At 42.4% G+C, this 104,126-nt stretch overlaps 1 protein-coding gene across 1 annotated transcript; it reads right to left on the reverse strand.

Annotated features, from left to right (window-relative positions):
* Nucleotides 1–571: 571 nt before the first annotated feature.
* BCR (BCR activator of RhoGEF and GTPase) lies at nucleotides 572–98,671 on the reverse strand. Its single transcript, XM_008502783.2, has 23 exons — nucleotides 96,808–98,671; nucleotides 51,159–51,343; nucleotides 41,582–41,686; nucleotides 40,928–41,113; nucleotides 37,258–37,365; nucleotides 35,494–35,554; nucleotides 34,572–34,624; nucleotides 34,089–34,229; nucleotides 25,346–25,467; nucleotides 24,399–24,567; nucleotides 23,889–24,008; nucleotides 22,883–22,958; nucleotides 22,246–22,350; nucleotides 21,339–21,413; nucleotides 20,051–20,148; nucleotides 19,237–19,368; nucleotides 11,695–11,754; nucleotides 11,431–11,540; nucleotides 10,475–10,614; nucleotides 9,607–9,741; nucleotides 8,882–8,987; nucleotides 8,407–8,569; nucleotides 572–7,595 (listed from the first exon to the last, which is right to left on the reverse strand). The coding sequence occupies exons 1-23, from the start codon at nucleotides 98,321–98,323 to the stop codon at nucleotides 7,506–7,508; spliced, it is 4,056 nt and encodes a 1,351-aa protein (XP_008501005.1). The 5' UTR covers nucleotides 98,324–98,671; the 3' UTR covers nucleotides 572–7,505.
* Between the last annotated feature and the right edge of the window lie 5,455 nt (nucleotides 98,672–104,126).

The following is a 104,126-nucleotide window of genomic DNA, read 5'->3' on the forward strand; positions in this document are numbered from 1 at the left end:
TCTGTGATCCACACAATGAAAATCAGAGAGCTTTCAAGCAGGTAGCATTTCATTATAGAGGTTTATGGTTTATATTAAATTTGGACTATATTAAAACAAATGTACTTTAATGACATTAATAATTTAAATAATATTTTATTTAAATGTAGCACCAAAAGAACTTGCTTGAAATAATGGTTCAGTTTCTACATTGATTCCTACAAAACTCACTAATTTCATGCAATGCTTGAAGAACTAGAGGCCAAAGCTGATTTTTTTTAGCAAATATGGTAACTACAGCTCAAGTGCTCTGCACACAAGTGGAAGGTGACAGGGCTTGAGCCTGGCTGCATTTTGAAGAAATGCTCCTACAAAAGGATTAATAAAGATCTGGAAATGGACTGTTTTGCCCAGCTACTTCTCCATCTTCTGTGATATAGCTTTACCTTGTAAAACAAGAAATAGCTTTTATTTTGAAACAGCAGTGTTAAATTCCATGCCTCTACCAAATGCAATGGAATGCAAGTCACACATTCAGTCAAATGTATGTCCAGTTTTTAGTTAAATAAGACCAAAAAGAACCTGACAGACATAGTTACAGGAGATTTTATTTAACATTGTGTACAAAGAAAGGCTACAAATGCCTTTTTTTTTTCCCAAGTACAGTTTTGGATCCCTTTTTCATGTCACTTATTTTCAGAAAACGCAAAAAAAAAAAAAAATCCAGAATGACAATACTTTTCCCCTCTTTTCCCTTTTCTTTTTCTCTTTTTGGGCCTAGACTGAAAGGTTCAACACCTTTCAGTATTAAACCAATAGGATTAGGTTTTCTCTTCCAAAACCAGAGCACTACAAGATACTGAAGCACCAGCAGTATAAAATTACAAAACCCAACTTGCTAACATGGTAGCATTAAAACAATGCCAACAATATTAACTCTGATGAACCCCCAAATTATCCAAACAATAACAAATTGTCTTCTACACCTGATAATTTAGCACTATTTATATAATTTAATTGTATTTAAATTTAAATAAATAGTCTTAAGTCCCTTCCTTGGAATTCTTCATGGATTATCAACACTTGTAATACTAGAGATAAGAATAAACTACACAACTTAGGCAAGAGAAGGCTTAGTTTTGTGGGGTTTTTTTGCTGGACAGACAAAAGACACAGCATCCTGCTGTGAGATCATATTTAATTTCACTGTTTCATTGTGGTGCTTCTCAGTCATCCAGTAACAATTCCTTGCCCTCTTTTTGCTGCCTTGGTTAGTTCTGGTATCCCAAATATGTCCCCTGTGCAGGTTTTATCAGGATTCTGACCACACACACCATCAGTGAGTGGCTTCTTCAAGTTTCCTACCAACCTGTGAAGCCCCAAGCAGGATTTCTGTCAGGCTGTGAGAAGTGGTGAAGGCATCAGAAAAGGCTGCTGGGAAGAAACATCCTTCTCCTCTGGCAGCTACTGCATTACCACCTGCTGTATTTGAAATTGGGTTTAGATACACATCCCTTTTCAGCTGTTTGAGTTAGTGCAGTCCTCATTTCCCCCAAAATGGGACTAAAATGGAGGAAGAAGCTTGAGGTGCTCTGTGTCGATGGGCATTAGATCACTAATAAGCACAATGGGAAGGAAGGGGCTGAATTTCTTCCTCTACCTGCCTTTGGGCCTCATTCCCAGAGCCCCAGGGGAGATGTGAGCATCTGAAGACCAAAGCCATCTGTTCAGTGGCTCTTTGGCACTGTGGTCTTTGTTTGAGGTCATCTGCAGAAAGCTGCTCTGCTCTTCCAGGCAGGAGGCTGCTTTGTACCCGTGCCAGCCCCTCCACACCTCCACAGGGATGTAACCTGGCCTTGTCACACAAATCATTCTGCAGAGTAGAGAAATGGTTCACCTGTGCTATGTCTTGGGAACATCACAGCCCTGGGGAAAAGACTACAGCAGTGACAGTCTGCTAGGCTTGGGGACTCTGGAAGCAGATTAATTCCCAAGTATGCTTAAACAGCTGTAAATTGAATCTTTACTCACAAAACAGTCCTACCAGAGCTTTAGCAGTACCTGGTGTATTCTGCACCAGAAGACTGGAAATGTTTTAGTTATCCCCAGGAACTGCTCTGCTACAAACTGAACCTCCCAGCGTGGTAATTTCTACAGTACAAAATTATGTGAAGTGGTTTCTGTTGGAAAAGGAGGGGGTCTTCCTTACTGCAAGGTGAAACAGGAAATGTTTGCATGGTTCACCTGCATATTTTCACAACGGTCTTCAGCAATTCTCCTGCCAGATGGTAACAAAGAGAATCAACAGTGGAGGCAATCCAAGTAATTTAATAATTTTCTAATTCTTCCCAACAGCATTTATGTATCTGCTTGACCTGGAAGGCCTGTATCTCATGAAAATGGGAGGAGGAGAATCAACACACACACTCAGCTTTTCTTTGGTCTTACTGTTTCTAGCATTTTCTCATTTTAGCAATTTGTGGCATTTTATCCTTGCAGACAGACTTTTAGCTTAAAAGAGAGTCTGGGTCACTGCTTTTATTCACTTTTTCCTTCTTTGTGGTGGTGTTTCCTGGACAGTAATATACAGATTATATTAGTCCTAGGTATTGCCACTGGGGCAAAAGAGGTAGAGCCAGTGATAAGCTTTGCTTTCTCAGCACTGAACTGAATTTTCAGTAGAGAGAAGGAGGGGTTCCAGCACACTCCTGTATTCATTTGTATTTACTGGCCAGACAGTCTTAGCTCACAGTTACTTGTGGCATAAGCCACCTTCTGTAATGGGAAATGAGAACTTTCTAGTTTCAGACCATGGGATCTGAATGATTTCTAATTTTGCTTCTCTTTTCCATTTGTGTTACTTCCCTAAAACCTTCTTAATCAATAACCATGAACTCACAAGTGCTTCCTTTAGAGCTCCTCTTGGTTGCAGGGGCAATCTGTGTATTCTGTTCAGGGAGAATTTCATAGTTTACATGAACATTCATTTCATTTAGCTCAGAATGGAGAATTGCTGAAACTCATCTAAGGCAGTACAGTGCCAATGTGAGCAAAGTTCATGAATAAAAACATATCCTGAACTACAGATTTAGGAGGGAATAAGCAGACTACTTACTAACTACACCAAACATTCAATTAGAGTAATTTGATTGTTCCTACTTAGGAATTGAGATTTTTCTTGGAGGAACAGACACAAATCCCTTCATTTGAGCATGACTGTTATTACAAGTCTCCATCTTCTTGAATTAAAGTAAAAAACAAAAGGGCAGGGGGTTCTCTTGAAACATTTCCAATTTTTTACTATAATTCCCCTAATAAGAACACCACATCTGATAATGTTATCCCAGTAGGTAACCAAGCACTGAAATAAAAGAATTAACCAGTGAGGCATCAGAGAGGGTTGGGTTTTTTCTATCAGATTCTAAAAATTTTTCAAAGCCCTGTTTGACAATTTCTTTTTCATACATACTTGAAAAGATCAAGATAAATTAACACATTGTGATGCCTTCCAGTGTTACAAAGGTGACAAACAAATTTGGGAATCCATGTGTGATTTAAAGAACAGTATATTTGTTTAAATAAACTCATAACAAACTAAGAAACCACCATAAAACAGGTTTTTAAACAGGTAAAATGAATTAATGCATCTCCCATGAATGTGCTCTGGGGGACCCACCACCTTGTGGCCAACAAAACAGCTGCAGTTTTGCTTCAGACAGAGCAGGCTGAGTGCCTGGGATCAGCACCTGAAGGACAGGATGGATGCAAGCAATGGGCATCAGCAGCTACAGCCAGCACACTGCTGGGGTTTGCCCTTAAGCTGCTAAACAGCAGCATTAAAATACAGCCTGAAATAGCTACCTCAGCTTGGTAAAACTGTGCAAGAAGAAAGAACACCATCAGCTTTTTCATGGATGTGTTTCAGCTTGGTTTCAGACACTCCCCTCCCATCCAAAGCATGCACAAACTCAAGGCTGGTACTGATCCACTTAACCACTACTTCTGTTCTGGCTTTGAAAACTCTTCCCATAGTTTGCTTTACTTAATATAAAGTTTTACTTAGAGATTTATTCAGTGTAAGAAAAAAAATACCATGGGAATTTAAAAATAGTTTCTAAAAGCCAGGAAACTGATGCTGATTCCTCTCCTTAGACCAAAGACACAGCCTATCCTCATCTGAATTCCTGCAGCTGAAAGCGTGAACGTTTCACATTCCTGCCACTAAAAGCTACATTTTTAGGAAGGTCTCTTCAATACACTCGAAACTGAAAGAACACAAATCCCCAGTGCATATGTAAAGTCATTTTTTGCTAGTTTGCTCTGATGTTTAGATTGTACCTTACTGGATATACAAAATGGAAAAGTTAGTTTTTCTGACACAACTCACAAGGGAATATATCAGAGTAAAAATCAGGCTTTCTCTAAAGCCAAGTTTTGCAATTCCCTTTTTTGTTTAAATATGATAAGGCTTATTACAAATATAACAAAGTAAAACAAAACAAACAAAAAAACCCCACAGAAAACCCCAAACGAATAAAAAACCCAAACCAACCAACATCCCTGGGAAAAGGACATAAAAGCCTTTTGGAAACAATTTCTGAAAACATAAGACTATCTGAAAAAACTTAATTGCAAAATTAAAGGACATTCAAGAAATCGATTCTCATATTTCAAAGCAGTCATTTTCATCATCAGCAATAAGATGCACTATCTTTTCCAGCCCAAAATTACCAGCTTTGGGGAAAACATATTCATACTTAACAGAAATAATTAATGGGTTAAGTTAAATTAACTTTTTTTTTTCCCTGATCCACATGCCTGCATGTTAGATATTGTTACATTAGAACTGAGCATTGTAATGAGAGACTAAAAGCAACAACCTGTAACAGTAACCAAAGCTAAAGCAATTTTCTCATGGTTACACACTATAGATCAGTAATTTAATATTAAAATTTACTTCCTACATAAATAAAAATTAAAAAGTTGGGCAAAAGTAAATTGGCACAGTCATTATAATATTGCTTTCCAGTTTCAAAACTGCAAAGAGCAGCCACAGATTCCAACAGCTGAAAGGAAAAGGCTGTCACCCAACCACCTGCTGGAGTTTGGGTGGGTTTTTTTTCCTTTTAAATGAAGTCATCAGCAGTGGCACTGCCTCAGATCCATCACACAGCCCTTGGAACAGGGAGGTGTGCAGCCTGCAGTAAAAGGATTGCTCTAGAACTGCACTGTACAACTGAGAACAAAATACATCAAACCAAAACCCTGGAGTCTGGTTTACTGCTCTGCATGACTTGTCTGAAGTCAATGTTTTTCAGGAGTGTGATTAATTTTTACCCTCAAAAAGGCAAAAATAAAATAAATCAAAGTCTTAAGCCTTCAAATTTCCTTGCCTTCATTCCCTCCCTCCCCCCAAAAAGCACCTCCTACTATAAACACTTTTTCAGTTTCAGGGGTTCAGAAGTTGGAATGTAGTGGAAATACATACAAGAGAGAAGGAATTTCTAGTTGTACATTACATTACAAAGAGATTTGCTCCCAGACCTAAGGAGGGAGGGATACTAAGCAATATTAAACTCCTATAAGAATCCTTACAACGCATGCAAAATATTGATATACTCACAAAATTGAAATTTATATTGATTCCTTTTTTGAATTTGCAACTTCACAGTACAGTATTTTCTAATATTATGCAGCAGTCAGAATTACAGTGACTACAAAAAAATTTCCCTTTAATTTTTTTGTTTGTTTGAAATAATTTTGTTACTTTGTTTGAGAGGTTGCAGATCACCCATCAGAAAATGTGAAATTCAGCATAACAGTGGTTGCTTTCTTTGTCATTTTTCCCAAGTGATGTTGACAATGCTACCAGCCTTCCAAAATCTGTCTCTCCCTCCCCTTCCCATGCCAGCTCCTTCCCTTGTCTCCAAGCTGTACCTTTCTTCTCACCAGAAGGATGATAGATGGATGCCACTAAATTGCTGCTGCAGACAGGGTAGGAAGTCAAGGGGGCTGGAGTAGTTTATGGAAATGGGATCACTCCCACACCCCCTAAGATGCTGGGTACAGCTGCTTTCCAGCCAGAACACTTTGCTCTGGATCCCAGGAGTGAGGTGATGCTTTCACCTCCCTGGACAAACACTGCTGCCCCTTACACCTCTGTAACCCCCATGGCTTTAACTGGAGGCAGGGAAACACAAAGCCAGTATTTGGCTCAACCTTTTGTGCTGCTGCATGGAGTTCCATAGAAATTTCTTCACTGCTCTTACTTAAACCAGTGTTGGAATTTCACATGATGCATGCTACTTGCTAGATTGTCCACCAAGTACATTCTGAAACATTTTATCAAAGTATTTGCATCTATCAGAAAAAGACTCTTGTAGAAGCAATGTACAAAGCCTCCAAAAATTCAAGTATCAAAAAAGAAAAAAGATGTTCTGATAAAAGTTTGGAGTAAGCAGCCAGCCAAATGCTTCCATTATTTTTGCAGTGATAAAATCTTTCCTTTGGAGTGTTGAGAATTAACAGTCTTTTCAATTAATATTCATTAAGTTTGGTGGGGGTTTAAGGAATTTAGCAATTCTGCCTGGATACCATTGCCCCTGCTTTTGTATGCAAACAAACAACAGAATCACAAACAGCATCACTGACTTATCCTCCCTGCCTCTCTTTAATTTGCTGTGTTTATTTCTAGTCTAACATCACTGGGCCTGGCTCCCCTAACCCAAAAGAAAAAACCCATCAGATGTGCAACATATGCAAGAGCAGGGCACCTCCTTCCCTGGAGTCTGGATAAACATTTGCAAGGGAAGGGGTAGGTGAGAGGAAAAAAACCAACAAAACCAAACAACCAACAAGAAAAAAAAAGCAAACACAAAAAACCAAAACAAAACAACAGATATAACTCCCAAACAAACCAACAGTTCTAGTTGTACACAAAACTGTTTCATTTCTTAAGAACCCTGTTCAAATCAAGACTTGAGTTTCTGAGGAGGGAATCTTGATCCCAGACCCTTCCCTTCTCCTCTCCTCTGGCAAAGCAATGTTATTTTTGTGGCCTAGAACAGTACTTTAAAAACAGCAGTTATTAAAGACACAGCTGTGATATATCTCCTAACTCCCCCTCACCCAAAAGGGGTGTCCTATCAAGTGGTCCAGTAGAAATCTTGAAGTTTCTTTATGATAAATTAAACCCATAAGATGAGGAATACCTTCTGTCACATTCCCAACAAGAACACCAGCCACACTCCGCAGTGCCTTTGTTTGAGTGCCTATTGCTCCTTCTAGTGGAGGTTCTGGGCAGCTCCATCTCCAGTTCCATCCTGGTCCTAACAATCAAAAGAAGAGATTTTTCCCCTCTCTCTTCAGCTTGTCTCTGCTTAACAAACAGCAAAAGCACTGAGGGCTGTCATTCCCTGGGGCAGGAACAGGCCAGCAGTATCTGAAGGAACACCAGTCTTCTTTTTCTCAGGCGTGGCAGATTGTGCCAAGAGCAGTTCTGTGTGTCCTGGTGGTCCTGCAGACACCTACACCTCTGTGGAGAAGAGAATGCTCTGCCTCTTGCTGTCTGGGGTAGGGATGGTCTCTAGCTGCAGGAAGTACAGAAGAACTTGAACCTGGAAAGAGAAAGAAAAAGGTGGTAATAAAGCTCTGTTAACTCATTCTCATCCTGAGAACTGGCAGACATGCCTACAGCTCTCTCCCCGAGAACACCTTGGATTTATGTATTTTTTTTAATACAGTGTATTGTAAAATACATTTTTAAAATATTTTTAAATTATTCTGTGTGTGTATATATATATATATAATCCTTATATTTAAATGCAAGGAATACTTAAGCTTGCAGTGCTTCAGAGACACTCATTTCAGCTTCTAGGGTGTAACAGTAGTGTTGGTAGTTCACTGAACTGAAAAAATCTGATCTGTAACTTGCTGCTACTCAATCATGAAAGTACAAACCAGCCTGAGCAGCTCTCACAGTGAGCTAGGTTTCTGTGCTTGAATTCTCTGCATCACCCTCAAAAGGCAGCAGTAGTCTAAAGAACCTGAATTTAACAAAGAATTCTGTTGTGCACCAGTGAGGCTGGTTTCAGTGCTGAGGAGCACTGAAAAACACTGGCAGGCCTTTTACCCCAGGTGAGCAATATGGTGCTATGAGACAGCCCCAAAAAATCTTACTGTGCACAAACAGGGAATATCCAGGAGTGTGTGCACATGGACATTTTTCCATTGAAAGCTGTATCCGTACAGATGCCTGAAGACACAGTTCTGCAAACCTAAAATATCCATGTAAGGGTGAAAGTTGTTTATGACTAAAAAAACCCTGTCATGCAAACACAGCAGGATGGCTGAAGCATTTCTTGCTAGAGGACTGCAGCTTCCCACATACTGTGTTGCCAAGATTCAGTAGCACATTTAGGGTTTTACCTGGGACATGACTTCTAGTGACCAACTATCAGTCATTGTGATGGGCTGGGTTGGGTTAGCAGGGATTTTACTGTCCTTCTCTGAAGGTCTGAGCAGCGTTGGTCCAAAGACAGTTGCAAGATTGTGCAGGGACATCTTGTTAATGCTTTCCCTCTCAGCAACCCTGGGAAAAGAAACGATGAATAAAGCAGATCTTTATAAATATCTGAGTTTGGGAGCATTCTTAAGTAAGAAACCATATTTATTCCTTTCATAAAACGTTTTAGATACATTTAGTCAATCACTCTCTCCAGATGTACCTAAATGAACTTTCTGTGTAAGCAATAGCCATCATCTAACACAATCACAGTCTCCCAGGCACTCTACAGACACAGCTCACAGTTGAGAACAAACCAAGGCACAAAAGTTAAAAAAATTGAAATCAATAATGCTTTAAGCATTAACTATGTGTCTAAAGGATCCCTTTTTTTGATACCTTTTTAAATGGTCCAAAAGGAAAAGGAATGTCACAAGGTTGGGTTCTGGAAGTGATAACAATAGATTCAACATGCAGCTTTCCTTTGCAACAGGATCTGAAAGTGCTACAAGACAGAAAAATAACAAAACATCACCACAGGCAGGGAGTAAGAATTTGGCTGACCACATAATTTCCAAGCCAGCAAATATGGATGGTCTGTATCCCAAATAGGGATGACATCCTGTAATTACATCAGAGATCAGAAAGCCAGATTTGCACATCAATACCCACAGGATCTCTTTCCTTTATTTCGTAAATATATTGAGAATATTTTTCTCTCAAACATTTCAAGTGCTTTTGGACTTTGAACAATTTTGAATCTTTTCCTCACATCAAGATACCATGAGATATATCCCCCTCAAAGTGGACTTCCCTGAAAACCTGAATGGGGCAACCAGCAAGCCCACAAGCAGGCTGTCATTCTATTCTTAACCTATCCTTCAGAAAAATGAACATTTTTGTCTTACAAAAAGGCATGGCAATTGCTCATATTCAAGCTCATAGGAAGAAGATGCCATTCCAACACCCATTTCTGAGCTCCATTTCACTTCCCCAGCAGCTTGTTCCAGGTTTCTGTCTGACATTATAAATACAGGGTTTGTATTGTGTTGGGAGCATCCTCCTACAGAACAGTGTCTTTAACTCAGACCCAGTTATTGAGGGTTATTTCTGGTACCACCTACCAATGCCCTCAGCAAAGTTGGGGTACAGTTCATCTGTAAAGAGGGGTTCAGGCAGCTCTCGGAAGTAGAGTTTCAAGGTGCCTGCAATGGCATTGACATCCATCTCACTCATCATCACTGACACATCTTTGTTATCTGAAAGAGGGAAGAGGGGAAGCAGGGTAAAGAAGCTGCTGGCTTTGCTTTCCTTCCTTTTTCTGGTTTTGGCTCTCTTTGTTTAGCCATTGTCTTTGCCCAAATAGCTGAGAGTTTTCCTGTTTACATCTCCCAGAATTAAAGGAGCCACCTTCTGATAACTGAATGACTACACAAAAGACTGCAGTTTATACCTTTAACTCAGTAGAGAGTTTAGTTATGCTGTGCCAGCAACCTCAGCCTGATCTGAGACAACCCTGCTTGCCAATGTTTCTAAGAGTTTCACCTTCTGTTAGTGACAATTGTTATTCCAATTCCCTGTCTCTAACAGCATGGAATAGGAGACTCTGAGCCTGTCCAAGTACCCACAGAGTGCAGCTGGAGTACACAGGCAACTCAGGGCTCACATTTCTGCTTTGTTAGTACTAAAACAACAAAACCATCCCCTCTCCTCAAACAGACCAACCAGCAGAGCCAGCACCCATGTCAAGAAGCTAAGTGTAAAACAGCATCCAATAGGAATTAAAAAAAGTAGTTTTTTCAAACTGTGAAACACTCTTACTTCCACTAGTGAAGCTTCATAAATCAATGTGAAAATGATCCTTCTTATGCAGGAATCTCTACTCCTTAATGCTCCTTGTGGAACACAAGAGTAAAAATAGCACAGCCAGCTGACAGAGAGCTCACACAGCTTCTCACAGTGCAAAGGGAAACAGAAGAAGCAATTACTTACTGACATCAAAGGCAGCTTTCAAAGCTTGGATATCAGTTGCAACCCCAGAGACACGGTAGATGCCCACCTCCTCCATCCCACGTCGCTCTATCTCCTCCACACACTGGCGCACTATGTAAGGCACCTTGGATCTCTCTCTCCTTAAGAAAGCCAGAGACAGGAGTTCAGCACAACCCGTGTCCTCAATGCTCATCACCCCAGCCAAGCTGCCTAAAATCACCCCATCATTTTACTGTGCAAACCCCTTCTGGGGAATGGTGAGGGAGAAAGTCTGAGCTGACAATCAAGACTGAGTTGAAAAACTCCTTCTGAGACTTGAAAAGTTTTCTGAGTGTCCCAGTCTGGATTTTCTGTTCTGCAGCTGCCTGAGCACTTGGGCTTCTGGCTGGGTCTTTGTGCCTCTGAGTCTGTGACTGTGTGCAGGTAAATCAGGATTCACAAACAGACCTTGAAAGCACAGTAACACTGTTACTTTCCAATCAATGCCATTCCATAAGGAGGAAATACCACACTTCCAAAACTATGTAACAGAACAAACAGGTTTCTTCTGGCAAAGGATTAACAACAAAAGATCAGGGGCTAAAATAATACAACGGGATCCAAAGAACTGGAACATTTCCGATTACGGAAAGGAAACATCACTATTCAGTGTCTCTGGAAATATGTGACTGAGTCAGCTAACTACAGAGGAAAGGGGCAAGGGGTATTTCCAGAACTCATAAAAACAATATTTTGTAAGTAAACACCTGAGCTTTCAAAACCTGCGTGCGTGCTGGTTTTTTCCCTGCAAAAACTGAAGCTCAGATAACATACACCAACTCTTTTCTCCAGCCCCAACCATCTACACCACTACCCACGTGCAGCAGACTTGGCTAACAAAGCCCTCGGTGGAGTAGCAACACTGCCCAGTTGGCTTCCTGACAAACCACAGGGAGAAATGTGCCCCATCAGCTCACTTGGTGACAATGGCAATCTTGACCCCAAACACCCCAGTCTGTTTGCGGGAGGGCATCCTCTTCAGGCTGAACTCCCGACTGGTAAACTTCACTGACAGCTTCACTTCAACCTGAACAAAAGAGGATAAAAGAGAACTGCTATTACTTTTCAAACCTTTAAATCCTTTGATTTTTTTTTTTTTTGTGCTGCGATGGAAAGCAAAGAAATAAATAAAGCACAAAAGAGGTACAGAAGCAGTGCTAGCTTCTCTTATCCATACTTACTCCATTCATGGAGATGACCGTGCGCTGCCAATCTTTGTCCTGCAGTGCCTGTGGGTCCAGCTGAAAAACATGGAAATTACCCATGAGCTAGGAACAGACTTCAGAGAACTCAGCTGTCCTGAAAATCTTCTCTAAGTCAGCAGAGCACTAGGTGCTTTGAACATGTCATTTCCATAGGAAAACCCATACCAAAGCTTCCCTGGTTCAGGAAATGGGACATTCAGGTATTGTGCAGTTCTCTAAACAGGCCTGATGACTCCTCACATGCATGGGAAATCCAGCAACATGTGCAGTGTCTGCTCAACAACAAAGGCAACCTCAGCAAGAAAAATCAAAGTTGGAAAGCCAATAACCTCAGCTTTCATAGGGAGAGAGACTGCATTCATTGCTGTAGCACAACAGGCACGTTAACAGCCAGACAGATTTGTCCTGTTCCACAGGGCTAGAAGTCAGAAAAGGGGAGGAGAGATTCATTAAATGACTCTGATTTGAAATAGAGGAAACTGTCTACCTCTTCAGTTTTCTAGAAACAGGTGAGGTTTGATGAGTGTGAAACTATTGCACTGAAATAAAAAGCCAGGCTGGAGAACTTTATAGCTCTTGGCTATGAAACTAATAGCTTCCAAGAATGTTCCACTGAGTTTGAGAGACATGATGACCCTAACAATCAGAGCAAAGGAGAGAAATATAAAGTCATCCATACAGACACAAATAACTTTAAACAAAACAAACCTCTGTAGGGATCCAAAAGAAAATAAATTGAGAAAATGGTCCCAGAAACCACAGAAAGTTGTCCTCTTTCAGCCTGCCTATTCCTTTTTTCCCATTTCTATTGGAACACAGAGGTAGGAAGAACACCTGGCTCTGCTATTGCAAGAATTCATTAAACAAAAATGAGTTCTGTCACCAAGCCCTGACCTCCCATCTTCAGCTTTGCTTGATCTTGAGTGGACAGTTGTGGAGCTGGGGAGCAGCTGATTCGAGTGCATAAACACCACCCAGCCATCCCAGTACTGCTTGGGAAAGTCCAAACACATCTGAATGCCTAAAGAGTGGCAGTGAGCTCAAGCTAGAGGGGCAAAGAGAGAAAAGCCCTGTCTGCATGGGGTCTTTTAGCAACAATCACAACCAGCCAAGGCAAGAAGACTTCAGTGCCTCCTGAGAAGGCTGCATAATGCTTGGCTCTTGAACACTGAGATACAGTAAGACCAGAAGGAAACAACTGCTGTGGCACTGTCCTCTGCAAACAAGAGGACACTCAGCACTAGAGCTACTTCTGTAGCACAGCTCCTCCTGCCCACAGAACCCCAGGAAAAGCAGAGTTCTCTGAAAGGCAGAGGCAAGTGTTGAAGCAAGAGCAGCTGCAGTATACTCTGGGAGATCCTGGCTGCAATCATGCTCACACTCTCAGATCACCAACAAACCAGCCCAGTGCTGCTGACAGCTACAGAAACAAGTCTCCCCATGCACTTCTCCACTCCTCAAAAAGGACAACTGGCAGAGAGAAGTTTCTCCCTGCTTGCTCTCACTACAGACACCCAAGACAAGCAAATCAGCCAACCTTATCTCTGCGCCCTTTGTCACGGACGGGAGCCCACAGGGGAGTGCTGCCAGCACACAGGTGCTTTCCTGTCGAGTTGGACCGGTTCCTGTAGGTGCAACTCTGGAAGAAATTCCTGAAGACCCCTTGTAAGGAATAGTCAGTAACCCGTAGCTCCCACATTTTGGGACTGCACACAGGTCCAGGAGGCCAATGGGCAGCAGGGCTTAGCTTCAGTGCTTCAGCAAACCCCAAATAGCAGACTGCTTGCCAAGAGGGTTTGCTTATAACTGGTGGAACAGATCCGCCCCCGCCTGTGTGGCTGGCCAAGGTCCCTACAAGCTGGCCAGAATCTAGGCTGTTCTTCCCTGAATTTCCCTGCTGGGAGTTTGATTTCTTTCAACAACTGCATTCTTTCCCAGAATCAAGAGGAAGCCATTCTGAAGTGTCTGGTTTCCTATGAAGGGCAACCATGCCCAGTATTCCTGAAAGCTGGATCTCCAGCTGCCTCAGCATCCCACTAAGCCACTAAAATGGTGCTGCTGATAGATACAGCCACACAGATCCTCCAGCTCAGAAGCAGTGCTCCTCCATATGCTTTTAGAATGAAGTCAGTGAGTGTGTATTATTTATAGCAGGGAGAAACTGCTTAAGACTGAGAGGGGAAGAAGGTTTTGAATATCTGCCAAATACTAGTTAAACTAGCAGGTATTACTGGTTAAGTCTCAGTGATGACAAGAGGATTCATACCACTGTACAAAACAAAAGTAAATAGCAGTTGAAAAGTACAAGCCAAACAAAGTCCTACTCTGTCCCAAGAGTGTCAGGCAAAGCACTGGCTGCTGGAGCCCAGAGCTCATAGAGATAAATCCTTGCTGGATAACTACTGGAGCTGAGCAAGGACTAGGATGGACCTGCTGCCACCTCTTAGTCTCTTATCTCTGAGCTCTGTTGCAGGGCTGGTAGGACCCTGTGCTCCCCTCCTGCTGTTTGACACCTGCTGGAGAACAGCTCGGCTTGAATGGAGACCAGGTAGGGAGAACAAGCACCAGGGAATGGGTCTGGTCTGGCTGACCCCAGCCAACCCGGCATAAATCACTGGCAATAACAACAACAATTAAAAGAAAAAAAAAAATCTCCCCTAAGGTGCTATTTAAATAGCAAAGTGAAATGATGGAAGCTAACACAAAAGCAAAGCTTCAATAAGCTCTCAGCAACGTTGAGTGAGACAGGAAGATCAGGTCCAACAGTTTGATAAAGTCACAGTAGGAAATAACAGAGTCAACAGGAAACTAAGAACTCCATTTAGACTTTGAGCAAGCTTTCAGTCCTGGAGCCTACAAATGACTGACCTAAGGCCAGCAAGAGCAGCCCGGGGAAAGGGCAGCTGAAGCAGACTGGTTACAAAGCAGTCTGAAGACAAAGAGTTAAGAGACTGTGATGCACAGAGAGAGCCTGTGACAAATGGGGTCATGCTGTCTTCTGGCCTGATTTGTAGATCAATGACTTGGAAGACAGAACACTGAGCAGAAGAATGCAATCTCCAGACTGCGAGGCAGAAGGAGGCTGCTCTGAGCAAGCAAGCACAGGGCAGTGGCTTTGCCAGCTCAGGAAGGGGAGGCACTGTGAAATGACTGCTTCTGCATTAAATTGACAGTGAAATCTCCTGCATCTTTAAACATTTCCTTCAAAGAGTTGCTTAGTTTAAATGACAAAGGGAACTGTCCAATTCTCCACTGAAACTGTGAAAAACTGTGCAGCTTCCATGACATATATATGCAAACAGGAGAGACCTGCTAAAACCCTCCCAACCTCTATCCCACTGCCTAGTTCAGACAGTCCTCACCAAAAGTGCACGCTGCACAGGAAAATTACACACCAACCAGTCTGTCTTTACTCCCCCAGGCATTCTTTGGCATTTGCAATGGCAAGATACAGCCCCAAATTCACTAACGAATGCCTCTCTGCATCCTGCACCAAACACAATAGAACAAAGCAGCTCAGCACCACAGGGATTTCTGAGTGCAAGCCTCTGGCCCTCCTGGCAGCTTAGCAATGAATTAAGACAGACAATTAATGCACAGCAGTCAGCAGAGGCTGAGCCTGCAGAACACAGAGCAGTAAGCAAAAAAGGTGAACTGAGGATGATGGTCAATGGCAGACAGGCTCTGAGGAGAAGGGTGTCTGTGCCCTGCCCCAGAGAAACACCAGAGTTTTATAGATGTTTTTTTTTTTTTTTTACGTTTTTTTCCTCTGGAGGGAAAACAAAACATACAGAAAGAGGAAAAACCAAAGACACAAGTGTGGAAATTAAATGCCTGAGACCAAGGACTGAGGCAACCTTAAGGCTAGTGTGTTTTCTGCTATTTATTCACATTACTTCTTCCTTTTATTAAAGCTCCCTGGCAACTTTACACTCCATCAGTTTTTAATTGTAGCTGATGTGACAGACATGCTGTCAAGAGTCTCACTGCTGCTGGAAAGTCCCAGTCCAGCCATAACCCCATTCTTCTCAAAGCTCCCCACTGACATCTTAATCTTCCCCACCATCACCCTTTAGACATGACCCCTCACCTGCTTCATTTCCACCCTGTTTTCATTGCTGGGATACTGTTCTGCATGAGCAAACTGTTCAAATGAACTTGAGAGAGTAAAAGGTTTTCAGAGTTGATACTTAGGAGGTATACAGCATGTGGCAATCTGTTTTACATGGAAAACAACCTAGGTGTCTGAAATAGCCATGGGCACTGCTAGGAAACATCTCAGATTATTAAGGAGATGCTTGTTTTGCATGGCAACAGAGGAATGGTGTTGCACTGCTCCTACAGAATGACTGATCTACAGTCACATGCTTGCTGATTTTCCAGCACTGCTGTAAGGGAGGAGGAAATGATTTGCCTGAGCTTTTTTTCATGCAGAAAAAAACAACACAGGAAACAACATTTCTAGGACACACCAACTGCAGGAGATGGATCACAGGATAAAGGATCAGTTTACTCATGCAGCAAGTTCCCAAGGCAGAGGTAGTTTTGCTGACTTGATTGCCCACTTAGATGCAGTGTCAGGACCAAACAAAAGGCTGCTACACTCAGAACATGTGGATGTATCTGCCACATGAAGTGCCAAATTCAAAGAGCAAAAGGATCAGCTCCCCATGTGCCAAAGATGGATTGCAAGGTAACAACAGAAAAAGGAAGAAAAAAAAAAAGTTCAAAATAAGAGGAGCTAATGCTTACAACTGAACTAAGCCTTATGTTTCCTCCTGCAAGATTATTTCCCTTTCTTCCTCCCCTAAGGATCTCAGTAATTTCAGTTTCACCACGTACCCAAAAGTGGCAACTTCTCCCTGTATTTCTCTTGACTGAGATGCAACAGAAGCCCCCAGCCCTGTGTGTCTGCTGGTTAAATACTGCTCATCCACCACTGCCATTCCCAGAAGGTTTGACAAGGACTTCAATTCTACACTTACAGGATGATCTCCCACACTAAAACCTCGTGGGTTTCTTTTTCATGAATAAAACTTGCATGTTGGCAAGCAATGAAGTATGAGGCTACAAAGCCAGGTAAATAAAGTATTCCACAGGAAAAGAAAATATGAGCAATGAGAGCTACTAAAATTGCTGCCTATTCCTGGAAGCTTCTGACCACATGGACCAATTTCCAGTCTTCCTTCCTCCACTACCATTATGTAACGGGGAGATTTAATAAACATTTCAGAGCCAGAACAGTTCTCATCTCCTTGATGCATTGTCCTCATCACTGCAGCTCAGAGAATTTGGTGAGTCAGAAACCCCAGTAGGGGGAAGTTGAAGATTTACAATAATAACATAGGGCTTAACAACCCATTGTGAATTAGCCAATACAGAATTTTTCCTATTTTTATCAGCAAGAGGATGCAGACATTACTATTTTCTTTACGTTCCCAGAGATTTTAACTGAAGGGAATCTTGGAAAAAAATCCTCATCCAATTTTACAGACTTTGCCATTACAGAAGACAGACTTTGGATGAATAATGACAATGCAACAACAACACCAAAACAGAAAGCCCTGGATACACTAGCAACTCTAAAACAAATTTTTAAAAAACATGTAAATGCACCTGGGAAAATCCTGAATGAAAATTACTCTAAAACCAGTGGCTGGAAAAGATGCTAAAGGCATTAATACCACTAACCTGTGGCTGTAATTTGATTTTGCTGTTGGATGGTTAATATTTCTTAATAGTGAAATGGTGCTTGCTTTAAAATAAAAAACCTCCAGTAATCCTTATCAACCTGAACTATCACCAGACTCCCTTATGACTTGAAGTTATTCAATAGTATTAAAAAGTTGTATGGTGGGAAAGAAATAATGGGGAATTAAGAGGATGCTGTCAGAGCTTAGTAAATTTCTTAATACATTTCATAGTGGATTTACTGAAAGCAAGAGAACTTCTGCATTTGCCTTTAGTGATACAACAGAATGTAATTTTTTGCACATTAATAAAAACCTTGTTTTTCTTTTAACTTTTCTCTGTTCAGGTTTCTCCAAAAGACTCACAGTGCTATTAATATTCAAGTATCACCAAGGAGTAGTTTTACTTACTAATTTAAGTTAGAAAAAAAAAATTAAAATATAAAATATATTATTTTTTTTTTAATTTACTTAAAATAGGTGAAGAATTTAGTGGGTCAGTGATTTCAGAGCTCTCCATTATGAGCACACAAATCTCCAGGGCATTTCAGGGCTGCAAACTTTCTCTTTTGTAGTTGCTCAGCTCCATGGAAAAGAAGCTTTTGTTAGCAAAAGGGCCACAGTGATTTCTGGTTAGCCTGAGACATACACAGGAGGCACCCTGTACTAACATTTATTGATTTGTATGCAAATTTTCTTTCAAACACACACCCTGTGTTTGGTGACAAAAGCTTTTCTGGGAAGCCTCAGGGCTGCAAGGAGGGAGGGAAAGAATCAGGCCTAATGAAACTCATTTAGACAATCAACCCTTTTAGAGCAAAGGTGAGATGTGACCCTGCCCTCAATCAGAGCTGCTTCTGAAATCCCACAAATGGCCTTGGCCTGTATGACCATCACTGAAATGTTGGAGAAAGCTGTCATCCATGGGGTGATGAAGAATCAGATGTAAATGAAGGAGAACTGGTGGTAGTTTTCAGTGTTCCAGAAAGCAAAAGGTATCTGGGTAGGGTGTCTGCTCTGTACAGCAGTCAGTCCAACAAAAAGAATGTGTACTCAGAGCAAGCATTTAACCTAAAGCTGTGGAGAGATAGTGCAACAAACTGGAAGATGGAGAAGATACATTCTCAGTGTCATCCTCCACTGCTGACCTGATTTGTCCTACATGGAGCTTTATCACACAGCAGTTCCCTGAGAGTAGTATCCATTTGCAATCATGTCATCACATCCACTACTGCATTCCAGATTTGCCACAGACAAAGTGTCCTATGCTGACTGTCAGCAGTGGTAATCTTTCTCAGATGCTGCCTGCTGTCATGGACACCATACTCTGGACATGGCAGTTACCAGGACAATAAGTCTGTCCTACAAGGCTCTGCTATCACATCAATCAACTTCCAGCCATACAGAAGGCAGAATTTCTTCCACATGATTTACAGAGGGGATAGTATATTCATTGCTTCCTCTTTTGTCACAAATGGAGCATCCTAAACAGTGCCCAGGACTTAGTAACAATGCAGTTCCTATATACAGTGCTGGGAGTTTTAAAAGTTAACAGGGAAACCAGAGATCAATACATAAATGTTAACAAAAAAGCAGCTATTCCATAAGGGTTTGGAAGCAAGCACAGAGGACAAGGCAAGAAGGACAAAGCTGCTCACTTCCCTCTTTTGAATCACAGTGTCTACCTACCTCACTGTCTGGAAGAAAATCTCCAATACTGAGACAATCAGAAGGCAGCATTAAACCTTCCTGGTGAACTCCAGGCTTCAGAAGTCCCATTATGTTTTGCAGTAAGGGTTTTGCAGCAATGAGTTCAGCACAGCCTTACCTGGATCTGGCCTTTCCCCATTATGCGATCCGTGCTCTCTCCATCCTCTTTGGTGAGCTTGGTTTTGTTGTAGCACTTTTCATAGCACAGAATCCGCAGAGTCTGTGAGCCTTCCAGCTCAATCTCAAACTCCTGCAGGGTACCAGGGAAGGAAAGAGGTATGCATATACCACAGCAGATCACTAGTCTCTTAATAATTAATATATTCCCCCTAAAACTCATGAAGAAGGAGCACTTGAGGACTGATACAATCTCCTCCCCCTAATGGAGTTGGTCTAGAAATAAATTGAAATTGGGTTGTATAGATATGGTGGTCAAAATTGGAGACTAAAATTGCTGACTCCTCAGTCAAGTTTCACTGAGTTTCAGCAAAGCATCATTCAAAGAAACAAACCCACCCACCTTCTATTTAATTTTGCTCCACAGCAGATTTGAGTTGGCTGTAAACAGGCAAGATATCTATTGCTATTTCTCCCATCTCACAACAAATAAAAAAAAAGCACCTCCTTCTTCAATAGATTTTTCACTTGTGTCTTTAAAAGACAATCATCAAATATGCATCTGTTTGAATGATGAAATGCTGGACAAGATTGATTTGTGCTGGAATGTTTGTTTAGCAATAGCTAACCCAAGAGAAAATCTGCAAGCCCTGACAGCCAAATGAACCTGGCATGAAAATGTTTTCTGAGAGGCAGCATATGCAGCACAAGTGCTGTGCATGCAGCAAGATCTTCCATTTGCAGGTTTTCTGTCCACCATGCATTGATGTTTGGCACATGAAAGAAGTTACATTAAGAAAAAAAATCCAACTTACCTCATTCCAGTTGGGCTCTGTGGTGTCTCTGTAAACTCTAGTTTTAGCCTTGTTCACAAAATACCCAAAAGAATCCACCTCTAATGTGCAGTACAAATCTGAGAAAGGGAAACAGAGACAGAAACCTTTTAAAAATTTTTAGAATCTCCTAACTAACATTAATCACTTCCAGGGTATGTCTTCACTTGCATTTTCTTTGTATTAGTACCAGTAACATTATCCAGCACAAATCTCATCATCTGGAACAGCAGAGTTGCCTTTATGAATCTGAAGTACCAGAACAGCTGTGTAAGTGACCTCAGCACAGACAAGCCCTTCACCTCTACCAAAAGAGAGGTGGATACTATTATCCAGGATTTCCCAGATCAACCCACAGTAAGCAGGTGTACACCAGGGAGAAATTAAACTTCTTCAGGGTGATGCTGGACCCCATCAACAAATCATAACTGATGTCACAGAGAACATCATCAGTATAACATCCTTCAGTGAGCAGGTTGGGGGCCAGCCATAAAAACCTCATTATCTTCACAAAGTGGTTAATCACAGGGTATCTGGTGTGTCTGCAGAGCTAGTAATGAGCTGTAGACATTGTCCCTATTTCTAAGTTATGTTGTAAGTGATGTTAGCCAGCATTTGGGAAGTCAGTGGCTCAGCAGGAGGAAGACTAAAAGAAAGCAGGTAACATCCAGTTCACTCGTTTCATCCTCAGTCTGTACACACAGATTAGATAAGAACAGGATCCCCCAGCTAGGTAAGCTTTGCAGTTTTTCCTGGATTATCCTCATCAATACCCAGAGAGCATGTTTATTTCTACAGGTGTCCACTTCACTCTATTTTCTCACCTTTTTTGAGCCTTCTGTCAAGTTACTCCTTTAAATTTTAACACCTTTTTCTCCACACAAAAATTCTGGATGTCAAAGAATGCTTCCCATGCTTTTATTGCAAAACAAAATCAGTTGAAAAATTTCAAGACAAGGGCTAACTTGTATCTAAAACTCTTAGGTAATTAGTAAACACTGCTTTAAAAAAAACCCAATAGACTAGACTGAAAAAATAATGCTGCATGCTTGATCCTTACCTTTCTAGGAGTTAATAATAGCATTTAAAAAATGCTTTCCACCATATTTCCACCAACACCCTGATTTCACTTCCAGTTCCACAAATCACCTCTCCTTCTCACCATCATCCCAGATGCTACAATCCTAAACTAAATCATGCCCAGCTCTCCTAGCACCTGGATTACCTAATCCCTATCACTTCCTCTGTGTATAACCAAACTGCAACTCACTTGAACTTTGCTTGAATCCTGTGGCAGAATGGACAATGACATTCAGGAATCCATAGAGACCTGGGGATTCATCATCTGTACAAAAGACCCAAGAAATTTTGTTAGGTTCAGATAAGCCAAGCATCAAAGACAGACTGATGAGATTAATATTACACAGGTAAATAGAAGAGGGTAAAAGGTTCCTAAGAAGGTTGGCAGGAGCATGTAATCTAACCATTTCCACAAAAGAGGAAAGACTTCCAGGTTTGGTGTCTGTTTCACATGTAATTGCCTTCCAGCAACATGTGGCTTTTACAATGCCATTTCTAGGGCCATTAAGTCAGTGTGAAATAAATTAAAAGGAGAAAAAGCAAAATATATAGGTTAATCTATACTATCAGTGAAACAGTAATTTAGCACTGTCTCCGACACAATTTTGGCCAACTTTCTTCCAAAGGGCTTCCAGACATAGTTCAAAATAGTTCCAAAGGACTTCAAGACGTAGTCCAGGCTAGGACTCTAACAGGCACTCCAACCCCTGCCATGATGGTTGCATGTAAAGACCATTTAATAATCAATGAATATATACTGGAGGATGTCCAGGAATATCACACTGATTTAGATGTAGCCATACAGTTTGGAGCTTGTATTTTTATTATTGCAGCAACTAATATTGGGATGACAGCCTGTTCTTGTTCCTGCTCCTCTTCTTGTACCCTATCATATACTTCAACTAAACAATACAAGTTGGGTATGTATGGTCTCAGCTTTTGTTTTATAGGAACTCTCAGTTTCTAACTCATCACCAGGCTGAAGCCTGTAGCAAAAAGAAACAGTAATAGCAGTTCTAGGGGAAATGAGCAAAGGCAGGCAGAGGTAGGTTTTCACTGCAACTGTACCACGTGAAAGCATAAATCAAAGGTCTCACCTTCCTTATTGATAGTGAGGGGAATGTTGTGGACTGTCTGAAGCTTCACACAGGAGTTTGTCAGCATCTGGAGCTCCACTGATGTGAGTGAGAAGCTTTTAAAACCTTCCAAGGAGATTCAAAGAGGCAGGAATTAAAATTCAAAGCAAAGGATGGATGCTGGTTCCCTCATTCTGGGCATGTAGAGGATAGCTGCTCCCTGGGCAGTACTCAGCAGCAGTACTGTGGTGCTCAGGTCTGTATTGCTGCTACAGCCCAGCCTGACTGAGGGCCTAGTTAGTTACTCTTTGGGGTAAATAGTCTTGGGGGGTGGGGGGACTCTTATTTTCTTGCAAAACCAAGAAACATCATGCCCCAAAAGTTAGTTAGTTAGAGCCAGGTAAAAGGGTGTAGCTGTTACTTCTACCTGGAACTGCAAAGAGTTCTTATCTTTAGGCAAAAAGAATCTCCCCACACATCACCTACGTGTTGTTTCAACCAAAAGTCCCCCAGACAGACTCAGGTGTGCAGAGACAGAAGATACCCATGTTCTGCTGTGGATTTCAACACACATTTTTCTTTTTGCTAGGAACTGTGCTCCACACCTCATTCTAATTGCTACACTATCTGTAGCAATGCCCAGCTGAAGGACACTTACATTTCTTCTGCTGCTCCCTGATGTTCTCCCTCCACTCTGCCCTTTCATAGTCCGATGATATGAGGAATGTGTAACTCTACCCAGGAAAACACAAAAAAAACAGAGTATGCATTAGTTTGACCAACCACTGAGAGCAGGCCTGCCTGCCTGCCTCCCACCCTCTTCCAGCAGAAACTGTTGGATTTACTGTCCTCCTGGTACTCATTTGCCCTACATCACAGCTTTGTCAGTGGCAGGCAGGACTCTGGCAGTGTGCCTGCTCAGAAATGTGCCAGTTGTACCACCACAGACTCCTGCAGTCAGATCTCACACGGAGCTCCACCCCCACAAACAGCTTCTGCACCTCTGGCAGCATGAGGTCTCATGGCAACTCTGCACTGTTCCTCAAAACAGCTGTACCAGAAAACACAAAACCCTCCAGCACAGGCCTAGACACTGATGCAAGCTGAGGTGGCAGTGACCAGCTTGTGGATTTTTACTGAGTAGTAACAGGATCTTGTAGGAATCATTTACCATGTGCATGGAAAGGCCACAGTGACAGGACACAGCACTGCCAGAGCAGGCAGATGCCTCTGGCACAGTGAGCATCCTCCAGTGCTCAAGAAGATTGTTCACAACCTTTCAGCATCCCTGGTGCCAAGGGCAGCTTACAGTCCTGAGTGCACTGAGCCTTGAATTTGAAGGAGAGTCTAGAAGGCAGTGGCTGCACAGCCTTATCACACATGAAGAGAGCTTTTCCTCTGCTCTGCCAGAGCAGGTGCTGAAGCAGGGATTTCTAGGATATTATTTTTTAAATGTCAATGTTGCATATAAATTAGCCATAGTCCTACAAGATGTCATAGTAACTTTTGGTGTAGGCAAGGGTTAGATGTCTGCTGCTTGTGAAGTGCTTTCAGGTCTGAACAGTAAAGGCATGAAGACCTCCTTGTACAGCAGTGTACACAAACACACCCACACCCCTTCACCTCTGTCTTGTACACAGAGGGGGAACAGAAGAGCCACTCACCTTGCCATTGCGATTGTGTACTCTGAAGGCCATGTTGGGAGACATCAGCAGTAGGAGTGACTCCTGCTCTGAGAGCTTCTTTTTCAATCTCTCAATGACCTTGCTGCCTTTATTGGCCCTCTGAAGGGTGGGGAAGAGAGGCAGACAGAGGACACACATTATTCTCAAATGCCCACTCCTATTTGCATTGACAGGCATTTTAAGATCCAGAGTCCCTTCCCACAGTGAGTAGCCAAATGGCCCCAGGCAGGAGAATTGCTGTCAATAGGATCCACAGGGCTGCCAGCTGCTCAGGAAGATGTTACCTGCACTATCTCTATGCTCAGATTTGGCTTTGTTCCCCAGTTCCAGTGGCTGAGTATCACTGACTAGCAGAGCTGCAACACAAGCCTCTGCTGAACAGTCTGTTTTACCAAGCTGTGCTGCTCTGGGAACAATGCTTCTCTCAGCACCTCGTCTCAGCAGAGACACTGAGGCTGGACTTGGCATGGGGTGCTTCAGTCCTTTTACCTTTTCACGCTGAATGTCGTTCTTGATCTGGGATATCTTTATCTTCATGGCATCCAGTTCCTCATCAGGTACCAGTGGGATATTGGGTACTGCCTCAGACTCATCCACCATTTGGAAGCTAAGGTCAGTGAGTGGGATGTACCATTTGCAGTCATACTGCTGGCTTTTTCTGAAAGACAGAAGGTCCAAACTTTTACTATCACTGGTGCCTGGAAACACTCCCCCTTCCCACAAGCCCTTCCCCACTCTAATGGGTAAGATACAGAAATGGGCACAACTTCACTGTGACTCTCATGTAGAAAATGTCTAGTAAAGGGCTGCTTTCCAGCAAGAAAGACTAGAAGGGCTAATAGCCAGCACAGCACATAACAAATCAACTTGCTGATTTGTTATCATTCATCCCAAGAAACCACAAAGATCTTTTGCAAACCCTTTCAGTCCTCTGTGTGTGTGCTCTTTTTGAAAGGTTTCTCCCCCCTCATTTGTGACAAATGCCAACAAAACTGTTCATATAGCTGCACTTTTGCATTGACATATAGTCTGCCTATTGTACCTTTTCCATTTTTATGCAAAGCTGTTACCTGGCTGTAGTTACAAGGCCAAAATTAATAACCTTTGTAACAAAAGAAAGTGAAGAATGTCACCTATTAAAAGAAATGGGAGACAGAAAAGCGAATGGCATTTGTCCACAATACCAGCAGCTAGAGTGTATGCTGTGCTCCTAGAAAGGCTCAGGGCAGGGGGTAAGAATTAACCTTTCTCAAGGGATCAGGACTTGGCCAAGGTCTATATAATAGACAGTACCACCTTGCTGATCATTCTGTGTTTAACTCCATCTTGGGGATTATGATTACCCAGGTTTAGGGTATTCATATTCAATTAAAACTGCTGGTTAAACCCAGGATTCTGCTGAAGCACAGATGCAGAGTCCAGAAAGAAAACCTTACCCTCCAATCTGCTTCTTGAGCTTGGCACAGAGGAACAGATCAGTAAAAAGAAAGACATGACGCAGTTTGCGAGCCCCCTCAACCAGTTCCACCATGAAACTGTCCTTCAGGAGCTGCCGGTGCTGGTGAGGAAGCAGAAAAAATGTTTTAGTTAGTGCACTATGAGCTCCAGATTTGGCATTGGGGGAACACATTCTTTGACCTTACTCCTACCAGAGGCAATTCAGTAAATTGCTCTAATTCAGAAAAAGAAAAAAGGCTGTAAAATGCTCCTTGCTGCATGCTCTGCTCCCCACTCACGGGTAGAAATGCCCATGCATCTCCCTTCTTATCTGGTTCCAGGTCAGACTTCAGGCTTCTCTCCATCACCTGATCCTGAGCCCAAGCATAATTTATAGCGAGTTTCCATATCCCCAAGGGCCAGCCGAGCTGGCAGCACATCATCCCCTCACCAACCAGCAGAGAGCAGCAAACATCTTTTTTCTCAGGAGCCATTTACCCAGCCACGGAATTCAGTTTAAACCACCCCAGCGGGGAGAAAGGAGTGAACACCAACACCTCGGCCCCATTCACGACAATAGTTTAACAGCATTAACATCTGAATGCCATTGCTGCGTCTTTATTACAACTGCTGTTAAGGGATTATTCCTGAACAAAACGTGCATCTCTCAAGCTTCTCAGTAGTCTCTTATCAGCCTGTGTTTAAATAGGACCATCTGGATATGCCCCCCACCCCATGCCTATTTAAATCTCCTTTATACACCATATAAACACTCCCCACATCTAGAAGATGCAAAGAAGCTGCACAACCCTGATGCCTTTATTCCTGTTTCTAGTTACAGGGAGCTTTACAACCTCCTAAATAAGAGGCACACGTTGGAAGGCAGAAGCATCACTTTCCTGATTCCTGTAAGAGTATGGGTGGCTGTGTGCTGTTACCAGTGAGCAGGCCAAGAGTTTCAAGCCCTGCTCTATGCTCAGCCCTTCTGCTCTGATGATCAATAGGAAGCTGAGTACAACGATGGAACAGGTATCTCCCAGTCTCCCAGAGTTTCAAACAGTCAGGGATACTAAACTTTAGGCAGAATTTGTTCCAAACAATATATATATAGCTGTTAGTGCTGCCTCACTTCACAGCCAGTACAAGCAGAACCACAAGCAGCTTCACACAGGTAAGATAAGAGGCTTTCTGCTGACTGTTTCCTTGCTATTCCAGCTCCTGACACCAATGAGAACCACATTACACTTACCATACACACCTAGAGAGCAGAAGGACTTGGGACAGATCCACTAACTGTCCAGCACTAACCAGCACCTCCCTCTTCTTTCTCACTGTCATACTTCTCCAGGCCCATGTTCAGGACTTGTCAGTACAACCTGCTCCTGACCTGCACCATCTTTGTGATCCCCAAGCTGAGTAAACTGTGCACAAAAACTGTCCCAGAGGCAGCTGTGCTCAGCTGTGCAGCAGTGTGCAACTGTTAACAGGAAACTTAACTTCAGCAGGGTCAGGACATCCAAACCAGAACTGATGCCTCCATTTCTCAGGTTATGCCCCATGGGCTTTGTTTGCTGCATGACTTAACAAGCCCTGAGCTCATTTACTGCAGAGGGTGTGGGAGTGCAAACCCCCACGCTCTACCTCTCCTAACTCCTCCAACCCTTCCCCATCTTGACTCTCCAAAATGAAAAAAGAACAAACCACATCAGCCCTGAGCCCAGCAGGCATCATGGCAAAGAACACAAGGCAGAGGAATGCCCTTGCAGACATGATTCTTGTTTTTATACTCTGTGCTACAGCACCCTGAACTTCCTGACATGGACTAAACATCTGCATTTTCCTGTCTGCAGATACACCAGCAACTTGGCTGTTAAAACATACAGAACAGTGGCAGCAGCTCACCTTGGAGCTCCCTTCAGCTACACAAAGGTCCTGGAAATCTGTGACCAGCAGCAGCTGCACACAGCTGCACTTTTCCATAGTGCCAGGAAACAAGGCTGCTCCCTAGTAAGCTGTTGCACATCTCTGGGCAGAAGTCTGGGGAGATCTGGTATTCAACATTAATTCAGGCTCAGAAAGGCCTGTACCTTTGTTAATATTTGTTTTTAGGTGGGTGTCATCCTCCTGGCTTCTTCTCAGTGGTTTTGGAGAGAACATCTGCCTGCATTAACAACTCTGCTGCTGATGTGCACTTGTGCATGCCTCCCCCTCCTGCCTGGCAAACAAACCCCAGGTAGAGAACTAGAAACACTGAGCTTTAAAAATAAATAAAAAGGAGAAGATATGTTGTCAGTAGCAAAACCACTCTTCACAGCTGCAAAGAATTACATTTGTGAGCAACAATGAAGCAGGGAAAGATATTTCCTGAGCAAGCCAAAACCCTGCTCTCAGGTTTCTAGATCTGATGCATATTAACTACGCTGCAAATAATCTCAGCTCCTCCAGGGCAATGAGAATATCTGCTTGTTGCCAGCTCAACCTCTGCTCATTGTTCGTAGGTGTAAAGATGTTCTCACAGCTCACTCATCTCTGCTACCCTGCAGGATACCACGCTGTCCCTTCCCTACTTGGCAGGGACATGGCACAGTCCTGACTTGGCCTCCTGGCCCCATCTGCCAGGCACTGTCAGTGTGTGAGACCAGCCAAGACCCCAGCCCACGCTCTGCTATGAATTCCTAGCTGAAAAATGCAGCAGGCTAGTCCAGAGCACAGCTGCACCCACCCTGCCATTGCACAGTTCTTGGCTGTCACCATCCAAGCAGACTTCCTTCAAGCAGGAACTCTGTCCCTCATCTCCTCAAAACCCAAGCAGAAAGCTCAGACTTACGATGCCAAAACAGGGGTGTGATTCAACAGCCTTCATACTGCTCATCTGGGACTGAGGTACCACTCATCTGCACCAAGTTTATTTTGGCTAGCACTCCTGGGTACAAAATACCCTGACTGACATGAGACACACACCATGAAGCAGCAAAAAGTCTTTGGCAGTGTTATCTCCCAGAAAGAGAGCTGGGTGGGAATAAGACAAGGCTGTATTTCCTAAGCTTGACTGGAAAAGAAGTAAGGAGGTGAAGGGATGTATACCAGCAAACCACTCAGAAGAAGACACTGAGCTTCCCAAACCTTTCATCATATCCTCTCACTTATGAGCAGTTGGAAGATCTACCCCTCCTGCTTGCTGAAAGTAAACTGCTACAAAAAGCAACCAAACAACTGAGGAGCAGAGGAAAGGAGAAACATTTGAGAATCAAGTCAGGGTATCTTTCCTCTGATGGGTGTGGGTCTTGATATTGGATCTAATGATCAGCTTCTCTTGAGCAAATGGGACTTTCATTAGGGCTGGGCATAACAGGCACATCCCAGGCTGCTCAGCATCAGTGGAGCAGAGAAGAAGCCCTTCAAGAAGGGTCACATCCTTTGTTGCAAATGATTCACCTCACCAGAAGGGTTCAGCAGGTCAGAGGGAAACAATAAAAGGATTTCCCAACTGGCTTACCAGATCCATGCCAAACCCCACAGTGAAGGAGCACAAGGCACCTTTCCGGATCTCCCAGCATGAATCAGCCCATCCTACTCCACCCTGGAGCAGCCAGCAGACCCCTCACACAGAACTCACATGGGTCAGATGCCAGTGCCACCTCAGCTCCACAGGCCTTGGCTAGCAGCTTGGGAAACCAAAGTCCACTTTGGTTCAACTCCTCCCTTGCAAGGCCAGCAGCAGCCATTCCTTTGGTGGCCTTCTGTTAAAAGGAATCTCCTGAAACATGAGGTCTTTTTGGCTGGGTATAGGAAACTGTTCTCTACCCTGTTTTCAAAGTTACTCTCTTAAGGTTACCAAAAGTGCTAAAGGTTTCTAAAAATACCCTGAAATGACATACAGACTGCAAAAACACCAAACAAACACTGAAGAAAGCATAAGCTTAGGATCAGAGTGGCAGTACAAGTGACAGAGTGACCCCCACTCTTCCATATAACAGCCCCAAGGACTCTCTGATGTTCAGCACAGGAGCTAAGCACAGCTACAGAAAGATGTTCCAGGAGGCCTGGAGGAAAATTTCCTATTTTGTATCATATGAAGTGAATTAGGATCATCTTTAGTTTCTCAGATAGGGCTGACTGTTACTTTCAGGGGCTCTTACAAAGCTCCTGTGCTGGTGCAGTATAAATTCCAGATCTCCTCTCCAGGTCCTGCTTTCCTTTGCATATTTTCACCTGATTCTCCTCCCACCCACCTGTGTTGTGGAGAAAAGAGCTCTCCCTGTACATCTTTCAATGCTTGGATATCTTCTTTGGATTGTCTATTGTTTTCCTCCTCCTCTTACCACTGTCAGTGAGCATCTCCCCCTCCTCTGCTACCAACCTCACGATTACCTGTAATGCTCATCTACTCATCCCACAATGTTTTTGTGCTGTTGCATATGATAAATCCTGCTGCTGACATGTGCTGTTTAACTCCAGAAGTGTGGCAAAAGACCAGCTCGCCTGAGACACATTACAAGAAGTGGCATTTAAAAATCTACTCATCCAGACCACAGCTGTACAAAAGGCCACCCCTCACTTGTGTGCTGAGGAAAGAAGCTCATCTGACAGGGTGACAGCAGAGGGCCTGCAGAGCGTGTGGGTGAGAGCCCTGAGAAGGACTGGAACATGTGTGATGCAGGAGGAGGAGGGTAAAAAGCAGGAGATGGGGTATTGGCACATGTCAGCGAGGAAGACGTGGTTTGGCTTTCTGCAGAGTGTAGGAAGAAAACGAGTCCATGTGTGTGTGTGTGAGTGTGTGTGTGAGTGTGTGTGTGAGTGTGTCTGTGCGTCTGTGTGTGTGTGTGCTGCAAGACCAGCACTGCAGAATGAAGGGACGCTCTGCCTAGGAGCTAAACTGCCTGCTCTCTGAGTGTTAATAGCCTCTCTTTTCTCTTTCCAAAGCTCCTGTCACCAGGACCTCACTGACTCCAGCTGTAAGACAGAGTGTGGAGCATCTAAGATAAATTTTGAGTGCTCTGTTGCCAACATCTGCTCAAGGTCTCCAGAAGCAGTAGTCACCAGCCCTCAAGCTGTGCATGGCTGCCTGTGCCTAAGCCTAGCTCCCAGCTTTTCAAAGGCTTTAGTCTATACTTCTGCTCCCTGGAAAATGTCCTTTGTCTTTCCCTGCCCTAGCACACTTGGTCCTATACCAAGTTAAACAAGAGCCTAAGGCAATGACACCCAGACCATGGACTAGAGGTTTAAAACCATATTTAGAAAATATGGCAGAGCAGCTTGCCAAGGAGCCTCTTCTCTCCAGGGCAAGGGAAAAGGTACACAAGGAAAAGAAGGTACAAGGGAAAAGGTACAAGGAAAAAGAAGCTACCTGTGATCTAGTGGGTTTGATCTAGAAAGAACTACCTGTCAGCCCTCTTGTGTCTGGAATAGTGCTGATGAAATCAGACACAAAGCCACCAGAGTGATCCAGAACTCATAAAGGATTCTTTTTTAGGCATCTCCATTCCTCTGTGCCACTGTGGGATCACACAAATACCAGTGTGAACACTTAGAGAGAGTGGACTGCACAGCTAGGGCCAAGGCCAGAATGGCAGCCACTACTTACTCTTTACTGGTCCAAACTGCCCCAAAAACAACATCCTGAGGATGCATTAGATAAGGCAGGAGTCAAGTTAAGCAGGAGTCAAGACAGGAGCTCTATCTCCCAAATTAACCCTGCAATTTTTTGCAGTTTTGTTAATTTCTGCTTTACAAACATGGGCTGGATTAGCTGGAAGACAAGCCTTACTTCTGGCAGGAACACATGATACAGTTATTTACATTCAGGCTTAGTTGAAAAAAACCCATTCAGTCCATCTAGCTGCTCTGTTAGTAAGACTAGAAAGGTTATTACTCCATTCTGGCACATAAGAGCAGCACATCCTTCACCTCAAAGCATTCATTTTCCTGCTTCCCCAAGGGACCATCAGTTGTAGAACCTTGAACAGGTTCCCTATTTAAGGCAAGAAAACAGGGGTGAAGAAGGATCAGCACTGAGCACATAAGATGCCTGCTCCATGGTCCTAAGGGGGGGGAAGATTCTCCACCACTCACATTCTGACTCAGAATATACAGTGTACTCCTTTCCCTCCATGTTGCTTTTTTGCTGTTGTTGTTAGTTTGAGGGTTGACAATATGGATGCTTGCAAATAATCCATGATAATAAGTAAAACAACAAAATTAGAAAGATAGAAAGAAAAGGAGTGAACAAGGGAATCTATCAGGTCAAGCTGAATGGAAACAGATCCAAAAGCACAGATGAGCCCTCCTGGCTCCCCTGTGTTGCCAGGCTTGGGGCTGGTCCTCTCCTGGCTCCTCCTGGTACCACAGTCCTCAGCAAACCATAAAGCAGAGAAGCCCAGCTACAGTCAGCCTGGCAGGCAGCAAGGGCCAGACTGTGTGTTTGCAGGCTTTACCCACCAATATTGCCTTCATCCTTGTAGCCCTTTCTGCCCCTCTGGTGAATGGTTTTACTCCTTTTCCTTCCATCTCTTTGTACCACCTAAACCAGTCATTCAGCCAGCAAATTAAACCAGGCCCAGACATCATAGAAAACTTTCAGTTTATAAGCATAATTCCAGACAAAAGCCTACTGAGGCAAGCAGAACCCGGGGTCTGGTGTGCAGGAGGGACACCTGACACCACACAGGAAGAGAGCAGGCAGGTCAGACTGACTGGATGGGTCCTGGTTCCCCTTTTGCAAAAGGGAAGAATATGGAGCTGATAAGCCTGTTCTCTGTTTTCTCTCCTGACCTGCAGTCCTTTACTTAGCAGCCTGCCACTAGGGAGATTAGCAACTGGCTGCTTTCTCCAGTTCAAAGCGAGCCTGAAAGAAAGAGCTGGAGCAAAAGGCTGGCAAAGGAGATTTGACTCCTCCCCACAAGGCACTCAAAGGAGAAAATATTCCACATAAAAGGCAAGGACTGGGGAAAAAAGATAACTGGGATCAGCACCTAAGCAATACATAAGGGGAAAGGGCTGTTTTCCCTCCTTCCTTTCCACCAAGGAAATTTCAATGGGAGGAAGACAAATAACAAAAAAAAAAGCCATCGAAGCAAGCTGGTGATTCATTAAAATAAAAAATGCATTATGCATCAAGAGCAGTCTATTAGGAGATGTAAACTGCACACTGTCCTGCCACCTTAGGGGAAGCACAAGCAAGGCAAGTGGGAGGAAAGGATAAGTAGAAAAGCAAAGATTTACAAGCATAAACAAAACCCAGCTATGACCCCAAGCTGAGTAGTTTGTAGGAAGGAGCAGCCATCACTAACCCACACAGAGTAGCTGGAAGCACACTTGTGTCTCTGGATTACTATACATACCTACTCACAAGCCTCCCCCTTCCTGCTATCCAAGATCTGACAAATACACAACTCCAAAAAAGAGATGATCAGGACCGTCCCCCCTGAGCCTGCCCCTCTGCCTGGGCTCTGGCACATCATTAGGATCTGCACTGACACTTGCAAAGCCTGCATCCTTCACTGAGATGCTGACAGACAACTGGAGAACACAAAATGCTCCATCCCCTGTGAGGGGACATTCCAGCCTGTGATTTCTGCCACATTTTCTGCTACAACTCAATCATCATCACTTTGATGAGGTCATCACCAGCACTGAGGCCCTGGTGACTGATGTCTGAGCTTCTGCCTCAGCCCCTCCTCTTCTTTTCTCAGCTGCAGATTTCCTCAGTTGATAAAATGAGACAGTGAGCAAGACCTGCAGGATGAAGTGCACCGAATTACCAATACTCCAGCTTTTAGCAAATCTTTGTCAGCTGAGAATCAGTTTAGCAGCTAAAAGCAAGCATGTTTAGCTGACAGGATTTGGGAATACGCCATGAAAGTTCATGGTATCTTAGCAATCTCCTGGGCTTTCTAAGAGATGGGTTTTTTCAGGGTAATTTGGGTCACTTTTGACCAGCTAGTGTCTCTGGCATGCTGCCACAATTCTCTTACACATACACTATCTCTGAGCTGCACCTCTCTTTTTTCCAATCTCCTACATGCTTCTTTCTCTCAATATCAGTCCTTAAATTTCCTCATCAGGAAGGACTGAATTGCTTTCTAATGAAATTAAAAGGTAGCTGAATCAAGACCATTGAGGCATGCAGGACTTCACCACTGTGTAGCTCTAGGCCCCTCTTGCTAGACACTGCATGCAGGTATAAGATTTTAGAACTTCCTGCTCCTAGTAGGGCTGCGAAGAGATAAATCACACCCTTACAAGTCAATCACCTCCCTGATTGGGAGCCCATTGCATTTCTTTTGCCCCTTGTCCCATTTACAATATTCTTCAGAAATAAGGATGCAAAAAAAATAGTTTCATGGCAAGAATGAAGATTTCAGAAAAGAGCTTTTCCTAATCTTTTATGATTTCTGAAGTTTCCTCACCTTTTTCTCCTCCCAAGCTTCCTGTTCAGTTTCACTTTGCAAGTAAAATACAAATCCATTTAGTGCATAGCAATAGGCATCATAGAAATTACATATGACAAATTATAACAATTCTAAGGACAGAAGTCTAATAATACTTTTCCTCAGGGTTTCCAAACTGTTTTCCAAACAGAAAACAGAGAGGAGCTGTACCACCTCTTTTAGAGTACAAGGACACTGCATTAACTGTATCTTAGCAACAAACGAATTCATAGCATTAACTTCCTAGTCTGCTCTACAGAAAAGGCCCAACCAGTATTTGGAAACAAAAAATAACAAAAGCTTCAAGACTGACCTCCCCTTTCTTTACAGTCATGGACTGCCGACGAGGTGTGATCTCCTCATTGATGCTGGAGAGGAAGTTCTGTGAGATCCGCAGAGCATCCTGCAGGAGTGGATGGTCAGGGTGGCTGACTGGAGTGTGCTTGAGTAGGTCCTGACACCAGAAACACAAAGAACAGAACCATGAGCAGCACTGGAAAGGAGAAAGGTCTGAGGGCCCCTAAATAGAGCTGTAGAACAAGATGCTCCAGCCTCCTCTTGCAGATTAGACTAAGGCTTTATCTCCAGAGGAAGAGGATAACAACTCTGCACTTCTTTGTAACACCACTGAAGAAGAAGGGTCCCACTTATGGACTCCCCTCAATCTAAAGGGAAGAGGCTCTTATGCAGCATGACAGATTTAGTTTTTGCAGCTCCAGTGTTCCATGGGAAATTTGGTAGGTGAAGAAAACATGAAAGGGATCTAAAGTTTGAAAACTCCCCTTGAGATACTCACATGAAGGACAAGTGTGCTGCGAGTCACTCGATCCACTGGCTTGTATAATAAAGCTGTGAAAGAAAAGCAGCAGGAAGTTAAGGAACAGGTATCCAAACAGAGCCCCTGCAGCCTGTCCAGTGCAACCTAAGGTACAGGTAGGGGTTTATTAACCAGTGAGCTGAGGGAAAATCCCCTCCTCTAAGGTCAACGTGCTGCACAGCCAGTGAAACACGCATGGACACACAGAGGAAATAAACATGCTCCACAGCAAGCAGCTGCTCACTTGTGACCATGCCCTGCCAGAGGAGAAGGAGCACACAAGGTGGTACAGAACTGCACACAGCATGGCACACTACCAACAATTCCCTGGCAACCTGGCTGGCCCTACAGGTCAGAATGGAGCCTTCAACTCATCAAGTTGCCAAGGAGGTCCCTGGAAGGTCAGCAGTGCATCCCTCCTTCTGGAGTTCAGCATGATATGCTGAGTGCTTCCAAATCCTGATAGCAGCCCAAAAGAGGAAGGGGATTGGCTTTTATACTAATGAATATAGAAGCTTTTATAACTTGGGCTGTCTTCTGCCTATGTTGCACAGACGACAGACAACTGGAGACCATAAAATGCTCTCCAGGATTGTATACCACTTGCTAGGTTGGTATCACTGGGTAGCACATGTTTTCTTAAAATCACAGCAGTCCTCTGGTTAGCTGGTTTTCCAAAGGGACTGACAAGGTTTTAAGCTGGACAGGGGATTCCCCATGCATTCATGCAGCTTACTATGTACATGTTCTGCTACTTAGCAAAAGGGGGCTGATTTCTCAGGTAGAGTCAGGAGAGACTTCATAACCTTCCAGCATTTAAAACAAAAAAGGGAGAGCAGATGTTGGACTACAGCCCCCACAGTCCTGACAAACCACAGTCTCCTCTGCACGGATCACTCACTTTCCAAGGAGTTTTTTGTCGTCTGATCTTTAGATTCCTTTGTGCTTCTAGCCTTTAAATTCTAAAAGAGAAAGAAAACCCACATAACAGACAGTTAATCATCTTGAAATACCACATGGGAATGTAAGAGGCTATCTGTTCCTCCAAGTGAGGGCTTAAGTATGAATGGAGGAAAGCCCTACCACAGTTCAAGTCTGTGACAGAAAAATGTACTTTTAATCTTGATGAATGTACCATTGCTCTGTCACAGGCACCACACATCTCAAATATTAAGCAATTTTCTTAGGACTGTATGTTTTAAGAGATGCAGCAAAGCACGATACCACCCATAGTGACAGAGATGGCAGAGTTTTCAAATCATTTGCAGGAAGAGGGCAAGTCCATAAGGATGCAGCCATTGTCACAGCATGTGTACAACACCAATAAATAAAGAACAGGAGTGGGACTCAGTACCCACAGGTTGTAGTTCCTTATGCCTGTACTCAGAGCTGGGTGACCTTGGACAAGTCAGTTTTCTTTCATGGCAGAAAAGGAAAAGTGACTCTTCTCTTTGCACATGGACTGTGAAACTATATGCATTTATGTGCTGAGCTCTGAAATCCTCACTAGGACATGGATCATCACCATCATTTCAAATCCAATAGATCCTAGCATGATTTCACAATCACCCTTCAGAAAACAGCAAAGCCAAGGCATCACATTTACACAGAACCAGGACCCTAGGGCTTTAATCTCTGTCTTCCAGGGATTACCATAATGCTCTCTATACATGTTACTACCAGTAAATGGGGAAGTCCATGGACTGCCTTTCAGTACAGAAAGAAAAGTAAACACAGGGGAAGCCAGTTTACTAATGAGTTGACACCACTAGAGCATAGAAGTGGCCAGGCAAAGGACCAGAACCTGATGAAAATCCTCAAGAAAGGACAGGCTAGAAGACATTTGGACTCTGATAAGTATTACAGCAGGTCCTAAAAGGCAAGCCTTGCTTCTCTTATTTCACAGAAGTAAAATAAAGCATTTTCCCTCTGTCAAAAACATCCAAAGAGACACGTGGTATTGACTGCACTGAGGGGTTTTTTTAAAAAGCAATAAGTGCTGCCAGTATTATTCAGTTCTGATTATTTATCTGCTTGTTTTTAAGGACAGAAATATGAAGTTCATGTTTTTTTGGCAAATGAATTCTTCAAGGTATAATAATAACACAAAAAGTTAATGAGACTACGCACTGCAGGCAAAGCTGGTGGCCTGGGAAGTCTTAAATTCCAAATATTCCTCTTAAAGAGAGGAAATGGGCAGCACAGTGCAAATATTATACATTATGCTTAATACAGTTGCCTTTTTTAACTGAGAGCTACCCTCTCCTCCTCTCCATGCCCATGAAGCCTGCAATTTCACTGACAGCCATAATGCAAACCATTAAGGATGGCTATGTACACCACAGTCAGCCTCATTTTTAGCAAGAAAAATATTTAAGAAACTCAAGTGCAGCTTTCCCTTCTAGAAATGCATGAAGGTGGCACAGAGCTGAGAAGTTCAAAGTAATGCCAGTTTATACAAGATTCCCTGGGTGGGGAGTGCATTAAAGGCTATGCACAAAGTATAAATCATTGTAAGAACAGGAGCTGAAGATGTGAGTCTACAGGAGCTCACAACTTCTGAAGAAGCCAGGGCTGCAGAGATACTTGGAGGATAGACAGGAGTGACATCTTAGGGGATTAGTCAGATGCAGACAGCTCATGTGTCTGAATACCATGACATTACCTCAGATATTTCAGCAAACTGAGCATTGGCTTGGCAGCATTTCTCTGCTGTCTCCATAGCAACTTCATAGTTATCCACAAAGGCCCGGTACACTCCCAGCTGGCTGGCCTGCAGGAAGCAAAACAAAATAAAATAAATGCTAGGGAAAGAGACAGTTTGGGAATGCCAGTCTCAGTATCTAATGATCAGGTCATGTTCTCTCATGCCAAAGAACTGCAAGGAAAGCTGAGCAGGGCCAGAAAGACATCTCTGACCTGTCAGCTTTGCTTAACCAGCACAGGAGCTCCCATGCACCCAGTTCCCTCTATGCTGAACAAGTTCACTTGTGAAGGATGTGGAAGCCTGCAAGAATGACACATCCTTATTACTGCCATCTACGTTTCCATTCTGAGCTGCCAGATTAGTATCTATTAATATTTTAGCTCATTGATGTAACTGGAACTGCTGGCTACAGGCCACAAAACATGATTCAGCCCAACAGCTTAAGTGTGACCCCAGTAGACTGCTTGCTGATTTTTGAGTGATGGACACACTAAATTATATCAGTTTTTTACCCATATCTGCATTAGTGAATACCATTATAAAGGCAGCAGAGTGCTGAAAATACAGAAGAGAAACCCAGCACTCAATCTGGAAGACAGTAACTAAAGCACTCAGTGACAGAAAATGGCAGTTTTTCCAAAAGGAGTTGCAGTTGCTCCAGAAGAAGATGGAGCAGGCCTCAGAGTGCAGTAATAAGTGGTGAATATTAACACTAAGTCTTAGCACTGATCCCATTTTCTGAATTAGGAATTGCAGCCATATTCATGCCAGAGAATGTAAGATATAGCTCGGGAAACCCCCAAGTAGATTCCAAGGTTGTCTGGATTGCAGAGCTGGTGTTGGGTTGCAGAGCTGCACTGGCAGTGCTGTAACAGCACCTGAACAGCCTCAGCAGCTTGAACATGCTTGCAAGTGCATGGTCAGTAGAGAGCCAACAGGTGGAGTGCTGCAAAAGGCTCCATCTGAAAGAAGTTTGTCACCAGAAGAGCTTACACTTACCTTATTATGTCGGCAACTTCCCTGACACTTCTGCCCAAGACGTGCAACAGACAGAGCAGTTAACATTCCCACAGAGAGTGTTCTTTTCCTCTCCTGCTCTCTCATAATCATTGTGTCCCCCATTCTCTATGAAGCTTTATGCAAGAGATGATGGAAGACAAAAAGCTACTCTCAGGAGAACATTACCTGCACAAATATTTTTAGCTAAGAAACAGCAAGCTACTTCCTAGAGCACGTTTTACTGAAAGCTCAGGAGTCAGTCTCAACCCTCACACAAAATAATATGGTTATGACTGCAGTTGAAGGAAACTGCACTCACTTATGCCAGGGATGACCTGGCCCCAGCAGTACAGAGAGAATAAAATCTGTGTTTGCCACTGGTGGACAACTCTGTGAAGAGGCTGCTGTCAGAATTAATGATCATTTGCAGGGCTTATGAGAATCAAGGTTTGGATGATGCCAGCTAACATGGCAGAGCTTTAAAGTTTGCCCATTCCTGTGGGACTCTCACTTCCTGCTACTCCTGAACAGTCTTTCTAAGCCATCATGAAAATTCCTTTTTCATTAAAAAATGAACTTCTAATCAAAGCAGTAATGCTCACACACAGTTTTCATGCAGGTTTAAGTCTTCTCTTTTTCAATTAAAAAGAACACATTGAAAATTAAACAAGCTATAGTAGAAATAGTTGGCTTTTGGTTAATTTTTTTCCATTCCTGCAAGCTATCAGTGATAATATTTGATAAATATTTCTTCATTTCTAAAGATAGTTCTAAACTGTTTCCTTTCCAGTTATAAAAAATACTTACAAAATACTCCCCAAAAATGAGAAGCATATTTCACTCCCACATGGCTAGTATCTTTTTTTTCTTTCTCATAGTTTCAACAGGAAAAAGGTGGATAACAGTCACTGATGTTGCACACTTTGTGCCAGACCACACGAAATTATAAAACTCCTTGCATGTACTATCTATACCTTCAATCCATGGTGCTTTGTTTTGTGTGATATTAAAGAAAATTCATGTCCCCAAGGACACCAGGATCATAGTGTCATGGTGTCAAGTTCATTGCATAACATGACCAAAAGTAAACAGTCTGCTCCAAAAGATTTGATATTCCTCCTATATAGATGTCTTACAAGGCATGATGTCCCTGCTGTCTCTTTCATTTAGCAGCTTCCCCTTGCCTGACAAGAATTATTAGCTTTATCTCATCCAGCAAAGTGTTTGGCACCAAACCACCAGAACCTGAAACTAAGCTAGCTCAGAGCTTCCTGCACTGGGGCAATTTGCTTTGTTACTTCCAATACTGATTCAACAAAACTAATGATTCTTCTACAAATCCAGAAAAATCAGGGGAACATAGAATGCCAGAAGGGTTTAACTCCTGCACCTGTGATCACCATCAGCAAAAAAGAGTGTTAAACAAAGGCCTAAGTAGCTGTTTGGTGAGTCTAAGCTTGCTACACAGACACCAGAATTAAAGAATATATTCAAGTCTTCAGTCAGTGCTGTCTTCACTGCTGCACTGCACTTGCAATGCAGATTGCAAAGCCTCCACTTTCAGCAGCCTTCTGTATCTTTGCTTCAGCAACCAGCACCAGGTGGTTTTGCCTTCCTAAACCAGTTGCTCAAACTGCATACCATGAACTACTCAACAAAGCACCAACTTGACCCCTCCTGGATAAAACATTCTGGCAGAGAAAAGCAGATTGAGCTGCCTGGAAAACACCATCTCCCAGGCCCATTTCCCCCTTCTACCCAGGGGATGGGGCTGGTGCTGGGCTACACAGCTGCTAATAATTGAGTGACCCTGGTAAAGCACACTCCCCATCCAATAAACTCCTCCTAGCAATGTCACTCCTACCCTGAGAATCAGAGGCACCTCAGGAATGCAGATTCTTTTCTAAAAAGGAAAAAACAGCTCCTTTAATCCTTTGCTCTCTGCACATGCTAGGGGAGAGGCTAAAGGGGCCAAAGCAATCTTCTAGAATGCAAACAATTTGTCATCTGGCTCAGAAACTCAGCAACTTTAATTCAGCCTCAGGAATATGCTGTATATGTCTTTGTGCTGTTCTGCACTCAGAGAATTTTGTTGAGGTTGCTTGGAGGATTCTTAGCAGCAAGCTGACTGCATAAGCAAAATAGCAGGGGAATATCAAGGCTAGGATTGTGGCAGAAAAGCAAAGCCAAAGGTTATGACTATAAACCAGAGAAAATCAGCACAAAATAGAGCAAAGCAGCACAGAGGAAGTAAGTATGTGCAAGGGGAACTAATGCAATACTAAGGAACACTTAGCTGTCAGTGTTAAAACATACCCTTTTTAACACTGCCATTCCCCCATCATCCAAATGGTTTGACAACACAGCAGACCCACTGGAGAATCAACATTTCTGTGAAACTGTATTTGTATCAGTAGCACAGCTGGCTTAAGTCTTTAAATAAAGACATTGAAACAGTGCCTTTTGCTGTAGGCCCTTCACTGCAGTGGCCAAGCTAGAAGCCTCCCACCTAACTCAGCCATGGGCTTCCATCCCTTCAGTCTGTGCATGGTCACCAAAGGTGCCAATCATACTGGCACCTGTGAGCTGAATAAGAGGTAAATCTGATAACAGCAATTAACTGACTCACCAGCTTTTGGAAGAGGTCCCCTACACGTTGCTGGTGACTCCATTGCTGCACTCGGGGAAAGAGACCATCATAGAATTCTTTGTGGATTTCATAGAGCTCAGGCACTTTGAAGAATATTGTCTCTATCTGCTGACTAGTCAGCACAGGCTGAGAGGTGGTGGCAGCTGCTTTCAAAGGCTTCATAGGCTGAAATGAGGAATGAAGGAAATTGTTATCATGCAAACTGAGTACATTTACCCTTGCCACGTTACAACACATCCCTCCAGAGGGTTGTTTTTCATCCTATTAATAAGTGATATTTGCATTCACACAACTCCTGAAAGCTAGACATGAACAAGTTCTCTCATGGGGATCAGCCACCCTGGTAGGTGAATCTTCCCAGGATATTAATTGTGTGATTAAAATCCCTTTGCACTCCATATCCTTAATCTTTGTCCAACTGTACAGTAACATGACTAATAATTAGCACAGGAAACCACCACACCAATAACTCCCTGGTTGTGCCACATCCAGTCCTTTCTTTAAGCCTCTCCCAAAGGTACCCTTTGCACCCTTGTAACCTGTAGTCTGTGAAGTTCTGGGAAACTTTGGGTGGACACAGCAGTGGAAATTTAAGTATCCATATATGAAATGGTATCTGCCACCAGCACTTACCAGAAGCAGAGCCTCCAGGTGGCTCAGGTAGGTTTCCTCACTGGCTAGGATTCCTGACAGGACCCATTTTCTCATCTCCAGGCCTTTCTCCAGGTCTGGCTCACTCTACAAAGTTGTTGTTAAAGAGAAAAACAAAAAAGAAAAAAGATAAAAAACAAGAAAGAAAAACAAGGGGAAAAAGAGAGGGAAAATAGAAAAAAAAACAAGAATGAGGATGGAGAGTAAAAGGTGTAATTTAGCTGACCAGAGCATACTTGGGGTTTTTGGCTTACTTTCATATTAAAAAAAAAAAAAAAAGAAAAGAAAAAAGAAACAAAACCCCACCTGTTTTTAGTGTTCTGTCTCTAAAAACATTCAAACATAGAACATTAAAGGAAATGATGAGCATTGAATATGAGCATGAATATTCACAGCTACAGTCTGTCACTGCTGTTAAGATGCCTGTTCTTTCCCACACTCTCTACTTTCATGAAATTATTTTTTTGTTGCTAGCTTGCAACTGTCTATTTTTAGTTAGAGGATGGAATAATCAGCACTGTTTGGAACACACATGCTGGGCTCCATGAAGGAGTTCTTAAGAAAAACAACTGGAAAAGAAGAAACAAATAAACAACAACACTCATTGGCAAATGCACACAGTAAGGGAAAACTAACATCAGGTGTTAGGAGAAGTAATCTTTGCTGGGAATTTTAGTTATCCTTCCTCTCAAAACTATAACCTGAAAAATGTTTAACTTGATAAAGTGAAGAGAATTTCCATAATGTCTGGAAAATATGTGGCTGAACCATGAAGGTTGCAAATAATCAGAAACACCTCTCTTTTACAGAATCTTCAGTTCTTTTTATTTCTGTTATTCACAGAAATTGTTTTTTACAACTCTTGCAACCTTTTGATGTTGATAAACGTTTCTGAAAATGGAAGCAGCAGTTGGATCTGAAAGGGTAGATACTTTTCAAGGACTTTGGGTAGGTTGGTTAGGGCTCCATCCTACTCTTGTTAATATCAGAATATTCAGTTATTGATTTCAGCAGCAGGAGTGTCAGAAAACATAGCAGCATGCTTCACTTCATTAGCTGAACACAAAGTCTGTCCATAACTGACTAAAAAAAGCTCCATTTAATTTAGGGTCCTGGGCTCTGAACCCTGCAGATGTATATATGGGGTTCATTATGGAGAGAAGGTATCTTGGCTATAGGTAAGCTTAGAGTAACCATTACATCCTGAGGGTGACTTTGAGCCTACACACACTAAGAAACAGATCCTCAAGCTCCCAGGTGTTTCTGGATTCAGTCTCATCAAGAGCCATTCTCATTTTTTAACACTTCCATTAAATTTCACAAGATATTTTCTAGGCTAAAAAGCCTTGCTGCAAATTCTTTATAAAAAATTTGTGAGGTGTCAAATACCACCATCACCTCTTAAATGAAAGTGGCAAACAAAAGCTGTTCTAAGGAAACAGCTAATCTAAGAAGATTTTCTAAGAAAATTTACACACACATCAAGTACTACAGGGAAAGAACTTGTCTTTGCATCCCACCCTTCAGTGAGGTTCAGTAAGAACCACAGTGCCTTTTATAATCTTGAAAGGGCATCTCAAAGCAGCTAAGAATTTGTAATTCAGCAGTTGTCTTCAGAAGATTTCAGAAAAACACCCATGAGAAACTACATGGTGAAATGAACACTGCAACAGATTTTGTGCATCTAGAGAACACCCGTGTGACTGCCTGCGAGTGCTCAATCAGAAATGTGTAATAACATTATCAACATTCCTTATGTTTTCTGTACCAGCACTGCCTGGATGTACACACCTCATGGACCATTCTCTAAGGCACAGCACATACACGTAATCAAGACAGACAGCCCCAAGATGTTTAACAAAGATTGCCTTCATCCAAAGAGGCAGGGATGTAGCTGTCTGTGTTAAAATCCCAGAAGTCCTGGTGCAAGAAAAACACAATATCTTTTGCTTTCCAAAGATTTCTTACAACACTAAAAAAGGAAAACACAGCTTCACAAAGAAGCATTGAGAAAAACTAACAGTGCTCCAAAGTCCCCACTGCTGAGCATGAGGTAACTGGTCAATATTGACACAGCACTATAATTATCTCTAGCAGGTTCTCTTGGAGGAGGTAAGGATTTAAAAACCAGCTGGGTATGTTTATAACATCTGTGAAGAGCAGCACACAATTACAAGTTATTTAAATGATTGAAACTTCCCCATCATGATAGTGGCACGACAGTTTTCCTTACATACTGAGAACAGTTTTCCTCTTCACAAATAAAAGCTTTAATTTACAAGCCAGTTCTTGCTGGGCTCTGTCAGCTGACAGAAGACAGCATTTTCTGCCTGAATGTTAATTTCCTCTCTTTAAAAAAGATGGTGCTTTCAGAGAGACAAACATCTCCCAGGACACACTAAGGGGCCTTCCTTCCTGGCCAATTACCACAAGGTCACTTTGCAAAGTCCATGCTATTGTCCTAATGCTTTATAATAGGAACATTTTCCAAGCATGATGCTTGCTCCAGACTCTGGCTGCCAGCCAGCCAGGGCAGGGCCTGTCTGCTCTAAGCTACAGCACAGCAGTTGCTTAAGAAACCCTCAGGGGAGTTTATCCAATAAATCACAGAGCACATTACAAGGTTTCCAATGCAGTACCTGAAATTTAAAATACGGATTCCTCTTAATGTGAAAAGATGATCTCCTGCTGTGTCAGGGATCCTATATGTCACCCACAGTGCTGTTGCCTGTACTGAGCTTGCCCCTCTGTATTTCCTCCTAAGAAGCCAGTTGCCCTAACCAAGAGTTTCCTGCTGAGAGGCCTTTTCTGACAATGTCATCTGGGGCTGTACTGGAGCAGCATCTCTTGCTTTGGATGAACATGCTGGAAAACAGCCCCCCAGTGCTGCTCAGCCTTAGGGTGCTTTCCAGTCACACTTGTTATGAAATGTACTCCAGGACTTGAGAAATGTCACTGGGAGCTGGTGCCAAAAGCAGTAAGAAGAGAAGCAACTTATTACAAACATTCCTCACTTGGAGAATTGGGACATACTCACCGTGTTTTACGCCAAACCAAGAGAAGAGCAATTAGCAAGCAGAGATACCAGGAGACTGTATTTCCCTCTCCCCTTATAGCACAGCAAAACATGATGCACTCATTGCCAAGGGCATTTTCTGCTTTGCCCATATCTGACAAAAAAAGGAAACAGCAATGCTGTGACCACAACAGGGCTCACTGACTGCTCTGTTCCTGCACTCCAGGCAGAGGGGCAGGTGTAAGAGACGGGAACATCCTGGGCAGAGGTTATCAAGCTCCCCTTTGGTCAAGCAGATGTGCAAAGGCTGAGGACTCTTTTCCCCTGCTTTCCCCGGCAAGAAGCAAGCAGTCAAATTTTTGAGCTGCTTATGGCAAGGGGAGGAGCTACTACATCTACCAGACCACATTAGCTAGGGGAAAATACACCTATTAACCAAAGTGCAGATGGGATGTTCCCAGCAGGATGTGGAGGCAGCCTGAATTAGCAAACCCTAACCACTCAGCAGGAGTGCCAGGTGGTCAGCAGTCCATCCCATGCTTCCTACCCAGCTTGGTTAGCCCGTTTTTCACTCATACAAGTCCTGAACAAGTATTTCATGTTCTGACTCTGTCCCTAACTCTGATGTCAGAATCCATTTCCCAGACTCTATTGCCCTTCCATCTTTTGGCTACCTCTTAAACCACACAATTCCGAATAAATCTCTTTTACAAGACAATCACAAGGAAGCAAGCCAGAAGGCATTCCTGTCTGTCTGCCATGGGAGCCATGAGGATCCAACACTGCCAGTTCCTGAATAAGCAAGCAAGAAATCAGTGATTTGGTCCCACTCTTCACAAACTGCCATTTAATTTCAAAGAGTGCAAAAAGGAAGGTGGAAAGAAGAAATATTTTAAAGTTTACATGTATCTCTCACGCCTATAATGTTCCAGTGTTTTCTACCCAACTGGGTGGTGCTTCTTGCTATTCCTAAAACTGAACAACCAAAAGATTGAGTCACAGTCATAAGTGCAATCTTGCGACCTGAACCAAGGCAAGTCAGAGTAGTTAGAGCACTGAAGATCTATTAGAGAGCAAGCATACACTGGCCTCAAGCCATGGCTGCTTTGAATGTGTTTTACAGCCTGTCAGCCTAAATACTTTAGTTTACTAACCAGGTTGGGCATCACATGTTGTATTCAATTACTGCAAGCCTGAGATTCACTGGCTCCAAGGATTAGACAGATTCAGCTCTTCCTGATTCTGTTTGAAGAAGTCATGGCTTTCTGGTTATTGTTTAAATTAAGAGCAATAATTGTTTTCTTGCAAGTGTTAGAAAAAGGCAGATGAAAAATCTAGAAACCACAACACGTAAGATTTTGCAAAGTGGTTGCTGCCAGCATAGCTCTGTAAAGAGAATCAGTGATTCAAAGTGGGAGTATTAAAGGCACTTTAACTCTGAGACCTTGTTTGGTACAGTGTGTTCATGCACTGTGCACTGCCTGTGTTCAAAGGAGAGGTTTCCTGTAAGGACAGCTCAGAATCTCACAGAGAAGCTGAGAGCCTATGAAAGAGAAAAACTATTAATTTTTAAAGTGTAAATATCTTAGAAAACTTCTGCTAAACAGGATGGAGGTGTCTCTCTGTCTTGGTGATATTAAACAGGGCAAATTCTGTAATCAAGCCAATCCTGCTCTATGCAGGGAGGGGAAGGAGCAGGGAGAGGAGCCAACATTATTTATAACATCAATACTGGTGTGCCAGCTCTCCTTGGGAAGGGCTGTTCACCCAGGCAGCCCTTAAGAAGCAAAGAGTTGGAGAAGAAAAAGGAAAAGTTGCATCTGTTGTGGGTGTTGAGGAGAAAGTGACAGTAAAATAAAACCAAACAAAGCCAAATACTGAGAAGAAAGAAGAAGGAAACACTGGAGAGGGAAGGACAAGCTAGCAAAAGCAGTATCACACAGAGCAGTAATCCCACTTGTTGATGTAGCTTCAGAGGTCAACCTGGGACCAAGCTAGGAGAAAAGTCTCACCTGTTCTTCCACAGCACTGTTTTCCACATAGCTGGCAAATATTAAGAACATAAGAGTCTTGTCTGAGGACTGGCAATGGCTGCCAGTGCTCTGCCAACCAAGAACTGCACAGCAGAAAAGAGAAGATGAAAAATTCTCCTGGGAAATTTCTAAGTACCATTCAACTTCCCCTCCAAACAGAACAAAAGGTAACAATGGCTCAGCTTTAGCACTTCTGCCTCTCTGGGGGTGATACTTACAAAAGCTGTGGACTTATCTTCTCAGGTATAAAAGTGACATCCCCCAAGCCCTGTGCTTCCACGGGCTGCCCTGTGACCACCTCTACAGAGCCTCACACTGCCAGCTCTACACACATCTTTGAGCCTGGCTTTGTTGGCCAGCACATCCTGAAAGGCATTTCTTATTTCTACTCTTCCCATAACTGTAATTTCTTCACCACACGACTATCAGCAACAGGATTACAAAGACTGAAGCTTCTCATCCCTCTCAGTATCTCTGGCCTCCAAGCTGCAAGCTGCTCATTCCAAAACTCTTGGCAACACCTCTCTGCTGAAGGGTGACAGTCACTAACTTTTCCAGCTGTACCAACACTTTCCTGGACCCCAAGAATACTGTAACAAACTCTCATTCTCTATTGTAACTACCCAGGTACCTTCTCCACTTTTCCAGCTAACTGTAGGGGGAAAACAGGCACATTCTCTTTCTGGGAGAGAATTGTCATTACCTATTACAAAGACTGTCTAACACCTTCTGAAACCACCAGCACTGTCTTACTTAACAATCATTTGTGCTGGCATTTTCCAGGACAGGTCTCCAGAACTTTCGGAAGGTTCAATCACAACAGTTCAACTGTTACAGAAAGCAAGGTTCAGGAAAGGTAAATCACTTATCAAGTTAGATAAACAACTTAAGCATTAGTGGGACCTATTTATCCTCCTTCTTTTCCCATAGGCTTGCCTCAGAGCAACAGCCAAAGTTTGGCAAAAGCACTGGCTTTATGCCAGGACACATGTCAGCAGCTCAGCACTACTTCTGGAAGAGCCAGAAGAGGGGGTATGACCCAGCTGACTCAATAGAAACATTCATTAAGGTCTCCTCACCACAGAAATGATGAGTCAGGGGATGCTGAGATCCACACTACAAACACCCATAGCAATTATGTACTCTCTGATTCACAGACAAAACTAATGATGGCCTACCTATTGTCACCCTTTGGTGCCACCTCTTGTCATGCTTCTTGGAGAGCAAGATGTTTGTGCAATGGACACATAGCAGGTGGAATATTAATATATAAGAAGTGACTAAAGTGATAGAGTTCGGAGACAGACTAGCTAGCACCTTTTAGTCTGCTTAGATCATGCAAGTGGTAAGTGGGATCCCAAACACAAAGATTTAGATCCCAAACAAGGTGCAGAATACCACAAACTTCCTAGCAGTCAGTTGTGGCCTTCACTTCCTGGAACACAGAACAGTAGGTGCTGGAAATTGGTCACCCAGCTCACTGAGAGAACAACATGAAGCCCCTCCAAAAGTAGTCCAGGAGGTATCCCTTCACTGGCTTGTAAAAAGAGACACTGCTTTTGTCACCATGCACTTTCTCTACACTGGCTGGGTAGACCAGGTGTAACTTTGATGCACTATCCAATCAAGGGTTGTAACTGCTGTGAAGGAGATAGAAGGACTTAGTCAAACACTTGGCAGAAAAATACAAAGCCCAAAGCAAGCCCATAAAGTAATTCAAAGCAAAATGCCCTCAATATCCAGATAGCAACAACTCAACTGCCAAGAGGAAAGCTGTTCTCATGGATAAGGCAGATGAACATCACCCCAGAACACTGCTGTGTCTGTGTGATGCTAAACAAATTACTTAGGATCCCATTGTAAAATAACAAATTAAAAAAAAATAACATTGCTGCAATGTTTCCCATTTTCTGCCTACCTGACTGGAGTGTTATTATCTCCTGGCTGCAAGTGAAACTACAGGAATTTTACTTTAAGCATGAAGAAAACTGCATTAGGAGTCAGAACCTTGTTTTGCAGAACATTACCCATCTCACATTAAGCACCCAAAATTAGCAGATGCTTTTCCTATAATCTGTCTGCCTTGATTACCTATGGTTAGTAAACATACCATCCTCTTATCTCACAGGAACACTGCAAGGATAATTAAGACCTGTGTAGCATTCCAACTGTATTTGGAGCTAATGGTCATGCCAAAAGGAAATGAATACTTCTGTACTCAGAGCAGAGTTTGCACAGTGTCCTGTAAATAAGGTGTACACATAGCTCTAGAGATAAAATACTGAATCCAGTATCATGCAGTGGGTCACATATACAAGAGGCCCAGAGAGAAAAAATCCAGGATATGATTGAGTAACTGAAAGTTACCATAAAGATTCAAAACAAGGCTAAGGTAAAAGGTAAGGCTGGATAACCACAGTAATTTCTTCACTTCTGAATGATTTCACAATCTTAATATTTTGTCAAACTGGTGTGTATATATATATATATATGCTGCATGTGTTGTATTGTTACGTGCAGTCAGCTGCTGATTTCTGGGCTCTGGTCACAAAGATAAGCTAAAATTTTCAGAAGTAGTCTGATCTGTATCAGGACACCTCTTTCTTTTGGAAGCCATAAAACATCTTACTGTAGTCAGAGAGAAGGAAGCAGCCATTTATGTTAAAAATTATTTTTTAAAAGGCAGTCTTCTAGCATTATTAAGGTAACTTTCAAGTCAACCACTGTGAAATGCTTATGACACAATATGCAAACAAATAAAGTACAAGATTAAACTGTTAGACAGTGTGTCTTTCAGGCCTTCATTCACAGGCACTATGACAACTGGTTCTTTGAAGATAACTCTCAGCCATATGGAGTCTTGCAGCATTTTTCCTTCAGTCTGAGAAACATAACCTGGAAATCTCAAGCCAGTATGAAAATGTTCTTGGAAAGCTTGAATCCACTAATGGTAATTTCTTTATTAAAAAGTCATTTACATATCACAAAAATTCAAGAGAGAGAAAAAAAAGCATCTAACAATTAATAGACTGAAGCACTCACATATAGCAGCACTATATATATTTGATAATTCATTTTTATGAGAAAGAAGAACAAGAACACTGCCTCAAGTAGGTTTTTTAATCCAACATTCATTCTAGGAAAAAAAAAAAGGAAACATGATATAATGCTAACTAATAAAGAGTGACAGAAGGATGTATGTAATGAATGCTAAGAAGAAATGGTTTGTGGAACTCAGACTCTTGAAATCGTTTTGATGCAAGATAAATAAAACTGATAAAGGTGATGGAGTTGTTTAACATGTACACCCTTATCTGTAAAACATCCATCTTCCTCTCCACTGACATTTTAATTAATAGGACAGGACAATATAAAGCAAACACCTAAGCTGAATTACCTAAATGACAGATTTCAAAGTGTTATTACAATGGGGGAACTCAATGTTGTTTGGCTACACTTTCTTAGATATACAGTAGGAAGGAAGTGACAGTTGTCTTTGTGCTACTAGGCATTTTTATGAATGACTTGGGGAAACCAAAAGTTTGCAGATGACAAAGATATTCAGGGAAAAAGCAGCTTGGGATTAAAGTGCTCTACAGTCTAGGATGGAACAGGATAGAGAGAAATAAAGATTGAAAGTCAAACATTAATTCAAACTAAGACATTTTTGAAGACGCAGAGTCAATAGTTATTTACCAAGGCAAGCAGCAGACTCTTAACCAAGACCATAATTTGATTAAAAAAACAAACCAAAACAACAAAACAAGTACTAAAAGATAAGAAATTTTACTTAAGTTGCAAGCTATAGCCATGCTACTGAACATGAAGCAAAAATAAAGCAAAATAACCTTAAGGTCCACATCAAACTGCAGGTCAGGCCATGTGGTCCCTTCTGAACTTATCTTTCATAACTGATTACATAGGTAGTTATTTAAAGAATAGTCAGATTCCTTATAAGAAGCAGTCATCTCCCACCCAAAGCCACCATACTTCAGAGCTGGTAGTTTTAATTCCTCTTACTCCATTTTAAGAGGGTGAAGGAAACATATGTAGAGTTCTAGATGCTTTATCAAAGCATCTCCAACCCACCTGAAAATAACTCTAATTTTCCTCATGAAAACCAAAAAAAAACCCCAAAGGCAGAGATGTATGAGCATCCTAATGTAGGATGTTTTCCTTGTAGAGTCTCCTTTCCAAAATACTTGGTATTTAGGACCCTCTCAAAAGCAATTAATCACTAGTTCTCTCCACTAGAATTTACAGTGTGAAGAACTCAAGCTTAAAAATCATACACACAACACTCATACCCAAAGTTAAAGCTTAGTACCAGCTAAAAGCCTCAATTTAACTTTAAATATAGAGTATCAACCAGGCACTGTTATATGATGTCAGGTGGTGTCCTACAGTGCTGGCAGTGCCTCTGTCTTTGCTCCCTGTTAAAGCAGTCTTTCCCCCTTGAAAACCTACAAGGCTTCCCAGGAAAGGCAAGGAAGGGCAGGAAAGGACTCACTGATTTTGTAGATTCCAGAGACCCTGAGGACAGGGTGTCTCGGCTGCCCCGACTCTTGGAACTGAGATGGGGTGAGGATGAGGGCGAGTCATCGATGTAGGGCATCATATCATGATGTCTCCTCTGTTCCTCAGCTCGGTCTGCATCGTATGCATAGCTGGGTGGTGTGCCACTGAATGAAGCATCTGGAAAACACAGGAGAAAAATCTGTCTGGTCAGAGTCAGGCTGGATGGGAGACAGGCTGTTCAACCAAGGCAGTGCCTCTCTCCTAGCTATTATGATTAGTTATCAGTAAACCCAGAGTCAATGATAGTTAAGCACAGATGAAGGGGAGGTTCCAATTTAATTAAACTCATCTTATCACCACACATTCTAAGTCCTAAAAGGTAAAGTTCTCTCTAACATCGAACATTTGTGTTCATTTACTTACAGCTCCTTCCCTCAAGTTCTCCTTCAAAAGCATTAGCATAAAAGTAAATCCTTTTGCAGATTCCATGAAAGTTTGCAGTCTGGGTTTAGGAAAGCATTGGGTTAGGGTAACAGACCCTGTTTTTTCTGTAGAACAAGAACAGATGATGCCCCTGTCATAGATAGCAGTCATAGATAATACATAGCTCAGGGGAGAAACATAACTCTTTCCAGACCTCTTGAGAACAAGAGGACAAGGAAAGAAAGATCTTACATGTCAAGTGAACCAGCCTACTGCCAAAAATAAAATTGAAAGAGGCCCTCTTTTATTGGCTGCCCCTCCTCCTCTGTTTTGAGGATAACTGCTTAAGCAAATGAATAAACAACCACCCTGCTCCTTCCTCCCCAGCCCCCAAAAACCAACCCAAAAACCCCAAACAAAAACCAATAGTTGATACGAAAAGTGAAATTAATCATTACTGTATGGGTTCTCTGTGGAAAGATGAAATATAAAACTGGTTCTGGTATCTGTAGTAGCTGTGTGCAGAGACTGTTTCTGAAGAAATCTGAATTAAGGCCTCCCACACTCAGCAGCACCCTCTAACGTAGGTTAAAAGCTCTCTTACCTCTCTGCACAAAGAAATACACAGAGAGGACCAAACTTTGCTTTCTGCACACTGGCACCACAGCAAATACATTTTGCCTGAGAGAAGCTGGAGACAACCTTCCATAGGAGTTACATGGCCCTGTGAAGCACTTCCACCTGTCACTGCCCAGAATCCTCCTGTGTGCAAGGACAGTAGCTACACATGGGCCACTCAACACAAAAGTTTCCTTATCCTCTTTCAGTTACCAATGATAAAATGCCACTCTTCTTCTAAAACTGAAAAATAACCACAGGGAGATAAGCTAGATCCACTTTTACAGGAGCTGGCAAGCTTTAGTGAAGACAAAGCCACCATAAAAAACCCCCAAAAAACCCAGAATATTTTTAATTGTCTTCTACATTTAAAATTATGCATCAAATTCACATTTCAACACAAGAAAAACCATTTTTTACTTATTTTCACAACTATCCAGGTGCTGTGAAAATAATAAGCAGAAGCTGCCAAGCATACTAATAATCCTGTTATACATCACGGAGGCAGGGTGGGGGAATAACATTTTAAAGCCCACTTCACTCCCTCACAGTAAACTCAGTTAAACCATGAGTCATTGCAGTAAAGGATGTGAACTTTGTGTGGAACAGAATAAAACTTGATCCATGTGGCTTTTTCAGGAGGGAGAGCTGGTCTAGGGAATTTACACAAACAATATAGTGAAAATCCAACAATAAACACACTGTAGAAGTGAGCCTCTGTCTCAGCTCCTACCAAATACCACCCAGCTAAATAACAGCTGTATATGAGGCCTTCAGGCTGCTGTAGGACCATGGCAATATTATTTTAACAAGCTCAATGAGTTTAATGTCACCCACCCACTTGTGGGTGGTATTACCTTGTGCTCAAGGTCCTCAAAAGACCCATTAGATTGTGCAAGACCACAGGAATGGGGCTGGGGTGGGTAGGCAGGAGGGCAGGTGGCACATGTTCTCTGGAAGGGAATTTTGGCTAGATGTTAGAGGCTGCCAAAGCTCCCCAATCATCTAGAAGACACCCTGTTATTTTGGTTTGGTAAACAGAGGTTTGAAAGGCAGTTGCTGAAGTAAGGATGTTCAGTCACAAAAAGACATTTTTAGATATTTCATATCTGGATAGTGGATACAATGCCTGCAAGCCAAACAAACCCAATGCTGGAATTTTTCAAATCTGTTTGGCTGAAAGGATATGGAAGAGAAGACAGCATGGTCCCTACCTTGCCCTAGCCAAACAGGCAAGGAAACACTAAAAATAAAGCTACCCTCCTCACACACAAGATGCATGGTCTTCTGTCTAGCTGGAGGGTCAAGGGACTGTTATGACTCCAGAAACCAGAATTACAAATGGTAAGGAGGATGGGTATCTGCACTAGTTATGCCATATAAAAACAAACAATCAAACAAAACCTCCCTAATAGTATATAACTTCAGTGAAGGAGTACAGATATCTGGTTTTCATTCAGCTGTCTCTTGTGCAGCTTTCTAGCCAAAGAAGCCTGCAAGATATTATAGACAATTTCACACTGGCATTACCCAAAGGAGGAACATTAGTACTGAGTGCTTATGTAGGCTTCATGCCTTTGATCCAACAGCAGCTCTTTTTCCTTTAAAAGTGTCTTTAAACTACTGTTATCCAAACCAGTTTTCCCTGTACACATGCAGGAGGCCATGTTGCTGTGCAGAAATTAAGGAAGGAATATTTCTTTCAGTCCCAATGCTCACTTTCAAAATCTCTAGCTTGCTTCACTTCTGTTAATGGGGGAGTGAATGCAGACTCAAATGTATTTGCAGAAAGGCTTGCAGTGAATCACAGTATTTTCATTTCCCTCATCTCCTGCTAAAAAGAAGGCTTTACACTTATACTTTCCATAACATGTTCTGTCTCCTATTGCATAGGGAAACTTTTATCTGAAATTGAAGGGCAGTTGGAGGACTTGGGCTCAGAAGATATTTATTCCTAGCTATGCAACAAGATTCAGTCTTCCTTTGAATCACTTTTTCTCCCTATCCATAAAAAAGAAAACAGTACATCTCAAGAAGGAATGAATCTATCAGTGTCACAGACTTCCATGAGATCTGTACATAGAAAGCTCCATACAGAATTTAAAACTTTGGGTCTGTATCCTTCAGGGTTCCTTCACACATTAAAAAGCTTAGAAGTAGTTACAATCCTTCTCCTTTCTATAATTGCTGCATACAGAACTAAAATCCACCTATAGAGATTTTAATTATCTCTGAGACAGAAGGACCTTTTTTGCTTTTATTCTACCATTTTTTCCAACAGAAGCAAAGTATTACTGTCGTCAGACACACTGTGCAAGGCAACACTAATAACAGAGGTAGACTTGGATCTCTGTGATTAAAGAGACCCCTGTTGCTAGGGAAACTTGGTTATTCAGATCTCCTAAGCCCAGCACAATGCTGCAGAGGCTGTTCAAGCACTACCTGAGAGCAAAAAAAGCAGAACAAAGCAATTAGAGCCAAAGCTCACCTGCTCAAGCACTTCCAGCTGCTCTGGGGGCTGCTATTGTAGATGGCAAGTGGAGACAGCAGCTGGGCCTAAGCAAAAGCAGTTGTTTTATAGCCAGCATCTCAGGTAGGGTGAGCTTTAAGAGTTCTCTTACAGTCTTAAGAGTTCTTTTACGGTCAGCCAGTAAGAGCAATCACTGAGCCACCAAAGCCAGAGAAAGATGAAACACAGGGACAACAGACAATTGCTGACAAGGGACAACTAAGGAAAAAAGGTAGGCATAAAAGGATGGTGGGCTCAAACACACTGTATTGAGAGCACATGAGAGAGATATTGAGGACACTACTCCATGTCCATCATGCTTTTTTTGCCTCACCAGGAGGCCTCCTTCCACCAAGTCACACATTCTGCTAAAAAACTCAAGCACTTACTTTCACCTTTGGTTCTAACAGTAATGGCATCCCTGGCCTTGCTTTGCTCCAGTTTTTAGGAGTCTGTTCCACCATCCCCCCCCTCAGTTACTGCTTCCATCCCCTCACCTCCTTTCTTAACACTGCTCCCCCTCCCACCCCATCCCCCACTTCGTATTTTGTTCTCAATGTTCCATTCCTTTATTTTCTTTTTTCTCTTCTAAACTGCTCCTCTTTCTCTCACTGTTAGTAAGGAAGACTAACAAATTCACCATTAGTCACAAAATCACTGTCACTCAGAGCCAGCACAGCAACATTGTTCCCTTGTCCTGTTGCCTACACCCTTCCTGCTTGATGCCACATTCATTCTTTGGGAACATGAAATCAAGTCATAGATCTAACTTGAAAGCAGGAGAGGAAAACAAAATTAACTTGTAAGTAAAAAGAAAGACTAGGCATATCTCATCCAGGACCACACAATGATTCAAATGCACACCATATTTTCACATATTCACAACATTTTCACAGCTTCACAACATCCATAGCTGCACGAGAAGCTTAACAGCATCAGCAGGCAGAGAAGCTTCCAAGCGAGCTGTGCTCCAGTTAATCCTGCTACAGGAGCAGTGAAGCCACAGCAGCTCAGCCCTGCCTGCCTAAGTAAATAATAAACTAGAATCTTGAGGGGGGGGGGGGGATTGCATCTCATGCCAAAGCCCCACATCACTGTGGCTTCAAATGGTACCAAGACCAGCAGAAGTCTGGAATGTCTATACTCACTCCAAAAACATTCCCACATCTGCAGAGCAGAAGAAAGCTAATGCAGTTTGCAACCTCTGACTGTGTGTTTCCATGTCAGGCCATGTGTGAGGCCATACTTTGACAATGCATTGTCCTGGCAGCAATAGGGGTTTAAGGTTTCCCCCACCAAGCAATAAAGCACTGCATGGACCTTTCCCCTCCTATGCTCTTAGCTCTGAAACCCCAGATAAATAATTCAGCCAGCTTCAACACTTCCCTTCTAAGCTGGATCAGGTCTCTGAAGGGAGGCTTCTAAACAAATAACTGGACACGGAAAGGACAACCACAGCTTACACAGCAACAAGAGATCTGTGAATCCAAAACTTCAGCAGATTTTCTTGAAATCAACATATCCATTTCAGATTTGCATCCTTCCCTTTCCCTTGTAACAGGTCACCTCTCTGCAGTACATTAAAAAGCTGCAGAAAGAAAGTATCTGTCACATGCAAATTTTACCCAAGGTTTCACTTTTTTTAAGGGTAAGGGTTTGATTTTGTGTGTGCATATGTATGCATGCATGTAAAGACTGAGAGCTGCATCTTATTTTTGAGATGGAAAAAGGAGAAAGCAATGTACCTTGCATATTGAAGCAGCAAGACAGCTGGTGGTTCTTCCCACCCTCCCTCCCCTGGGGAATCTCAGGCCATAGATGTTAACCAGTCTCCAAGAAACTTCTGTGTCTACCACAGATGAGCTTCATCCCAGGGGCAGACAGCACCCTTAAGTCTTTAGGAGATGAATTAATTGAAGTCCACTTTTAATCTTTTAGGTGTGTCAAACCCAGATCATTACACACCTAAAAAAGAAGATCAGAGTTCTTTAATTTGCCCTTATATTCCATGAAGGATTCCTGAAGAGACTAGAGGACAGGTCTGATCTGTCTGTAGCAGTCTGTTACTGAGACATGCTGCTGCATTTTTCTCTGACTGGCATTTTTCTGGGGACAGATTTAACATTCACACAGTTAACAGTCATGCAGGGTGAAGTTCTAGCCATGAAATGGAAGAGCTGGACTACTGAGACAACTGTCCACCTCAGGGAAGCCCAAGGCATCCTCACACAGGCTACTGAAAGTACTGCTCACTAAGGCTACTGAGAGAATAATTCAGGAACTTAACCAGATCACTCAGAAGAGTCCATCTTTTACCAGAGAAGATGGCACTGCAGCATGCAAATTCCAGAGACTTCCCTTCTGCCAGCCAGCACAACTTCCCTGCTGCTCATCTTTGCATCAGACAATTCCAGCTCAGCACCCATGGAGTGCTACATGTGAAGGTGTGTAGGAGCTGCCATCCACACATTACATTCAGCCAGGCTTTGACACGTGCATGCCACCCACAAAGGTCAGCAAGGGAAGAGTAGCAGAGGTGTAAATTCCCATCTCTCCAAGACATCTGACAATTGGATCAGCTCAGATCAAACTGAAATACTGGCAGGGAAGCACAATCACTGCACACCGTGAACTAGATGGAGGAGCCAAACTGTTAATTGTTGTCATGAGGAGGAAAACTAATTACACATTTAGAAGATGTGGCCTTTCAAACACAGGTTGTCTCCACAGCCATTTGTAAATTTTAGGATATCTAGAAGCACGCTGCATGTAACTAACATTATGAAAGAAAGTTACCCGTAGTTACTGCTGAAGGCAAGGCTTGAACATTGCTCTGTGATGGCTGATGATGCCTATGTCCTGCTGGCTGCTACGTGCTCTCCAAGACACTAAAAAGATTTAAACCACATCACTGAAAGCCCAAAGCACCAGTGAGTAAACACACACATATGAGTGAGGTATGTTCTCGCCACAGCTGGCTGCAAATACACTGCCAAAAGGTAAAGACAGAGAAATGCTGGTCAGGCTGAATTACACAGGTACCATCCATCCATTCAAGGAAGAGTGTGAGAACACTCACAGGGCTGGCTGAGGCCCAAAACAGTGAAAGTTGGTTTTTTTTTTTACCATTTCTCCTACATGTTTACCACTAAGCCATATGGCACAATGTAACACCCCGTAACATGGATGAATACCTCTCAGATTCCAGCCTTGGAGAGTGAATCTGTTTCCATCCAAGGACTATGCCTTTAGATTCTTCTCCTGTTCTGTTTTCCCAGGCAGGCTGGAAAGGTTTCCATGTTCAGTTCATATTGGCAGTCAGGCCACTGGATGTTCTTGGCAAAATAAATCCCGGAGGAAACTGGAAGATCTTTCCAGTTTTCTTTTCCACTCCTTATTCAGGAGTATGCACCAAATTTAACTGTTCTCATGCACTGTAAGTATTACAGGCAGAAAGTAAACTTCAGGCCTGAGAGTTCAGAATTAAAGGTTTTTTCTAATATAAAAATATATGGATAGGCAGCTACATTCATGTGGCTTTGCACCAAAGGTGCCAGGCACTGACTAGATCAGAGGTGCGAACTGACAGAAGTAGAGAAAATGTTTTCACAAAAATAAACAAAGTAAACAACAATGAACAATACACAGCTGTAAGGAGAAGACCTTAGAAGTCAGACTATTTGGCAACAAAAGCCAGAGCTGCATTAGGAGAGCTACATTTTTAGGACTCAAGCAGTCTCCAGGCTCCTTGTAGGTTTCTGTCCCTTCTCCCTCACTGTCCCATAACAGACATGTTTGCAGGGAATACAGCAAACCTCAGTAGGAGCTGGCCAAGCTAAAAATAACTGTCAAGAGTGTTATTTTATAAACCAGAGCAGTTCCCCATTCCATTTCACTGATCACCTCCACACAATGCACCAGCATAGCTGAGCACAGAGGTGGGACGGAGCAAATGAGACTGTTCAGGTCAGCACTACTGCTGTGCTCAAACTACAGCCTTGGTTTCATTTCTAAAAAGAAATCTAGAAACAAATCCTAAGAGGAAACTGCATGTACTAACTACAGTGTGGGGGCTCCTCCTCTCATACCTCATGTGGCTATAACATTTGTCAGGTGAACAGATGAAAATTCCAGCCATGATCAGCATACTACTCACTATTTTGTTCTTCACAATTGCCTCAGAGTTTTGCAGCTGCTTCAAACACTGTTTGGCAATAGGAATTTCCAGAGAAGTGAAAGAGATTAGAAAAGTGATAGAAACAAAATAAACCGTTTGCCACAGCATGATCTGTTAACAAAATGCCCACAATGTATATATTCCACTTCCTGTGTTTAACCAGAGCAGACTAAAAGTCCTGCCATGCAGACAGGAAAGGGCCTGTTCAAACAAGAGTTTAACTTAGCTGAGAGTTCTGTGAGAAGGGAAGGGAGGACCAGCCCCAGGCAGCAGGGGTATTATAGTAAAAAAAAAAACAGTAAATATGCCTGATAAGACTACTGTTCTGTTTCTAGATCTTCAACCTCTTTCAAGATGCATTGCTTTGGCCTTTTTTTTTTTTTTTTTAATACTGTTTTGTTTTCTCACTAGTGCAGCTAGGGCAATGAGAAGCCAATAAAGCCAGCCACACTTTCCTGTTTACACTGTAAATCTAGCCACTGACATCTTGTTACACTGTAAAAAATAAGCTATTGATTTACCATCCTGGCCTAGAACAAGCAACCGATGCTCAGTGCCTTGCTAGGCAGATGGCTCTGCCTACACCACTAACAACCTTTTCTGAACACATCTGCTGCCCAAGCTCAGTGCCTTCCTGTCATCTGGCTGGAGAAGAAAAACAACAGTTTTGTGTCATTCATAACCATGGCAAGGTAGCTTGTCTGAAGGTAGAACACAGCACTAATAAACATCTCTTTTCCCTTGAAACTGCTATAGAAGGTGCAAGTAGTTGGGTCACACGTAAAGATTTGCTTTGAGCTAGTAATTTCGTACCTGACATACCACACCACCTTCCTTCCCAAACTGAGCACCTTATGCAGAATCTGCTTTTAGAAGTGGAAGTCTCCCTCTATTTATTTCAATTATGTATAATAAATTCAGCAAAATATGAGTGAAGAACAAGATTCAATAGTGATGGCAGTCAGAGTCCTCAAAGAAACTGATGAGCAGAGGAGAGGAAAAACCTCACTCTGAGCTCCTGGTGTACTCCATCCAACATACCAACAATGCTGTTTTACACTTAGTACTGATTCATTGCTGTTCAGATTTTATTAAAATATGGCAAAAGGGGGAGCTTCTTTTGGTACCACAGCTGTGTTACACTGCCATTTCAGTAAGGCCTGCCATTCCACACCAGGAATGGGCCAACAAGGGATTTTGAAGCCATGCCAAGGGGAAGTACTAAAATGCCAATGAATTTTATCCAGAGGAAAACAGGACCACACGAGTCCCAAGGAACAACAACCTATGTACTTTATGGAGTCCCCAACAGTGTTCTGCACCCAAACAAAGCAGAGCTACTGGACAGGCAGCAGCTTTCAAAGCAAACTATTGGAGGTCCTTGTGCTCAGCAGGTTACAAAGTAGTTTTATACAGTACCTTTGCATCAAGGCCAAGAACTGAGTTCTTGTAGCTCCAAAATACTGCAAGGAGAGCTGTGGATATGCAGAGGCACAGAGAAGCAAGCAGGATCAGAGCCTGGCTGCCTGCACAGACAATTCTTCAAGGGTATTCAGAAGCTGTAATTCAGATCAGCTGTTGCAGGAGAAGAGGGCAAAGCAGGAGGAGGGAGGACTTAGCTGTGGAACAGCTTTCTCTGCTGCAAGCCCTACAGAAACCTTTGCACTACTGCTGTACTGCAGATCATGGAGCTAAGGACAAAGCTAAGTAGTGAGGACAAATTCCCAGGCAAGTCACTGAATAAATGGATTTTTGGGAGGGGGTATCCCCACACATCCCCTTCCAGAACAAGACCTTCTCTTTCCCTAAGGGTGAAGTAAGGTTGTTAGGGAAACACTCTGGACACAAAATGTCAAGAAACACAAAATATATATACCAAGTGTGGGTAGAAGATTGATCAGATGTCCCAACTACCTGGGAACAGGATTTGGCTTGTTCCATAACCCAGGCTGAACCCAAGGAATCCACACTGGACACCTACTGAGCAGTCTGCACAGAAGGATAAGATTTTAAAAGATTAACCAGTACAGAATGGGCACTCATACACAGAGCAGGCACAGTTGCTGATGATGCTTGCTGCTGTTAACACATTCATTTCCAAAATCCATTGCTGGTTAAAAAATTTAAAAAATTCTGAGCAGCTATTCCAGGGCATAACACAAGCCAGAAGTAGAGCTAGAGAACCAGTTTACCCCAAATGAACTAGTTCAAAGAAAGAAAATGGTAACAAACATAGAAGCAAAAGAAACACTTTCTCCATGTGGCTTTAGAGTTACTTTCTCCTTTAATTTCCAGTGGCAACCCCCGCCCAAAGGAGCCAGACAATCATTGCCCAAGATGAAGCACTGAAATACCAGGAGTGATAATCACAGTGGCCTGACACTGGCACTTAAGTCCTGCTTCTGATTTCAAGTCTGAAAAAAATAAATCAATTATTTACCAGAATTATGACCTACTTAGCAGATAATAGCCTGGGATCTCCTCCTTCCCCTCTTTACAAGAAACGATTTTGGTAGAGAACAAAGAACTAAATAGGGAAGTAAAGGGGAGTAATTGGAACAGGGTCTGTCTTGCATGAACTATCAACTCCCAGCAGTACCATCACATCAACTGTTGTTGAACAGTCCCAGGCAGCTCCCAGCAGACAGGTGGTCATCAGAACCATCTCACACTGTGTCAGGGACCACTGAGCTGCTCACCAAAGCACTCAAACTCCTTGGCTTAAAAGCATCTTGTACTCAGCCAAAGCATAAGCAGGCCTGAATGCCTGTGACTGGCATCTGAACAGTGGCTTTGGAAACCCTGAGAATTCCACGTTCTGCATGAACTGACACTGAAATCTGTAGTTTGACAGGACAGACACTACAAATCCAAGAACCACTAAGAGAAGCTTTATGGAGGACCCCTACAGCTATAATGAGAAAAACCTCAGATGTTTGAGACAAAACCCAAACTCTTCAAGCCACAGAGCTTCCAAAAGTCCTTTATGTGGGGCAAAAGATAACAGAACTTCATGCTCAAATGCATTACAAGTACAAATATGGTCTCAGCATCTTGATCAGGCATCTTACAAAGAATACAGACCCACATGAACCTTTGTCCTCATACAGTTAAAATTAACAGATGTGGGGAAATACAAATTCACCTCAGTCTGAATTGCACTGGGAGATGGTTTCACCCCACCTACACCCCAAAAACTGATTTAGGTATGATCTCAACCTTATATAGCCCAGAGGCATGTCTGGAAGCAGACAAAAATCTTAGTTGGCATAAACTGCTTGGTGGAAGTGGATCCATCACTTGACAACAGAAGAAATCCTCACATTTATGCTACCCCCATTAGAGGGAGAGGATCCAGGCCATGGTTTGTGACTTGGCTGGACCATTCTGGATGGCAAAAAGCTTAGCCAGGCACAGACCCTTACTCTGAATTGAGTAAACTGTATGTCCAGCTAATTGCTGTGCCAGTAACAGAGCACACACCCAGAAGGATGGCTGCTGTCCTCCACATAGCACAGCTGTGGCCTGCTGCCTGCTCTAAAGCTTAGCTGCCTCCTATCTTCTATTCCTTTTATAGGAATGTATTTATTTTTTTTATTCTCTTGTCTTTCATATCAAGTTTGTAGGCAGCCAAACATTCTGAGTGAACACTTGAGAGAAAAGCCTAACCCTATTTAAATGGAATAAATGTACAACCAGAAGCAAGTAAAACACAACAGGGGAAAAGAAAGGAACACTTGTACATCAGCACTATATTTAGATACTGCTTTCCTAGGACTTTTACAGAATCTTGGAAGACGTGTTGTGTTGATGCTTAGTCCAGCCCCAAAAAGCTTCAAGCAATTTGACACAGCCCTGAAATAGAAGTTCTGACTTCTCTGACCACAAGCTGCACAGAGCAGATACTGTTCAGCAGCACAGTAACTGTTTTCTACAAAACCTCTGCATGCCACTACGTTTCCTGGATTAATGCTTCACTTTAATTTTCAGCAGCATTTGAAACAGAACTGCACTGTCTGACAGACTCACACATTTTGATAGGTTTGACGTAACTGAAAAATTGGTGGGACAAGACAGAATTCTTGTCACTATTACTACAGCAAAAAGAAGTATTACTCACAAGCTGCTATGTGGGACTAGCTATCCAGTGTGCCAAGCAGGGCATCCACTCCCATACAGTGGAAAGCTGGTTCCTGCCCCAAGAGCAGGGTTTAGCCAGAATGCAAGGTAGATAAAAAAACACCAAGCATTAATTTGGGATTTGTTTTTTCCCCAGAGTGCTCCTACCACAGTACAGATTCCACATTGTTCCTAAATTGCACCCACCCAGTCCTGTGGGTACCTATTTTACTACAAAAGCTGCATGTGGCAATGGAAATCCTGTTCAGAAAATCACTGTCATAAAACAAGTACAACATTCAAGAGGTTCCTTTTCTGTCCCAAATACTCATTTCTTGTCCTAAAAAAACCCCCCAAAACAAAAAAAATCAAACAAACAAAATCCCCAACCACACAACAAAAAAAACCACCCCGAAACAAACAAAAAACCCCAAAACAAACAAAAAAAACCCCAGTTCCCACACTGAATATTGAAAAGAAGGAAGTTATCTTGGGAAGGTCATTTAAAATAGGAGTACAGAACATGAGGCTAAATTTTTGGGACCCCACTGATACCTCATAAGTTAAAATAATTCATGAAAACACAACTTAGACCCAAGCTACTTAAGCAAATTTGAGCCTAGATCCTTGACCAAAAAGCTTTCAGTCAAAAAGTTTAGACTATAAAAAATAAAGTATAATTAAATGGCTGGTGTTAGAGATGGCACAGAGGACATTAAGAATGGAAGAAACACAGTTCCCCCAAAAGAGGTGACAAATATCCTCAGACACTTTATTCTCTTAATAATCAAAACCATTTTAAGGGCTTTTGGACCACAAGTGGCTAGACACAGAAGGAGCTACAGGAAGTGAAACATGCCTCTTCTATCCTAAAATAAAACTGGGCTGGAGCTTAGTACCAACTGATAATTTTATAAAGAGCAAGCTGTCATTTAGCAGCAGCCTAGTAGAGATGAAAAATGATGGAATAGGCTCTTTTTTGTTTATGGGTTTGTTTTTAACAGATGTGAATGACAGAAGAGAAACCAACAAGGCATAACATACATTCCTTTTGTGTATTACTCCTTAACAGACAAGAAACACTTATCTATGTGGATTAATGAATCTTACCTCAAACCTTCCATGAAGCTCAGGGCTAAATTCAGTGAGCCAGGTGATAACTTCCTAGGTGAAGCCAATTTACCCTTGTGACCACCAGCTACCTCTCAAAGATTCAAGAACTCAATCCTCAGTTTTATGTTTCTTGCCTTTGCTTAGTATGCCCCTCTGCCACAGCAGCGTGAGGACCCATGCTCTGTCCAACTCTACTGCAAGATTAGGTCCAGCTTCTCCTCTGCCAGTGACTGGCATCTGATGTTGACAAATGAAAGCAAAATAGGAAGGGGCAAGAAAAAGTACAGCTGACCTTTGCCAAATCATGGCATCACAAACTGGATGTTAATCAAAGGACTTGGATCCTCAACCTTAAGTCACTACTCCTATTCTCTTCTAGTCAGTACAGGACCTTACAATTGCCAAGTTCCTCTTCCAAAGCAGGGAAATTTAATCTTAAACCAAACCTCAGGTCATGCACACAAGCTGTTCTGCCTTAAAGAGGCACAAAGGGTCACAGGAGCAAAGACAGAGTGAGTCTCAGGACCTGAAGTACTCACACAAGGGACTATTTTAAGAGAGTTATCACAAAGTATTCCTGCTGCTGTTTTGTCCTGGATATAAGGACTTGAGCCGAACATGTGAACCCCTTTCCATGGCTGCCTCCCTCCCACAGAGAAGGATGAACACTGACTGAAAGGTCCCTCGTGAAGAGCAGCCACTATTCCTTTTCTGTTACTGCTCCTTGGAAACCAAATTCCCTATGGGACCTGGCAAAAAGCCAAGAGTGAAAGGCAAAATTTAGTAACAGCAGGATCTGCAGCACAGCAGCCTCACAGTGCACAGACTCTCCTAACGGGATTACTGGCTATCAGCCACTCTCAGAGGGGGCTCTTTGTATGAGGCTGGCACTGCTCCCAGCAGAAGGTGTCAGGGGATGACACAGACACTAGGTAGCAGAGGCATAACAACCCAGCATGGATTCACTATGGATGAATCCCCTTCAAGAATCAGGGAAAAGCAGCCACTTCAACAGAGGGTCTTGTCAGATGACAGTGCTAACTCTACAGCTACTCTACAGTGTACCAAATGGTGCTTAACCCCAGAGCACCCCTAAATATAGGAGCTTAAACCTTCCTCCTCCTCCAATCCAGGGCAGACAAATGGCACAAGTGGAACCAGCATGTACCAGGGAATCTCATGTCTCAGCATCCCATGAACTAGTCTCCCAAGTACACTATTGATCAGTTCAATTTCTCACCAGGTGCATTTAAGAACCAACAGACACCACTGGCACACTGGAACAGAGGCAGTCAGGTTATGCCTTATACCAAGGAATATGGAAAGATATGCTCTAGCAGGCACTGAGAAAACCTGTGTGTTCAAAAGACAGGTGTTTAAACCTAACTCTCAGCAAAAACTCAAAATGACCAGATTGCAAAATAAGCTTTCCTCTGGATATACAATTTCTTATTCAAACCCACTCACTTTTCAGGCACATATAAGTAGTCCAGAATTAAGCTGTCTCTCCTAGTTACAGCATTTTCTCTCTAATTTGCTCTCTAGGTAGGACAGGCTTGCTTCTCCCCATTGCTTCTCTCTAACCAGAATATAAAGCTGCTTTTTGACTGGTGTCCTCCAAGAACCTTGGACTTCTCTTGCTTAGCCCACACGATCTGCCAGCAAGTCAGGGATAGAAAAGTTCTTGCATGTTAATATTTCTTTTTCACTGCCCCAAGCATTTTTTGTAAAACAAGAAGAATTCTACCCCATATAACTGTACAGATGCTAGGATACCTAACTTGCAACACAGCAGGTTGCTCTGTGCAGCTTGATAAGAAACTTTGAAGAGGACACATCCAGTAAAGCTTCTCATATCTTAATTCTGTTAATAATCCATTTTTCTTACTGAATGCTGTCCATACATTACTGAGATCCTAAGAATGCAGCAGCGTGGGTCGTGTACACAGCACTCCACATCTGGAAGCCTGCAAACAATGGGAGGTCAGGGCTGCATCATGGGCCAGGAAGCAATCAGCTCAGCAAGTTTTGTGGTTAAGTGCCTAGCCTCAAAATATCACGTTCCAAATTTGAACCTACCAAAACCAGCTTAACTAATAGGCCCAAGTGCTGTGTATAGAGTATATATCTAAGAGATCAAGAAGAGGGAAAACAGAATCCATGAATAGAGGCTTTCATATGTCAGAAGTTGGGTATTTTAAATCTCCTAGTAATTGAGTTCAATATAAGGGAAAAAGGGAACCACCTTGAACAAGACCCTCCTGCCTGTTTTCTTTAAATGGTAACAGGTTCCCATTTAGTTTCACCACATGTAACTGAAAACCAGCATAATCCACTACTACAGCTACTTATTTTATATATTTAATTACTTACAACACAACAGGGCTAATCAAACCTATCCCCCTGTTTCCAGTGTAGGCTTTCCCCTCTGTTCTCATGCCGGATATGAGAAGCATTAAATGCAATGGCATCCAGTGCCAAAAACTCTTCCAATTCTTTAAATAGGAGAGCCTATGAGAGTGATCCTACAGAGCAAGGCACTCAATCAATGATGAAAAGAGTTTGGACATGGAAAAAGAAGTGGTCTTTTTTCAGATGTCACTACTTGTAAGAAATGGAGCACAGACATCCTGCATCTTACTGATGAGAAGAAACAGAAAAAAAGATTGAAGAAAAAGGCTTGAAACAGAAATTATAAAAAAGCAGTTGCTTCCAATGGAAACCCATCAAACAACCTTTTTCTGTGCAAGCAAACAATCCCAATAATTTCTGAATGCTCCTTCAATATCCCAGCCAGAGAGTCAGGAATTTCTAGCTACAGAGATTTTTACTGCATTAGAGGAGTTAAAACCTTTTTCCTCCTTACATGGGGAACACATTCAATGTCAGCTGTGTAATACATTATACATCTGAGTTAATGCCTCTCCAGGCAGAAGTTAATGGCTGATCATGGTAACATAAGAATTATATCAAAGTTCCACCACAAAGGATAAAACTAACTTAAAGGGCAATAGCCTTGGACTGAGTGAGCTACAGCTAAAAAATAGGAGGACTAAGGCTTAGTTCAGGCCTGCTTCTCAAGGGGAGGAACAAAAACTTAAACAGAAGAGACAAAGAATGGTGGAAGAGCTGGTGACAGAGACTTCAATCCAGAGCAAAGAGAAGGTGGCTTCTTTAAGAATGACAGCTGGAGAAAGGAAGTCCTGGCATGCAGGAAATCCAAGCCAGAAACACCTTCCAGAACTGTGTAAATGAGTAGTATTCCAGTAACTTAAATTTGATTGGTTATAACATCACAGCTTTCTGCATGCTATCATACTGCTCTGGAAATGGGCAAAACCTATTAGTACTTCCAGTATCACTTGGACAGTTTATTATTCATGAGAATGAGGCAAAGGGAAGTTGTACTTCTCTGTATCTTGCAGATGTTTGAAGTCTGACTGAAGGAAAAACAAAACAGCAATCACTGAAAAAATGTCTAGTAACCCCTGGTGCAAGGTTTGACAGCACAGCACCATGGTTACTAATACAATACAAGGCACAAAATCCTGCTGTATACCTAATCCCTTTGTGTTTAATGATCTGTGACAGCAGTTCCTTTCATGCAATAGGGATGAGCATTTTAGCAATGTGGCTGTTTGTCAAACATCAAGTTTTTCCATTAATTATATCTTTCTGAAATGTACTGATGTGATAAAATTAATTTATGCATCGCTATCAGGACGTGACAGAAAGACAACAGGGTGTTTGGTTTTACAAGTGAAAAGTTAAAACTCTAGGAGGAACCAGATTAGTACCCAGTAGTGCCTTGGCTTCCTCAATTTTTAAATTGAAATGGTATCTACTTATACTAAGAACATTAAAAGTTAAAATATATATATATATTTGGACATTTTTGGGCAAAAGTCAGTTATTACAGGTAACATTAGCTCAGCTTTTCTTAGGCCAGCTGCTTGCCAAAAAGTACATGCACATCAGATCAATTTTCATAGCAGGGAGGGTTTGGTAAGTGAATTAGGGTCATCTTCACAGAATCACAGAATTGGCTGGGTTGGGAGGGACCTCAGAGATCATCAAGTCCAACCCTTGATCCACTACTGCTGCAGTTCCCAGCCCATGGCACTGAGTGCCACATCCAGTCTCTTTTGAAATATTTCCAGGGATGGAGAATCCACTACTTCCCTGGGCAGCCCATTCCAATGTCTGATCACCCTCTCAGTAAAGAAATTCTTTCTAATATCCAACCTAAACCTCCCCTGGCACAACTTGAGACCCTGCCCTCTTGTCTTGCTGAGAGCTGCCTGGGAAAAGAGCCCAACCCCCCCCTGGCTCCAACCTCCTTTCAGGGAGTTGGAGAGAGTGATGAGGTCTCCCCTGAGCCTCCTCTTCTCCAGCCTGAACACCCCCAGCTCCCTCAGCCTCTCCTCATAGGGTCTGTGCTCAAGTCCCTTCACCAGCCCAGTTGCCTCCTTTGGACCTGCTCCAGCACCTCAATCTCCTTCCTAAACTGAGGGGCCCAGAACTGGACACAGGACTCAAGCTGTGGCCTCACCAGTGCTGATTACAGGGGCAGAATCACTTCCTTGGACCTGCTGGCCACAGCCCAGGATGCCATTGGCCTTCTTGGCCACCTGGGCACACTGCTGGCTCATGTTCAGCTTCCTGTCTTCATAGCTAAGGACCAAATTATTCAATTGCAAAGAGCAGAAATTTTAAAACATCTTTCAGGAACCACTTTCTGAGACAAGGAAAATCAGACACCTTTAAATTACTATATAAACAGGCAAAGTATACTGCCATACACAATAGCAGAACTTCAGAATTACATGAATCCAAGACCCCCAAAATCTTACACATAAGGAGATCATCACAGAAGCAATGCACTATTTTGCACTCAAGCTCTTCTGGTTGCCATGCTTTACTCCTCTTTTGACCTTCCTACTCTAATCCTTTAATGAAAGTTTCAGCAAAAGCATGGAGAAAAACCTGAATCAGTCAAAAATCAATAGTTTCTACCCCCCACAATCCCTTTAGCTGTGATTTCATAGATGCCAGTCACAGCATCTAATCTTCAGACAAGCTTATACAGACATTAACTTGGCATCTTCTTGAGCACCTAAATGCATTATTATTTTGGGGCCTTACAGGTAAAAAGGTCACTGTATGAGGACATTCCTCTCTCAAGTACCTTCCTCTTAAACTCTCTGGACTCTCTTCAGGACACTGCTCTGAAATATATCACCACAGCTGCTGTCAAGGTATTGCAGCATGAGGAAACTTAATAAAGACAAAGATTAAAGCGGCTCCTGCATCAATCTCACCACGATACCTTTGCTCACACATAGAGACTGTGTAAAGACAATCTGGAACCTCACTGTCTGCACTGAGCTGAAACCTGTGATGCACACTTCTACACAATGACATTCAGATAAACAAATAAATAAAGGTAAGTCTGGAGAATTATGCTCTTTGACCTCCAGTGCATATGATCAAACTGCTGGTTTGGCCTGAGTAGTTTCCACTGGTCCAGGATCTCTGTATTTGCAGTGGGAAAGCAGCTGGGTCTCTCCCATACCTCAGCAGACCAGAAATACAGCTTCACCCATTGGATACCAATCCCAGTTATCTGGTGACTTTTTTTGTTTTCTCCAATTAATCACCTCATTTAAGTCAAATTCTGGGTTTTCCTGTTGATAAGAGCTGGGATGAACTGCTTCAGCCTGGCTTCCTCTAGGACACGTGGGGAGGCAAGATAAGCCCTCCCCTTCAGTGAGTGCTGACCACAGATAAGCAGAGGGGCTTTATTATTTCCACCTGGTCTCTACCAGCAGACCACAAGCAAGGATAATCTGAAAACCTGACAGGTTGAGGAGTAGAAGAAGCAAATGCTTCTTCAGCAAGTCTCAACTTGCTAGCAAGGTTAAAACAACTGGGAACATTATTTTAGGGTCAGGAAGTAACAAAATCTTAAAATTCCACAGGAAAGAAAATTAGTTCTCCTCCCTAGCAAAACTGAGGGCTAGCAGCTGATATGTACAGCCATTCTTTGGAGGGCAACACTTATTGGTAAAGCTTTTTAAGGCAGCCTTTACCCAAATGAGTTCTCTTTAGCACAAAGGAATTTGAAGACCACAGTCTAATAGATGAGGAAGCTTTGCCATCTCACCCTTTGAAGAGGGGCATAGGTAGCAACACTTAAAAGTGTCAAAGAGGGGACTGAGTAAAAAAAGAAGAGAGGAAGGACTTAAAAATATACTGTAGTCCTAGTGTTTCAACAAATGCCAGGAAATTACACAGTCCTGCCTCTTATTTTGTCCCAAAATACAATGGTATGATTTAAGAAGGGTGTGTGAAAAGTTATTTGGTGCACCTTAACTGTGTATGCTGTTGCCCCCAGGCAGAGAAAGTATACTCCAAACAGTGTAAAGTCTTGATATCTTATGACCTACAGCTATAATGGAACAGATGCACTTTTAAACTTTGTTATTTTTTTCCTATCTTGTAACCATGTTACCCTGCAGATCTTTCTAGAGAAAAGTTTGTCCCCTGGAAAAAAAAAAAAAAAGAAGCAAAAATTACAGCCCAGATGATTAACCGAATTCCTACACCCATCTCAGCAACTGTGTTTCTCATTTATCCTCATACACTGCATTCTCCAATTCTTTCAAGTTGTTGCCACATTCCTAAAGACAGCTCTCAGCATAGCAACTGCCATGATGAAACTGGAGTACCATCTTTAGACTTCAGATGAAATAAGGTCTCAGAAACAAAATGCAAGAAAACAAGTCTGTACTATCAAGCATTTGGAAACTCAGTCAAACAGCTGAGACAATGTTTCTGCACTGGAAGAATGTGCTCTTCATCAAAATGCTGCCTAGTCCTTTTTCTGTAGATTTTTTTATGGTACTGCTTCCAAGCTGGTTTGTCCCGCTAAATCCAACCCTATGTTAGTCAGCACTGATCTCCACCAGATAATTAACTGTAGAAATCGCCTTGGGAGTTCAGATTAGAAGTATTCTGAAATGTAGATTAACTGAAAAACTTACTGTGGACCTAAATGTTTACAGCTCTAGTCACAGAAACATTTTGTCCTCATGAAAAGTTTGAAGTATTTGTGGGCCAGGACAAAGAAGCACAAAATCTTGTTACTAAAAATAGATTCTTGTAATTAATTTGAGAAAGTTCTTTTTTTACTGAAGGCAGTGGGACCAGAAAGCATGGTTAGAACACCAAGAAGTCAAATAGTTGGGTCCTTTGGAGTTTCTGCTCCTTAAGAGACAAGGAAGTTATCTGCAAAATAATCCAATTTATAACACAACAAAACCACTCTTCCAGAAACACAAATACATAAAGCAAGGTGCTCTCAGTATGTACAAGCAGGCAAAGCCAGGATATCTGCAAATCATTTGACAAGTTGTAATTCCGTTCAATGTTTCTGTAAAATAAAACACTTAAATAAGCAAACTGAAATATTTTATTTAGTCAGTGTCCTCCCAATGCTGTGCTACAAGGCTAGCTGTCAATTTAGAAAAAAAATAAAAGAAACATTATTTTATTTAAAATAGAATGAAGAAACAAAATTAAAATAAGCAGGAAAAGTATCCCTTAGTGAGGCAAAGGAGTAACCCTGGGGCAAGTCATTGAAACAGGTTCAGATTTGTCACACTGCACACACAGCATGCTCAGGGGCTACCCAAGCAGCACACTGTGCAGCATATGCAGATGAGGAAGACCACACTACACACACCAGTAGGTAACATACACCATGCAATTAAATATTTAGGGAAATTAGGACCTGCATGCAGCTCTGCAGGAGCCCTTGCCTCCTTTCACTGACTCTGGAAGAGAAGGTACACATTAGCCTTTGCACAGACTCTGCCCTGAGTAAGGGTGACTTTCACCTTCATGACAACCTTTGCACGAGTACTTGTGGCAGAGGAAGATGTGAGGCTCCAAGTGACCAAACCACTCCACACAAGTCTTGCACACTCAGCAAGCAGGAAAAAGTTTTGCAGTCACAAAAACTTACAGGGTGACAGCTCTCATGGCAACTAAAAAAACTGCCATGATGTACATACATATGGGCAATACTGGATGCCAAAACATCAGCGTGTCAATGAAGTAGGTTGTGGGTATTTTTCTGAACAAGAGTTGTGAAGGAACCTGCACTTTATGCACTGCATAGAACAGGCCTTACTGCTGAACCACTCCATATTCAGAACACCATGATAAAAACAACGCCAACAACACCCCCCACACTCTGAAAGACTTTTAAACTGATTCATAATGTCTGCATAGCAAACTGTAATAGCAGAATCCTATCTTTTACAGCATAAGTAAAGGAGTGTATCTATCTCACTTGTGGACCATTATAAAACCAGATTTCCTAGAGATGGAACCTCCCAGCACTGCTACAGTACAGCAAGACCAGACTGCAACAGCTACCCAGTAAAACACATTATGCAGGCACAAAAATGGTGTCATTCACCAAGTGGAACATGCATTTTTCTGCAATCACAGCTTATTAAGGCTGCAGTCATAACACAGTTATTCAACAAATTTCGAAGACATTAGCCTCCTGGAGAGTCTGAAGTAGTTTTTTGCCACTAGAAGAACCAGCTGCCTGAGGATTACTGCAGTGACAAAAACCTCTTCCCCTACATCACCTTTCAGTGACAAGCAAGGGCATCAGATTGAAGAGACAATGGACAAGCCATGAGTCTGTTTAAGTAGACATCTATGGAATGCCAGAGTGACAAAGAGATGGTTCTAGAAGAGATTACACCAGGGGAAATGCAGGCTGGAAAGGACAGATGCCAGTTCAAATGAAGAAGCTGCCTGATGATAGGCCCACACAGAGTCACAGATTACAAACTGCTACAGGGGAAAAAAGTGGCACGTTACATGCTTTAGATGCTGCCTCTCCAACATGTGGAATTCAGAAATTCTCTAGGTATTTCTACAGCCTTAGTTCTGACCACAGCAGAACTGCATTCCCAGAGAGGAGTGAACACCAAAAAGCAGGAAGGAGCAAATGGCTCCTGGCAGGAGAGGTCACAGCTTGTCAGTCCAGTTGGACCACGCTGTGAGAACATCAGGCTGCTGTGCCAGCACAAGAAGTCACAGGTAAGTCACATACTGAGGCTTTTCCAAAGTCAGTTAATAAATCACCCTTGTCTCATACCAGTTTTCAGTTTCAGTATGAAGCTTGATCTTAATTAAACAGTAAGATAGGACTCATAAAGAACAGTAAACCAAAGGATGGAGATTTTCCATCAAGATATTTGATTAATTTTCTTTTATAAATCTAGCCTTCGAGCTAAAAGAGGACACAGTTTCCCATGGAAAAGGTATCCCCAATTAACCATCATACCGGAACAAACTTAATCAGTTGTAACAATTTAGCTTTAAAAGATTCTAGAAACAGACTTAAATAAAAGCTGTCATACTCTGCAGGCCAGCTTCTTTAGAGCAAAAAGAGTTTTATTTCTGTCATGTTCACATGCACAAATCAACATGTAAGACATGAACTGGATTTCAGCACTGGTACTACAATCTAAATTCATAGTAGTGATTTCCAAACCAAGAGCTTTGAAGAACCTTCTTTTCCAGAATTTCAGAGGTGCACATAACTCATTTAAATTTTTGAGGTTAGAGTACATTCCCAGATACTTCAAACCCATGCAGGAAATCCATACTCCCCTAAACAAATTTATGGGCACTTTCTGGCCAGTATTTCAGCAGTTAAAGAACCAGGAATGTAAAGTGTGCTGTGACTTGAACTCTGGGTGTGGTTACTACTAAACTGAAGGAAAGAGACAAGCCAATGCAAGAACCATCTCCGGGTTTGCCCAGGATATATAAACAAACTAAATTAAAACCATAAACTGTGATAACAGATACTAAGTGTCAAAGTGAGTGGCACAGGCTTCAGATGTGCAGAAGTTATAGAACTGACTGCACCTGAGGACAGGCAGCCATGGTTCTGTTCCTGTTGATTAGTAATTTCCTGGCAGCTGATGCATGAACCTTAACAGCAAAGCAAACAAGAAAAAATCAGTTTTCCTCCATCTTCAGAGCTCTTAACAAATCTCTGTCCAAGCAGTAACTTTCTCAAGCTTTAAAAACTATACTTCTGTAATAAGATGACAGTTTTCTTAAAACACAAGCAGAAAATTGTCACATTTTGTTATCCTTAGCTCACTCCTTTGTAACTGGAGATACCACACTCGCTGCAGTACCTAAACACAAGGATTATAGACAGAAAATCTTTCTGTTATTAAAGATGATTGCCTCTTTACCACAGCTTTACACAAAGAACTTCTTTGCATTGGTATCACCATCAAAAACAGTATTGTCTTCCACACTCCTCTCTACTTATCACCCTCCAGCTTTCCCCATCTAAACAAATATGGATGAACAAAGTCTGCCTGCACACATCAATTTCCAACAGATTCCAAAGAGATCCAAGAGGCTCAGTCAGAGCTGAACTTCCAGCCTCCAAGCCAGTCTAAGAAACAGACTTTCTTGTAGACATGAATTTGCTGCGTTGTTGTTCGGAATGTATAATTAAAAATACATTTATACAGTAGGTTTCTTATGAAAGACATTAGCTTTGAAGGTGATTAATATTTACAAGTCACAGAGTTCCACTAAGACAATGCCCAGAACTTCTGAAAAGCAAAATAGACCCCAAAATCCTTCCCTTAAAAACAAACAAGCCTTGTTCCTGACACACATAACGACCCTGACAAAGGTATTTGTACTCTAAAACCAATTTACAGTTCTTCCACAAGCAGATTTGTGTAGCTGGCAGAGAAAATCCCAACTTGCTACACTGGGCAGAAAAGGGCTGAAGATCCACAAGCTTCGTAGTGTCTATGCTGTGGGAGGAATCCTTCCTGTTGCTTTGTACTGCAGCAGATAAAAAAAATCAGAAATTCCTCCCAATTCCCAAGAAAACATCACCACGGTGCTCATCCCCCCTCAACTTCCTCTTCTTCCAAGCACCTGTAGCAGAGTGTAAGTTTGAAAAGCACTGTGAGCCATCAGCTGTGCCCATGAAGCAAGCAGACAGACATCTTTTGTGCCTCCCTCGTTTGGCAGCTGCAGGGGAGAGGTGTGGGGGGTGGGAGGAGGGTGTTCTGCCCTTACACACCCAGGGGAGAGCATCAGCAAGGAAAAAAGGACTCAAGAAAACAGGAGAGGCAAAAGAACAAGTACAGAGATGCCCATGTATTGACATCCTCACACTCCTTTCAGAGTGCAGTTACTTCTTTGGAGGGCTGATTTTAATGCAGGGGAAATTCCAAGTACACCTAAGGCTGGAGAATTGAAAACAGAAAAAGTGAAGCACAGTACAACCTTGCCTGCCTGCAGCCTTTCAGTGATAAGGAGAGGAGAAAAGCCTGTCTGACAAAGTGTCTTAGTCAGCGACAGTAACCCACAGTTTCCATAAGTCAGCCTTTGACATGATCCAGGTGCCAAACAACTGGAACAAACCAGAAGCCATTGAGCACTATGCCAGAACTGGCATGAAGCTGGAGGACCTCAGTCCTATCCCACCACCAAGCAGATTCCACAGTGGGGCTTGCAACAGGATCCCATACCACAGGCAACAGGTGGATCAGAGCAAGTGGCAAGTGAAAAAGCCACAGAGGGGGGGCAGCAGCTGAAGAGGTGAAAGCTCTCAGCAGAGTCCAGCTGGAATCAAATGCAGCAAGCTGGGAGGGGGGTGGGAGCACCAAGCCAATCTATGGAGCAGGAAAACTAAAGTTTTCCACAGAGCCAAATCCTCCAAGTTCAGTCCTTAAAACATAAAACTGTAAGCAAAACTAACATAATAATTGTGAGAGGGACAATAGCAGAACCTATACAACATGTTTGCATAATATTTACTTTTAGTAGGAACACACCACATGAGTGTTCCCTTCTTGGAACTCTTCTGCACCTTCCTCAGGTTGTCTGTGTTTCTCTAGCTAAACAATCATTAACCCTCTAAAACTCAAGCAGCGAAACTCAGATGTGTGCATACCACACTCCTCTCAGACTCTGGCTTATCCTGCCATTTTCAAGCTAAGTACAGAGTTACAGCACAACTCAGTTCATTAACACCAGCTCAGCTTTGACAGCACCTTCTGTTTTTCAATACAGTCAGCTGGTCCACCAGCTGCTTTCTGCATGCACCATCAAAAACTTAAGAGGCAGGGCAGGCAGCAGAAGTTTGAGCACCAAATTCCTGGATTAACAGGGGTCAGATGGGGCAAATACATAAGCAGCAGCACTCTGAGGAAGTCAGAATCATAGACACATAGAATTGGCTGGGTTGGAAGGGACCTCAGAGATCATCAAGTCCAACCCCTGATCTACTACTGCTGCAGATCCCAGCCCATGGCACTCAGTGCCACATCCAGTCTCTTTTGAAATATCTCCAGGGATGGAGAATCCACTACTTCCCTGGGCAGCCCATTCCAATGTCTGAGCACCCTCTCAGTAAAGAAATTCTTTCTAATCTCCAACCTAAACCTCCCCTGGCACAGCTTGAGACCCTGCCCTCTTGTCTTGTTGAAAGTCGTCTGGGAAAAGAGCCCAACCCCCCCCTGGCTCCAACCTCCTTTCAGGGAGTTGTAGAGAGTGATGAGGTCTCCCCTGAGCCTCCTCTTCTCCAGGCTGAACAGCCCCAGCTCCCTCAGCCTCTCCTCACAGGGTCTGTGCTCGAGTCCCTTCACCAGCCTGGTTGCCACCTTTGGACCTGCTCCAGGACCTCGATATCCTTCCTAAACTGAGGGGCCCAGAACTGGACACAGTACAGTCAGTAATAGAAGCAGAGCTGCACAGAGCCCACAATACAAGAGATAGCAAAATGGTGTTTCTCAAACTTTTAACATTTACAAACACACAAGTGGTAGCTAAAACTCCCTAAAAATATAGAAAGGTAAATTTCTCTAATACCGATTTAATTACAGATAAATAAATACTGCTGTAGATCCATACTCCACCAGAAGACATAAGCAAACAGGAAATAAAGAGGCAACTCATACCTTTCTTGTATCACTTTATGAAGCCCAGACTCTCCAGCATCCAAGTTGCTGCCACATGCCATGCAACTGCCAATGACCAAACATCACCTAGCAGTTCATGCACACAGGTAGGAGACCACTTCTTCCATTAAACAGGCTCCATGTTGGAATAAAAGGCTCAAAGTACTGATCCATATACCTTATCTTCTCCTTCTAGCTATGACAGATGAGATATTACACAGCTGCAGGGGCTCCCAGCACAGAGATATATATCCCTTATCCACACAGATTTTAAAAAAAGGCCATGCCCAGCATGCTTAAGGGAAGGCATCCAAACCAAAGTTAACTGGAACAAGCAAATCCAGCCAGAGCTCTGTAGTGCTGTTGGCTGTTCCTCATGAGGAGAGCTGCCATGGGGTGGAGTTCAGACACACCCACAGGCAGTTCTGGCATGGATTCAGTCTCCCTTTGCATGAAGTTCAAACCAATTTACTAAGAAAATCATCATCTCTCATGAGGAGATGAGAGAATTGCTAAGAAGCAAAGGACATTCCCCCTCAACAGTCCCACTTTCTTCCACTGTACCATGCCATACTCCAGGGATCCCATTCAATTCAGGCTTTCTTGTATTACAGTGCAACAGGACCCTGTGCAGTCAGAAGGGAGTCCTCTATATGATGATCAGTAGACAGGAGCTGAGGAAGGCTGGATGGGAGTATGCTTAAGAATTTTGTTTACCAGCTTCAGGTAGGCAGGCTTCACTGTACCAACAGCTACTCATCTAAGCCCCTGCTTTTCACAGATGATATAAGAGGGGGGTTTATAGATTCCTCTTTCTGGCTCTTCATTTTCATTCAAATCCAAGATTTTCCCATTGAAGACACTCCATCCAACATCCCCCGAAAGCTATGGCTTGAAAGGAATCACAAGCTGAACACTGGTTCAGTGTTCATCAGTAGGATGTCTCTATCTGGCATCCTTTATTGAGTTTTGTGGTAACCTTGAGCCTTCAACCTTGCCAACCAGCAACATGATGCCTCTTAAAATGTTCCATAAAGAGGCCTTTGCTGCATCCACAATAACTCTTTCCTGACCACTCCCCTGCAAACAGTAACTCTGCTGGTGTGCAACAAAACTGTGCATCTCCCGTCCCACTCTATGCAGACACAGGGAATGCAGTCATCTCTCCCCCACCACTTCTGCTCTCAAATGACTGACTGGATATACAGACCCAATGCTCCCTTCTCACAGCCAGAGAAACTGAGGGCCTCTGCAGCCTATAAATGATAGGTGAATATAAATGACATCCCACCTAAAACTCACACTTCTGGCAAGGCAAGGCAAGTAGTATTTTTTAAAAAAAAGAAACCAAACTAAACAACAAACACAAAATAGGAAAGACCACAGCTTCCCTACTTTTAGGCCTTCCTCTCCCTACCAAGACTTAAAGGCAACCCCCTGGTAACCTCACAGAATTGCAGCTTTCTTGACAAGCTACCAGCAGCTCTGTGGGGCTGCCCTGTGAAAGCAGGGGTTCCTTTATTTACAGTTTCTTCCCTCCTTTTCCCACCAGTTATTTTTGAGGGATTATGTTTCCTGTTTTCACTGCTCTGCCTCCATTTGTCATTCATCACAGCCATTAAAGTAGGAGGGAAGCACAGGCAAGCAGACCAACACAAAGCAAACCTTTATGGTTCAGCAAGCAAGGGATTAAACGTCACCTCTTTCAGCACCCAGCAATGCTCCCTCTCACACACCCTCCAAGATGTTATGTAAATATGGTGTATCCTCCAGCATATACCCAGATTCTGACAGCTTGGGCAGGCTAGACATTTCAGAACGGATCACACAGGCAATGTATTCATCCTGGTTTGTGACAGCTACTTACCCTCCCTCTGGCTGATCCATTCTGCATCATGAACAACTTGTTCTGGAATATCCCTGGCTATAACTTAGAGCTAGAAATGGTGCCACAGCAGTTTTTAAGAGATGAAAGCAGAGCAACTTAACCCAGATACTCTTTTGTTGTTAAGGGTGTTGCTTTACAGACATTACCTCCCTACCACTTCAGTACTGGATGCCCAATCTTCAGGAAAATGTAGTCAGAAAAAAAGGAGGGAAAAAAAAGACCTGGCAATAGTTTGAAAAGATCCAATCCACAGACCTAGAGCCCTCACCTTAAGCCTTTGCTTAAACATTTCTCTGGCAGCAGTTTCACAAACCTGATTGATGAAGGTTGTTCTCACCAGGTAACTCAGATGCAGTAGAGTTGCTACAAAGACACTGCTACTCCACAGCACCACAGCTCTTCTGCAACTTACAGAAGCACAGTGACCCCTGGGGACAACAAACACGTTGGGTATCAAAGGCTAAGGGTAAGAGAAAAACTGGGTTTGAGTAAATAAAGGATAACTTTACTGATTTAACACCTTTCCAGATAACTCAAGGGATTCACTCTCCCTTCATACAGTTTCCTTTACTAAAGCCCATTTATTGTCAGCCACCTGAGACTCTCAAATGCACGTGCTATCTATGAAGGACAAACAATAACCATTTTAGCAAAAGTGGAGCTAGAGGCAGCCCCACCAAGTCCATTAGCCCTCTCTTATAGTTCACAGGGTCCTGTTCAGCTGATGAACCTTCCCCAAGGCTACAGTGGCAACCTTCCCACCCTCCTCCCTCCCAGTCACATTGCAGGGCTGCCCCAAAGGTGACAATGCACTGCAGTAACAGCAGATAATGGCTGGAGGATGGAGGCAAAGGAGACTAAAGAACAAGATGTCGAGACAGTGACTGAGTGTCTCAGAAGTAAAATGAATTTGGTTTATGAAGACAGCTGAGGGTATGGCTCAATTATACAGCTAAGCTATTCTAATGAGCAAGCGTGGGTTCATGCAGCAGCAAGTCATACACAGAAAGGATTTTTCCAGGTATCAGAAAGCAATTAGGGTTAAATTAGGCTCAGGATAGAGGCATCAACACCAAAGAGGAAACTAATCACTTGTGCAACTTAACCATGGATGGCATGTACAGACAGGAGACCAGGAAAGACTGGAATGGTAAAGGGCACTGTGGTGTTTTTCTCCCTTCTCAGTTAACAGAGGGCAGTTAGCATCAGACGTGACCACAGCCATTTCTGAGGAAGACACAGCTCTGCTCCCAGGCTCAGTAACCTCAGTCCTATGAGACCGCAAAAACGAACTTCTCAGTGGTTAAGGAAAAAACACTCAACTAAAAATCACAGCTTTTTATGTGATGGCTCAGTATCTCACAGCTCAGATTGCACAGCTGGGCAAAATGGAGGATAACCCACAAGAGCAATTCCCCAATGCAGAAATCAAGTCCCAACTAACACTAGCTCAAAACTGGAGTCTCCTTCAAACAATCTGTGCTATGGTAGAAGTCTATCCCAGTGATGCCTGTGCATTAGAGCACAGCCTGATGATTAAAACCCTATGATGTAACAGGTGGTGCATCCACAAGAAGGCTTAATGCTGCAGGGTTCTTCACAAGAAAGTCAGGAGGCTCTGTGTAGGCACTGTTCCACTCAGATGATACATTCCCTGAGGGATGGGTATTTCTTTTTCCTTTGAACAGAACAACCTTATTTCTTGATAGTCACGTAAACAGACTCACCACAAAGACTGGTTTAGGGAGCTGCTGATTCAGAGCATTAACAGCTTAAGATTTTAGTTGTCCTTAAGAGGCAGAACAAGAAGAGTGCCTAGTAAAGGAGCTTTGGAAATAATAAGAGCAGTAAAAAAGAATCAGGCAGGAAGAGTATAAACTGACTACTAGGTAGTAAAGACCTGGGCAAAGCTGCTGCAAGGAAGATACTGAAAGTTTCTAGGCTTCACTGGTTTGCCACAGTCGAAATGCAGCTGCGTTCCTTTGCTAACTACAGGAGATTCTGTCACTGATCTTGCAAGAGAATGTTAATGAGACCTGTCTGGGAGGCTTTAAGATTTAGGGGGAGCACTGTGCTGGCACAAACTTACTGGTTAGTAAGTCAATCTGAAACACAAATTACCTTTACTGTAAATGCACCTTTCCAAGCAGTTAAAAACCAAACAACACACAAGAAACAAAAACAAAGCAACACAAAAAAACCCGCAAAACAACCCCCAAACTAAACATCAGCCCACCTCCCCCAAACAACCCAACAAACAGACCTACCTTTGGAGAAAGGTAAATAAGAAAAGCCAGTTAGTCTAGAAGTTAATCCTGCAGCAGAGGAAAACTGGATTTTTTTAAATTCCTCTCTCTGTTATTTTTGCCAGCTACAGGATGAGTTGATTTCTTAAGCAAACTCAAGGGGAGAACAGACTGGACTTCCCTGAAACAGTTTCCTGCCACATAATTTCAGTATTTCAGTTTCATTTAATTGACAACAGTTCTGGGCAAAAGAAGTGTTGCTTGCACTGTAGTAAGTGAACGAAGTCAGCCCTGGATTCTACTGTATTAGGTGCTGTAGATACATTTGGAGAGAAAGAGAGAACTTCATAGTAAGGAGTTTGGCAATGAGATACAAATTACTTTATAGCTTCAGTCCATTTACAGGCATTAGTAATTAAATAGCTGGTTAGCTGGTATGGTTCTTTATCATTGAAGTAACTGTGGAAGAAGCCAACAAAAAGGCAGTAATAATGGAAAGACAAAGTGGTTATGTGAATTTAACTAGCTTTTCCCTTTAGGGCCTATCCACTGCCAGGCTCCAGCAGAACTGGTGAAAAAAACAAAGCTCCAACCATACTTATTTAACCACCACAGGCAGAGATGAGCCAGGATAAAGCTTATTTAGCATTGATGTTGCCATCCACTTCACAGATGAGATGCATGTAGTAGAGACCATCTTGGAGATTAAGTTCTAGAACTAAGAACAGAAGTTCAGGATCAAGATCCCAGAGCTATCATCTCTAGATGATCTTGGATGCTTTTTTTTTTAATTACCAAAACCTCAGATTCCCTGGATTAACAGGATATTGCTAGTTGAACTTATCCATGCTGCTGAAACACCAAAAAAGACCAAATCATTACAACAGTGCAAGAGAAGATTTGGAAAAAAAGAATACAGTTTTAATAGCATTGATCCTTCCCCTTCTGTGCAGAAGACCTTACACTGTTTTCTCCTCCCCATTCCCTAGAGACAGACATAGGATTTTACACTATTTTTCTAAAGCCAACTTCCAAAACAGCACTTAGTAATATTATAATGACAAGTTATCATTTTAAAAGTAAATAACTGACTATACTCTCAAATTTCTCAAGGACTTTAATACAATTTCAAATATATTTCAATTTACTTAAACTCCATTTATTTAAAGACAGGACTCACAACATCGTAAAGACTTGCTTTCTACAGGCCTGCTTCTCTGCATAACATTCACCCACCCAATTTCTGCCTTATCAGGAACCTGCTACATTCCAAAGGGCTGCACTCAAGGTTGTAATGTTCTTTTCCAGGCATTTTGCTGACTATTTCACTGCCAAATACAGCCCTTTGCAGGATGCACTTGTTTGCAAGAACTCAAAAACCTGAGACATTACAACAGGGCTGCACAGCATGCTGACGGGAAGGAGCTGACTGCTGTTTACTTTAATGGAAGACAAAAAGTGTGTCACTTTGTGTATTTTTAAAACCAAGAATTATTAATTGACATTTGCCTTCTCTCAGTCCTTTGATCCCAAAGCAAAACAAGCTAAAGGGATACAATATAGTAACACAGCTGCCTCTGGGGTGAGCAACTAGACAACTGCATACTGTGAGAAGATGGGAAGAGAACAGGAGTTTGCCCTTCTAACAGGGAAATAACTTCTTCCAAGCCCTTGCAGAGCAACCAGATTTGAGAGACTAACCTGAGAGACCAAGTTGTAGACAGCATGATGGTAAACAGTGTAAGGGGTCTGCAACTCCTCGTTTTCCCCTATAAATAGCAATCCCTCCCTACTGCCTACAGCAGTGCCTGACATCTCCCAGGCACACTTGGTATGCACACAGAGATATGACAGAATTTGACAGCACCAGGTTTCATTTGGAACCATCTTCAAGGACATATTAAGTGATGCAGTTCAAGCCACTTAAATACACAACAGAGTTTCAGAATAAACCTGTTAAAAGGATTATTCTACATACTAGTTGTTTTCCCCACAACAGTTGTATTTGTTGCAAAAGCCCTTTAAATGAATACAAGATAAGGAAATCACCTCAGGGCTGAGGCCTGGTAGAACAGGTAGACAAGATTTATGAGCCCAAGAGAAGAAACTTGCTATTCTAAAAAGAGATTTGACAGAAGAGAACCAGACCCATCTCTGCTGAGCTGTTCAGATGCCTCAGATATTAATCCTGTTTCAGGAATACAGGGAGTGCTCTGGGCACAATGAGTCAGCAGGGTGGGGCATTTTTTCCATGTTTGTGGACTGAACAGGAACAGAAAGAGCAAAGGAAGCTGGAATACAGAAATCTAGCACCTGGCTGCTGTACAGGCAGAAGAATTTCAAGAGGGTAAAGTCAGAAAATCTCACAAACCTGTGCAGAGCCACCACTCACAGGTGAAAAGAGAAGTCTTATCCAGTAGTAAAGCAGGCACCCTAAATAAAAAGTAAAAGAAACTGCAAAGATGTTTCAATGCTATAAGCCACCTGTATTTTCTCCTGATGACTCTTGCCCCCTCCTTGTTCTAGCTAAGCTTTTTAAGCAAGTTATGCTGTCTGACACAAGTCGTAGTTGCAGTATTAAGCCGGGACAATGACATTTTATATTTCTAAGCAAGCAAGTGTAAGTAGGCCTAGAAATAACTTCTAAAGCCCCCCCAAAAAACACTCATCAGGGGAAAATATTCACATACTCCATAGTTGTAAGATGTAATACTGCAGATGTCTCATTACTGTAATTGCATTGTAAAACTAATATGACATCTTAGCCCATGAACACTCATGCATATTCTCTTAGAAACCAAACACAAGTCACTCCACTCTCCTCTACAAGCTGTGCTGACCTGGCATCTACAGAGCCCTCCTTCCAGAGAATTTATCACCTAAGCAATCTTCTAGCAGAAGCTAGAGACTTTTTTTATTCTCAGTCAAAAGGAATAATTGTATTATCTTTGCCATTTTCTCCTGGCCATAACCAGTGGGTGTATTTGCTGATATAATAAATAAAACATTAAGTACTTATACAGGCAACTGAAATGTCCTGGTCTGCCTCAGAAACACTGGCTGTATCTTTTCTATCTTCTCCCCCATTTCCAGTCCTAGCATACTACTTAGATTTATTCTACTAAACAAAGAACTTCAACCATCAGCAGGCCTTCGGGCTGCTTTTTCTTCCCTGCTCCCCCCCTACCCTGCAACAGCAGAAACAAAGCATCTGACTAGAGAAGAGGTGCTCTGCTCAAGATCTACCCCAAACCTCATCCTGAAATCCCAAAGCAGATGGCTGATCAGAAGTTAAATTACTGAATTTAAACATGGCTTCTCAACAATAATGTTCTCATTGTTATTTGAATTAACAGCCTCAGAGTCCCAGCAGATGAGGGGTGTAAGCAGAGGCTTTTACTCTCTCCTCTCCATCCCCAAACAGTTGATGCTTCAACACAAACCTTTGGGGGCAGGGTGGATGGGATCCCTGGTTCAAGGGGTTGCATGTCTGGGCTTGGGGATTTTTGCCATTTTTATTTGGTGTTGGTTTAGAAAAAAAACACAGATAAATTCCCTGATCCAGTTCTCAGCATGAACCTACAAATGAACAGCTGTTGGCACAACTGACAGGGCAGCATGCCACAGCATGAAGCATTATCACCAAAGACAATTTAAATCAAGACTTAGCCTCAAGGGGCATAATATGAAAATACTGGAAGACATATACAAACACACGTTGTAAGACAAGGCAGCCCTGGATTAAAATTTTAAACAGACAAAAATTAAAAACTAAAAGCTGTAAAAAAGGCAATCAACAGATAAGCAGAACTGCTAGAGGCAGGTAGATTTAGAACCTAGTATTTTGAGGGGAAACTGAATGAGTTAATAGGAACACAGAATTAAGGAAAACTAAAGAAGCTGTGGAAGAAAGTTTATGAACTGTAGAAATCAGTGAATAGGCAAGCTTCAGCAAGAGTACCTTTTTTTTTCATCAGGTTTTGGCTTTTTGGTTTTTTACAGCATTTTCCTTTAAAAGTTATTTATGGAAATAAACTTGCTTCTAAACACATACATTCAGAGGGAGTTAATCCATTTTCCAGATAAAAGAAATGTGGTCCAGGAGAAACACACTGGATTCCAGGACACTAGGGCTCACTGAGACTCAGCTAGAAGCCTGAGCTTCAGCAACTCAAAAGAGCAAGCTGCATTTTTCATTAAAACACTTGGAAGTTTATTAATTCAAATCACTATATAAAAGCCTGTTATAATGTTGATGTTTTTTTTAATTTCACTTTTCATTGTATACAGGTGTTTGGGAAAAAAATTGGAAATTTTTTTTTTCCTTACAAAAATAAAAAAGACAACCACAAAGCAACGAACAAACAAATATTATTTTAAAAGCCCATTTGTAATGTGCATCAGCCCTACATGGCAAGTTCCCATTAATGTAAAAAACAGTTATAGCATCAGAGTATTTCCTTAGCCAGCTGTTGATCTAATTATATGAAAAAACTTGTTACAAAGTTCAGGTGGGACTTGATAAGGGTGCTTCTATCTTTGCATGGTGCCTATTTGCACACACATTGAAACCAGTTTGAAACACTTGGATACAGAATAAAAGATTTAAGTTCAAAAATTCTGCCTTTTCAGATTTGTATTGTGCATACAGAGATTCAGAACACATTTAAGACATAACAGATAACCAAGTCTCCTTCCTTGCTTTAAATAGAGATACTGAGATTTCATGCAACTACTGAAATGGCAGACAGGCAATAACTGTGAAAAGATGTGTAACCCTTTATCAGCAGGATAAATTTTACTGTGTTTACATATTGAGCACAAACCAAAGCAGAGTTAGATCACATTAGTATGCATTTTAGTTTCGCCAGACGGTGAGACCACAACAAATTATGTATAGGTCAGTGCTCAAGCCTGAATAAATTTGGGGTAGCCAAGGTCAGGGCTAGGGCGTGTTTGCTGAACACAAACATGACAGGTCAGTCACATTCACACAGCTAAGATCACACCATGCTGTAACAAAACTTAAGTTTTTTGCAGACCATCAACCCAGCTGAAAGGCAGGAACCTTCTTCTGTTACCTGACACCCTAAAAAGCATAAGACATATTTTCCTCCCATTATCTACCAAAGAAAACCCCCAGACCTCTGACCAAGCCAAAATTCATTTTGGTCTGACCTCAGACAACTGAACAAACAAAAAAGCCTATGTGATGTTTGGATGTTATCACCTTCTCTTGCCTTTTTTCCCCTCTTAAGACAGCAGAGGCTAAATGGCACCAAAAGAATTATTAAATAAAGTAAAAATACTTTCCAAACTCTGTTAGCATTTCCATAGCACCCATCCAGAAGGCATAGCAGATGCATCTGGACAGCTAACATTTCTCCAAAAGCTAAGAGAAACTTTAAAACAGAACTCTGTTTCTGAACCCCATGCCCAGTACAGCTCACAGACAACTCAATCACACCAACTTATAGATGACTAAAGCCCTGTTCCAGGGCACTGCCCACTCCCACCCCTGGCAAGATGGACAAGTGCTACTACTGGACAAGCTTATTTTCTCTTCCCTCATACTCTAGTACAGAGGAATAATCATCAACTTGAAGTTTCTGATATGGTTTCATGGTAACCAATACTCTAGTAGCTCCAAATATTGATTCACTTTGACCATCGATTTAGTAATATATTACAGTTTGGATTGGAAAGGGTTAAAATGATATATAAATCCTATGTGTATATTTCTACACAAAGCAGTGTGGCTTCTCAACAACTGCAAAGGGACAATTTATGGGTTGTGTAACTGCTCAGCTGTGTTTAGGAGGACCTTCAAAATAATCAGCAAATCAAATTGAGGAAGAGCTCCTCTAAGACTAAATGGCTACAGTGATGGCTCTGCATTCATCTGGGCAATGCATACAAACATCACTTAGGAACACAGGAAAGGGGGAAATAATTTTTTCCAATATGTTCTGATCTAAATTCATAAGATATGAGAGCTCCTGCACACATATGAAGCAGAACCCAGCCCTCATGTGAATGACAAGAGCATCAGACCATATAAACAACCTCAAAATTGCAATCAACCTCTTATTACTGTCTTATTACAGTACAGATCAATTCAAGAAGATAGCTAGGCCTCAATACTCCACCTGAAATACCAAAGGAAAAATGGAATTTTCTTAATCCCTATTATCAGGAAAGAGCTTGGGGGCCATCAGTTACATCTGCCAAAGGCTCTTTTGCTGGAAAAGAAAGGAACTGTTCCCTAAGTGTAAGTGGTTCCCAGGCTCCATGTTGAAGTGCACACACTGACTCTTCTGAAGATACCTGAGGACTAAATACATAATCCCCTTTCGCCCACACCAGACCCTTTGACCCTTCCACCTGATCAGATGGATTCTCATCATGCACTTCTGTTACCAACAGCTGATTTTTTGTCTCACTGCAGTCACAGGTCTCCCAGGAAAGAAGGCAACAGCAGATCACAGAGCACCCAAACAAGTTAGGTAATTCAGAGCACACTTCACTCCTGTGGGTAAGTTCCTTAGGAAAGAAGCTAGCAGAGAAAGTGCTGAAAACAAGGTTCACCCAAACAATTATTCAGGTGGTTGCTAGCCTCAGGATATTGCTTGTGTTAGATGCAGTAATTTTGTCTCATAGTTAGAAACAGCTCTTTAGGGCCTTTGAGGATCGTGCTCATATGAGCTGAGAGATTCTTGTTCCAGCAAGTTAGGAAGCCAAGAGCACCTCAGAGACAATACTCTGGACCTGACTAAAGCATTCACTTCCTGATATCCACACACCCCACATCAGGAGCTATGGGTGATCAATGTTAGACTAGAAAAGTGTTATACTTCCCAAGTCCAAAGAATACATTTTCATCAAGACTACAGCTTGTCAGATTTTTTTCCTCTTTACAATTCAGATTTCATTTATCTGCTTTTTATTAAAAACAAACAAGAAAAGCAAAGCAAGGAACACATCAGTGGCTGCAGTGAAGAGCTGCACATCACCTGTAAAGGCACCTTTGATCACAGCTAAGCACTGGGCTTAGCATCCCCCACAATGGAATGGCTTAAGACAGGAGAACTGCAATAGGAATTTACAACAGGATGTTCTCTGCTGGCTGATCCACAAATTCAAGTAAGCAATTAGTACAATTAGCAAAGACAAATATATTCATCCAAATATCACAATTTTGTCAAAGACAAGGACAGAACATTGCCAGACTGAGGCATTACTGTGTTTTTCTTAAGAGTGATGACAGTGATTTCATTCCTATCAGACAGGGGGTCCAACGACCCCCTCAGGAGAATGTAAAGCAAAAGGCACCAAAGGAAGGGAACTCCCACACTCAAACATTCAACCTACAGGGACTCAAACAAAGGGGACCAAACAGGTGAAGGGCAAGGACAGGGGGAATACACAGAATTCTTCCAACAGTGATCAACTTCTCATCATACCATTTTCTGAAAATTCATTTGGTAATGTCAGAGCTGAGCATTACAAAAAAAATGTTAAGAACAAAGATAGGTTAGCAGGAAGCAAAAATGAAGATTGCTATGAGGCAGCTGAATGCTAACAGTCAGAGAAACGTGCTTTGCTGTGCTGTGCCTCATACTAAGCACCATAATCTTATCTCTTTCAGGAAACCCAGCCAGGCTGACAAGCCATTACTATCTTCCTGGGCAAAATCACACCGTGCTATGTAATTGTAAGCTGCAGCAGATACAGTTCTTTGTATCTTACACCTCCCCAGTGACAACAGACCAATCACATTTACTTTTTAGCAGCTCAGACACATTTGAAGCCTAACGCTCCAGGGAACAAGGTATTTTTCTTCATTGCTGATTATTCTAGAAAGCTGCTGTCCCATTTTACAAGAACACACAAATGGGACTGGAGGTAACTGAGGGGTTTGTTGTTGGGTTTTTTTTGCGGCTTTTTATGTGGTTTATTTTTGGTTTGTGTGGGTTTGTTTGTTTGTTTGTTGGGGGTTTTTTTAAGGACCCTAACTAGAGCCTGCTCCAGCCTCAGTCATATCACGGGTTCAAAATGGGCACTCCTTACCTGACTTAGCAGCCAGAGGAGTATTTAATTTCTGATAACATAATAGCTGGAACATATCCCATCAGAGAAGTAGCTGCATTTCAGTGTTGACTATCCTCAAGTCCATAAGAAGAAGTAAACAGACATTGTGAGCCAATGCTGCACAGGGCCCCTCTCCACACATCAAGGACAGGTCACAAACCCAGAGCTGCTCACTATTAAGTAACCACTGGAAAAGCTGGCTTCTTGGATTTCAGATAATACTCTGTGACCCACAGCAACAAGCTACAGTTGTTACTCTGCTGTTGTCACAGGCCAATCTGCAAGTAATTGGAGGCTTTTGAATACTTCAGAGAAACACACAACCTGCAAAGAAGCTCCCAGAGGGGATGGGGATTTTTTTATGTGTTATTTTTATATGAAGGAAGTTGTGGTGGAGTTCTCTCCCTAGAAAAGAATTCTTCCCTCCGCAAAATATAAAAACCAAACAAAACAAAGAAAAAATAAGCAACAAGGACTGGTAAAATTACTGCAAAGAACAAAATAACAGAAGATCATTGCAGGCAAAGGGCCTGCGATACCAACAGGTAGAATTCAGTAGAATAAACCAACAGGCTGAACTTTACTAATTCACTCATCTCACAGGGCAATCATTGTGGATTCTAACACACATACTCCTCATGTATTTGTGTAGCCATGAGCTACTAACTTGGCTCCAGCTGCCACATGTGGGTAGAGCTTTCTCTGAAACAGAGATTCCAATTACATTTGCAATAATCTGATTACTACATCATCTGTAACCTGGTTAAGAAAGGGTCTGAGATACAGCATTTTGGCAGCTGGGGAGAAAACAAAAGGGAAACATGCTTTTGTTATTTTATTAACAGAGATTTGCAAACCACAACCAGATTTTGTGACAGGAAAACACCACACTGGTCTTCGGCAGGACAATTTTACTATTTAAAATGCATTAAGTACAATACAAAACAAGTTTGGAGATGTTATTAATTTGTAAAACTGGATTTGTAAAAATCCATTAAAGGATTTGTCTAGTTTATGGTTGCTTTCACATCTCATGTAATATAAAGATACAATCAGGAAACCAATCCACGTTGTTATGAGTGCCAAAAAGCTCCTTTGTAATGCAAGCCACTCAAATTATTGTTTTGGAAGTACCTCACTCACAAGTAGTTCACCCAAACTAACCCATGACAGCATTTCCATTGTCACTTGCAGTCTCTCTGCACAGCAAAGTTGCCACTCAACCTGTATGAGAAAACCATTTCTTTTCCTACAGGTGCCAGCAAGAAATTACTCAAGTCAATGATATTTCACAGGGATAGAACAGGACTGGGTCCTTATCTGAGCGGGCAGAACAAATCAAGGTGGAGACAGTATAAAAAAAAAAAAAAAAAAGAAAAAGCCCTCCCCAAACAAAAGGAAAAACCGTGCTAGCCTTGGTTTCTCCAGGGGAAAGCAAGCTCCAGATAAGCTGTGCCTCCAATCAACAGCCTGATTTTCATGAGCAGCAATACCTTTCCCTGTGGTAATTGAAATGGAGCAATTCTCCTCAAACAGCTTGCCAAATCTCACCTCATTAACCTTTATGGACTGCCCTCTAAAATTCTTTGAAGCTGAAATAAAGGTCCCCCTCTCCTCTGCACGGTGTTTATCCCCAAGAGGCTGGGGAGAGAGGGAGGGCACTAGAATGTGAGCTGCTGAACATGCCAGAGCTGGAAGATAGAGACCTGTTTCCAGGCTATTACTGGAGCCCAAGCCTTCCCAGGCTTTTGCTTCCTTTCCTGGCCCATTTGTTAGAATATCCTGCACAGCCAAACTGTGATTACAAATGATCCTCCCACAACACTTTTAAGAGTGAGTATCATTAGCTATATTCTGTTGCCCAACATTCAGCATCTTCTATCCCACACTTGAAGGTTTAGCAACTTTTCTAACGAAACTATTTCACTCCCCTCTTAAGTCTTTTCTGCAAGATGCCTACTTGCCATTCCACCCAACTCTTTTTACTACCTTTGCTCACAACTCAGTGAAACTTTCTGCTGGCAATGAAAAGTTGTTAATGAAAGAGTGATTGAACCCACTACTTAGTATTTTACCCAAATAGCCAAACCAGATATACTAGATGAATGGACATACTTAGGAAAAGTGGTAGAGCAACTAATTCCACAAATTATTAAAGTCTTTCTTTCTCTCAGTGTTAGTTTCAGAGAACATAACTGCAAGAATCAAAAATAAAATGTTCCAGTTTTGCATCTCTGGAAGTCTACACACAGGGTCATGTGTATGACTTACACTAAATGGTGAAAATCATCATGGCCAAACCCACACACTTGTGTAATTGCTTTACCAAAACAGGAGACCAACACACCTCATTCCACTACATGTTTCACTGCTTTAAAGTCCAAACATGGACATACATCAATTCATAAACCATGAATTGATATACCAAGCTAAAGACAAAAGTCATCCTCTTCCCATGTTTGCCTATTCCTTCACACAGCAATTAGCTTCACTCCACCAGCCCAGACCCTTTATTAGTTCCAAACCCTAACTGATTCCTCCATGCTCATCTCTACTCTCAGTTCTTTGCTCCCTTGCTCACCTTTGGTCCTGCAAGCTTTTGGTCCAGCTGAAAAGCTTTTTAATCCAGAAAAGGAAGCCAGTGCAAAAATGATCAAGACATCAGTTTTTCTACTCCTTCTTTCTCTTCTTTTTCTTTCAGCTACCTAGAAAGAAGCCTCTGTCTTGGAGGGGGTATTGCACTGAGGCAGGCAATAAGCCCATGGATTGATTCTCCCAGCTCTCCCTGCCACTTCTCAAGGCAGGATCAAAATTTTGTTCAAGCAGAATGGAACCACAGTTCATACACATCTGTGAGCTCAACTGCTTTGGCTATCAGTGATTTTTCAATTCTTTACACAGTTAACCAGCACCATAAGAGCATCTTCTAGCTTTGAGTTCCCACAATACTCCCAAACTTTAAGTATGTGCTGGTATTTTACTTCAGCCAGCCACAAGTCTGGCTCCATAGACTCCACTAAACTCTGCTGGAGAGAAAGAGAAATCTAGCAGAGGAAGAGGAGCTCTTCAATCCTCCAGACTAAGAAAAGGGGAGTGGTAGCACAAGCAGCTTGATAATCTCAAAAGCCACTAAATCACTGGAAAGCAAGGGTGGGTTGGGGGCAGGGTTGGCTTTTAAACAGCATCTTGTCCTGAGTGCTCCTAGGAAATCCACAGATCATCACAGCAAAGAATTAAAACATGTTTAAAAAGTAATAGCAAAATCAACTAAACAAGTGTCAGAGAAAATTTAAACCTCATTTTTGACACAATGTAAGTCACAGACTGACAGGATCTGTGGTCAGGAGCCCTTAAAATTAAGCAGCAAGCTGGGCATTATGAAATTTCTCACGTTTCAGATCCTCAGGGGATGAATCACTACAAAGTGGACTGAAGTCTGCCTCTGTATTTCTAAACCACAGCAAAAGCACTTGCATGTTCCCTCACGAGTTGCCTCTGCACCTCAAAAACATTAAAAAGCACCTTCCAGAATATATCTTGTAAAATGCACAGGAATACAATAGTGAGTAGAAGAAATGCAGAATTAAGAAACTTGTCCCAAATATCAGAGCATGCAAATAAACCAGTAACAGACCCTTGCAGAGAAACTGGTAGAGAACATCCTTCTATGACAACATATTACATGCTTCTTAGGGCTTTAAAATTAAGTAGTTGGATTACATTAAAAGCAGAAAATTCAGATTCTTGCCTATCTGGTCGGGCATTTAAGGCATATGAAAACTGAAAAATCTACAGCTCAATGTATGTGCTTTAAAATGGCATTCTGCCTGGCTAAGATTACAGGAACTTTGAGTCTTGCAGCTCACATACATAGATAAATTCCAGTACTTTTCCCCCTGCCTACACCAAACTCACTAAAAATACAGAGAATGATCCATGCTCTTCAGAAAGGGACATCCAGCACTCCCACACTTAGTAGAAGCTAAAATAAGTAAAACTTTACTCCCAATGGGATTAAATTACACATTTCCCCAAAATGACCTTATGTTAAGTACTATGGCTGCTGGTAGCTTTATAGAGAGCCCAGCAGAACTATGGAGAGCACCACCAAGTCCTCTCAAATGAACAGAAGTCACTAATGGATACATTAAAGGAAGCAGCTTTGCAGGTAAATATTACCCATGACAGTTCCAGAGAGGGTTTCCATGTTGTTATGCAAATTGATTAAACAGTTTCACCCAAAGCTATGAGAGAGCATCCACTGATTTTGTGGAGCAAGCTAGAAAGCCAAGCAGCAATGCTAATGTGCTCATCAATTAACTGTTACTAGCTAAAAAACTGATTAAGCTGAGGCTACTCTGAGGCCCTCTCACTGCATAACTGCACTACTCCATTCTCCTGCTTATAAAGCAGAAATGCCTGTTGGGTGTTGGGTGGCTTCTCTTGTGTCTTTTTCTGTTACTAATGTGTACCAGTAGACAGAATTCTAAAAAATTTTGTTCTTCCTTCACAATCATGGTAAAAATATTCAGGCTTAATACAGAGTTATGATACATTTTTTTTCTCTATTGACACTAAGGGAAATTAGTGATACATAAGTAATCATAACATAAATATCTTTGTCCACTTTGTCCATCTTTGAGCTCCACTGAGTACATTTAATAGAAACTACAGGTACTACCAAATCTCAGCCCTGAAGCTCTCCTTCTGCTTCTTGGAAAAAACTGAAATCCTATTACCTCTGATTTCAGGTTTTTATAACCCATCTCCAGGTACCTGGATTCAAATTTTGGCTTAGAACCCACTCACTTGAGTTAGGTGTCCTCCTTCTAGTTCTTTTTTGTAACACAATAGTAGGAAATTGACACTTCACTGAACTCAGAAAAGAACGTGGACAAAACAGCACGCATCTGCTGTCCAAGCTCAAAATGCTCTGGGATGGCAGATCCAGACAGAAGGTTCAGATTGCACCTGTCCACACCACATTCAGCATTATTATGGTCAGAGTGACGAAAAGCAAAGCCAGAAGGCACACAAAAATCTAAACACACAAAGAAGCCAAATACTACTGAACAAACCCCACTTGATGCTAATTAACATGAGGGCTGGCCAGAACCTGCTGCAATTCAAACTTGCACTCTGTTCAAGCAAAACTTCAGGGAAGCCTGGCAGAACCAGGGACTGAAGCACAGGTGCAGGAAAAGCTGTCTGGATCTGTGAACTGCTTTCATTTCACATGGTGATGGAGAACACTCTGCACCAGAGCGTGTTAGTTGAAAACGGGAGCCAGCCAGATCACACAGTGATCTCTCAGGGCTTTTGTTTGTTTTATGAAAAAGAGTTTCTGCCAGTTGGTTTCAGATCAAAATTCTTCTTATCCAGGAAAGAAAGAAAATTTCATATAAAACGATGTTCAGCAGGAATTAATCAGAAACATAGTCCTCCCAAAGGCATAAGCCTTTTTGGTTAAGTAAAAAGTTGCCACCAGCTAATGTGCAAGACAGTCATGATTTGCCATCTGGTGAAGGTTCCTGCTAAGCTTGCCATGCTACCCCCTATGCTGAGGAAAGCAGAAGGTGGATCAGTTACATTCTGTCCTTGCCTGCAATTGTGTGGTCATCCTTACACACAAGACACAAAGCTTTCCAGCACAACCAGGAATTGTAACCATTCAGATTTTAAGCAGCCAATTTTCTTCAGTCTTCACGTTCCAGCTTAATTATTTAAAGTAAAAATTATCTATTGCCTTTCTGAAAGTTGATTTTATCCTCAACCTTTACCAACCTTTGTTATTTTTGCTCCTTTGTTTCCTCCTGCAAAAACTGGAACTGCCAGGAGGCTTCCCAGTCATCTAAAGAGCATCAGTAAACAAGAGCAGAGACAGATGGCTGAAGCTCAGTTTAAACCAGTGCAGGATCCAGCCTCTCCCCTGCACTGCAAGTACTACCCATAAGATACAAACATATGCATAAAACCAAACAAGAATGCAGTTGTCCCTGATGGAAAACAAGTATGCTTATACAATCTGATAAGGAAGAAGTCACTGTGAGGACAGGGTGCTGAGATTTTAATGTACAGTAAACATCCATTACAACCATAGAGCCTTTCAATAACATGAGGGGATGTAAGGATGACAGGGTGGAGGGAGGGGAGGGGGGCAGGAAAGAGTCCTCTCTCCACTGTTGCTCCCAAGAGTATTGCTGGCAAAAAAACAATCAACAGGGAAAGTAAAACCAGGCATCATCTTCCAGCAAAGTTACTCATCTGAGGACTAATACACCAAACTCACCCAACCTGAGAAAATTACATCATCTATAGTAGGCCTTGCAATCACCTATTACTTCAGAAATTCAGTCACATTGACAAAAACATTTTAACCTCTTATTAAAATGGCAGATTCAAAGAGACAAAACTCAGAAGTTAACTCACAAATTTATAATTACAGAAGTCTATCAAAACAATCATACTGGTGTTTTTGTCATTCCTGGATTTGATAGTTTTTAATTTAAGGCATAAGAGGTTATTTAAGGCATACTGGTGGTAACACAAAATATTATTTACACGATGTACTTGCTAAACAGTCAGATGTCCATTTACATTCAATAAATCTAACTGAATCAACACAGATCACTATTTGCCTCTTTCACCAACCATAAATCCAGAGCAATTCCAGAGGCACCTGCATGCCTGAATGGTTTGCATAAGAACAGACTCAAAGGTTACCCATTCACCCCCAAACAAAAATTCTGCCTCTGCTGAAATTAAATTAACAGCTCTCTCCCTGGGGGTTCCAATATTCCAAGGTCTTCCTTCACTTAAGAGATAGATGGCAGAAAGCTTCAAGAACAGGGCTGCACAATCATCACCTCCAATCAGCTTTAATTGAAGGATAGCACAAGACAGAACAAGAAACTAACTCTCCAATTGATACAGACAGGAAAAAAATATTGTGGGAGCAGCATCATTATTGGTAAAGCTCCAGAAAAGCCCTCAAGCTGTAGCAGGCTGGCACACTACCACCTCTGAGGTAGAGATTAAATACTCCTCAGTGCAATAATACAAGGGAAGGAATGATCTGGTGGGGAATACTGAACAGTTCTGACCCATTTTTACCTCTGAGTTCACGTTGAAAATTTAAGAACTGATTAACATGGGACTCCATTTATGGTCTCAAGAGAAGCCTGAATCAACCTTTCTGGGAATCTAATCTGTATTCCTAAAATGCAGTCTGATGTATGCTTCTGCAGGACCTTCCTGAATCAGGACAACTACAAAATAGCCACAGCCTTCTCATATTAAACAGTTGACCCCCCTGGAGCAGCTCACCCGGGGTCAAATAGAAAACCTCCTGTTCATTTCCATGATGTTATTTCCTGCTCCATACATTTAAGAGACTAAACAAAAAGCAGGTACACACCTGTATCCCCAGGGAAGCAGCTGTCCTGGTGACATCTCCCAGAAGGCAAATCTCCATCACTTGGCCAGATCTGTCCTGTTTTTCGTACACCCACAATAGTAGCTTCAGACACGATGACCTGCTGCTGCCTGTGCCGTTTTTGGGACTGGGGGGTTGGTGGACTGCTGCTGTCAAAGGACTGCTGAGAGTTCTGGGAAGGAGAACGGCTTTTGTCCCGATACATGCGGTAAGTGGTGGGGCTAGGGGAGACGTGGCTGGACTGTCCTGAGGAGAAGTCTTCCTCACTGGAGGTAAGGTTCTCATTAGAGCTACAATCAGGAGTATAACCTCCTCCAATATCTTCAAAACTCCTGGGAGAGTAAGACCTTCTGGGCCAAGTGAGGTGTTTTTCCTGGTCAGTTGTGCCCTGATTTCGCAGAACAGGTCCTTTTCCTTCTCCTTCCCCCATCATTCCACCAACATAGATACTCTGATAGGGTTGAAAGTCCATGGGCTGCCAAGGTGAGCGGTTGCTGCCATTGGCATTAATCAGGTTATCTTTGAGAAACCTGGGGTTCAGTTCAGCATCCTCATATTCTCCATCATAGCCAAAGCTGCTCTCTGAGGACCTTCCCCTGTAAGCAGGCCTCTGGAACTCACTGAAGCTGGGTACCATGTTAGAAGGGAGGGAGTGCAAAGACTTCTTGCGTTCCATTTGCATTGCTTGACTACCAAGGGAGCTTATTTTATCAGAAACATCTTTATCGTTGACCTTTACTAGACCCTTCTCGTGATGATACTCCATGTTGACATAAAAGGGCTTTTCCACAACGTCCCTGTTATCTCCAGAAGAGTGTGAATTAACCTTTTTAATCCTCTCAAAATTGGACCTTAGGGCTGCCACACTGGTGCTGTTCCCTCTCTCCTTAGAAATAGGTTCAAATGACCCCTCTTTCTCAGCAGATCCCACTAGCCTGCGAGCAGAAGCCGATCTGTGTTTCGAAGGAGAGCCATCTGTATCGCAGCGATTCTCCAGATCTTCTGCAACTCTCCTCAGCTTCTCCTCACCATAGTACTTACACCTGTCCTGCTCTCCTTCTCCATGGTGGGGACTGTCCAAAGGTGACAGGTCTGACCCATCACTCTGGGTAGACAGCTTCCGCAGAGAGGGTATCCTGGGTTTGAACTTTTCCTCCCCGTGGTGTGATTTACTTTTTTCATATTCATCTTGGTCAGCAGACTGATGATGATGCAGGTCTTGGATCTGCTGCTCTGCACCCCCTTCAGGCAACTGAGAAACACGTTTAAAGCCCCATCTCTGTCTATCATAGCTTTTTTTCTCCTTTGCCAGAAGAGTCTGCAGGTATATCATGCGGAACCTCTCCTTGTTGACCTCCAACTCCAGTCTCCGAATAGATGCTTTGCACATCTCCAGCTCCTGTTCAATATCTCCCACAGATTTCAGCTCCATTTTAGGAGGCTCAGAGTCTGCAAATTGTGCTTTCCAAGCCTCCACAAACCCCACAGGGTCCACCATTTTGCATACAGGAGTAAGTGGAGAATAAGAGAAGGAGGCTGGAGAGAGATAGGTGGAGAGAATAAGCCAACCGGATCTCACATGTAGAAGGCAAACAGCTCCGGCAGGGTCAACTCAATGCGTCTCTTTCACGGTCCATGCAGGTAAACTAAGGCAAACGGCAATCCTCGGAGTAGTCTCTCCCCCCCTTTCTCCTTTAGCTTTTGCCGGCCCCAGCCCCCTCGTCCACTCGCTACTCTCTCCCCAGCATGACTGCTCTTTTGCTAGCGAACAACAATGCTCCCACCCCGGCGATCCCAGAGCACTTCAAAGTGGGTGGACAAAGGAGCAAGCTAGAGGCGGGGGAAGGAAGGTAAATATCGCCCCCCTCCCACCCACCCACCTCCTGCCGCTGCCGTCCTGGGCACGGTCCTCACTGCCGCCGCGCTCGGGAGTCCTCCGCTCCGTCCTCCCCTCGCCAGCCCCCGTGTTGTGCTTTCTCTTTCTCTCTCCTCCTTTCCCCCTGCCCCTTTCCCTGTCTCCTCCTCCCGGCTATTGTGCTGTCCTCGGGGCGCACACGCTCTCCGGAGCCTCCGCGCAGACCAGCGAGGAGGCGGCGGCGCGTCCCGCGGCGAGCTCCACCGCTACCCCTCGGTGCCCCAGCGCCCCGCGGCCCCGCGGGAGCCCCCTGGGCGCGGCGGCGGCGGTTGGCGGGGCGGCAGCGGCTGCCCGCGGCTGCCCATGGCGCGGCCCGGCTCTGGCGGCGGCGCCCCGAATCGCAGCGCTGCGGAAGGGGAGGAGAGGAAAGAAGCCGGGCGCGGCGATTGACACGGAGCTGGGGCCTCTTAAAGGGGCAGCCCCGGCCGGCGGCGGGGGGCCGCGCCCCCGGGATCCGCGGGGTTGTGGAGGGGAGGCCGGGCCTGCCCCACGGCGGACAAAAGCGAAGATTTGTGAACTTGTGGACGTTCAGGGCTGCTCACGCTTGCAGCCGCAGGCCTGCATCACCGCTAATAGACATGACTATACCTACAATTCTGGGTAAGAACATAGCACACACGCGTTCCTGGGCGCAGAGGGGAGTATCTGTTCTTGTTCTCTTATCCACGCCCTCATATGTTATGTGTAGACAGGAGGAAGCCTCTGTACTCCGCCGTGTTCATGCCTCTGCCCCCAGGCACTGATGCAGCTCACCTCCAAAGGTCACGTTTCCCCCCACTAACGCCAGGGCTGTTCAGTAGCAGGCTTTTCATTCACTCAGACCTTCCTTCCTTGCCAGTAAGCGACAAGCTGTGTTTCTGAGATGGGCAAGTAGCACTCCAAAATCACTCTGATATTAACAATAAAGGCTGCTTTGTCCACTTTTGTCATTTGTATCATCCTAGCCCAAACAACTCAGTCCCCTGCCTCAGCTCTGAGTGAAGGGTGGCAAATGATTTTAACAAAAGGCTGTCTGCTGAGCATTACTCCTTCCAAAATCACAGTACATAATCTTGCTTAAGCCCTGTATCCTTTCCATGTACTAATTCAACCTCTGAAAAAAAGTGGTAACAAATACATGTGCTCCATCTTGCCTGTTTGAATGATAGAAAAGTGCGACCTGTGCACCCTGTGTCCCACAAAAAAAATGGGTTTTGTCTGTGAAGTAAAAGCACGGGATATAGCCCCAACAAGAACTAATAAAATGTTGCAGGAATTTAAAAATACAAGTCCACAGAAGTAGGTCTCTTACCTTTGAAATGTTTCATTATCCATTAAAGACATTTTCTCTTCATGCTTTTTTACATGCCAAACAAAATATTTTCAGGGATTTTCAGACATATCACAAATCATGTATTCAGTTTTGCATAGTTCATCCCTTTTGGTTTGTTTCCTGGCTCTAGCCTCTTTTCCTGCACTTGTTTCCTCAGCTTTCAGCACAAACAGGCATTGGCTGACCTATATGGAAAACAGATTTCAGTCTAAATCATAATAAAATATGTATGTTTAGTAAATGCCTTCATAAATCTTCCAGTAGTAACAGTAATATAAAGCTTAAGACTCTACTGGCATGGGTATATAACACAGGTATAATACATCATAGGGATATTTTCTCAATTCATACATTACTTCTACTGAAACCTCACAGTTCTGGGTTTTTTTAAGTGTAGGGTTAATTGTGATTTTTTGGGGTTCACTTTTCTGACATTATTGCCCTTCCAGAAAGGAGTAAGAATTACTATGAGTCTGAGGAGGAATTTCTGTATGGAGACTTAACTTTAGTGTGTAATACTGTTAAACATACAACAGTATGAGAAAGTCCTTTGGAATTGAAGGGATTTCTGAATTTTTGCTGATACTTTATGCATTCAACAGAATATTATTATACTAGGATACAAAATGTCATTAAAGCTAGTGTCAGACACATCTGTGATTTGAGACTAAGAATCCTGTGGTGAGGGTGCTAAACTAGAGCTAAACTGTCCAGCACATACCCTCTGCAGGCCGACATGAGATTGCAAAGCCCTTCTCAGACGAGACAGAACGAGTGCTAAAGTGACCATAGAGCTCCCTCTTGTGGGAAAGAGGAGCCAGCCGGCTGAGGCTTAAATGCGGTCAGTCCTGCACGGTTTCTTCAGAATGGACTCACAAGAGAGGTTTTGGAAGAATTAAAAAAGAGGTAGCACATAAGCAGAGCCTTTTTAAAGCTAAATAAAACATGATTTCTGATTAATCTATATCATAAACTGAGAAACCATCCTATTTTGTTGCACAAAGCGGCACTCAGTGGTAGTTTGAGAAAGCTACTAAGTCTCATCAAGTCCCATCCACTCCAAATCATTCTATGAACCCAGAAAAATGGGAACTCTCCTTCTTAGAATTCAGATAATGGCAGTTTCTAGCCACCTTCTGGCCAAGAAACCAATGAACCTTCTCCATTACCAAATGCCAATTCTGATGCAACTTCAACTTGCCAAACACTTCATTTTAACTCTCATACTCAGAGGATGCAGTACAGAAAGGAGTTTATAGCATTCACTCACCAGTGCATCATATTACACACCCTAGAACAACCTCTAATTATTGTTGAAAAAAAGACACAGAGAGAGAGAGATTTCTTCATGAAGAATGGGATTCCAGTTGTACCACAATGACATGAGCTGGGAACCAACAGGGAAGAGCTGAATTGCATGCAAAGAGTAATTGCAAGTATAAGAATACAAACAGTAAACCCAACCAAACAAATAAAACCAATTAAAAAAAAAGTTTCAAAGCATCTATGATAATGTAGGTGAAGTCAGACCATACCAAATAATAGTGGATGACAATATTGCATTTGTTTGTGAAAATTCTGGAGTTCCAGAAGGTACAAAGCAGTGATGACATCAAGAGAGGTACTGAATCACTAGAAGAAATTGTCATTGATTTTCCAAGCAACATGATTGCAGGGCTGACAAAATTGCATCTCTGTGATTCTGTACAAAAATTGCACAAAAATTTTGTACAATAATGACAGGAACACTTATAAGACACAGTATTTGGGGAAATAACCAACCCCTACAATCCTGATCTTCTCTTAAATTTGTTACTTCATCATTTTGCAGCTGCAAACCTTAGCAAGTCTGCACTGACACCTAGCTCCTAGCCTAGACAGCAGGATTTACTGCAACAGAGTGAACCAGTTTTTCTTCTCTCATTCAAACTCAATAAACATGAATGCCACAGCTACACTGCCTGCTCAGTGCAGTACTTGGTACAAGTGGAGCCTATGTTCATCAACCTTGTGAAGCAGATTTGGGAGATGAAGATCATAAGGTCAAAATATTATACATTTATCTAATAACTCCTTACATACCCACACATATTAATTTTCTCCACCAAATGCTACACTTGCATCTTTGCCAGCACTATGGGCACAACTGCCAATGTGAAGATGTCCAACTAAAAAAGACACAGGGCTCCTAGATCTCTTCATCATATTTTATGAAGCTGCACTAACTTACATCCTAAGAAAATAAAATAAAAAGGATGTTTAAGTCATGTTTCTCTACTTGTTCCTATTTCTTATCAAATTAAATGAGGGGGGTGGGAGGGATGGCAAAAATTTTCAGAATATTTTCAGTCCAATGGACAGATTTATTTTAAAAAGTCTTTATTTTCTCAGCAGCTCAAATCTGACCAGTCCTGTTATAATGCTTTCCTGATATCATTGTTTCTGTAATGACAGAATGAATATCTTGAGAAACTGTAACTTGTAACTGTCCATAGATTTTCTTCTTTCTCTGCATTTCAAATAGTTGCAGAATAAAATTTAGAGCATTACAGATGTTCCACCTGTCTTTTATGCCAGTACAGCATGTAATGCTGGATTTGAATACAAGAAGTATGGCATTACAAGTGTTGATTTCTGGAGAAGTCTTTTTGTTGTTCCATTTTAATTCCTTTGCTTATTCTTTCATTTGAGTGCTTACACTAATTTTGAAGGATAATAAATTTGTATGCTTCAGTGCAAGCAAAGTATTTATAGCACCTCATTTATCTTTAGAGAAATATCACTAGCTAGATACTCAGAACTAAATATTAGAATTCAGTAAGATACTGGAAAAATTAGAGGGAAATAAACTGAGTGCATTTCTTTTTCACTTTTGTACTTCTGCAGTTTAATTCCAAATAGCATACTTAGTGATAGCAATACAATTTCACAAATACTGACAAAATGTTTGTTACATTAATTTCTGACAACATCATTTCTCAGTCAAATTTTTGGAAAAGTCATTTGTCAGCAGGAACAACTTTTAAACAGGAATATTTTTTTGCATCAGTCAGATGCCAAAGAGCAGAAGAGCACTATAAAGCTGCTTTACTTCAAAGAAATTCAGTGATACCCAGAGCCAGTCTCTCCACACAAAACAATGCCTGATTTCTAAAAAAACAGTTGCACAAGGTAATCTCAAAGGGTATTTAAAAAGGCAAAACTGGGTCAAGGTCTTTTTTGATCCAGCCAGCACACCAAGTTACAGCAACGTGTCCAGAGAGCATGTTGTACTGTAAGCATTCAGTAATGACACCAGTGACATCTCCATGTGACAAGTACCTTAGGGCTTGACAAGCACATGCCCACTTTGGAGAACTCCATTTCCCAACCTTCTAAACCCCCCCACACCTGCAAGTCTTAACAAGACAACAAACTCTGCTTTTGCTGCTTTTACTAAGCAGTGGAGCAAACTGCCATCTAGTGATCCCATTATCTTGTCCAGTAGAAGCAGATAAAGTGACTAAGAGTTAAGTAGTAGCATTGAATCTAACCTTACCAGCTCAGGGTTCCTACCACAGACAGGGATAAACAAGTTCATGACTGAGACTGCACATGGCTCCAGAATTATGTTACATTACTACAAACAAACAAATAAAAGTTAGAATAAAATGAAAATGTCTTTACTCTTAGCAATAAAGTAGTACTGCAGTGTAGACAATATTAATGAAGATAAATTCAGAGAAAGATTCTGCAGCCTCCTTGGAAGATGCAATATATGAAATTAATTTTTCTATGCCATGCACCAATGGTTCTGAACCTACTGTTCTTCCTTATTCAAGAGAGTGGAAAAGAACAGTATTCTTATCTGGTAACATTTTCAAAATATTAGACAACTGAGATAAAACAGCAAAGGTCCTACCTGGACTTCTCCAAGGCATGGAAATTACTTAAATACTGGACTCTGATTCTCAACTGGAAAATGAAAAATAATTTTCCTGGACGGAGAAACCACATGGAAAATATGTCACCTGTGTTTGTGTCCTCCATACCTGTTATTTTACAAGACTTCTTTTGGAACAGTTTTAAAATATT

This window comes from Calypte anna, chromosome 15 (assembly GCF_003957555.1).
Source record: "Calypte anna isolate BGI_N300 chromosome 15, bCalAnn1_v1.p, whole genome shotgun sequence".
NCBI classification, from domain to species: domain Eukaryota; kingdom Metazoa; phylum Chordata; class Aves; order Apodiformes; family Trochilidae; genus Calypte; species Calypte anna.

Excerpts from the sequence above, each read along its gene's own strand:
- BCR (XM_008502783.2), bottom strand. The coding sequence starts at position 98,323 with ATGGTGGACCCTGTGGGGTTTGTGGAGGCTTGGAAAGCACAATTTGCA. Across the intron at positions 25,468-34,088 it reads TGACTGTAAAGAAAGGGGAG|CACCGGCAGCTCCTGAAGGA; the intron begins GTCAGTCTTGAA and ends CTTCCTCACCAG. Across the intron at positions 7,596-8,406 it reads CACTAGAAGTCATGTCCCAG|GTTCAAGTTCTTCTGTACTT; the intron begins GTAAAACCCTAA and ends TTCTCTTTCCAG.